General features: G+C 48.6%; 2 protein-coding genes across 2 annotated transcripts; both read right to left on the bottom strand.

Moving 5' to 3' along the window:
• Positions 1-24,273: 24,273 nt before the first annotated feature.
• Positions 24,274-84,981, bottom strand: Ccdc180 (coiled-coil domain containing 180). The gene is given in 40 exon segments (XM_028859520.2): positions 24,274-24,453; positions 25,594-25,729; positions 26,390-26,495; positions 29,108-29,219; positions 30,162-30,299; positions 30,789-30,949; positions 34,053-34,194; positions 35,742-35,808; positions 41,194-41,271; positions 42,237-42,285; positions 42,288-42,398; positions 42,401-42,483; positions 42,734-42,906; positions 44,078-44,197; positions 46,004-46,102; positions 48,555-48,671; positions 48,826-48,970; positions 53,748-53,894; positions 55,482-55,662; positions 58,201-58,376; positions 59,364-59,590; positions 60,940-61,319; positions 61,322-61,498; positions 61,617-61,656; positions 62,704-62,830; positions 63,866-63,981; positions 65,661-65,834; positions 67,927-68,049; positions 68,763-68,851; positions 70,187-70,266; positions 70,837-70,956; positions 72,335-72,498; positions 74,969-75,064; positions 75,167-75,258; positions 75,261-75,276; positions 75,355-75,483; positions 77,238-77,347; positions 79,071-79,159; positions 82,930-83,120; positions 84,865-84,981. Coding segments are annotated over 40 exon segments (5,106 nt in total). The 5' UTR covers positions 84,934-84,981; the 3' UTR covers positions 24,274-24,297.
• Positions 84,982-90,216: 5,235 nt separating this feature from the next.
• On the bottom strand, positions 90,217-129,628 carry LOC114684964 (stimulated by retinoic acid gene 6 protein-like). The gene is made up of 18 exons (XM_028859519.2): positions 129,530-129,628; positions 121,313-121,388; positions 118,695-118,795; positions 114,198-114,328; positions 112,854-112,974; positions 111,770-111,815; positions 109,231-109,359; positions 108,889-108,959; positions 107,490-107,601; positions 103,549-103,702; positions 100,071-100,146; positions 96,714-96,795; positions 96,466-96,514; positions 95,890-96,007; positions 94,570-94,689; positions 92,668-92,831; positions 91,470-91,616; positions 90,217-90,910 (listed from the first exon to the last, which is right to left on the bottom strand). Exons 1-18 carry the CDS (start codon positions 129,547-129,549, stop codon positions 90,762-90,764), a joined length of 1,866 nt encoding a protein of 621 aa, XP_028715352.1. The 5' UTR covers positions 129,550-129,628; the 3' UTR covers positions 90,217-90,761.
• Positions 129,629-143,106: the final 13,478 nt, after the last annotated feature.

Raw genomic sequence — 143,106 nt, 5'->3', positions numbered from 1 at the left:
TCCTTGTCCCAGGCCCCAGCATGGGAAGGTCCCCTCCAGCAGTCTTATTCCTTCTACCTCAACCCAAGCCACCCCTGAAGATGGACGGCTGACATCCACCACTCCCCACCACCTCCACGAGGTCGCCCTAGACCATGCCAGGAGCATCTTTGCCTCTTAGCTGGTCTCTGCTCCACTTTCTCTTCTAGAATCTATTCTTCAGACCACATGTATCAACCAGAGCAGTCCTTACATACTAAATCCCATCATGCCATTCTTCTGCTCAAAACCTACATCCATCCTGTCGCATTCAGACAAGAAACCACAATCTGTCTATGCCTACCCCACTTCTCTGACATCAGTCTTCTCTTTTCTCTCCTCACTCTACTGTCCTCATCTTACCTTTCCCCGACTGTGCGGGAACAGCCCCACCTCAGGACCTTTGTGCTTGCCTGTCCCACACCCGGAAACTCCTTGCCCCGGGGTCAATACTGCTCTCTTCAGGTCAATACCGCAAGTGTCCTGTTCTCAGCAATGCTCTCCCTGGCCACCTGACTCACAGTCAGAGCCATTGTGCCGGCTGCGATGGTGACCTCTATTCCACTACTCTGCATTCCTGTCACCTTAATGTGTCTCGTCACCCAATAGTCATCAGGCTGCTGTCTCCTTCACTGCAGGATTTGTGTCTGTTCCCTGCAGACTTTTTAGTGTCTAGTCCCACAAGAGCTCAATGAATATTATACTGAATGAATGAGAAATTCTCCATCTAACTATCCATTCCCCTCCTCCTTCTACTCACTAAAATACAACACATGTGTGAGCTAGTACATGAATAACCACGAAGCCATTTGTTATTAAAACTGTCCTCAAGTTACATTGAGTGTTATAAACTAAAGAAGACTATTACTTTGTCACCAGATGAAAACCAATAGTTAAATTATTTCTGGGCTTCGAGTTCACAATGAGCAGGCAGTGGTCAGGATTATTAACTGTATTGCTTTAGGTATTCATCAAAAACAGAGGCACAGCTTAAAATAGTATTTTACAATACATGGTGCTTTAGAATGCCACAATTTATGAAACCTTTATCATGACATTTTTGTTTATCTGTTTATAATTTTTACAAATGGCAATTATACACTCCATGTACATAGGAATACCTTCATCTAAAAAAAATCAAGTGCTTTTAAAATTTTTTTTAATGAATCTTGAAAATCATTCATTACAAGCACAACAGTAAGGGAATTTCAACTTTTAGAGTCCAAAGGCAAAGTTTTGCATATTCTGCTCCAACCTTCTCCCCTTATTTCTGGTCTCTAAAAATGTTGTGGTAGATGCAAATTTGGTTTTCACTGAATTGAAGTTAAATTTAAGGCTTTTACCTTGTGAGTCTTGAACATCCTCTAAGACCAGGTGACTGTAGTGAGGCTAGGCAGAGAGAACTACAGAGTGGGCCTTCCATTTCTGTGAGACTGCAGATCCTCAGGCCCACATTCTTGAGGGCTGCCCAGTCAGTGCACAGGTTCCCTGAGCTAAGTGAGACTCCCAAGCAGCAAACTAGAAATGGGCATGGGGAATTATTAGTCACAAAGCGAGCTTGCAAAGACCTGTCAATGAGGAAGAAATGCTGACAGACCACACTGTGTTTTCACTTCCTCTTGCTCTTCTTCTCCTTACTCATGCAGAACAGAAACATCAAACCAGGATTGTACACACTTTAGCACAATCTGTGCACTTGATAGCTACTCAAGAGATTTTTGCAGAAGAATGCTATGCTATGGGAAATGACCATGGATAAATACACTGGCTGGAAATAGAAAACAAGTTGAAAACTGGAGAAACTTCTAGTTTTGTGTTTAATTCATTACTGGAAGTTGTCTTGAGTCACTGACTTGCCTTCTAAACACTTGTATCAACTGACAAGTTTGCTGAGCAAGCCAGTGGGTCTCCATGATTTCTCTCGTAACAAGTAGGCAAATACACTTTGGCAAATGGTCTAAGACAGTATAGGACATGGACCCTACCTCAGAAAGAGGACCTGGGAATAGCAAAGAATGATACAGGCTGTTGTATAACAGTTTCTCTAGATTGAAGCACTCCACCTGTAGGGAAGCTCCTTAAACAGGAAGGTAAGCAACTCAGAATAGCTTCAGGAAATCCCTGAAACTGACCAATTTCACTAGGCCCCTCCCAGTCAGAAGAAACACTAAAAGTCAAGCGCCCCTCTCAGCCAAGTCAAGATGAAAAGTAGACTATCAGATAAGCCAGCTGCCTGGAGAGATTTAAAACAACTGAGTCACTTGGAAGTGACACTCTCAACCTGTTAAGCTGCCTATAGGCTGTGCAGTGTGCTCCAGGTTTCCAGCTTCTGTGAGATGTCACCCATGCTGGGGTGGGCTTTGGTGATGCAGCAGTCTTTTGAGTCATTTCTGCTGCTATAAGTAACTCCTCAGCCATATTCCTGTAAGTAACCCCAATAAAACTGGTTCACCAAGCTGGACTTTGGTGGCATCTATACTTTGGTTTGCCATGGGCTTCTTATCTGGCGTGAGCAGGTGTGTGCATAGCATCTCCACAAGAAAAGCTTTGCCACATAACCTAGGCACCTTAACACCACCTCCTTAAAACAGTAAGCTTAAAAATGAGGAAGCTAGAGCTTGGGAGATGGCTTAGTGCGTCAAGTGTTTGCTGCACATGAATACCTGAGTTCAGAACTCCAGCATCAAGTCAAAAGCAGACACAGTGGCTTGTCTCTGTAATCCCAATGAGGGAGGAAGGTGGAGACACAAAGATCCCTGGGGCTCAGTGAACAGTCTACCAACTCAGGTCCAACTCAACCCATGCTCCAGGCCTAGTGGGAAACTGTCTCAAAAAAAAAAAAAAAAAAAAAGAGGAAGACACTCAATGCTGACCTCTGGCCTCGACACCCATGCGCACACAAGTGCAGAAACACCAATGAACACTACATATTTACACACATAAAACATGAAGAAACTAGGGGTGGAGAGATGGCTTGACGTTAAAAGTACTTTCTGCTCTTGCACAGGACCTGGGTTCTGTCCTCAGCCACCACATGGCAGCTCACACCTGCCTGTAGCTCCAGTTTCGGGGGATCCAATGGTCTTCTGACTTCCACAGGCACCAGGAACACCAGGCACACATACACACATGCAGGTAAAACGCTCATACGCATAAAATAAATACATCTTTAAAAAACATAACTCTGAAAACTGAGGAAATGGAGGCCCATGGCTATGTCTTCTGGCTCTTACTATTTCACGACCACAATCAACCACCTCTTGTCCCCTGATTTCCAAATAAACCTTTCTTTCTGAGGACACCACCAACCTAGATGCGTGCTTAGTGACAACCCTTCAAAACTGGAAACAGGCCTGGCACAGGCTGATTTAACAGAGATGCATCCTAATCCAATAGAATGTCACATGTTACAGAAACTCTGTGAACCTGACTGCTCCTCACTTTCCATCATCCTTTCCCTCTCCTCCAAGCTACCCACGCCACTGCAAATGCCCCGGTACTAATGCTGTATAAAAAGTGCAGAACATCAAATTTAAATGTACATAGCGGGGTACTGGAGACAGAAATCCAGGGCCTTCTGCATGCTAGGCAAGGGCTCTACCTCTGAGCTACATTCTAATCCTGAATTTAAACAATTTACATGACTTCAAACAATGCTCACTCTATTTTAAAACTATGTTGTGTAAAACGGCCCTTTTTCTTTGATTAAACCTAAAATGATTCAAGGAGGTCTTATTTTGAAGAACTTGTGGACGTTTTTGTTGTTTGCCTGAGACAGGGTCTCACTCCCTATGATGCTCACGCTGGTCTCAAACTTCAGATCCTCCTGCCTTTGCCTGTAAGCGCTGGGATCCAGATGTGCACCACCACACACAACTGAGTTCTGACGCATTTCCAACAGAGGTTTTCTGATGCTGTCTACCACTGACTGGGTATTGCGCAGTCAAGTACCCATATGCTCCTGGTGTCCTACGGTTATGGGTGTCACCAACCAACCACAGCGGCACCAGTCTGGCTCTCATCTCTGTTTTTTCTGCTGCTAAGTTTCTCTCTTTTTTTTCCAACTATTTTTAACTGAATAGTTTGTCTTCTCTTTCTCACCACAATTTTCCCATCATAAATTCTAATCACCCAAACAAACCCAAAGAATTACTAGGGTAAACTCTTAACCTCTTAGCTACTTGATCTGTGCTGAAGAATCCGTACATCTCACTAGAGTAGTGGTTCTCAACCTGTGGTTCACAACTTCTGGTTGCATATTAGATATTAATATTACAATTCATAACAGTAGCAAATGAAATAATTTTATGAAGTAGCAATGAAATAATTTTATGGTTGGGGTCACCACAACCTAAGGAACTGTATTAAAGGGTTGCAGCACTAGGAAGGTTGAGAACCACTGCTCTAAAGAATATCCTTAAGGTCTTACATGATCTTACCAAGTAGGAACCTAAAAGCCCCAATAAGTGTGTGCTGAAGACTTTAGACATCAATTAGGCTAACTCAAGCCTTTCATCTTAGAAAGCAGTAAACAGCCTCAGAGAGGGGAGGAATGTGTCTACGATACTTACCCAGCAATTTCTCATATTGCAAGGTGTGTGGGTTGTTTTTTCTTTTTAATTTAAAAGACAGTCCCCCTATGTAGCTCTCCATCAGCCACTAGAGTGCTGGGATTAGAGGTATGCACCACCACACCCAGTGTGCACAAGCTTAAGGGCTATTATTTTCTTTCCAATGATAGTCTACTTGTTGAATCTAAGTAAGTCTACCTACAACTGGTTTTTAAAGGAAAGAGTAATTATCTTCCTTAAAGGTTTTTAGGAAGTAATTCTCCTTTTTATTCTTGTTATTTCAAATTATTTACTTTGGCCAGTATATAAATTTATCTAAGTAAGAGGTCTCTGTTAGGCTACACTAGAGAAAAAACCCTGCAACCATTGAGAAAGTGGTCAGGAGTCGTGGTCTCAACACTAGTTCTAACTACCGTACCTGTGCCTTTTCGAGCAGTTCATTTCAGTCTCTTTTTTCATGTGGAGGATGATTGTGGGCAAGAGCTATTGGTTCTCTGCTTTCCTCAGGTTCCTTTGAGGAGGAAGTGGGTGTTGAAGAATATTATTTTAAGATCTATTACATTCGTTTTATGCCGTGGAATATTTGTTTAATGATGCAAAGATGTGTTCCGTTCTTTTATGTTGCATTTAATTCTGTGAAGCTGTGTTACTTTGCCTGTCTAAAATACCTGATTGGTCTAATAAAGAGAAGAATGGCCAATAGCAGGCAGGAGAAAGGAAGGGGTTGGCAGACAGAGAGAATAAACAGAAGTCTTGAGAGAGAAAAGATCAAGGAGCAAGAAGAGAGAGGACACCGGGGGCCAGTCACCCAGCTACACAGCACGCCACAGAGTAAGAAGTAAAGAAAAGATATACAGAAACAGAGAAGGATAAAAGCCCAGAGGCAAAAGATAGATGGAATGAGTTAAGTTTTTAAAAAAGCTGGCTAATAACAAGCCAAGCTAAGGCCAGGCATTCATAAGAATAAGACTCTGTGTGTGATTTACTTGGGAGCTGGGTGGCAAGCCCCCCAAAAGAGCCAAAGAGCAAAGAGTAAATAAATAAATAAATAAATAAATAAATAAATACAAACAAAAACCACAAATGGGCTCCAAAGTTCCGATGGAAATTACAGGGTCGCTTGCTCATGACAACGTTGCACAGGCTGACTATCAAGTCTGCTTGGAATCTCCTGGGTTGTCTTGGTTCAGAAGCTCTGCCTGGTACACATTTCAGCTGAAAATTACAAAACTGACCACTTTTTGTTTGTCTGCAAAGACAGGCTCTGGGCCCTTGGGGAATGTATGAAAACAATGAAGGACAGTGATGGGAACCAAGGGAAGCAAAACCAAGTCTGGCACAAAGAAAGAAAAGCCAATTCATATAAAAATGAAAGTCGAATTCACTCCAAGCAACAACAAACTCCTGATCCATGGAAGCATCCAGACACCTTTTTCCTACATCAAAGCTCAGTTCTTGTTGTCTGTACTTCATCAAACACAAAACAAGCACGCAGAATTTAATTATAAAGTGTATTCTTTACATTTCTAGCAAACATCCAATTATATTAGAAAGAAAAGTTAAAAAAGAAAGCTCCTTCTAGAGTTCCAAACTCTTGATGTAAAAGCACACTAGTTCACTCAGCCATGTTCATGGGGCGCATTTAAAAGGGTATTAGCAGGGATTACGTTTCACTTCCAATCCACAGGGACTAAAATCTGAGGGCACTGCCAGGTGCTGCCTCACTGTCTTAGCAAAGAGGGAATCTACGAAAGAGACGGGAAGGGCTCCTCGAGGAGCTGTGGACTCCGAAACCAGCACAGTACTTTGCATGTAACCGAAGCTCAACTATGTCGTCTCGGTGCAACCTAAAAAATCTCCACCATGTGCCAATTTATCCTATAAAAAGATCCGTGTGTTCCTATCCTCAAAAACCTTGAAGTCCCAACCTGTAAAATATGAGCAGTTCGGTGAAAGGAAGAGAGTTCGCCACTTTGGACGATTATTATTATAAGCCGAAGGATTTACCTTATCTTGAAAACACTTCGGAAGGTTAACTATTACCATTTGGCACACGAAAAACCAGGCTCAGAGAAAGGGTGCAATTTATTCCCGACCTCACAATTAAGCTTTGAAGCCCAGATGCCAATACATATCAGCAAGGGCCGCACTGTAGAATGCCACACTTCATTCACGCCAGGGGGCTCGGGAAGAGACGGGGGCTTAGTTCTAAATTTCACTTCTACCACTAAGGCGTTTCCATTCCCAAGAACACTTCTCTGCATACGTCCACCTGCAGAGTCGAGGTGGTTGGTTACCAACCCGAATAGAGATTTCCTTGGTTGGTCTGTAGTGGCAGTGTCAGAAACCTTTGGGGCTGGGTCTTTACTAACATCTATACACAGCTCCCTTCCTTGCGCCCCAAAATGACAGGGGAGTGGCAGCCCTGGATATTAACAGAAATGTACCCCTCAAGCGGATGGGAGTAGAAAAGCTGTCAGCTCCGACTTCCAAGACAACTTCTCCGTGGATGCTTGTTTCCTCCCCAGCGCTCACGGTTAACAGGAACGGCTACGTGTAGGTCCTGCCTGATGTGCGCGGCCTGCACGGGCCGGTCTCGAGGGCGGAGGCCGCCGCAGTGTGGCCCGCGGGCAGGCACAACTGCGACGAGCTCGGTACCGCTGCCCCGCACGGGCGGCCGCGGCCGGTTGCTCCTGCCCAGGAGGGAGCGCACTCAGATCTGCGCGCCGCCCACGCCCCCCTCTGCATCTCCGGCTGCACCGCGGCCTCCCCGGTGGACGCCGGCCCACGTCCCGGGGCGTCACGCACGACGCTCTGGAACCCCGCCGCGTCGGGGACCAGGCCCGGGCCTGAGTCGCCGCGCCCAGCCGCTGTCCCGCCCGAGCCTGCCGTCCCGCAGCCTGCCCCGCGTCGCCCGCACCTGTCGCGCCCCGACCTGAGCTCACCTGGGTCCCGGGGCCGGCGGCCCACGCCCTCACCTCTGGACCCGGCTCCCTCCGCCGCCGCCGCCAGGGCCCCCGACGCGGCCGCCGCCCACTTTCGGTTTCCCCCGCACTGCTGGAGCCGCGGCTTGGGAATCACCTAAAGCCCCGCCCTCTAGGCCCCGCCCCGCCACACCACGCCCCGCCCCTCGGCCGCCGGGGCTCGGCTGGGCTCTACGCAGGCGCAGGCGCTCAGGTCACCGCCGCCCACTCCGGGTCCGCGGGTGGGAAGGGAAACCGACGCCGCCTAGCGGTTCCTGCGCGTGCGCACGCCGGGCTGGTGCTCGGGCAGTGGGCTTCACACTCCTTCCACAAAGTTCATTCTCTTCAGCATCTCAGTAGTTTCTTTTCATTGTCGTCAACAGTCCGACCCTCTTTGGAGGAGGGCGACCACACTAAAATGCCAGCCTCCTTGTTTCCTTCTTTTCTGCTTTGTCACATCTCCTTGCACCTACCTGGATAGCTGCACCGCTTTCATCCACTACCCTAAAACTAAAGCTGTCTGAGGACAGGGATCTTAGGATGCTGCCCAGTATGCAATAAGCATGAAATACATACTTGTCAAATTCGTTCATTCATTCTAAAAGTGTGGAATATCTGCTGTTTACGCACCCCTTCACAGTAATTCCACTAACAGTTAATGCCTGGTTTGCCTTGAACCCACCACAAACACTTCTCACCATTCTGTGTGCTTTTGCTGAGCGCTTGCTGCTTACTCAACCAGCGTTTTTGACAGTTTGAAGTATACTTGCCATACGATAAGCTGCACGATTCAAATGTACATTTGGTATATTTCGAATACATACTACAAAGACACCATCACAGAAATTAACATAACGAGCATAACCACACCTTCAAAAGTTCTCCCTTTCTATACTATTTACCTCATGTCCCATTTCTTAGTCCTGTAACGGCTCTATTACTTTTACTATAGATCTGCTTGCTTCTTTTGGGGTTGTATATAAATGTAATTATTCCATATATGTTGGGGAATATTATTTTAAGATGTGTTACATTTATTTATGCTGTGGAACGTTTGCTTTAATGATGCAAAGATGTGTTGCATTCCTTTATGTTGCATTTGTTTAACTCTGTGAAAACACCTGATGGTCTAATAAAGAACTGAATGTCCAATAGCAAGGCAGGAGAAAGGATAGGTGGGGTTGGCAGGCAGAAAGAATAAATAGGAGAACATTAGAGGAAGAAGAAAGATCAAGGAGCAAGAAAAGAAGGGGCCAGCCACACAGCCACACAGCCACACAGCCAGCCACGGAGTAAGAGTGAAGGTAAGATTTACAGATGTAAGAAAAGGAAAAAGCCCAGAGGCAAAAGTTAGATGGATAATTTAAGTTAAGAAAAGCTGGCAAGAAACAAGTCAAGCTAAGGCCGGGCATTTATAAGAATTAATAAGCCTCCATGTGTGTATTTATCTGGGAGCTGGGTGGCGGGCCCCCAAAGAACAAAGAGCCAAAAGAGTAAGAAAACACCAACTATATATATGTATTGTCTTTGGGGGGAAGGGTCTGGCTTTCTTCACTCAGCAGAATTCTATTGAGATTCATCTGTGTTGTTGCATATACTAGAAGTTTATATCCTTTTCTCACTGAGTTTCCATTGTGTGGATGGCATGTCCACCCCCAGGTATTGACCCGAGACAAAGGAAAGAGTTTATCTGTCACAGACCTGTACAAAAATGTTTAAATCAGCTTTGCTTGCAATAACTAAAATTAAAGATAGCATAAATATTCTTCAGTGGGTGAGTGGATAATTAACTGTTATGGACTCAATACCTGCTGTCAAATAGCAAAAGTGTGTGGAGGGCCTATAAGCCTTGTACTTAAGGAGCTTTCCATTCACTGAGAAGCTGCAGTAGGCCGTGAATAGCCTGGAAGGAGATGGTGAAAAGCCGGATATCCTGTGCTCAGGAGGTTCTGTCCTAAGGCTTTGACCAGAGATATTCTTTGAACACGATTCCCTTTCATAGTCTCACATTTGGTCCCTGCCTAACTCTGCCTGCCAAAGTGTCTCTCCCTGAAACTGAATTCTCTACATCACCTTTGTTCTATTTCAGTCTGTTTCATGTAGCTTTCTCCCTGCCCTCTTCCCTGCTCCCAAGGCTGTCACTCTAGGGATTCAGAGACCTCATGCTTTCTCCCTGATCTATCCCCTAATCTACTCCAAACATGGCAGTGGCTTTCACAGACCTAGAATATAGCCAGCTCCCTATTTGGACTCTGCAATACTTACGACATGCCCTGGCTCCACATTCAGATGGGGGTGGGGCATAAAAGCAGCATCTATGGACTGAGAGGGTGCCGGTGGTGACAGGAAGTTAGAGAACACCGAGTTTAATACATAAAATGATGTGCATGGACCCTAAGTCTGAGATCCTTTATGCTTGTAAAGGTGCTCACTGTTTGCAGAATCCTATGTACAAAGAAGTCATGTGATGCCGGGCGGTGGTGGCGCATGCCTTTAATCCCAGCACTCGGGAGGCAGAGGCAGGCATATCTCTGTGAGTTTGAGGCCAGCCTGGTCTATAAAGCGAGTTCCAGGAAAGGCACAAAGCTACACAGAGAAACCCTGTCTCAAAAAACAAAAACAAAAAAAAAAAAAAAAAAGTCATGTGCTGTAACTAGTTTTCTGTAACCAGCTTTATTTATAATAGTTGCCACAAGCAAATATTTTCAAGTGTGCAGTTTGATGAGTCTTAACAAATGTATCCAACTATGCAGGCAGCATCACCATCAAGATGCAGAACTGGTTTTATCATTCCCAAAAGGTCCCCTGTGCCCTCTACTAACCTTTGTTCCCTCCCTCTACTCCCTGCTCCTGGCGGCTGGAGATGGCATTTGTCACCACAGATTTGCTTTCTCTAGAGTACCATACTCATGGGATCATATGATATGTAGCCTTTTGTGTCTGGTTTTTCACTTAGTGTAACTCTTTTGTGAATTATCCCTGTTGTACTTATCAATAGTCAACATGGTGGCTGTGTATTATGTCATTATATGGATATGTCACAACTAGTTTACTTAGTCACATTTAATGTAAATTTTTGTTGTTTCTAGTCTGGGGCTGTTCTGAATCAAGCTTCTATAAATAACCACTGGGTAGTCAAATTTTTTTCACATACATACCTGGGAGTAGAATTAATGTCAGGATGTAGGATAAATGTATACTTAATAACATATATTTACATATATTAATATATATTTATATGCATACTTAATTATATAATGTATAATTATATCATATATATATAATTATATATAAATGTCAAAGTGCATTCTTAAGTGGCCACATCCACTCATTTCCAATATTCAGCATCATCAGTTGTTTTTTTTTTTTTAAAGATTTATTTTGTACAGCGTTCTGCCTGCATGTATGCCTGCATGCCAGAAGAGGGCACCAGATCTCATTGTAGATGTTGTAAGCCACCATGTGGGTGCTGGGAATTGAACTCAGGGCCTCTGGAAAAGCAGCCAATCCTCTTAACCTCTGAGCCATCTCTCCAACCTATCCATCATCAGTCTTTTTTATTGGAGCATTACACTGGATGGATAGAACACTGAGACTATATACTGAGGGATGTAGCACTGAGGCTTTAATGACATAGAACATCTTTTCATGTAGACACTGGCCTTTGTATATGTTCTCAAAGTGTCTAGTCTGTAGATTTAACTGAGATGCATCAGAAAGAGTTTAAGTAGCCAAATTTTAGCAAGGAAGTTGTGCGATTTTGTTTTGTTGCTTGTTTTATAGCTGGAATTCAGGATAATTGAAACTATTTTTTGAGACAGGGGCTTGTCATATGGCTGAGGCTGGCCTAAAGCTGTCTTCTTGCCTCAGACTCCCAAGTGCTGGAATCACAGACATGTGCTACCATGTCCAGCTTAGACTGGGTGCTCTTTAGACTCAGGGTTGTTATCTTTTTGTGGAACAGTATGTCAGAATGTGTGAAAGCAACATATAGACACAAGATTTTTCAGAGTCAAGTCCCACTGTGAATACACATTGAAAACTACCTTAGGGGAAATCTAGAGCCAAAGAGCAGTGTTTCAATATAGACAGAATGCCGTTCAAAGGTATTCTCCCCCAGGAAAAAGCCAACCTCATCTTAGGTCACTGTGAGCAGAGGAGGGGAGCAGGTGGGTGGATCTGCCCTTCAGGAGAAGAACACACACATTTCTCGTCTCCGAGGCTGCAGAGAGGTCCTTAGAACCCTGCTCAAGTGGCTTTTGCAAGAGGCAGCCTCCTGGTAGATCATGTGTGCCTTCAGAGGCTTCACCAGAGAGACTTTATAGTGAAAAGGAAGTGCAAAGCAAGACCTAAGTCCAAGAGAGGAAGATGCCCCCACTGCCACCTTATCCTGAGCTGAGAAAAACGGAGATATAAAACCTCCACCAGGCTGGGCATGGTGGCACACACCTTTAAACCCAGTACTGAGGAGGCAGAGGCAGCCAGAGCTCTGTGAGTTCGTTGGCCAGCATAATCTATATAGTGAGTTCCAGGACAGCCAGGGGCTACATAGAGATGCCCTGCCTTAAAATAAAATAAAATAAAACAAAACAAAATAAAATAAAATAAAAACACATCTCTCCACCAAAAGTCCTTCATGCATTTTGTTCATCAGGGCAGCCTGCTTTTGTGGATAGAGCCATAGTGGAGGCACAGGACACCTGTCTGAGGCAGGAGGATCCAGGGCACTCCACGCCCCTCCCTTTATAATAGCTCAGCAAGCCCAGTGAGGGCCTTGTTTCCAGCACATATCTATAGCTTTTACCCGCTCACCTGTACAACCCAAGAACCACATTCTCTTCATCCTCCCTGTCACAGCCACTGGGGAGCATTGCGAATCCTCCCTTCCAAATCTCAAGTGGTGTTTCGAGAGACCTCAAGTGCTGACATCTCATCTTCTACCCAGATATATCTGTTCCTTCTTTATATTGTCTCCCAAAAAGAAACTGCAAAGGCAAAGTACTGTAGAACTCTGCTTTCTATCACTTTCTGATCCGTCAGTGAACGGCAGGGACTTGCTTGTGACATAACTGGGTGTCACGGGTGGTAGCCCTCAGAAAACCTCCCTCACAGCCCCCACCGAAAAACAACTGTTCTCTTAGCTGAGCTTCAAGCTGGTGCTTTGTTCCACAGGTGCGGTCTCACGGAAAAGCGGCAGAGGACCCAGGACTTCATCTCCCTGCTGCGTGTGCAGCTTCACCCCTTCTCCTAAATGTACAGCCGCAAGTGACTTCAGCAACATTCCTGCCTGCCACATGCTGAGTTGCTTCTGCATCCAGGTGGAACCCAGCTTCTTGGCTGTTGGTTCCTTACACAAGGTCAGGAAAACCAGATCCACCACAAAAGGGCTCCCTGGATAGTTCTGCTTTTTGATTAATCATTAATGGCATCATCACTTCCTCTTCAGTTACATGAACAAACAGAAATTTCTAGACATTGTTTTAACTGAGTAAGGGAAAAAAAAGGGCAAAAACAAAACACAACACAAAAGGGAGGGATTGCCAGAGCCCCGATGAAATTCAGGCCCTGGTGGAGCTCAGAGCATGCTGATCAAGCAAAACCCCCTAAGCTCCCCACAAAGGCTTCCAAGGTGAGTCAGCTGAAAGGCCCTAATCCCCAGCGGGGTGATCAGGGAAGCATCTGAGGCCCCAGAGCCACCAACAGTGCGACAGAGGGGATAATGAAAGCTTTAACACCATATTGTGTGGGGAACCGATAGGGCTGAGCCTGTGCTAAGGGACCATCTTCACCCGCTTCCCTGTGAGCAGCAGGTCATTCATACAGCTCAGCCTTAGACATGGCCCGCAATACAGATGGTGACTGGGTGGAGATACCAAGCACTACCAGGTAGCTGAGAGGCCCAGCTGTTTGGTAGGGCATGAAGATGTGGTAACTAGCACTTTAAACAAGGCAATCAGGCACCAAACTGAAATACCGGATAAAGCTATTGGTACAAAAAGTAGGCTGTAACAGTTGCTGGGCGAGAAGAAAGGGAAAGCAGTCATGAGAAACTGCCTGGGAGCTCGGGAGGCACTCAGCACCCGCTGGCAGACTCTGAAACGGAAGAGCAGTTAGGATTCACGAAATGTGTCCCCCAGGCAGCATCACAGTCCCTCACCCTATCCACCGGCAAAGTCCAAGGTTACGCTGAGCTGAATTCCAAAACCCTTTGGCTCCAGTTCCAGTTGGATCCCTTTCCATGACAGAGCTAATCCAGTAAGTAGCAGAAGAGCTTCTCTTGGGGCCATCCGGTCAATTCCTATTAATCAGTGGTCCACCCGGGGAGGAGCTCCCGCCCCCAGGGCGTTCTAGACTCTCAGGAGGGTACTTTTAGTTGTCACAATGACTAGGCAGGTAGTCTGGGCCAGTACCTGGATGCCCCTTGTCTCACTAATCAGAGAACTTTCCCTTGTTCCAAAAGTGTAACTGTTTGGCCAGCTATTGGTGTAGACGACAAACCTCTTTTCTGTATAAACACGAATTACTTTCCCCATAATTTTACAATAAATTTTCTAGTGATTTTTTTTGGGGGGTCAGGGGAGCTGTGAATTACAACATTTGTCATAAAATGGAGGTTGGGAATTGTTTCCTGGTCCCTGTAGATTTAAATCCTGCTAGAAATTCTCTAACAATCGGCCCCACCCAGAGACAAGGAGGGAACAGACGTTCCCTTTTTCAGCAATGGGCACGGGATGCACGAGCGTGTGGTTATTGGAATTCTCCGTCACCCCACGACAGCACAGGATGCTTAATCGCCCTAGCGCTTAACCACTTGAGGACTTTCAAAGAAGTCATTCCTTTTGAAGGACTCCCTAGATTTGTTTTAGCCCGATATTTTATCTCTCAATTCTCCCTTCACTTCCTCTTTCATTTGAAGTTTAAGCCCTTGCTCTCCGCAGCAGTTTCCTTAAAACAGGACGCTTTGTAATTTGCACTTACAACATTCTAACACCTGGAGCTGGGACAGGGCGTGGCCCAGAGAAATACTCAAGAGGATACTCCTGCCGGAAGCTGGCGGTTACTCAGCACTGACTTGACCGCTCCTCCTCCTACAGCGCATGCTCCAGAACTTGGACTCTAAACCTGCTTGTAAACATTACCGCTTGCTCCTTATAGAGCCGTTTGTGTATTCGAGGTGGGTCCAGGATCTCGATGACTACATGCCCTGGCGCACACGGGCTGACAGCAAATATTTGCAATGAATGAATGAGCGAAGGGCTCAAGTCCAATACTCTCTGTGGAACTATGCCACCTGTCTGTACTCCCAAGGAGTGAAATAAAAGATTCCCCAAAGGGCAGTACATTAAAAACATAAAAACAGGAAACCTTTGTCTGTTATCCAAACCTCCATGAAGAGCTATACACCTTCTACCAAATCTGAGTACCAGTTGCAGACTGGCGATACCTCAGTCATTTAGGCTGCTGTAACAAAGCACCACAGACTGAGTGGCTTACAAACAACAAACATTTATTTCTCACGGTTCTGGAGGCTGAAAGCCCGAGATCCCGGGGCCAGCTTGGTCCGGTTCTGCTGAGGACCCTCCTCTGGGTTGCAGACTGCTGGCTCCTCATTGTATCTTCTGTGGGGTCCCCCTCTCCTCCTCACATACTGACAAGTGTGCAGAGAGCTCACGGAGGTCTCTTTTATAAAGCCACTGGTCCCATCTGGGAAGACTCCACCCTCATGACCTGCATCATCTCCCAAAGGCCCCGCCTCCTACCACCACCACCCTGAGGGTTGGGATTCCAACGTGTTGATTCTAGAGAAGGGACACACAGAGTCCATGAAAACGACAGTTGTTCAGACAGAGCCTTGATCTTGATTCTGTCGCTAGATATCCATACCGTTTCTCCCTTTATGTTTCTAAAAGTCTCCAGTGTGTCCTTCCGGCTTCTTCCCCACTTGCTTCCTTCCTGGGAAGCCACCAGGTACTCTGTCCCATCCACACTTAGAGATGGTTAGGTAGAGAACAGACAGTGTGACTTATCAGTGAGGAATGTGACTACTCCAGATGCTTTTTGTTGTCAACAAGTTCAACCAGAGAGCTGATCTGGCCTGTAGCCAACACCCTGGCCAGTGCACAGGACGCCTCTATAAGCAGCAGCCCCCCATCCAGACACCCCTCCGCCGCCGCCGCCGCCGCCGCCATGTGCCCATGCTTATGGGAAAGGCATCTCCAAATGTCATAGTTCCATTATCCAAAAGCCCCCTCTCTAGAGTGTGTTCTTTTCATCCTAACTCAGAGGCTGGAGAGGAGGGCTATGACTCTCCCTTCGGGGAGGGAGCTCACCTGGTGTTTGGAGCATGCTGCCAAGCCTTCCCAATGTTTTCTTTGGGCTCAAGGTCATGCTTTCTTCCTCCCAGCAAACTCAGATTAATCAGTTTGCTCGAGCATGGCACCCAGAGCACATCATTTCCTTGTTAGATAACTATCTTTCCTTAGGGCCAAAGTAAAGCACAGGCCTCGGTGGTACTCAATCATCCTCTCTCAATCCTGACCCCTTGTTGAGTCTGAAAAGGCCAAACTGAATTTCTTTGAGACTTTGAGACTTGTGGGTAATGGCTTTGGCATGCCACATGGGCACTGTCACTACCAAGTGACTGATTTTATGATCTGTGTGCCATGTCCACACATCACTTGGCACCAGTCAGGGCTGCAGTCCTCACAATACGAAAGCCAGGCCTCTGGTAGTCAAAGTAATATCCTTGGACTTGGTCTTAGGAGTCCAAGAATTCTCAGCAGGATGGTAAATGTTTGTATTTTCACTTAGATGAGCGTCTAAGTAAGTAAAAAACATTTTGCATTTTCTCTAAAACCACATAATAAGAAAGTATCAATATACTGCATTTGCTTTTGATGGCAAGACTACAACTATTGCCCTGAAATAATAGCACTGGAGTTTTAGTAGGCTGGGCAGCATGTCTGGCTGGTTCTGTTGTATCCTAATGTTAGCATTACAACAGTCTCTCAGCATCAGTGTTTGTGATTATGAATAAAGAGAATATTTCCCCTTCACATTGATAATTACAGCTAAAGGCATATCCACAGAAAAATTCTAAAAAGAATTAACCTATTAAATACCATAGACACCGCAAATGAGCAAATGATACTCTATAAGGGGATGATGCGGTAATTCATTGTAACAAAGATAGAATTTACACACACATACAAGTCACACACACAGAGACACATACACTCATACACACAGACATACATGTATAGGCATATATATTGCAGTTTTTGAGACAAGGTCTCTCTGCAAAGCCCTGTCTGTCCTGGAATTCCCTATGTAAACCAGGCTGTCTTAGAACTCACAGAGATCCTCCTACCTCTGCCTCTCATGTGCTGGGATTAAAGGTTTGAGAAACCACCACACTGGCAGGATTGCTGTGGATATTGCTCTGTATACTGTGAATGTTTTGCTCTGATTGGTGAATAAATAAAGTGCTGATCAGCCAGTAGCCAGGCAGGAAGTATAGGCGGGACAAAGAGAGGAGAATTCTGGGAACAGGAAGGCTGAGTCAGGAGTCAGCCAGACACAGAGGAAGCAAGATGTGGAGGCAGAACTGGGAAAAGGTACCAAGCCATGGGGCTAAACATAAGTAAGAATTATGGGTTAATATAAGATGTAAGATCTAGCTAGCAAGAAGCCTGAGCCATTAGGCCATTCAGTTTTAATTAATATAAGCCTCTGTGTGTTTATTTGGGTTTGAGTGGCTGTGGGCCCAGGCAGGACTGGAGAAAACTCCAGCTACACAGGATTAATATATTTTTTTTTTAATTTAAAAAATTTGATGAAGGGGCTGGAGAGATGGTTCAGCAGTTAAGAGCACTGGCTACTCTTCCAAAAGACCTGGGTTCAATTCCTAGCACCCACTTGGCAGCTCACAACTATCTGTAACCAACCTAAGACAGAGCACCTGTGTGGCCTGGGCAGGCGTCTCCATGACGGGTAAGGTGACCTGCTGATGGCCCACGCAACCTAAGTCAGAAGCTCATTTTTTAGTAAAAGGGGGACCTGTAGGTCCCTTGCCCCCCGTTTTGGGTAACTGTTGCCTTGCTTGCTGACCTTGACCTTGATATCCTCCCTATGCTAATTCCCTGCCAGGTTCCACCCCCCTGAATGCTTAAGGGAAGTTCCTTGTCTGTGTATCCTGCATAATGGGCATTAACAGCTTAGATGCAAGATTCTGCCCTCTGGGGTTCTCCCATTGTGCTGTAAACCTGTATTTAAGATCTCTTCCCTCCTTCAATAAATGACATTCAGCATTAAATAAATAAATTAAAAAAAAAAAAAAAACCTGTTCCAAGTCAAGCCAACAAGATCAACCTACATTCTATTTGGTAGCACTGACTGGACTCAAGAAGAAGATGATGATAATGTTGGTGATGATGATGATGAAGAGGAGGAGGAGGAAAGTGGAGGAGGACATGTTGGAGGAGGTAGGTAGAGAGAGCTTCGGTGATCAAGATACACCGTTGTGGTGGTTTGAGTGAGAACGGCCCCCATAGGCTCATGTATTTGAATGCCTGGTTTGCTGTGGTGATACATTGTGTGCCCTAATAAAATTTACCTGGAGATCAGAGAACAGAACAAACGACTGGATTAAACACAGAGGTCAGGCAGTGGTGGCACACACACCTTTAATCCCAGCACTTGAGATCTCACGCCTTTGCTAGGGAAGCACACACGCCCTTAATCCCAGGAAGTAATATGGCAGGGCAGAGAAAGGTATATAAGGCGTGAGGAAACAGGAACTCACTTGCTTTAGGCTGAGGATTTCTTAGAGGTAAGAACTAGTGGCTGGCTGTTCTGCTTCTCTGATCTTCAGGTAAATTTTGTTTATTAGGGTACACAATATATCACTACGGGGGGGGGGGGTGCTGGTAGAACTGTTGTTGAAGAAGATATGTTACAGGGGTAACAGGGCTTTGAGCTTTCCAAAGCTCACACCATTCCCAGTTGGCATGCTTGCTCTCCTCTCTTCCTCCCCCTGCCACTGCTTTGTGGTTATTTGGTACCCCATGTGTGGCATGTAAATCCACATAGGGCCTGAGAAGGCTGGAAAAAAAAAAAAAAAAAGTTCCAAGTAGGCTCAGTGCTTGCCGCTTACAGAGGTGAAGATCTTTGAAGAGGTCCTGCTACAGAGCACTTCAATCCTCACTGACCAGAAGGAGACAAAGTCAGTCGCCAGGCCATGTGCTAAGTGGAGCCATGAGACAGAGGGCCCAGTGCTGCTTAGTAGTTTAAGGTTTGGCTCTTGCGGTCAGAGAAGGCTGCAGATGTGCAAAAAGTCAGGTCCAGACCTCGCCCCCCCACACACACACTAAAAAGAACTCTGAAAAGATATAGTATGCTTAAAAATGTGCTTAGATGCTGAGGAAAGAAAAGAAAATGGGCATAGAGAGGCACAGAAAAAGTAGTTTAAAAATAATAAAGTTAAGTCTTTAAAGAGAGAGTAAAATAATATAAAAGAAGTCACAGAAGGATGGGAAATACCATAACACAGGGCATGTGAATCATATATAGTGCTTTGTTAACTTTAAATTTTTTAAATGCTAGTGAACAAAAAACAATAGCTGCTGAGAGACATTAGATTATGGAAACTGCTGAATTAAACCAACCTGTATATTTTAAGGATGTCTTAACTTCAGAATAGAAGTCAAGAAATGTGTTGCATTTGGAGAAGAGGTTATGCCTTTGTTTCTATGGGAAACAAAAAGCTATAGATCTCTTCAAAACTCATAAAGACCAGATGTGATCAAGGGGAGACCTCCTGAAAATCTTGATGAAAGACATAAAGAAAAAGAAGAAGAAAGACTACGAGACAGGTAACATGTATGCTGATCCCTCAACATGGGAACAGCTCTGAGACTGGATGAGACATGATAAATCTTGTTGGCTACAGAGTCCTCATGACTATTGCTACATGCCATCCTTACATGTTACATGGATGGAGATCTATATTACAGTTTGGTTATACAGTCCAAACAAACTTATAAAGTTAACAGATGCCCTTTACCTGCTAAAACAAAATAACAACAACAACAAAAAATCATCTTTAACTGACTTGAGCACACTGCACATTCCATACTTGTGTTAATGCAGATATGTATGTTACCTTTAAAAGTTTGTGTGTTTCCAGAAAAAAAAAAAGGACAGACACTAATAAACACAAGTAGCCCAGACGACCCAGCCTCACAGAATGCCTCTGTTGCAGTTTCCTCAAAAGTCTGCATCCAGAACAACGTCAAAGCAGCTAGCTGAGATGATCCAGCCTCATGCACTTCTCCAGCCAGGATTTCAGATAAGGCCTGCATTTTCCCATCACACAGAAACTAAGCAAAAAATAATACAGCTAGGTCTCCCAGAACTTGATCATTAATCTCAATTTTCTCAGGGTCCCCTAGAGATGCCATCACCCCCAGACAACAGGAAGTGGTCTAGACAACAGGATGCCCATATTCCCAAGAGGTAGGGTGGGTGTTTTTTGGTTATTCAATGGATTATGGATGTTTATTCATCATTTAGGGGGGTTGGTTGCAAGTTGTTTTGGGTCATAGTCAGGGAGGAAACTAAGCAAAGGAGATTAAATTCAGAGATCTAATTCTGAAAAGAAAAAGGGGAATATAGGAATGATAGTATAAAAGGGTAGATTACTGAATCTACTTTAAACTAAAAAGTAACTATTAATCTCAAATATTTACAGTGGTGTATATTTTTGTATATTGATACAAGTTTAAGGTTATTTTGTTATATATGTTTCTACTCTTGTTTAAGATATTAAACCTATGCAGCTCATTTAAAAATACAATGTAAAGTTTTAGTCCTTGAAAGCTATTTAGGATAATAAAGAAAGACAGGTTAGTAGTAGGTCATCTACAACAATCAAACTTATAGAGTCATGTTAGATATGTTTTCAAGGTGAAACAGAACTATATTTTAAATAGATAGATGGTCTCCAAACACTTCAGAGACCTACAGAATAAGGCATTGAAAATGTTTTAAGAACATAAGGCTTTTTATAACAGTGAGACATGTCTGCTCCTGGCAGCACCAATCTACTTCAAAAGAGGATGTTAGGCATTGAAGAACCTCCATATGGAGTTTACTTTCTTTGTGGCAAAGCTAGCTATTTGGGCAAGAAAGTGCCTTTGCCTTGACTGCCGACAGTATGGCTGTCCAAACTGGATAAGCAGGACACAAAAGAAGGCAACTACTGAACTTTGCCAAGACAAGGTAGGACAGTCCTTCAAAAATTCTTGCTTCATAAAAACGTCTGTCAGATATTCTAGGGCCATAGGCCAAAGAAAGATACCCCAATGTTGCAGAGGAACCTTGGGGTGACTGTCTAGGCAGCAAGATGTCTCTGTAATTTCTATAGCTTACGAATTTGTTTGCTCTGCAACTGTTTACCCAGGTAATATTATGTCCTTCTCAGGTCTCTGATGGAGTTGAAGAAGAGATAGTTATAGCTACAGTTTTCCTTAGTTATGATAGAAATTACAGTTTTCCTTAGTTATGATAGAAAGTAAATTAGGTACAAAACTTTGGACTCATCAAAAGAAGAATAGATAATGGGGTATTTTCTCTGAATCTGCCAAATATACTGACATTGTAAATTTAATTCTTACTTGATAATTATTCTTATTGGATATAGTTTTCATGTATTAGAGTTAAAACCTTTCCTTTTTATTTAGACAAAAAGGGGAAAATGTTGCGGGGATATTTGTACACTATGTGAAGATGTATTGCTGTGATTAGTTAGTGTAATAAAAAGCTGAACAGCCAATAGATAGGCAGGAGGTATAGGCAGGAATTCTGGGCAGAGAACTCTGGGGAAAAAAGGGGCAGAGTTGCCAGCCAGACATGGAGGAAACAGAATGGGCAGAACAGAGATGAGGTAACAAAGTATGTGCCAGAATGTAGATTATAAATTATAAGTTAATTTAAATGATAAGAGCTAGTTAGGAACAAGCCTAAGCTAAGGCCAAGCATTCAAAATTAATCATAAGTCTCCCTGTCATAATGAGTGAGCTGGAGGTCCCCGTGGGAAAGTACTGCTACAGTCGTTGTCTCAGCCTGGAAGCCCTGACACTGCTGTAGCGCCAACCCTGCCTTCTTCCATGCTCCCCGCCATGGTGGTCATGGATTCTAACCCTCTGGAACCACGAGCCCTCAATCACACGCTTTCTTCTGTAAATTGCTTTGGTTGTGGTGTTCTGTCACAGCAGCAGAAAGGTAACTGTGGCAATTGTATACATGTACGGAATAATCAGAGTAAGTAAAAGCTACTCTGAGGAAAAAAGAAAATCAGTATTATCCAGTCTGATGAGCTAAGAGGAAAAGCAATGAAGAGAAGTGAACAGAGATTAAAGAGACTCTGAAATATCAAGTGTACCAACATACACATTATGAGAATCCCAGAAGGAGGAGAGAAAGAGGAAGAAAGAATATTGGAAGAAATAATAACAGAAATCTTCCCAAATTAATGAAATTAATTTACAGACCCAAGAAACTCAACAGACTCCCACTAAGACAAACTCGTTCTAACCCAACTTTCAGAACAAAGAGAAAATCTTGAGAGCTTGAAGGAAGAAGTGGGTTGCCAAATTAAAAACTGATTTGTCACAGGTAGGAGTAGACGGTGAGTTAACATTCATAGGGAGCTGACAGAAAAAGAAAAAAATCTCAAGCAAGAAACCCCTAATTAACCTTCAAAACCGAAGCTGAGAGTAAGACGGGCCCTGACACCACGGCCGAGGCCCTTCAGTGCTGGAGACCTGCTCTGACAGGAAGTGCTCTGAGCAACCCTCCAGGCTGAAACAGCAGGGTACCAGGCAACCCAGGCCATGTGAAGAAACAGGGATCTGCAGCGAAGGTGCGTGTGTGTAGGTACATTTTTTAAAAAAGCAGGATTGTGTTTTTGGTTTGCGACTCTCCTTGTTTACTGATTCCATGATTCAAAGGATGCTTCTATGGGAAAATTCTAAATCTGCTGATAGGTCGATACCATGCAAGATGCCATTTGTGACAGCAGAGGTGTTAGGGGGCATGAGCTACACACACAGGGGCAGAGCATTGTGTGCGACTGAAGTGTGCAGTTGTGTGCCACTGAAGCTACAGTGGTGTCAACGCAGACTGATGGTTATGAATTTAGGATGCTGCAATAGACGAGTGCTCTCTCCAAATTCCTGGGTTGACAGTCTACCTCCGTGGCGACAGTTATCAGAACATGAGTCATCACTTTTTTTCACAAATATTCACTCAAAATGGCTCATAGACCTCAGGGGAAAAAGTAAAACTCTGAAACTCCTGGAAGACAATGGCTGGGATGTGAACATGTAACCCAAACATCACACACTGGAAACAGGACACTCAAATTTGTGTTGATAATACTTGGAAGAAGGTTTTGGAGTGTGAATCAGTTGAGGTCCACAAAGTAGAGCCCTGTGGTGCGTTGAGTGGCTCTACAAGAAGACAGACCCGGGACTGGAGGGATGGCCCAGCGGTTGAGAGTGCTCCTGCTCTTGCGGAGGACCTGTGTTCAGTTCCCAGCACCTACATCAGGTGGTGCATAACCAGCTGTGATTCCAGCTCCAGAGGATCCAGGGCCTTCTTCTGGCTTCCACATGTGCTCTTTGGGCACCTGCGCATGCGTTACACATGAACTCACACAGGCACGTACACATAACAAATTTAAAATAGTAATAAAAATGAAAGGAGCTGCCATTCCCTTGCCCCTCTTGCTGTATGATGTGTGGGAGCCCACAGAGGTTTCCTAGTGAGATCTGAGTTTGCTTTACCTAGCAGGGCTGCATAAGGGGATGGCTTGACCATGTGCGTGGTTATCAGGTGTTTGGAAGGTTCTGCACTTGGCTGTGCAGTGTGCTTTGATCTAGCAAGGGTGAGATCTTTTGCCCTGTCCCTTGGTATTGTTATAAAAAGCCCTTTTGAAGAGATAGAAGGGGATGGTGGATTTTGATCCAGGTCCTCCCTAAGCTATTCCTGTGTTTCTGTCTGTCTCCTCTCCACTATTTTTCTATCTATAAATTCCTCATTCCTCTCTCCTCCTCATAGGAACCCCTTAAAAAGCTGAGAGCTGTGTGTCAGCAACAAAACCCTGCTGGGACAGATGCTCAGTCAGAGGTGAGCCAGGCAGGGGAGGTTAGAAACGCAGCCAGGGTGGGGCTGGGAGTGTCTGAGGGGGCTGTAGGACCAGCTCCCGTGAGGCCAGGCTATCTGCTTTTCTCACAATTCAACCATGGTTAATGCATTAACAGTTCATCTCTCATGGCTTCTGAGGACCAGGAATCTACATATGGCTTCCCTGGGAGTCTCTGTCTCAGGTCCCTCAGGATGCTGGTGATACACTCTCAGGTGAGGCTAGAGCTGGACAGCCTGTTACAAACTCACTAGCGTGGCTATCAGAGAACCCTAGCTCCCGTTAGCTGGCCTGAGCTCTCCCTGGCTCTTCCAATACGGGCCTCCCACAGAGAGAAGCCCATCTGAATATGGACTCCTGGCTCGCCAGCTGAAGGAGTCTGACAGAAGTGAAGGAGAGGCAAAGAAGACTGCTAACCATGGGAACCCCTTCCACATCTCTCTTCTTTACTGAAAGCATCCTCATCTCTGACGAAACTACAGTGCTTGGGATGTAGAGCTGTAGGCAGATGGGCGGCGGCGGGGAAGAAAGACAGGCTTTATTTGAGGACCGGAGAAGGATGGGTCACGTACAGGGACTGGATGGTATCGAGGGAACGTTTCCAGCTGTCCTTCCAGCGCTGAGCTTCCAACTCCAGTGTCCTGAAGTTGTTCTGAATAGTCTTCAGTTCTTTGTCAAACAGCACCAAGTATTTCTGAAGGGAAGCAAGGGGAAGGCCTGCGGGGACTCCTGCCCTCAAAGACTTGGGAGCCCTGAGCTCTGGGACCCACAGCACGCAGCTCCTGGCCCTCAGGAACCAACCCTAGTCCTACAAGTCATTTCTCAGGAATTCACCTCACAAGTTCTCAGGTAGGTGAGGTTATTCTCCTACCTTACAGATGAGAAGGCTGAGACTTGGAACCCTGAAGCCACCTAGCTCCAGAGAAGCTGACCAGGGACAAAGACCCATGGATCTCTGGTTCTGGGACCTGAGCATTCCTGACCACTGTCCTGCATGGAGCTTCCATGGAGGTTCCTGGCTTCTTCAGAAGGCTGAGCCCTGGGTCTCCTCACCCCTCACTGAATTCAGCAGGTAGAGTCTTTCCCTCTGCCTAGGACTTGGAGTAGCATCTGGGGACCACACCAACACTGGGCATTTCAGGCTTTCTCCAGGACCAGTGGATATGTGAATAGGACGAGGTTTCCCCATGGGCACCAGGACCAAGGATCTGTATATCTTCAGATATACGTCAGGTGGCATTTGGGTGAAGCCTCATCGGGTCAGCCCCACAGCCTACCAGTGGGGATCAAACCCTGGCTCTGCTGTTTGGGGGTGGTATGGAGAGGCAAGTGTCTTCAGGCATCATTGTCCTTGTCAGTGAAGTGGGGGCGATTCTACATCCCTCAGCATCTGCAGAGGATTTGGCAAGGTGCCTGGTGTAGAGAATAGGAGGTACTAGCAAGCACCCAGAGGCTTCAGGTGTTCCTGCTATTGCACCCCAGTGTGCCCCCACAGCTACGGGCCCTGCCATGTCTGTCTGCCTCGTGCCTGACTCCACTGCTCTCCACACAGCCTGTCTCCACGACCACTAGGTGAGGTATCTCTGAGCTGGGTTAGAGCACAGGTTTCACCTCAGCCACCGTGCTAGTCCAGGGGGTGGACATGGCCCTTGGCATGTGTCCCTGTGCCTATGGAGAGGTTGAGACCTGCAGCTCTGGGCCACACTGCCACATGCTGTTTTCCCCATAGGCCAGGTGTTGAGGTACCCAGTGGAGTGACGCTCCCTCCTTCCCAGGGCAGCCAGTCTGAGCTGCCTTGTCCCCCACTGGCATACACTGCCTGACCCTGACTCACCAGGTACACAGCGTCTCGGGCTTCTACGGCAGCCAAGTGGCCCAGGGTGGTCTTGTGGGTGGTTATTGATTGTGTCTTCCGAGTCAGGATCTTGGTTTGAATGGTGATTTCGTTGGGCTTGATTCCTGGCCACTTCCTACAGACAACCCAGGGCACAGCTTGGAGACTCAGCCGTTAGCATGGATTTAGATGGCTTTGTTAAAGGCCCCCTAAGCTTTTCCTGTTGGATTCTTTAGGTCGTTTCCTTTTTCCCTGATGACCTAACAGTGTGTGCAGTCGTGGGGTCTGCTGCATGAGAAAGGGAAATGTCACACCTACATTTCTTCCTTGTTCTGGGCCTTGCTTTCCTCATCAGCCTGCCGCCCAGGCAGCAGTCTTGAGCTCCTGGCCCCTGTTTTCCTATAGCAATGCTGGGAGAATTGCTGCCCACAGATGGGGGGCAGGGGTGGGGGAGCGGGGGGCAGGCACTCTGACAGCTGGAGTGGTTCACAGAGCTAGCAGCAGCTTGAGGCTGTGCCTCCCCTTGGGACAGGCCGCCTTGTCTTTGCAGGTCGCTATGGCGGTTCTCACGTGAACCAGTAGCCATGGGGTTCTCAGTATGGGCTGGGTGACCTCACCTACTTTCTCTTCAAACAGCCTCGGTCATTTCAGAGAAGGAAACTAAAGGCCGGAAATCAGAGTGACTTTCCAGGGCCATCAGGTCTGCCTGGGTTCAGAGCCTGAGTCCCTCCCCACAGGCCTGCCCTGCCTGCAGTCGGCACAACCCTTCACACGGCCCTTGTTTCTAGACCCTCACCTGCTCCCGCGTTCAATCAGGGGCCTCTCGCTCTCTTCCTCCAGAGACAGTCTGGCCAGCTTCCTCCGGATGAGGATTGATATTTTCTGCTTTTGGGCCTCCATCCCTGACAGGAAAGAAGTGTGTTACTGACTGTGACCTCAGGGACAGCTTGGGAACCAAGGATGTGACACTCTGGTCATATTTAGAGATAGGAGATAGGAAGGGACGGCCAAGGCTGCTCGCCAGATGTCCAGCCTGGGGCTCCAACTCTGACAGGCTTTCCTGGTGAGGAGGGCAGGGCTCTGAGTGCAGAGACAGAGAGCAACAGAGCACGCGCAGCTATCAAGGCGCACGCCTCCTGCCATCCGCCCACATGCAGCCTCTGCCCCCGGACTTCTTCACCAAACTGAAGCCAAGAAGCCAGCGGGCTGTGTGTTGTGGAATATTAGTTAAGAATGTGTTACATTCTTTTATGCGGTGGAATATTTGTTTAATGGTGCAGAGATGTGCTGCATTCTTTGATGTTGCATTTGTTTAACTCTGTGAAGCTGTGTTACTGTGTCTGCCTAAAACACTTCATTGGTCTAATAAAGAGCTGATTGGCCAATAGCTAGGCAGAGGAGGGGATAGGCAGGGCTGGCAGGCAGAGAGGATAAATAGGAGAAAGAGAAAAGAGGGAGGAGTGAGGAAAGGAGAAGGAGAGGCGGACACCAGGGACCAGCCACTCAGCCATACAGCCAGCCACAGAGTAAGAAGGAAAGGAAGGTATACAGAACAGAGAAAGGGAAAAGCCCAGAGGCAAAACACAGTTAGACAGGATAATGTTAGTTAGGAAAAGCTGGCTAGAAACAAGCCAAGTTAAGGCCGGGCATTCAGAAATAATAATAAGTCTCCATGTATTATTTGAGAGCTGGGCGGTGGGCCCCAAAATAATAAAAAGAAAAAAAAAAAACCCTACAGGTACATGTCTATGATCCCAGGTACCAGGAGGCTGAGGCAGGAGGATCTCGTGTACTAATGAGTACTTCAAGAGTGTCTTGAGACACAGAGAGCTTCCGGCAGGCTCTTAATGTGCAGCTCTATCTCAGGCACACTTACGTCCACGTCCTTCGTTGTGGATGAGGGCTGAGTGTCCTTTGCTGTCATTGCCACAGGAACTGCTTCTCTTGGGGAACACCTGTGTTTGGTTTTCAACTGCTTTCAAGACTGACCTGGGAGAGTTCTTTGCACCCCAGGGATAGCTGGCCTTTCTCTGACTCACAGGTTGTGAGGAGGAATACTCTTCCGATTTGTGGTTTATTTCCATATTGCACTTCTTTTTCTCCCTGTTTTAATCTTGGCCTGGAGAAGTGCTACCACTTACTTCCTTTATGACTTCTGATTCTTATTCTATGGTCAGAAAAAAAGTGCCCTCACCCCAAGAGTATGAAGATATTCCCTGCTGGGGCTCTATTTTTATATTGACTCTTTGATTTGGTTGGCATTTACTTTTTCAGTCAAAACATTGCTTTTTGATGAAAATATGTAAAAGTCAGTCCACTTGTGATGTACATTAAATTAGTGAATTACCGTGTGTCCTTTTCTCATTGAGAAGCTGGCTCTAGAAGCAACCATTCATGCCCACTTCAGACCCAAGCATGTTTGTCTCTCAGTGCCCTCCAAGGACACTTATCTGGGACTAGGCTGCCCTCAGCCCCACAAACTCTGTGACACAGAGAGAAGAGAACAGCAAAACAGCCCAAGAATAATGTCTGAGAACAGATGGAATGCCTTCCAACAGAGGTGACTACTGTTTGCCCCATGGTATAAAAGCAACTGCAGTGAGAAAGAGAAGCCAGAAGGAATCCCATCCGTGGGAAAAGCCTCAGTGGGGAATCCCAGGCCTGGGCCTCAAATTCCCTTCTGTTGTGAGCATCTAATTGGGACTACCAGCCTGTTGAAACAGTGGACTCCAAGAAATGGGAGTTTCCCCAGGAATCTCATGCTGGGGAAGGAAATGGCCTCAGCAAGAGGGGTATTTGTCTCCTGGAAAGAGATTTGACACAGCTCTAAGAACTTGTTAGACCACCTCATAGGACGAGACTGAAGCTGACAAGACAGGTCAGTGGTGGGTGGGAACGTATTTTGACCTGGCTTGCTTAGATGTGCATATACTTGGCCTGCTATTTAAACTCTGGCCTCACTTCAGGACCCAGAAGGTAGATTTGAGGGAGGGAGAGGGGTTGCTGGATCTCTTAGTCCCTCTCCTGAATATGACCACATTGAATAAATTTCCTTTTTCTGATTTCCACTTAGTTTGGCTTATTTAATAAGCTTATTAGGATAGAAGGCCAGATTTGATTTGGGGCACAGGTTGTGATCCCCCAAATTTGATAACAGAAGCCTCAGCTAAGAGGACATCCTGCTCTGTCCAGGATTATCCATCAGTAGCTTCAGATGGGTGCCTCAAAGGGACTTCCCCAACTGGATGTTTTGAGCACTGTGTGATGTTTTGCTATCTGTCTATTGATCTATCTGCAACTTGATGATCATTTCTGTTACTTTGGCTTGCTATATACTCAAACTCACTCATTCAAAGTCACAAGTGTGGCTATTGTAGATCATTCTGGGGCCAGAACACCACTCAATGAAGAAAATGTTTCACCCTGACTGAGGGACAGCAGAAAATCCCAACACCAACCACCCTGCACCTTATGATCCCTTAGGGCCACAGCATGAGGCTGGTGTACCACTTACGTGGAACCTGGATGTCATCAATGGTGACCACTTCATCCAACTGCATCAGGAACTTCTCTGTGAAGGAGGCCAGACTTGCTATGAAGAAGCGGCTGTACCTCTTGGCAAATTCCTGGAAGAAACAGAGATGAAAATGGACTTCATAAACAAAATCTCCGCTCCCAGGCCGGCAGAGGGAGGGTAGAGTTGGCTCTGTCAGAGAGTCTCCTGGCGAGGCACCCCTGACACCACGTTAACAACCGCATTAGGGTTAACTAGCACCTGGTCCTCGGAGCCCAGAGACCTCCCCAACATCTGCTCTGGTTTGAGACTAAGAAAGGATTCAGAGGGGCTGGAGAAATATCTCAGCGGGTAAAGTACTTGCCACAAAAGAATGAGGACCCAAGTTCAATCCCCACACTCACAAAAAAAGCTGGGTGTGAGGGTGTGTGCCACAGTCCTGGCACTGGGGAAAGGGAAAGGGATTCCTGAGGCAGCCAGCCTAGCTGACGTGGTGAGTTCCAGGTTCAGTGAGAGACCTTGTCTCATGAAACAGGTGGACTGTTCCACTGCCCCTAAGGAACAACACCCTACACTGACCTCTGCTTTTCACATGCATACGTGTTCACACATACCTCCCCCCAACACACACACACAATCCAGAAATGGCCAAGGCACATACACAGACAATTCACCAAACAGAAAAATAAAAGTAGGTATGGATCCTGAAGAAAATGGTCATCACTAGTTTTTGTAAATAATTTAGGAGTCAAAGTATGGCCAGGCATGGTGGCCCATCCCTTTAATCCCAGCACTTAGGAGACACTTTCTGAGTTTAAGGCCAGCCTGGTCTACATGGCAAATTCTAGGACAGCCAGGACTATATAGAGAGACCCTGTCTCAAACAAACAGATAAAATCAAAGTAATGCAAACATCCCATAATGACCAGTTAATCTACCAAAAAGACCTGTCATTTTGTGTTCACTGGCTCAGGTAACCAACTGTCAGGTCCAACTTTCTGAAGGGGAGTATGGCCCTCAGCACCTGGGATGGAGACTGAATGGCAGCGCTCACCTCCATCTTCTCCTGGTTTGTGTGGATCACCCGGTCCAGCTCTTCCTGTCTTAGCTCCTCCACAATGTGTAGGGACTCCATTTGATGGGCATATATGGGGTGGCCAAGATTTGGATGGAGCTTCTGGGCATTCTCATCCTTCAATCAAACAAGTCAGAAATGAGCAGAGATTTTGAGCCAGACTTTGAAATCAGGACCAATGTCTTGAGTGGCCACTTATCCAGACAGATATGTCCTGTGATCTGAGTGTAGAAAGAGGACTGGGTGGCAGTGAGGACAAGGTGGGAGGGTGGCTGGTACCAACTCTGAGGATTGGAGAGAAGGTTGAGCTGAGCATCTGCTCCAGCACAATCTGGACCTTTAGTTCAATAAAACCAGCACCAATCACATCCCACAGCACCAAGGCACATTGTGGAACTGTCACTGATCTCAACGACCAAGGCCCTACCGAAGATTGCCAACACAGCCTAGAGTTTGGTGAATGCCTTCTGCCAATAAGCATTGACTCAGTTACTAATTCACCAGTGTCCCCTGTCCCCAGCAACCCCCAAACCTAGTTCTTCTTCTTCTTGCTCACACCCTGCCTCCGTTCTCAACCCCCTGCACATCTGGCCCTGCAACCTTCACCTTCTTCTTCTCTAGTTGATTCTGCTGCCGCTCAAACTGCTCCTGAATCTCCTTCATGGATATGCAGAACTTGTTCCAATGCTGTTCCTTGAAGTTCTCGGTCACCAGCCAACACACCTGGGGCAGCAGCTCCTCAAACCTCCTCACCTGGGCACGTAATTCTGCAGGATTGGAGGCAGGATATCAGGGAGTTGGCAAAGGAGATGTAAGTTGCTGAGGCCATGTCTCCGAAAATAAAGAAATAAAAAATAAAACGGGAAAAGATTGGTCTCCAATGTGGTAAGAGCTACTCCATCAAAAGGAGACCTGCAGTCGGACCAAGATGGAAAGTGATGGGTAAGCAAATTCAGAGGGATGCTTCTCAGTGTGCTTAAAATGTGTTGTCTTTCATCAGCTTGGACAAGTTCCCATCTCTGACCACTTTGGGCATTGCCTCTACTTTTCTCTCTCTTTCCTGTACCTCCAAACAGTCAGAGGCTAAGACCTACTCTGTCATTCCTATATCTCTACCTCTCATGTTTTCATCTCCCTGTCCTGCAGGATATTTCCTCTCCAGCTGCCTTCCAGTTCGCCAATTCCACGTTCAGCTATGTCAAACCGGGCCGCACACCCATCCATCATTTTACAAGGTCAGCTCTTGATGTTTCCTTTTTAGAAGTTCTGTTTCACTCTCTTTGGCATCTAATTGGTCATTTCTGTAGTATCTTACTCCTGGGTTCCCAGGTTCCCCTTTTATTTAACTATAAACACGCCATCTCTATTCTGTGCCTTGTACTCCCCTCCCTCCCTCTCTCCTCCTCTTCCCACCTCTTCCCATTCTTCCCTTTCCACCTCTTTTTATTCTCCCCTCATTCTTCCCCTACTCTTACCATGTAGCCCAGGCTACCCTTGACTTTGAAACCCTGCCTCAGCCTCCCTAGTGCTGGAATCGAAGGTATGAGCCACCACACGCAGCTAGCTGTGTCTGGGGTTCCTTCAGTGTCTGCAATCTTTGCTGCTCTCATTCTGGGCCTCTGACTCCAGGTGCTTTGCACTCATGGTGAATGCTTTGGGAACTTTATCTGTGGGAGTTGGAGGGCTGAGGCAAAGGCAGGTTTGAGGTTTGAGGATGCCTCAGCCTTAAGCAAATTCTGGACACTGTCAGAGAATGGTGGCTTGAAGCTGGAGTATCTGTCTCAGATCCTTTGGAATGATTTCCATAAAATAGAATTTGTGTTTCAGTAAGTATGAACTGGGCTGAGAAGGCACATCAGGTCTACACTTCTGCTCGGGATCTCCACTGGAGCCTTTTATATCTTGTTTGCGTCATCCATTACCAAGCTTTCTGCTGAGATGTTTGATTCTAGCAGATGGGGGCGGGGCTTTGCGTCTCACTGGCCTGAGCTGAGGAGTTTGAGTCTCGATAGCTCTGCTCTGCAGGCAAAGCCTTGTGGTCCTAGTTTACATGGAGCATCCCACCTTGGGGCGGGCAGGGGGGTCTTGGCTTGTGTCTCCTATTCTTAATGCCCTGATTGAAAGAGGAGGCTCCAGGTCTCATGGATTTAGGGCAGAAGCCAGGATCTCTGGTCCATTTATTAGTTTCTATTCTCACTTAATTTTTGGCTTTTGTGTGTCTCATACTTTGAGTGCTTTAAAAGATTTTATGCCCCAAATACTGTTTCCAGCACTTTCTATGTCCTCAGTAGGAGACAGGGAGGATGCTGGGCTGCTATTCCAAAGGGAATAGAAGTCTCCACCAATGGATTATGTGGTAGAAGATTTTAACGTGTGTTACTTTTGTTTATGTTGCATTTGTTTAACTCTGTGAAGCTGTGTTGATGTGCCTGTCTGAAACACCTGATGGTCTGATAAAGAACTGACCAATAGCAAGGCGGGAGAAAGGATATCCAGGGCTGACAGGCAGAGAGAATATACAGAGGGAGAAATCAGGAAAGAGAGGTCGAAGATCTAGGAGCAGAGAAGGAGGAGGACTCCAGAGGCCAGCCACCCAGCTACACAGCAAGGTACGCAGCAATACAGAGAAAGGGGAAAGCCCAGAGGCAAAAGATAGACAGGATAACTTAAGATAAGGAAAGCCAGCTAGAAACTAAGCCAAGCTAAGGCCGGGCATTTATAAGTAAGAATAAGCCTCCGTGTGTGATTTATTTGGGAGCTGGATGTCGGGCCCCCCAAAAAGAGCCAAAAGACCAACCAACAACAGGATTAGACATCTACAAGAGAGGAACACTGTCTACAGTACTTCCCAAGACCACCTGACCACAGGGCCTTTGCTTTGAGGACAAACATAGGGATCCCTCTGAGTTCACTGGGAAACGCTGTCTATGGCTTGGCTTTTTCTCATTCTGCAATCATGGGTTCTGGCCAGTCATTCCCTGTGAGGCATTAATCCAAAAAAGAAGCCTTCGTGGTAACTTTGTTACTTCCTCCACCTTACAGATAAGAAAATGGAGGCTCAGAGGTAGAATTACTTTGCCAAAGTCATACAACTGGGAGGTCACAGGGCTTGGTTTTGACTCCTGGTCTGGCTACCTCCTAATTTCCCCCCCCACACACACCTCCCCTGCTAACTCTGAAATCATACAGCAGAGCCCAATAAAGTGTGATAGATCTGCACAGAGGAATATTATTCCATGTTTTTTTTTTTAAGTAGTATACACTCCACAACATGCATAACCTCAAAAACATTCCATAAAACGAAAGAAGACAGTCTCAAGGGGCCACGTGACTCCATCTCACGAAAGGACAGAGAGAAAAATTACAGATGGGCATGGATGCTGTTTGCTTGGGTCTGGGAGGGGGTAGGTGGATGAGGCTAACATCGGCAGTGGTGGCAGTTATACAACTTGGGAAATGAACCAAAAGCCACTGAATGACTGGTCACAGCCCATGACTGTAGAATGAGTGGAATCCAAGCATTAGACAGGTTTCCCAGTGAGCTCAGAGGGATCCCATTCTCTATGGTTGTCCTCAAAGCAAAGGCCCTGCGGTCAGGTTGGCTTGGGAAGGTCAGCTGGGCTGTGAATGGAATGACAAGCTCTGAGATACAGAGTGGAAAACCAATTACATTTCTGAAAAAAAAAAAAAATGAACCTTTAAGTTTTTTTGCCCAATTAAGTTTAATAGTGCTTTCTCTTAACCCCAAGAGGTTGGCTTTTCACAGGGCTATTCCTCTGTCTCCTCAGTGAATCTAAGGGAGGGAGGGCTGAGGTCCGCCCCTGGCCATACCTGCTCCTGTGTTCCTTCCGCGGACTGAATGGCACTTACCCAGGAGGCAGGAGTTGTGATACTCATCCGCCTGATTCTGATATTCCAGGATCTTCTTGACAATGTGCTCGGCACACTGGTCAAAGTTTTCGTACATGCATTCAGGCCTGGTGACTGGGCGTTTCTCTTTGCGGTAAAAATCCTGCCGGAGAGAGGTGATCACGTGTGGCCCCGCCAGCCCATCTTGACTTTCACACTTCTGCCCTGTCACCCTCCCCCCACCCCAAGCCCACCAAGCATGGCTACAAACAGACCATGTCTGCTATTTGAATGCCTGCATGGCAAACTCCTAGTTAGCCCTAGAGACCCAGGTCCATGGCATCTCAACCTGGAACAGGGCTGGGTGTTTACTAGAGAGCATCAGGATGTGGACCACAAAGGTAGACGAGCTGGGGTCCTGCCTGGCAGAACCCAGCCTGCTGAAGGCAGGCAGGGGACCTGGGTATGTTCTGGGACATGCCAGAGCAGCACAGCATGCAGGCTGTGCCCAAGCCCCACAAGGCTACCTGTGTCCCGCTACTGGGAGCCATGTGGCCTAGTTTGGGATCAGTATATGAGTGCTCGTCCAATGGGTCTCCATGAGGCAAAGCCGCGGAGACAGTCTCACTCGGCAAGGACCAGTGGACTTAGGGGTAGGGTGGAACACTGCTGGAACGGCACAGCCTGGGAGCTCTTTTCTCTCTGAGTATTGATGATGCTCCTGGTGGTTTTCAGGGTCACTTCGTCAGTCACTCATGGGACAGAGGTGATCATTCATAGAAACACCCTTTTTTTTTTTTCTTTTTCTCAAATGTTTTCCCCTAAAATTCTTTGGGAACTGATACTTCTTGGGTTTCCTATCTGGAAATACCAGCTGTCACTCCAGACCCTGGGAACTGTTCTGATTCAGTGATGACCGGATTGGAGGCAACAAAAATTAATGGGCAGCTGAAGAAGTACAAGCTAACTGTATACAGGCAGCTTATGGCAGATCACCCCTATTTCTGTAAATACGCTTTGTTAAGTTTTGAACGATGTTATTGTTCTTGAGAGTGTGTGCCTATGTCAATCACCTTTTGACATTGTAAAGACAAGATGTGCCTGGCTCAATATTTGACCGAGCTAACAAAATGATAAGCGTCGTTTTTGGTTTAAAAGATGTTTTGATGTAAAACATATTTGTTTTTGCCAGAGGTTGATGCTGGAGGGCGAGAAAAACATGTTTGTTAGTATGGAAAAACATGCTTGTTTTTGAAGTGTAAATAAAGACGGCTGGAGCTATTCAGGGCCGGCCACTTGTGTGAAACTCATCTGGCTGTCGGACACTACTTCATTTCTTCCCACCCATGCCTCTCCCCTGTCTCAGGACTTGAACCTTGGCTGTCGTGGATCATGGCATCCCACCATGTCCGGGTTGCTGGGGCCCTGAGGGACAGAGGTTGGGTTTGTTCCTCTTGGCGCACTCATCATCAACTGACACTCAAACTGTGTCCAAGCAGTGTTTGCGGACTGGTTAGATAGATGAATAAAGACATGCTGGATGGTTTAGTTTCTAGGAGGAAACGTTAAAAAGAAACAACTGGACAACAGACTCAGGGTCCTGAGATGGTGGGACCCTCGGGTGCCCCGCTAAGCAGACTGCATGAGGCAGGGGGTGGGGGGCTGGAGGGGTTTCCAGGGCAGGCAGAGAGGCCTGCAGGTGGCTCTCACCTCCACCACGAACAGCAGGTGCTCGTTGCTCTCCCAGAGGAGAGTCTGGATGATGTTTTTGAAGTCCCTGCAACCCAAACAAAGCAGGTCTGTGAGGTGCACCTTCAGGACCACCAACCCAGGCAGGAGCGAGCAACTGAGCATTCTGAGTGTTGTTCTCCAACCCTGTCACTCCTAGGGATTGATTACTCATTACTGCCAGGACCTTGGCCTTTGAACATTCCAATTATAAATAAATAAACAAATAAATAAAGAAACAAACAAACAAATAAATAAATAAAAAGCTGAGAAACTTCTTGGTCTCATTTGTCACTTGTTCCTTTTCTTCTGATCCTCACTCTGTGCCTAGTTCTCAATTGCCTGATTCTGATTACTCTCTGCTCCTCTGAAGTGCCCTAATCCATGGGTAGGGGATTGACTGGTTTGACTGGCTAATTAATCTCTGTTTCTCCCAGCAGACTGTAAATCTACCAAGGATTTAAAATACTGATTGGGAGATTATTAGATGGATGAATCTCTGGTACCTGAATTTCCTGCATGAGCTCAGAATGAACAGATGGCCTTAGTCCACAAAAATGAAACTTAAGTTTAATCAGAACTAGCTCATGGGCCTCTAACTAGGGACTTTGCACAGTAACTAGTCAAATCTTTTCTTCGTGCTTCTGTGAACATGAACACATTTTCCCCTTGGTGCCTCCTCCACAGAGCTCTCGACCACACAGTCCACAGTCCCCATTTATGAATGAATGCCTATATGCACAAATCCCCTGGATGGTTGCATTTGAGTTCTAACTCTGAATGAAGACCATGGAGGGGAAAAGTTTCTCAGGGGGCACTGGTGGTCTCTGCATTGGTTGGCCTCCTGCACTCTTTGAAAAAGGAAGGAGCTGGAATTATAGGTGATAGCCCACACCTATAATTCCAGCAGGAGGTCAAGGCAGGGTGATGAAGAGTTCAAGGTTGTCCTTGGCTACCTTTGAGCTCCAGGTCAGCCTGAACTACTGAAATCTTTGTCTAAAACACTAACAATAAAAACGATTAGTAATGAATAACAAGCCAAAGCTTTGAGATGGCTCAAATTTGATTGCCAAGCAAGCCTGAGACCTGAATTTGATCCCAAGATCCATGTTTAAAAGAAGCCAGATGAAGTGTGTCTGTAATCCCAGCACTCCTGTGATGAGAAGGGAGGCAGAGACTGGAGAATCGCCTTGAAATTAGCACGTGACACAGCAAAAACAAGAAGAGAGACCTGGACTAACAGGGCAGGAGAGAATCAACTCCCGAAAATTGTTCTCTGATTATATATACACACACACACACACACACACACATTCACTCTCTTTCTCTCATAATCATAATAAAAAGTAAATTAAAAATTTAAAAGTAGTAAGCCAATGAGTAAGCCCTCCTATGAGGCACTGTACTGCAGTTTTATATCAGTCTGACACAAGCTAAAGTCATCTGAGAGGAGAGAGCCTCACCTGAGAAAACACCTCTATATGATCCAGCTGCAGGCATGCCTGTAAAGTATTTTCCTAATTCGTGATTGATGGGGGAGGGCCCAGCCCATTGTGGGTGGGGCCAGCCCTGGGCTGGTGGTCCTGGGTTCTAGAAGAAAGCAGGCTGGGCAAGCCATAAGGAGCAAGGCAGTAAGCAGCACTCCTCCATGGCCTCTGCATCAGCTCCTGCCTCCAGGTCCCTGCCCTGTCTGAGTTCCTTCCCTCACTGATTTTGATGATGAGCTGTTGTTATATGGAACTGTGTGTGAAATAAACCTTTCCTTCCTGAGTTAGTTTTGGTCATGGTGTTTCATCTCAGCAATCATAACCCTGACTAAGACAGGCACTTCCTCCACTCACTTTAAAGAGCCATTAGGGCATGGCTCAGACACCAGAGACTTAAAAGCAAATTTCTGTTGACTGGTGGATTTGCATGCCCCATAAGCTCAACTGTTTTAAAAGCAAAAGTGAGATGAAGAACCAATGTCTTCAGAGTGTGTGGACACTGATACTTCACAATGACTCTGAAGTATCCCAGAGACTGCTGCCCATATGTAGTACTACTACTCGCCAGATTGATCAATGGTCTATCATTTCAAAACTTACTCATTGTACTTTTAAAAGATGCAATTACATCGAGGTAAGGAGAAATTAACACCAACATTTTAGTGCATTCCCTCCAGCTAATTTTACTTAAAATCAGATACAATTAGCTTCACATGGATTCCACATATTCTCTGTCCATTTATCAAATTCTTAGTGCCCCTGTATTGGGATATGGTCTTCAATGGTTGTGGAGCATCATTAAATATAGATGTACCACAGTTTGCAATCCTTTCATTTTTGGAATTTCAGAGTTTTTTCGCCACTTTCAATTGGCATGAAAAGCACTGCATGGATGAGCAGGAGATCCAACTGAAGAGTAGAGAGCTTGCTTCGCATATGTGAAACCCTAGTTCATCAAATTTCTGAAAAATCGCCAACAAGGCATTGCATGGGTTTTTGGTTTTTTGTTTGTTTGTTTTTGTTTTTTTTTTTTTGTTTTTTTGTTTGTTTGTTTTTTGGCAACGTGTTTTGCCAGTCCAAATGGAATCTTAGCTTTAGGTGACTTCCTTCCTTGAGAGTGACAGGAAGGTCCACCAATCAAGTTCACATATTTCTCAAAGGCTGAGAAACATTCTAGTTCCCAGGGGCATTCCATCAGATTATAGGTGGAGAGAACTCTAACAGAACCCCAAACAACTGAACAATTGGCGAGCATAACCTTGAGTAACTTCCAGAGAGATGACCCCACTCATCCCAGTCACCAGACACACTGGTCCCAGGTTCTTCGATGAACCCTAAAAATAGTGGCAACTAGGCCCCACTCTGCCAGAAGCTGGCTCTGGATCCCCCTCTAGCATCATATGACCTTGGATCTGATGGTATGTGTCATAACTCCCCACTCTCTAGATCTCGTCCATCCACCACTGCTTTGTCCTAAGTGGTCCCACGACAGTGATCGGATCTGGCCTGAGGCTGTGAGTCATCTCTCCAGCTGAATGAGGGTGTGGCTGTTCACCTCAGTGCTGTGAAGGTATTTATCCTTATGGCTAAATACACTCTCTTCCAGGCCTTCCTCCACTTAGAACACCAGTGGGTGTTTTCTTGCTAAGAGTGTGCATTTCTGTCTCCTGTAGGGCTCCTCCCTGCTTCAGAACAGAACAGCTCCAAGCAACTGGCTACACAACGCAAACTGCATGGAATAACTTTGAGGAGGTTTTTCCTTCCCGGGGAGGTTGAGCTCTTAGGGAGAAAGGTATGAAGACTTGTAGATGGTTGCTTTGATGGCCTCTGCTGATGGCTTCTGGGACTTCTAGAAGGATGATTGTTGACGACCCCTGCCCTCAGCACCTGCTTTCGCTCTCTAAGCTGGCCGCCCCCCTTGCAGTCCTGGGTTAGTTGGTGAGTGAGTCACAGGCGAAGTACGGGATGGGCTTGTCCCCTGCTCATTTCCTGTTGTCCCAGTGAGGCTGAGCATTTCCCTTGGGTGTTTATTTCCAACAGTTTCTTCTTTTTGGTGTGATTTTTTTTTTTTTAACTCAAGGACAATTTTATTAGAATTTAAGAGAAAAACATAGTACAGGTTTAGGAAAAAACCTCGGCAACCACCAGGAGATGAAGAAAAAAATCATGCCTTTAAGTCAGCCATGGAATAGAAATAGCTGGCTGGAGCGGAAGAGCTGGACTAGTGGTTAAGAGCACTTGCTCTTCCAGAGGACCTGGGTTTGATTCCCATCACCCACAGGGCAGCTCACAACCACCTGTAACTCCAGTTGTAATGTATCTGATGCCCTCTTCTGGCCTTGACAGGCACCTGCATAACCCAGGCAAACACACACATAAAATAAAAATAAAGTTCATGTGTTGTGTGGTAGTTTGAATGTATTTGGCCCCCAAAAGCTCATAGAGAGTGGCACTATTAGGAGGCATGGCCTTGTTGGAGGAGGCTGGACAACACAAGCCTTTAATCCAGGCCATGAAGATGGAGGGCACACCATCTTCTGTCAGAGGTATGTTACTGTGGGGGCAGGCTTTGAAGTCTTTTTCTCAAGCTTCACTTAGTGTGACGGTTCAGTTGATTTCCTGCAAGATCAGGATTGTCAGCTCCAACACCACATCTGCCTACACACTGCTACGCTCTCCTTCATGATGATAATGGACTGAACCTCTGAAACTGTAAGTGAGCCAACCTCAAATGTTTTCTTTATAAAAGTTGCCATGGTCTTGGTGTCTCTTCACAACAATAGTAAACCCTAAGACATGCTGGAAAATCAGGGTGTGGGTTAGTTATCATAGGCATGAGGTCCTGATGAAAAGATCCATTTGGAGACAGGGGCTTGCTATATAGCCCAGGCTGGCTAAACTTGTGATCCTCATGCATTAGCCCCTGGGTTCTAGGATTACAGGCCAGAACCACCATGCCTGGCTCCATGCTGGCAGTTCCTCCCTGACTTCCCAACCTTCCCAACTGTAAGAAATAAATCTCTGACGTTTATACATTCTGCAGCCTTAGACATTCTGTATAGTAGCGGAGTGAGATTAAGACAGGACTCCGGGGCATTGTGCCGTCACTGAGAAAGTCAAATGCTGCAGGTCCATTTGTTGATATCTCCAGCTGGCAAAATTACAAGGAAAAACCAAGGACATTCCTGATTGCTCGGTGTTGGGGTGGTGGAAGGAATCGTAAGAGAGGGTGTTTGGAGGGGTGGGACAGTTCTGTATCTTGACTGTTGCGGGAGTTCACCTCTTTCTGGAATTAAAATGGCACAGAACTGGAGGGAACAGAGTCAGGGCGGCTGTGGCACAGGACGTCACATGCATAGGATGAGGACACCTCAGGCCACCAACGTGAGGTCTCTCCTGAGTCACCTGGTGGGTTGGACAGCCTTCCTCACATAGTTCCCCAGCTCCAGAGGTAAGATCCCCATGGGGGGGGGGCAGTCAAAGTCTGCCAAGAAGAGTAGGGGTTCCTCAGTGAGAAAGTGGGGCTCCACTTTGGGGCTAGGCGTTCTCCAAGGGCTTCTGATGCCTTCAACTTGAGATTCCCATGATTTGCTCAAAAGGAAGCTAGATTAAGTAAACTGACTTTGGCTTTAATCACTGAAGTGCTGATAAAGGAAAAGAGGAATGCCACAGCAGAGGTGGGAAACCGTAAGAACAAGAACAAAAACAAAGAACACAAGCGAAGCCCTCGAACCTCCCGAGCGCCCGGGCACCATGAAATGCTGAGCCTGGAAAATGGGTGCTTTTTGGTGGAGATGTCTCTCAACAAACACACGTCTAAAGTTAAGACACGCTGACCTTGATGTGTAAGTTTTACCCCGCCAACACCTCCGCTGCCCTTACAGAGAAAAAGAGTTCTCACAGAGGGACATGATTCCGCAAGGGGGAAACAGTGTGCCACTACTTACTCAGCCTGAGGAGGAGGCCTTTCCCCAAGCACCTGGTACTTTCTGTCGATTCTGATGATCTTGGTATGTCGTGTCATGCTGTGAGACAGAAGATGGTCAGTACTTTGTAGTGGGGCGGGGTGCGAGGGGGGGGCGGCAGTTCTGTACCCACTGGACCCTGCCTGGGATGCCTGAGAGCCTGCGATGCCTACGGGGCAGGATGACTGGATTTTAGAACAGTTCTACAGGATGCTTCCCCACTTTTCAACTTCTTTTTTCTCTAAAAAAAAAAAAAAAAAAAAAAAAAAAAAAACCCATAACTTTGGGTTTATTGCTGAGTCCCAGCCAAGGCCAAGTAGATGGCAAGTGGCAGGGGTGGTCAGGTCCAGAAGTTTGCATCCTCTCTTTCCCATGAAGACTCAAGGAAAGCCGTCAGGGTCATTAGATAATCATACAACGCTTCTAGTTAGGTGTGAATTCATTTACACAAGGAATAATTCACACATGCGCACGCACGCACGTGTGCGCGCACACACACACACACACACACACACACTATCCAGGGCTCAGCAAAGAGCCAAAGTTGGCTCAGCCATTGACTTCTGCCATTTGCTTTCCCTAAAATATGTGGGCTAGAGCTAGTGGCCAGAGGCCCATGTGTGATGGATGACCTCTCCAGAGCTTAGTAGGTGACCATGGACTTAGACACCATGTCCCGGTCCTCCTCTAACCCACCTGCTCCTGTGCTCAGTCTGTCCCCCTTTCTAATGCTGTCCAGCTTGTGGGGAGATTGCAGGACTGTCATCCCACTGATAGCTACCCAGACACTTCTCTAGGTACAAAGGTGTCGGAGCGGTGATCCGCCCCTAAGGAGGAGCTCAGCCCTGAATAAAGCCGCTGTTAGAGCGCCCCTCCACCTCCTTCCCACACAGCTCCTGAGCTTGAGTACAAGTAAGACCTGAGATCAGAGTTGAACAAAAGACAGGCTATCTGGCCTTTGTCTGGGGACAAGCGGGCCCATGGTGTCTGGGAAGGGGAAGCTTGGGATGGCCTTGCATCCTTACCTCCCCGCTGAAGTGGCACTGGAGCTGGCCAAGGCCTTCTTCACGGACTTTCTCCCCGGTACCGATGTTTCTTCAAGGCTTTGGGTGACAAGTGTCCAGGACAAGAGCAGGGAAGAAGAGGTGACCATAGGCTGCAGCTGCCGCCAACCTCCCTGCCGCTCCCTTCCCCGAGACCCACAGGCCTGTGCTTCTACCTGTGTGGGAGCGGTCCTTGTCACACGGGCATGCCGATTTTGTCTGAGGAATTCTGAAACCGAAGGGAAGGAAGCGGACTTTTCCAGGGTGACCATGACCACAGCCCAGGCCAGGCCCTGGGTAACAAACTCTTGGTCCTCCATACTGCTTGCATACGCCTCACCATGAGCTCAGGAATTTGAGTGAGTAACTGAGGTGTGAGAGAGGGGAAGCCCCTGGCCTGAGGTCACAGGCTCCTGGAGCAGCACTCCTGTGGTTACTACGGTGAGTAGGGCCCCAGAGCCACAGTGGTAGACACTCACTGAAGGATCTTCTTGACCACCTCCACGGCAGGGTCTTCAATCATGGGCCTCCCCATGCGGGTTGGTTGGGCAAAGGACTCAGGGGTAACGAGGCCCACCTTGGCTTCCTCCTCAAGGGCCTCTGAAGACACGTGGATGTCACTCTCCACTTCCATATCCGTCAGGATGGTGTCCTGCAGTCCAGAGAGAAATTCTAAGTCGCGGGACCACGGTTTCAGGAAGCAGCAGATACTGTCCACTGCCCTCTGGTCCCAGTGAAGCTGCCTGGCTGCTCTGTAACGGGGTTGTGCTCCTGTTCCAGGTATGTCCAACTGATGTCTTGACCACATGAATGGAGACAAGACTAAGAGTGGCCACCTGCCTGTGAGAAAAGGCAATAACGATGTCCACAAAGAGTAAGTCTGGCTGTTCCGTCGTTTATTCTGAGTCTCCTCTCCTGTCAGGCCTTTGCCAAGGCCACAGGCTGGAACCCTGGAGCCTCTGTATGGCCATGAGCAGTGTAGGAAATGCCTGTGGGGGGAGGGGGTGACCTGGCCGCACAGTAGGGAAAGCCCCCCTTGGAAGAGTATAGCCAAAACCTGGCAGTGAGAGCCGAGGCAGCGGCAGCCTACTCATGCAGCATTGGCTCTTGGGTTCCCTGGGAGTGGCTGAGAACGTCACTGCAAAGCCTGAGGTGGGGATGGGGGAAGGGGGCAGGTCATGCAGGCTCTGCCCATGCCAGTGCTCAGTCTCTGGCAGATAGCTCCTCAACCAGAGACCTTACCTCGTGGTGGGTGGACTCATGGGGAAGTGGGAGGTACTCCAGGGCCAGTAGTCCCACCTAGACCAGAAGGCAAGAGATGCCTTTGCCTGGGAGAAAGGGATGAAGGGCACTGGTGACAGACCGTGGAGGCGCCTGTGTGACTGACTGGCTGAAGGGCTTGGATTCGACGCTGAAGGCAGGAGAATGGTGGAGTTATTTGGGCCTTTGCTGCTGGACAGGGACTGGGTATCAAGTCGGGGGGTTGGGGGGAGGGGGACATCGTAGCTAGAGGAAGAGACACTGGGAAGAGCCAGCCTCTTGTTGGAGGTTGAGGATGTGACTGTGTGTGGCACACGGGAAGGCAGAGGCTGGGGTGGATGGATTTGATTGAGACCACGTGCACGGGCTAACTTGAGAGCCTTTGGTGCCAAAGTCAGCTGAGCTCTGACTCCACAGTGTGCCATCCTTCCAGAACATCCCAGCAGGCCTGATGAATCCTGGGCATCCCCTCTCCTCTCATGCTGCTCTAGATCTCGTGGGGTCTCCTGGGAGCCCAGACTATAGCTTGCCTGCCCTTTGCCTGATCTCTTCGCATTCCTTACCGTAAAGACCTCCTGAGTGATGCACACCACATCCAGGCTGCAGTTGAGGTACTTAATCCTCTGGCTCAGTTTTTCCTTCCAGGATCGGACAAAGACAAGGAGGTCATCTGTGGTCACCATCTAATGGGAATACAGAGGGAGAGAGCCCCAGAAAACAGACGGGGTCACCAGAAGTCCAGGGACAGGGGCTTATCCAGGGAAGGTCAACATTTGGTTCTTCCAAGTCCCCTCTCTTATGGGAAATGGTCTTGGAGGAGTGTGTGTGTGGAGGTGGGGGAGGGTGACTGGCTGGCTCTCCTGGGCAGCTGTCCTCAGGTGGCAGATCCTTCACCGATGGGGAAGTTCTGTTCCTGGTCTTGTAGGTTCAGCTACAGGCAAGTGATTCAAAACTGCTTGACTTAGTTTCCTCATCTGTAAGATGGGGATATGGAACACCCCCCAGTGTCTCCTCTAGCTCTAAAATTATATGTTTAAAGGACACATTTGGTCCAGCTGGCAAGGGTGTGGAGCGTTGGGCAGGAGGGCTGACTGTCTGTCTCTAGGCATTCCCCTTAGCAGCACCCTACAGTTTCAGGCATGCACCCTCAACCATCTTTATCCTAACCATGCAAGACTTTACCATTGTTTCCTAATCATTGCTCTGCAGACTATAAACCAGGCTCCTCCATCCACACAGGAACGGGTCACCCAGCTCACACTCTCCCCCTCCCCCCCCCCGCCCCCCACCTAACAGGAGGCTGGGGAAGTCTCCTGACATCCACCCAACACTCTCCTCCCCACCTAGGAGGAGGCTGGGGAAGTCTCCTGACATCCACCCAACACTCTCCTCCCCACCTAGTGGGAGGCTGGAGAAGTCTCCTGACATCCACCCAGTAGGAAAGAACCGGTGGAACTTGGGAGGGGAAGAAATGAATCTAAAACGTTGCTATTCTGGACAGTCAGGACTTGCCTAAAGGACCTATTGAAGGTCCTAGCAGGAAACTAGTTTGTCCCTTGATACCAGGAAAGGGAGACCAAGGAAGTGATGGATAAGATGTAGGAACCACCTTCCATCCACACAGCATCTCTTCAGAGTGATGAACTCAATGGATGTGTAGGAAACCATATGAAGGCAAACAGTGGGACCAAGAGTGTCTCTGTCTCCAGAGGGACATTCATTCTGCACGTGATGCCCTGTGGGAACTTTTCTCAAGAATCATGTGCCATACCATACAAAAATTTGCAATGAAGATAGAAAAATAAATGTCCTCTTGGGGCTCATATCAATGGAGACACAGCCTGCAGCAGATAGGAGAGAAACTGAGCAGGAATTCTTCTCTCTTCTTCTCTGCTCTTGCAGGCCAGGTACCCAACTCTGGGGGCATCTGAGTGAGCTGCCCAGAGATACCTTGTGAGACCAGGGCACATGTGGATTGGGGCAGAGATAGGCACTCATGGCCAAAAAAACAAGTATGCACACACCGAGAGACCTGCTCTGCTGACTGGGGGATCCAGAGACACTCATAAACACGGTCCTGCTGAACTCCACTACAATTCCAACTTTTCACAGATTAGACAATGACCACATCAGTTTATGTGCTGTGATGAAAAGGAGTACAGAGCGCCTGCTTCTCTCGTTCACTGGGGCTGAGCTCTCGGTGCAGAGGGGGAGGCCTGATGGCGTTGCAGAGGGAAGTGGAGTCCCCAGATCCAGTCTCGGGCCCCCACCCTCACTAACCTCTGCACGCTCGTCTGAGGCTGGTAGTGGGGTGGGGGTGGGTTTGCTTGTTTTTTTCTTTCTGCCTTCCACTGAGTAACACAAAAGTTAGCCAGCGAGGCTCAGAGACACCCCACCCCTCTGCGCTGGAGACATCTGGTACCCAGCTGCAAGTCTACACCACTTTGCCCTTCTTGACTGGACACAATCAGAACCTGTGATGCACTCACGCCCTTATCTCCCCGCTGCTCTCGACACGTTTGTATCTTGCACTGAAGCTGCTCCAGAGAAGAATTTAATCCTTCCGCTTGCAAATTGGACTTGGCCACCTAGAAAACCAGTTTTGAGATTCTGTTTTTAGACTATCTATCAAGAACAGGAAAATGGTCTTCAAGATACACAAGAACTTGACTAAACACTGAAAAAACAACAGTGAGCGTATACAGCCATTGATATGATATCAGAAAGATCAATACAAGTTTCAAAGGTTTGTTTCCCTATCAAATAGGTATGGTTTAAATGAAACTGGTGCCACGGAGTGTGGTCAAGTATGCAAGACCCGCCAGAAGGCATACAGAGCTTTGGAACACCCACACTCGGTCACAACATTCCAGCTTACAGGACACCTGAGGACATAGGCAGTGTCCTGGGTAAGGATGCTTCTTACAGTCCTGGGCAGGCATCATGCTGAAAGAGGATTAAAACAAAACAAAACAAAACACACACACACAACGAAAAACAAACAAATAAACAAACAAACACCTGAGAGCCCAGCCACGACAGGGAGGCTACTCAAAGGGTATTTATGAAGAATCTTTAAAGAGTATGTAGGGGCAGCCAGGCAGTGGTGGCGCACGCCTTTAATCCCAGCACTCGGGAGGCAGAGGCAGGTGGATCTCTGTGAGTTCGAGGCCAGCCTGGGCTACCAAGTGAGTTCCAGGAAAGGCACAAAGCTACACAGAGAAACCCTGTCTTGGAAAAAAAAAAAAGAGTATGCAGGGGCCTGGAGAAATGGCCCAGTGGTAAGAGAGCCTGCTCTGCTGTCTAAAGGAAGCGAGTTCAAATCCTCTGGACGCACACAGAAAGCTGGGCACAGCCATTGGTGCTGGCAACCTCAGAACAGGGAGCCGGCAAAGCAGTGAGCTGGCTCAGTGTTGGACACTCTCTCAAGGCTATGGTAAGTAGGAGAATGACAGGAAGGTGCCAACACCCACTCTGGCCTCTGTGCATGTGTGCACACACACTCACATATGTGCGTCACATGTACACTACCACACACAAAATAAAGAATACACTGCTTATAAAGTCACATAAATCACGCTCCAGCTTGAATAGATGCCCATCTTCTCACATGTAGAATCAATCATAAGTCAGCATCTTAAACAGAAATTGTGACTGTGGAGCCTGGGAAGACGGCAAGGGTAATAAAGTACCAGCTAAGGAGTATGACTATGCCACAGAATCACAGCTGGCTGCTGTCACCTTGTGTTTCTCTGCCTTTCCAGGGCTGTCCCTACTTCTGAGTTGCTTGTATGGTTCCCATTTCACAGATGGGTAAAGCAGTTCCCTCGAGTGACGGAGCAGGTGACCATGGCTGGGTCTAATCTCCACAGGAGCAGGTGACTGAGTCACAGAGCTTGGGAATCTCAGCAAACACTTAACTTTTGCCAGAATGTCGCCCAGTCTCAGGAGACAGACAGGTCCTCCTCAGTTTGGCTGGCCCCACCCTAGAAGGTCCTCAGACACTGTTCCTTGAATGCGTGCTGGCCTAGAGACGCAGGAGCTAGCTCTCTGGGTAGTAAGGGAGAGGAACCCATGACAGAAGCTGTAAGTCGCTCACAGAGGTTGCAGTGAGAACAGAAGCTGGCGTTATAAGGAAGAGGAAGCGCTTCAGTGGTCGAGTCTACAGCACTGAGGAGGATGAATTCGAAGGCTTGTGGTTGTGTATAAGACAACCAAGAGGGGTGAACAAGAAGAGGAGTGGGTTCTGGGCTACTGAATGCCGCCTGGCTGGCCCTGTGATGGGAACAGATAAGTCGCTGCTGTGTCCTTCAAACATCCCTGCCTCACATAGCTGGTTACATCAGACTAAAGCACAAGTAAGCTGGCTTCTCAGAAGCAGCCTCCAGTAGAGATCCCTCACACGCCCTAGAGACAGGGAGCCCCATGTGAGATAACCAAGAAAGACACAGCTACATCTTGGTGGCCTGGTAGAGTTAGCTCTGCCATGATAGAGCTACACACTGGTCACGTAAGTGTGAGAACAGAGAGAGATCAGCACAATAAACAACAGGACACCTTCTTAAGGTCAGGTAGCAACACCAGTTAATGACCAGCAGCTAGCTGACCGTAGAGGTCAATAACTAACACAGCCAGCATCAGAGATGGACAGAGGAGGGCTTCCGTCGCCCCTAACTCAGTGTGCAGCCCAAGAACAGCACGTGATTGTCTCTCTTTGGGCTCAGGAGACATGGGTTCTGGGATTGACCTCAGGACCTGCTGTGAGTCAAGCGCTTTAAGGACTGAGCTTTCTCTCCAGCCCTTGTCTCGGTTTCTTTTATCTCTAAAATGGAGATAAAAGCAGTCCATCTAGTTCTTACATGGACAAACAATGCTACATAAAGTAAGTTAGGGACTGTGGAGTACAGTCACTCAGTGGCTGAAGTACCCCGGGACAGACGCCACACTGCTGGACAGACACCACACTGCTGGACAGTGAGTACTGGTGTGCAGGTGTGTGTGTGACGGGTGTCCACTAGACGGAAGATGGACCTGTCCTACCTGACACTTGATGTTCACTTGCAGATTCGTCATCAGCCGTTGGATTTTCTCTACGAAAATCAGGTCTGAAGATAGGTTATGGAATTTACTCTCAAATTTGTTGATGACGTCATTGGCCTGTTAAGGAAGGGTGAGGAGTAAATTGGAGTGAACTTGATCTGGAGCATTAGACCCTGGAAGAAGGGGGAGCTTGAGTTCCCTTTCTTCAGAAGTGACAGCCCCTGGCAGGCAGCCCTGGAGGCTCTTTGGAGGGAGGAGAAGGAGCTCCCACCTGGTCCAGGTAATCCGTCTCCATTTTTTCCATGTGGATCATGATTAAACTCTCAACAAACTCGATCCGGGTGGCCTCCTTCTCCAGCCGATGGCACAGTGACTCAATCTCTTCAGGGGAAAAGTTGCCCCCCTCTGAAAACAATCTGAGAGCAAGAGGGAGAAGCAAAGGCCACCAGTCAAACTGAGCGGGCCTGCACACCCCAAGGCCATGGCTTTGGATCTGAGCACAGGTGATGGAAAGATAAACGCAGGTTATGCAAATGCAGGGGCAGCAAAAAGAAATGCTGTGCAAACTCCAGACAAGGAAGCTAAGCATGGAGCTCAGCGGCAGCATGCCTGACTAACATGCAGGAGGCTCTGGGTTCGATTCCTAATACCAGTGAGTGAGTGAGTGAGTGAGTGAGTGAGTGAGTGAGTGAACGAATGAAAAACCCACATAAGGAGAAGTCTGCAGTCTCCAGATGAAGTGAAACTAGAGGGTCCCTTGGGATGTGGGTGGTGCCAAAGCTGATTGACCTGGAGACGTTGATGCTGAGCCTCCATGACCGCATGGGGGAAGAGCCAGCTGGGTCCAGGGGGTGGCACTTTCGGTGTGGGATTGAGTGACACATGAACCCTACCAGGTTCCAGGATCCTGAGATCCCAGGGCAAGGGGGAAGGAAAGCTCTTTCTAATCTGAGATTCTGTTTACCAAATGAACATGTGTTCTCCAGAAGGACAAAATGAAACAAAACCTCAAACAGATTATTGTAATTGGTCCTGAGGAGGTATTGCCCCAAGTGGTCCAGTAAAAACAAATATGGCTTGTGGTATTGTATTCCCCCAAATACTGTGCACGCTAATAAACTTATCTGGGGTCAGAGACAGAGCAGCCACAATATTAAACATAGAGGATAGGCAGTGGTAGCACACGCCTTTAATCCTAGTATTCCAGAGGCAGAAATCCATGTGTTCAAGGATACAGACAGGCATGGTGACTCATCATGCCTTTAATCCCAGAAAGCAAGCCTTTAATCCCAGGGAGTGATGGTAGAAAGCAGAAAGGTATATAAGGCATGAGGACCAGAAACTAGAAGCATTTGGCTGGTTAAGCATTCAGGCTTTTGAGCAACAGTTCAGCTGAGAGTCATTGGGATGAGGACACAGAAGCTTCCAGTCTGAGGAAACAGGACCAGCTGAGGAATTGGAGAGGTGAGATAGCTGTGGCTTGTTCTGTCTCTCTGACCTTCCAGTATTCACCCCAATTACTGGCCTCGGGTTTGATTTTATTAATAAGAACTTTTAAGATTCATGCTACAATGGCTCTCTGAAGGAATGCCATGTGAGTAGAGGCCTCGAAGAGGATGCTGCAGATAAAAATCCAAGAGAAACAAGTGACATCTAGGCACAAGGAAGTAAGACACCATAAATAAGAAGCAAAGGACAACAGGGAGCAGAACACAAGAGATGTTACAGAAATTACAAAATAACCAAATGTAAGACGTTTAAAGAAATAAAAGAGGACCCCCACCCCCACTTCCTGAAGACAGGCAGTGACCAGCCCCCTCACGCTCCATGCCGTGCCTTCCTGCTGTGGTGGACTATCACCCTGTAAGTCCGAGCCAACGTTTACCATTCCTTGAGTTGCTGCTGCCAGGTGTTTTACCATAGCAACAAGTAACTGACATAGAAGATTAGCAGGAAGGGAAGCTTGGAAACACAAGCAGGAAGCAGTCAATTTGGAAAAAACGATATAACCGGGAAAGGATATTGTAACAGTTAAGTTTTGAACCTCAAGGAATAGCCTTTACATTTTTATTTATGAAATTGGGGGGGGGGCACACACTCACATGCCATGATGCATGTGTGGTTAGAGGAACTTTTTTTAAAAGATTTATTATGTATACAGTGTGCTGCCTGCATGTACACCTGCCGGCCAGAAGAGGGCACCAGACCAGATCTCACATAGACGGTTTTGGTTGCTCGGAATTGTGGTTGCTGGGAATTGAACTCTGGAAGAGCAGCCAGTACTCTTACCCTCTGAGCCATCTCTCCAGTCCTGGAGGACTATCTCAGGAGGCAGTTCTCTCCTGCCACCTTGTGGGATCCTGAGACCAAACTCAGGTCAGCAGGCTTGTATACAAGTGCCCCTACCTGCTGAGCCAGCTCACCGCCCCAAGGACCAGATCTCTCAGGTGAGCAGACACCGTTACAGAGGGAGGCTAATGTGAACACATCTGCTAGAACGGAGCTAAGATACAGGAGAGGGATGCAGGCGCGTGCAGGACAGAGGTGCCTGAACAACACGTCAAACAAATGCAAGCCTTGCAGACACTGCCACGGACAGTGCATGCTGTGACTCGTGGGCACGGGCGGAGACTGTCACACAGTCCGGTGGTTAGCCTTCACTGTGAGTCTCCCAGGATCTGGAATCGTCAAGGGACACAGCGTTGGGCATGTCTGTGAGGCTTTCCCAGAAGTTTCCCTGAGGAGGGAAGACCCGTCCTAACTGTAGGCGGTACCATCTGGGTCCTAGACCGAAGAAAAAGAAAAGGGAAAAAAAGGAGTGGGGTGGGTGGGGAGGAAGCCAGCTGAGCACCAGCAGCCATTTCTTTCTGTGTTCTGACTGTGGAGGCAATGTGTAACCAGCTGCCTCATGTTCCTGTCACCACGCACAGACCATGTCACCCTCAAACCATGAGCCAAAGCAAACTCTTCTTCCTTAGGTCACTTTTTCAGGTATTTGTCACCATAATGGGTAAAATAATTAACAGGCACTAGTAGGATTCTTCTTCAGAACAAACCCAGCAATGTTTGCTCACAGAACGTGTAGAAAACACATTTTTTGGAGGATGTCTATTTTTAACTTTTATGTTTATTTATGCTAAATGAATAAAAGATTTTTCAAATGATCTTCAAAAATTTAAAATTTCAAAATGATATAAGCTTAAAAAAAAAAAAAAGAATCCAGGCGCTAGAGATGGAAAGATGGTTCAGCAGTTAAGAGCACTGGCTGCTCTCGCAGAGGACCTGGTTTAGTTCCCAGCACCCATGTGGTGGCTCACAACAATATGTAACTCCAGTTCTAGGAGATCTGATGCTCTCTTCTGGCCTCCAAAGGCATCAGGTATTGTGGGATATTTGCACACTGTGTGAAAATATATTACTGTGATTGGTTTAATAAAGAGCTGAATGGTCAATAGCTAGGCGGGACGTATAGGTGGGACTTTCGGGCAGAGAGAAAGGAAATAGTAGATGAATCTAAGTGTGTACGTGAGAGACACCAATGAGACTTGGAGGGAGTCAGACATACAGAATGAAAGAAAGGTAAAAAGCCACAAGGCAAAAATATAGATTAATATAAATGGGTTAACTTAAGTTATAAGAGCTAGTGGGACAAACCTAAGCTACGGCCGAGCTTTTATAGTTAATAAGAAGTCTCTGTGTCATTATTTGGGAGCTGGAGGCCAACAACAAAACTTGCTACAATAAGGCATGCCATATGTGGTGCACATACGTGCACATAGGCAAAACACTCAAACGCACTGAAAAATGGGTCCAGTATAGCTTGTTACAAATGTAAAAAGCTAAATCTGGTATTAGAGTCAGGCAGGAATAAGCAAAGACCGTGGGGAAAGGCAGAGGGGAAGAAGGGCCAGTGAGCATACAGAAAGACACCATCATAGTTACTAGGGGGCTGCAGACCAAAACCATACACTGCCTCACGTCCACTGCAATTTAAAAAGAAATTCACAATAAGTGTTGGTGAGGCTTCAGAGAAACAAGAACTCCTGTGCTGTGCTAGCGGGAATGTAAAATGGAAGTCACTATAGAAAACAGACATGAAAACGACCCCTCAAAAGAAAAGGGATGGGACCACCACGTGATACAGCTGTTCTCTTTCTGGGAATGGGTCCACCGGACTTGAAAGCAGGACCCAAGCAGATATCTACAGTGTCTCTTGTACCACTAGTCACAATCACCCCAAGGTGTAAACAGCCACATACTCATGAATAGGCGGGTGGAAAAATAAAGTGTGGCATGCTACACAACACAACGGAATATCGCTCAGCCTTCGAAAGGAAGAACGCGTTGACACAGGATATAACACAGATGAGCCAACCTCAAAGAGGATGCGTGCAAGCGAAACACACAGGGAGGGGAGGGCAAACACGGGTCTCCCTCTCCAGGAGGTAGCCGGAGGAGCTGACTTTTCATTTATTCCCTGACAGTTTCATGCCCGTAGCTAACGAATTTCAATCATAGTAACCCCCATGGCCCTCTCTCGTCCCTCCTCACCCTCCTGGCACCCACTTTCGAAGCTCTTGCACATGTGTGACCCACGGAGGTTAATTAGGGTTGCTTGTAGGAACATGGAAGGGGGGGTCTTGTTTACAAAAACACGGTAACAATTCAGTGGCGCCCTACTGAAGAAGGGGACACACAGAAACCATTGACTGTCAGCGGTCCCCCACGGAAGGGGCCTCTTGAGTCCATCCCCCTCCCAGGATGAAACGTCCAATGGGCTCAGTCTTGTGCAGGTCTTCCCCCACCCCTTGGGTAGCCACAGCTCAGTGAGTTCCCGGGGCAATAGACGTGCCCAGAACACATCTTTTAATAGCACACTTCCCCATCCTCCAAAGCTCCATCTTCTGTGGAGATCTGGAGGAGGTGATTATAGGGCTGGCAGGGAACAGTCGGCTTCATAGAGACGGGAAGTAAAATGGTGGCGGCAGAGACATGGGATGTTTATGGTACAGAGTTTTGGTTTGTGATGATAGGAAATTCTAGTGCCAGTGCTGGTGATAATAGCACTTCGCATAATACCACTGACCAGCACGTCTGAAAATGGTTAAAAAGAAGCTAGGAGAGAAACATGGCCACCTCCCAAGAGCAAACCCTGGTGGCTCCCAGAGACCTAAGATACCCACTGGTTCCCACCTGCAGTGCTTGACAAAGTCAATGTTGGTATAGCGGAGTTTGCCCAGACTCTCCTCCAGGTACTGCCGGAAGCTTCGCAGGGACACCTGGATGACATCCACGTAGCTAAGCAGCTCCCGGTGTAGTGTTTTGGTGAGACTCACCAGCCTGTGGGGACAGGGGAGATGTAGGCGGTGGTAAATGACCAGCCTGGGAGGCAGGAAAGGCCTGGTGGGAATCCTGAGCCTCTCAGATCCACCGCCCAACTCCTCTGGCCAGCAAAGAAACACTGGAAAGGAAATTAAAAGACAGGTGTGGTGGTGCAAGCCTGTAACCCCAGCGCCCATGAAAGGGGCTGAGCCAGAAGGATCATAAGTTCTAGGCCAGCCTGTATGACAGTGAGCTCAAGGCCTACCTGGACAATTTAGTGAGACCCCCTCCTCAAAATAAAAAGTAAGAAGGCATTGTCAGCAAATTAGTAAAGGAGTCTCAGACTCTACTGAGTCCTCGTCCCACCAGCAGACCACCTGACTCCCCAACAGACCACCTGACTCCCCAGCAGACAGACCACCTGACTCCCCAGCAGACAGACCACCTGACTCCCCAGCAGACAGACCACCTGACTCCCCAGCAGCCCACCTGACTCCCCAGCAGACAGACCACCTGACTCCCCAGCAGACAGACCACCTGACTCCCCAGCAGACCACCTGACTCCCCAGCAGACAGACCACCTGACTCCCCAGCAGACAGACCACCTGACTCCCCAGCAGACAGACCACCTGACTCCCCAGCAGACAGACCCCTGACTCCCCAGCAGACAGACCCCTGACTCCCCAGCAGACAGACCACCTAACTCCCCAGCAGACAGACCATCTGACTCCCCAGCAGACAGACCCCTGACTCCCCAGCAGACAGACCCCTGACTCCCCAGCAGACAGACCACCTGACTCCCCAGCAGACAGACCACCTGACTCCCCAGCAGACAGACCCCTGACTCCCCAGCAGACAGACAGACCCCTGACTCCCCAGCAGACAGACCCCTGACTCCCCAGCAGACAGACCACCTGACTCCCCAGCAGACAGACCACCTGACTCCCCAGCAGACAGACCCCCTGACTCCCCAGCAGACAGACCATCTGACTCCCCAGCAGACAGACCATCTGACTCCCCAGCAGACAGACCCCCTGACTCCCCCGCAGTGTGGCACCCTCACCCTGTACCCTCCTGAAACAGAAGTTACTTCTCTGCATAAGCCCCCCCCCCCCCGAATCGGCTGCCCCTGTGACTGACGGCTGCAGAGATACCTGCCATGGTCCTTCCTGTCACCGGAATGAGGCCCCTGGCTTACATCTCTGAGTGGCCTTGCTGGAGCCTCTTGCACTACCTGCCCTGCAGATGCCCTTCCCTAAGTTTTGACAGGCACCTATGGGTTCATCAGCAGTGCCCTTCTAGACAGACAGGAAGCCCTTCCAGATGCCCCCAAAGGGAAGCAGTCTTTATCAACGTGGACATTTCCGAGCACAGCATCCGCACCTTGCACACGGCCCGTGTGTATGTACTTCTCCCATCCCAGGCTATGCACCCGCTGCCTCACCCACAGCCAATGCTGCCCATGGAATCTGTTGTTGTTGTTGTTTTCTTTGCTCTGGTGAAAAGGTAGCTCAAAAGCAGGCTCCCCAAAGCTTTCTCCTCCTTTGCCAGAAGGAGCTGAGCTTCTAGAGCCAGGCCTGGGAAGAAGACACCCCAGCCCCTTACTTTTGGCTCTTGCTGGCGTTCAAGAAGATGTGCTCCATGTCGTAGATCTTGCGGCGGAAGTTTTTGCTCCGCACAGCTTGCTCTTCTTGGAACTGACAGAACATCAGTCTCTCTTTCTTCAGGGTCTCGATCACACCTGCGCAGTGGTTGTCCAGTCTCTCCCGGTGCAGCAGGAGCTCCGCTGCAAGAGGGTAGGAAGAGCTGCGTCCCTCTGAGACCACTCCTTCCTTGGAATGGGGCCACCTGTTACATCTCCTAGGCCAGCCCAACAGGAACCACGCCTGTCAGGCAAGGACCCTTACCATGCCCCAGCTGCCCTCTCCAGGGTGGGACGGGATCCGGACTGGGACCCCGAGGAAGCCAATGAGCACCCACCTCAAGGTCCCATACTGGAGAGGGGCTGTGAGCCTGCCCTCCCTGCTGGAGGAGCCCTGCTGCTGATCGGGCAAAACTAGGGATAGAGAGAATCCCCGGGAGCGGAGGATGGCTGGAGGTGTTTGGGGGAGCACTGAGATCTCGGTAGGGGTACCTCAACAAGCACAAAGCTGGAAAGTCTTGATCTGTTCCATTACACCAATGAATACTATGCCCAATGCCCCAAATTCCAACTGGCTCCAAGGTGAGGTAGAATGTAAAAGGATCAGGTCTCCAGAGCCCCTTCAGAGGCCTTTATGGCAAGCAGAGAGCCCCCACATCTCCCACCTGAGTGTGCTGCTGCCTGGAGTGATTGACAGAAGGGCTGTTCTAACAAAAATACATACAGTTCTACAAAAACAAATGGCGTCGGCAGACCAGAGACACCCGGACACCCGTGCTTACTTCCTCACTGTTCACAGTAGCTAAGGTGGCCTAGGTGGCCATCAGCACACAAGTGGCCAGCTGCACTGTGGTGTGTAGGCGAAATGGAATTCTACTCAGCCACGGAGGAGAATGAAATCATGTGATGTTCAAGTAAATGGGCAGAACTGGCGATTATGTTAAGCAAAACAAGCCAGTCTCTGAAAGTTAAATAGCACATGTTTTCTCTCATACGTGAAATCTAGATATTACATGAATGAATATATATCTACATCTATCATCTATCTATCTATCTATCATCTATCTATCTATCTATGTATCATCTATCATCTATCAATCAATCAATCAATCAATCAATCATCTATGAATGACATAAAACAAGCAAGGGGACTATTTTGAGGAAGGAAGGGGACCAACAGGAGCATGAATAGGGACAAAAGATGGTAATGGGAGATGAATATGGATAAAACACAATGACATACACATACATGAATGAGAAAAATGCCATCATGAAACCCGTTATTCTGTATGACGGTTAACTTTTTTTTTTTTTTTTTTTAGAGGGGGCAGGTTTCGAGACAGGGTTTCTCTGTGTAGCCCTGGCTGTCCTGTAGACCAGGCTGGCCTTAAACTCAGAGATCTACCTCCCGAGTGCTGGGATTAAAGGTGTGTGCCCGGCTGATAATTAACTTTTTTTTTAATTTAAAAGCAGTGTGGAGCTGAGATTCATTGTTGTGGTCTGAGCGTCCAAGCTGAGCATCGGGCTGGGGAGCCAGAGCGGCAAACGGGGCCAGCCTCCGGTGCAGTCCTTTCATCCCTCCCTGCATTTAGTTCAGTTTTCCAGAACTCGAGACTGCACATCTCAGGGCCTGCCACCACCACTGCTCCGGGCCACGGGAGTTTGCATGGGATCACGTGGAGGCTCCAGGAGAGCCTTAAATGGCTATGGATTCAAGTGAAGTGTCCACAGGAGGTCACATAAGAGTCCGACTCTATCTGTGTGCACCTCCCCATTAGTGGAGCTTTCTACCGAAAAACGAAAAGGTTTGTCTTTCCAAGACCAACGATCGGGTGAAAATAATGGCTTCCACCCTGGGGCATCACATCTCAGACCACCCGTGGCTCCTCCCTACCCACGTCAGTACCTTCTCCTATAGAGGAGGGGAGGGAGGAGGGGTAAGGGCGTCAGATGATCTGTTCAGAGTTATACAGCCAGAGAAAGTGAACCCGAGAGCTCTGGATTCTAAGCTGGAGACTTGCTGCTAGAGCATCGCCCAGACCGGTGTGTATCTGACAGGTGTGGGAGGAGACCTGAAACCCAAGAGCAACAACAGGACAACACTCTTCCTTTTGCCCCTGACACTCTACAAAGGAAGGGAGGGAGGAAGAGAGGGAAGGAGAAACACCCATGAGTGTGCGACACGGAGACTCCCACAATTCTGAGGCTAGCTCGGGATACATGATGAATTCTGGCCAACCTAGGCTACCAAGTGGAGATCTTGTTTCAAGAAGGAAGAAAGGAGAGCGGGGAGAGAGAGAGAAGGAGAGGGGGAGGGAAGGAAGGGAGGGAGGAAGATTTTAAAATTTCATATGCTGGAGCCGGGCGTTGGTGGCGCACGCCTTTAATCCCAGCACTCGGGAGGCAGAGCCAGGCGGATCTCTGTGAGTTCGAGGCCAGCCTGGTCTTCAAAGCGAGTTCCAGGAAAGGCACAAAGCTACACAGAGAAACCCTGTCTCGAAAAACAAAAAAACAAAAACAAAAAAAAAAAATCTCATATGCTGATCCTGGGCATGCCTTCCAAGTGTGATGACAGCCTAGCATTACACAGGCAAACTGGGGCATTTAAAAAGGAAAAAAGATGAGTTCACGGGTCAGTAGGGGATGTCTGGGACAAGTGGACCTCCCCAGGATGGCTCTAACCTGCTCTCACGTTGTGAATATCCTTCTCCACGTGCTGGAGTCTTGGCTTGTGCAGGTGCAGACGCAGCTCCAGTTCCGAATCCAGTTCGTCAACCTTGGCAGCCACAATGATGCGAGCGTTGAGGGCACACTGGTCAAACCACTTCTCCAGATGCTCAAAGAAGCCAGCTCGAACCCTGGGCAGAGAGGAGCAGTCATCTCCGGCAGCAGTCAAGACCCGTCGATCGGCCATACTGAGACCCACAGTCCTTCGTGCCCTCGTGCCTCATTTGTTCCCCATGCACATGTCATCTCATCAAATGGATGGACACCATCCACCCACTAAGACTCTTGTTGGGTGGTTTCCAAACTTGGGCTCTCACAGAGAAGGCCGTGATAAACAACCCTGTACCTATGTCAAGTTCAGAGGAGCTCAAAGGTTAAAAGACATTGTGGTTCTACATTTCTTCACATCTCCTTAGACCATAGAACACTGGGCTACAGAGGCTTTTTTTTTTTTTTAAGACCACAGGTCATTCCTCCACTGTTCACAGTTTTCCATTTTCTTTGTTGATCACTACAAAATGCCACACGAGATGTAGCATGCCTTTGCTTTTATCTATAGAGCTTTTGCTTTTTGTTTTTTAAGAAATATAAGGGGCTGGAGAGATGGCTCAGTGGTTAGGAGTACTGTTGTAGTGCCCCTTGGTTTGGTTCTGAGAACCCAGAAGATAGTTAACGATGTGTGACTCCAGTTCTTGGAGTTCTGATACCCTCTTCTGACCTCCACAAGCACTGTACACACATGATACACACATACATACATACAGGCAAACACTCATACGAATAAAATAAATAAATCTTTCAAAAATAAAAGAAACTTTAAAGACATAGATATACTAGGAATTAGAAGCCAGAAGTAGATGGCTTGGGGAAAGTATTTCTCTGACAAAGCCCAGACCAACAGAGCACCCTGAGAAGGGCGCAGGGGTTACACTCACCAAGGATATCCATGACTGTGGAGCATTCTGGGACATTTGAGATTCTCTATGGTGTTTTCTCCCCGCTACCCTCTCTCTGTTACCTGAGCTTTTAAGTGTTCTAGCTAAAGTGAATCTTCAGCTCTATCACCTCATGCAGAAAGTTCAGAGTAAGGGAATGTGAATGCGGCCGTTCCCACTCACCGTTTCTTCACTTTCACGATGAGTTTGTGAGGAACGGTCACTTGTTCTACATACTTGGTGCTGAACGCATCGTGGAAGAGCACAACGTGGTAGGAATTCGGCCTTGTGTGTATCCTTTGTTCATCTTCCACCGACAGGAAGGCAAAGTAAGTGTTCCCACTCGCAGTTGTGAAAAACTCCATTTCATCATAGGCCATCTCCTCCAGGCTCTCTTCCTTGTCTTCAGCCTATCCGGAGCACAAGACTTGAAAATCAACCATCAGTTGACGCACGTGACACCACAGACTGAGCCCCTGAGGTCCAAACAGCCAACGCGAGCTTTCCCTAACCTCCTCTTCCCCACACACAGAGCTTTTACTTATTTTCACTTGTTTGCAGAGCTGACCTCAGGACCTATTGCATGCGAGCACTGGATCCCTGAGCTACATCCTCAGCGGTTTTAAAATGGAGAGGTTTCACGTAGAAACCTCAGTTTCCCCTTCTTTGAAACAGCACCGAACAACACTGTTGGCTGAGACTGAGTAGTGATGGCACACTTTTCACTGCTTGTCATTTTTACCTATGGCCTCCAATCTTCTTTTCTCAACACATGTGTGAACATTTGAGTTTGGAATTATAAAAAAGTCCTACGTACCAGTTCTTCCACAGCAATATAGGAAATATGTCTTCTGTCATTCTGCACCATAGAATTCTGCACACCACAGAATATGGTTTTGTGCATTTGGGTATGTTTTGAAGATAAGGTTTGTTAACAATGGGCTACTCGCCAACCCTCAAATGGGAGGTCCTAGGTGCATTTCCTATTGTTATGATAAAACATCCTGACCAAAAGCAACTCAGGGGAGAAAGAGTTTATTTTAGCTCCCAGTTCCGGGTCACGGACAGGAAGTCAAAGCAGCAGGAGGCTGACGCAGTTTGTCCCATCACATCCCCAGACAAGAACAGAGAGGAATGAATGTGCATCTTCTGCTCATCTGCTTACTTGTGCTCAGCTCGTTTCCCCATTCTTACACAGTTTAAAATACCCTGCCTGGGGGATGATGCCGCCCACCGTAGGCTGGGTCTTCCCACATCAATTAATGTAAGATAGGCATGCCCACAGGCCAACCTGATATAGACAGTTTCTCACTGAGACTCTTTCTAGACGGTTCTAGGTTGTATCAAGTTGGCAATGAAAACTACCCATCAAGGGGAGTTTTTCCTGAATGTTTTGTTTTATGTATCTTCCTGTTTATATATAAACAGGATTGAAGTAGGAGAGACTGAGGCAATCTGTGCAATAAACAGGAGGTAAGAAAGAGACCCCGGGGAGAGATGAAGCAAGCCATGTGAAAGATGACTCCAGAATAGGCTGTAGGGGAACGAGAAAAGGAAGGCAAATTTTAAAAACTATTGCTGTGAGGGAAGAACCAGATCTTTGTTGACAAAAATGGAAGGAAATAAATGCTCCTGTAGCTCTTTATCTGGACCTCTGTAGAGCCTGGGCCGTTGGGGTCCCCAGCTTCTCTGAATATATGCATAGGATAAACACAGCAGACTTCCTTCATACCCAACAATGAGCCAGGGGCTGCCTTACCTGACCCATAAGTAAGCTCTCTTGAAAGTACTCCATCACCTCTTCATTCACATCCTCATAGTCCTCCTCCTCGTCTTCCTCTTCCTCTTTTATTTCCTCCTCTTCTTCTTCTTCCTTCTCTTCCTCCTCTTCCTTCTCCTCTTTTATTTCCTCCTCTTCTCCCTTATTCTCCTCTTCTTCCTCTTTATGCTCCTCTTCCTTCTCCTCCTCTTCCTCCTCCTCTTCATCTGCCTCTATCCCCTCCTGCTCTTCTTGAGACTTCACATTTTCTGGTTCCAGGGACGACTCTGAGAAAGTCTCTTTCATGCTCCGAATTTCTTCAGTCTCTTGGATAGACTCTTCTGCCCTGTCACTCTGCGGGAACTTGTCCGGTGGCCCCGTGCCTCTCCAGCCGTGATGGGTTCTGTCTCTTCCCCCGCTTCCTCTTCCGTCTCCTCTGCTGGCTTCTCGGAACCTGTCTCCTGACCTGTGCTTTCTTCAGCTTTGCGGATTTCCACTCTCGCCCTGTGTTTTTTCTTCAGCTTACTTACTCTCTGCATGTAGATCTTTTCGTGGGTTTCTGTTGGTGACCAATAGTAAAGGATAAGCAGACAGCGGCCAGTGCTGCCTGGACTGGGCCCCCCACCCACAGATGTCCTGGAGTGAGGGCAGGGAGGCCCGGGCTCAGGTTGTGTTACCTGGTTGCCTGAACTTGAAAGTCACTTCCCCATTCAAATTCTACAGGGAAAAAACACAAGTCACTACAGGGCCAGCGAAGCCTTTCTCCGGAACACAGTTACTAAAGCTTCATGACTTGAGGTGAAAAGGCTCTGATGTGCCGTGACCAACTCCGTTCACTGGGGCGATCGATGTGTCCTCGGTCCAGGCAAACTCTTTCCCCAATTCCCAGCAACTAGCACCCCCTGATGGTAAGCACTAGGTAACAGAATCAGGGTTCATTCGGACACAGTCTCGGAAGTAAACCAGAGGAAATAGTGAGCAGCGGGGTGAACCGGCTGCACTGGTGTCCAGGGAGGGCGGACAGAACGAGCCTGATTAACATGGTCGTGGGTGAGCTGCTTTTGATGGGATAGAGCTGGTAAGGAACATCCGAGGGAAGAGGGAATGGGTCCTGGCTTAATTATAGTAGAATCACGTGCCAGTGAGAGACATCATGAATGGAACACAAAGCATTATAGAAATTAGACTTTTCACTTTAAGGCTGGAGCCTATCTATCATGTGTGTATGTGAGACAGAAAGAGAGAGAAAGTGAGGGGGTCACTGTGGGGGGCACACATGTGCATGTTACAGAACAGCCTTGGGCGTCAGTCCTCACCTTCCCCCTCGAGACAGGGCCTCCTGACTGTTCACTGCAGTGTCTATCAGACTAGCTGGCTTCTGAGCTTCTGGGGATCCTCCTGTCTCTGACTCTCATCTCCCCATTGAAGCACCAGAACAACAGATGTGGGCTCCTGTGCCTGGCTTTGTGTGGGCTCTGGGATTTGAACTCGGGTTTTCCCACTCGCCCAGCAAACACTACAGTGCTGCTGAGCCACTTCCTAGCCCCTGACCCTTCTAAACCGAGACGGTCTCTGTTCGGTCTCTTCACCCTCGACATTCTGACACAGTTCCCTACTTTGGAGGATTAAGGATGGCTTCCAAATGGTTTGAAATGCCCTGCCTGGGGAAGGATGCTGCCCACTGTGGGCAGATCAGACAGAAAGCCATCCTCTCCCCTGTCCTACTTACTGAGTGGCCCGGGGTGTACCGTCTGTCCTTGATACCTGTTCGAAGATTTCTCGAATGAAGAAGTGTCGGCTGAGGGTGAAGCTGTAGCAGTTGAGTTCTTTGAGTACGAACCCTGGGTACTCCATCACTTCTTTGGTCAGGAGGATGTGAAAACATTCATACCTGGAGGGGGAGGGAGGAAGGGGCACTCGTGGGAGACCCTCGCTGGAGCCGCGCCCCCGGGCCTCCGTCCGGCAACCAGCACCGTATGGAGCTGTCGGGTGGCTATTCTCATAGAAACAGTCTTTGGGTTGCTGTACTGTCTTCCTGATCATACAAGGAGCACATGCTCTTCCCAGAGAATCTGGGAAGTTTTTCATCTGTAATGTGGGCTTACTTTTCCTGTCCACGATCCTAACTCTGTCCTTGAACTTAATCTACAGTATTCCATCAAACCCTCAACCACCACCAGGCTCAGAAATGTTAGCCCTTTCTCGGGCAAAGTAAACAGGTTCAGGAGCTTACTTAGTTCCCCAAAGATAAACTCCCAGATCTATATGCAGCAATCAGATGGAAGGTGGGTCTATTTCTGTGAGTGGTCCTTACAGAATCAGCTGTGCAGAGGCACAAAAATATAATGCAGTTCGCAGAGAACTGTTAGTAATTCTGTATGGAGAACCCAGAGCCAATGAGGAAAAGCTAATCACGAGATGGCTAACATATGACCACGTATCTTCTAAGTAATTGTAGTAGTAAATTCTACACGGTCACTTAAAAATAGATCTATAATTACAGAATATTATATTATTGCATTATATAACTCATCCTTTATTTTTAAAACACTGTACTGGTGTGTATCTGTGTCCATAAATGTGCATGCTCATACAAAAGAACAGCAGGGTAAGAATGAGGAGGACATCTCTGTTTGCAGAAGTTGACTTTTCTGTCCCTTCAACAGAGAGTATGCATGTTTACATTTAACAGGGAACCCAGGTTCTTGGCCTTGATGTTTCTCACTACAAATTTGCCACAGTTCTCCCTAGGAAATTCTATGGGTTCCTGGGTGAGGAGCAAAGAATTGTTAATGTTCTCCAGTGTTAAGGACACGGCTTTTATCTGAGTTTGCTGATCACAGCTCTGGTCTCCTGCGCTACCAGGTATTCCCTTAGTTATGAACCCGGCCATCTCCTCCTGTCTTCTGAGGTCTGCTCAGCCTACCTGGACTTCATGTTCTTCAGAAAAATCTTGGCCTTTTCCAGGTGCACCTTCAGTGTCTCTTCTTGGCTCTGCTGCCTCAGTTGGTCTAAAAGCTTATCCAGGATGATCTCTTGGGTCTGGCAGCCATTCCCAAAACAAGAGAGGCACGGGTGAGTGTCCAGAGCTGGCAGAATGTTAGTGACATGCAGATCCCACTTTCTCCAGAGCTGAGGTGTAGGCCGAAAGCCTGAGAGGAGGACCAAGTCTGTGACCGCCCTTGCTCTCTCCAGCACACACTGGCAGGCTCTGTTTCTGGAATCTTCTTTTGTCCCCACCCACCTCCCCAAGGACCCATCTCAGGAGAGCCACTTCAGGGACATTTCTCTTGGGCCTTGGCCCTAGGGTCAAGCCCGCACTACACATTTCTGAGGCATCTGTAAGTGACAACTTGGAGCCGGTTCCCTGAAATGCTACCTATACCTCACTTTATCAGACCGCATAGACGAGTTAGCAACCTCCACAATTGGGACTTCAAAAGGCACACGATCTCAAGCGTTAGATACTTGGTGAGCTCAGGATGTGACAGGCATCACTGTCGGCTGCTCCCCTGGAGAGGCCTGGGAACTTGGAAGCCCCTGGCTGACGCTGCCTCCTCCTCAGAAGGACGCAACCTCACTTGTCATGTTGGGGGCGGGGCCTAGCCAGTTTCCCCCGAGGAACTTCTCACAAGAGATCCACCATAGTCTTTAATTAGGCAAAGGTCTGCTTTTCCCCTACTCGAACAACTGCATATTAGTAATTCTGGAGTTCACTGTGGGGGCAGGGCACCTGTCTATCACATGCAGTCCTTGGGAGATTTGTCACGCTGTGGTCTTCTTTTAACACTGTGGGGAAAACTTCTCTCTGGCCAGCAGTAAGCTATGGCTCATGATTATACTTTGATCATCTTGTTCATTTTCTTATCATTTATTTACTTAATAAATAAATAAATATAATTTATGGTTTTTCTGTGCGTGCGTGCGTGCGTGCGTGCGTGTATGTGTTTTCCAGGCATGTGAAGGTCAGAGGGCAATTCTTGGAAGAAGCCTCCTCCTGACACTTTATGGGAACCAGGGATTGAACTCATGTCATGAAGCCCTGCATACAATCCCGTCTACCTGCCAAACCACTCCACCAGCACCCGGTCATATTATTTTAACGACCCAGACTTTTTCCCATTCAGTCAGTCAGTCTGTCTTTCTGTCTCTATTGCTTGTGCACACACACTCTTAGAAATAGGCTTGATTCACAAGACCTATCACAAGCTCTGGCCTGGTTCAGGATCCTTCTTCTTGCTCCTTCTATTTCCCCCCAAGATCAAGGCAAGCCTTGGTGCCTCCATCCACACACATTTTGCAATTTAAGGGTTTTACATTTGAGTCTAGGATCTATTTTCACTTTTTTTGTTTATGGTGGGTTGTTTGTTTGTTTGTTGTTGTTAATCTGAAAGCCTGCAGCAGCAGTCTGGGTCCAGCCCACAGCTCCCCACACGCCCCCCACCCCAGTCCGGTCCAGCCCGCAGCTCCCCGAAGCTCCCCCCCCGCCCCGCCCCCCGCCCCCTGCAGTCCGGGTCCAGCCCACAGCTCCCCACACGCCCGCAGTCTGGGTCCAGCCCACAGCTCCCCACACGCCCCGCAGTCCGGGTCCAGCCCACAGCTCCCCACACAGCCCACCCTCCCCGCAGTCCGGGTCCAGCCCACAGCTCCCCACACAGCCCACCCTCCCCGCAGTCCGGGTCCAGCCCACAGCTCCCCACACGGCCCCCGTTTTGGGGCACCTGGTTCTCCTGGTTGTGTTTCTGTCGATGTTGCTCTATCCTCTTCTCCAGCTCCAGCTCTTGGGACAACAGAACACTCTGGTGCCCCTCCCACAGCCTCACAGCCTCCTGGAAGTACCGGAAGAGGTCCGCGCTCTGCAGTTCTGTCTGCTTGGCCAAGGCTTCAAAGGAGCTCTGCCAGGGTAGAACACAGAGACGGTTACCCGGAGGGCAGACCAGCCCAGGCCCCAAGGACGACCTGTCCACAGGGCCATGCTTCCCAAGACAGAAGTTACTACCTGAACACCGTCCCTCAAAGTCAGCTTTAGGCTCTGTGTTGGTTAGTTCTGTGTCAGCTTGACACACGCTATAGTCATCTGAGGAACGAGACTCTCAGTTGACATGACACCTCCGTAAGATGGGCCCATAGGGTGCTCACCAACCTAAGACAGAGCGCCTGTGTGGCCTGGGCAGGCGTCTCCATGACGGGTAAGGTGACCTGCTGATGGCCCATGCAGCCTACGTCAGAAGCTCATTTTTTAGTAAACGGGGGACCTGTAGGTCCCTGGCCCCCGTTTTGGGTAACTGTTGCCTTGCTTGCTGACCTTGACCTTGATATCCTCCCTATGCTAATTCCCTGCCGGGTTCCACCCTCCTGAATGCTTAAAGGAAAGATCCTTGTCTGTGTATCGTGCATAATCGGCGTTAACAGCTTAGATGCAAGATTGTAAAACATCAGTATCGAACTTCTGCCATCCGAGGTTCTCCCATTGTTCTGTAAGCCTGTATTTGAGACCTCTTCCCTCCTTCAATAAACGGCATTCGGCATTAAAAAAAAAAAAAATGGGCCCAAAGGAAAGTCTGTTGAGCATTTTCTTGATTCATTGATGTGGGCAGGCTCAGGCCACTATTAATGATGCTACCACCCCATGGACAGGTGGTCCTGCACTGTAAGACAGCAAGCTAAGCAGACTGTGGGGAGTCAGCCAGTAAGTCCCTCACAGCCTCTGCTTCAGCCCCTGTTTCCAGAAACTCCTGTCTGAATTTCTGCCCATTTCTCTCAATGATGGACTGCAATGTGGAAGTGTAAATAAAACAGACCCTTTGCTCCCTGAGGTGATTTGATCATGGTGTGTTAGCAATAGAAACCCTAACTAAGACAGGCTCCTGGCCTTGCCTGTGTGGGGGTAGCTGGACCGAACCACCTCAGTCTGCAATTCTTTCTCTAAGAACACCCTGTCCCTTAACATCTGGGCACAATTCTGTGCCTGCTGTTAAAAATCTCACATACAACTTCACCTCTTAAAAACTGTGTCAGGGGCTGGAGAGATGGTTCAATCTGTACCTGGTGCTCTTTCAGAAGACCTGGGTTAGGTTCCCCAGCAGCCACGTGGTGGCTCACAACCAATCCATAGCTCCAGTTCTCTGATGCCTTCATCTGGCCTCCTCAGGCACCAGGCACATACATGGTGCACATACATGCACGTAGGCAAAACATTCATATATTAAATAAAATAAATCGAAAGAGTTTGGAAAAGCCCTGCATGTTAGGACCGGAAATAGTTCACTGGCAGACAGCGTTCTTAGCAAAGGTGAGGACCTGAGTTTGATGGCCTGCACACATACAAGACTCAAGAATACACAGGGTGTGTGCCCTCATCTGGGACAGAGCCTGGTAGGCTAGACTGCAGGGTAAATTTGGCCCTCTATCTGCTTTGGTTTGGACTTGTGAGCTAAGCAGATTCTCCAATTTTTAAACAATTTTTAAAACAAATCAAAAGGAGTGGGGAAAAAAATAACGTGAAAATTAAATGAACTTCAAATCCTGGCCTCCAATAAAGGCATCGGAACACATCCACATCCTTTGTTTCTACATTGCTTAGGTTGACAGATGTGACAAATTGTGACAGACACCTGTGGCCCACCAAGCCTCACACAATTACTACCTGGCCCTTCACAGAAAAGGTGTGCTGGCTCTAGATCAAGACCATAAATCTCTCAGGGCTGGGAGCTCCTTGTCTTCCCCAGCCTTCAACACAGGGGCCAGCAGTGGCTCCGGTACACTTATGACCCAAGAGGCTTTCCCAAGCCTGAGCAGCCCTGACGTAGGGGCGGTTTCCAGGACCCAGAGGATGATCTGGTGTCGTTAGCACAGGAGGCCTGGGCAAGAGGGGACTGGTGAGGGCCAGGAGTGGACACACTGGGAACACCCTAGACTTCTAGGATTTGCACGCAGTACTCCAGAGAGGTGCCCCACCTTGGGGGTCCCCAGCACCCCTGTACATACATCCAGGAGCTCCAGCTTCTTCTCCACCTTGCTCTGGAACTCCCCCACCATCAGAAAGAAGGTTGGATTCACCAGGCTCTCTGCTTCTGCTTCCGAGAAAGCTTTCCAGTCCAGCAGCTGCTTCTGCAGCGTGGGAGAGCAAGGCAGAGCTGTGAAACCCTCGGCTAGCAACGAGCTGCTTCAGGTCCCCCACAGGGCTGCAAGGGGCACCCTGACTCCCCTTCATTCTGCTCCTGGATGGGTAGGGTGCAGAGCAGGGCTAGCCAGGCTCTTGGGGCTCAGAACTTTTCAAAATGCCTAGGCTTTTGTAGGTTTTTCATCTAGACACTTTTACCAAGGAGGGGATATTTGACACACTATTTCCCAAATTCCAGAAAATCTGCCACTGTCCTGGACAGGTTGAGAATAAACTCACTGCTTGACCCTGCACAGAGGCAGGCGGGCCAGAGAGAGCGGTGGAGCTGGAGCCAGGGTCAGCACTATCTATGAAGGGGCATTGCGGTGTGCCCTTAGACTATGGCCCCCCGTCTCTGTCAAGGCCCAGCGCTGTGAAGAATACAGCCAAGGATGAAGACAGAGATGGCTTATGAATACACAGATCCATTTCACAGGAGCTTCCAGAGAAAACAATGCCGAGCTAAGCTCTGGAGGCTGCAGGGTCAGCCAGGCAGAAGGAAACAGAATACCCTATGGCCAGTGAGCATCCGGTGCCTCACAGGAAGAAAAGCCTCCATCGAGGCTGAAGGGTAAGGGGCAGGCAGAAAGGGCTGGGGGAGAGGGGCCATCAGGTCCAGTACACCGCTCCTCTTCCCAGGCCGACAGAAAGGGAAGGCTACCTTGCAATCCTGTACATAGGCCAGGCAATCCTGCCAAATCTTCTCGTACAGGAATCGTACCAGGGTCATGCAGTCCATGTGGTAGTTGTCTCCAGGGGCAGAAAACAAAATGGGTCGAAGGTCAGATGCTCTCCCAAGAGGAAGGGGAAAGTCGGAAGGAGAGGTGTTCCCTTTGCAGAGGGCATCAGCTCTCCCTCAGCAAAGAGCTTCCACAGCGAAGGTTGCTCGGCTCAGATTCGTCAGGGCAGGGGCTGGTGTCTCCCTCCTCAGAGAGTTCCTAGCACCCCAAGAGGATGACCTCACTTGAGGAGTTCATCTCTATCAGAAGCTTCGGGCTCAGAGGGTCTTCTGGGACACAAAGACCAAGGTGCACATGGAAGTTTTGAATCTGAAATGTATTGCCAGCTGGTGGTATTATTTTGAAATAATACCCTTTAGGAGGTGAAGCCTAGCTGACCTAAGTAGGTCACTGGGGGGGGGGACCTTTAACAGTTACAGCCTTGCCCCTGGTTCAAGTGCCCTCTCTGTCCCCTGGTCCACTGTGATGTGTGGGGTCTCTACCACAGGCTCCCACCATCTTGCTTTCAGCCACGCCTTTGAAATCCTCTAGAACCCTGAGCCGAAACAGACCTTTGCTCTCTTCATTTATTCGTCAAGCATGGTGTCACAGTAACATGAGGGACTAGTGTGTGGCCACTGGCCTCCCTGGCTTGTGGTGAACCTCAAGGATAGAAAAATGATTACATTTTCTAAAGTAAGGCTTGGCCCCCTTTTTCCACCAAACGACTGAGTCAGTATTTCCAGCTTTGTGTCACGGAGAGCAGACAAACGAGTGTGACCCGGCCTGAACTTACTTCCAAACCAGGCAGCTGGGCTATGGGCTGTGACCTGACACTCTCAATGTGGAGGCTTCTGAACAGTTACCATTTACGGTTCAGCCGTCCTGCTGTGAGCTAGGGACTAAACTGTGAATAGACATGAATTCACAAGGTAGGGGCTGTGATTAGTTCTGTTCATATCTCTGCTTTACAGAGGAGGACACTGAGGCCATGAGATGTCTTGGCTTCCCCATGGTCATGCATCAGGATGCAGCAGAATTGGGCTTTATTCCCATACCTCCAACTGTAAGACTCTCGGGACATGGCCATTGCGCCATCCTGAGAGTTAAGCAGAGACTTTATGTCTCTATCCCCATTCTTGGGTCAGGGGTCAGATGTCAGGGGTCAGAATTTGTGGCTAGCATGGCTAGAGCTGTGGACTGGGCAGTGAGTAGAGGAGGGGTCTTCAGGGCTCACTCATCCTAAAGTCCCTGGATGGAGAGGCTACCACGCCTTCTCAGCTACATGAATGGAGGGCTGACTATAAGAAGCTACTACTTGGACAGAGTTCTGGAAGGTTTTGGAAATCTCACAGACATTGCTCACCAAGCTGCTTGTTCAGGGACGTGAGAGTATCATACCACTCAGTCAGTTGGTTTTTGCTATAGTTGGGGGGCAGGAGGTCACTGGGGAAAGAAGAGATGACGGGTAAGCCTTGCATGCACAGAACTTGCCAAAGGGGCCAGCACAGTTAACATCCTGTCAGTACAATACTGAAGGGGCTGAAGGATCTGCTGGGATCTCCTGGTGCCCCAAACAAGCCTCAGAGAAAGGCCCATTATTATTCCCAAGGTTGCTATCACAAAGACCCTGAGCTTCCCAGGACAGCAGCCTCCCAGTGTTGTGGCCTTCTACCCACTCTCCAGAGTGCCTCAGGATGAGGCCCAAAGCAGCCTCCTTCCTCTCCCTCCTCCCTCCTCTCTCTCCTCCCTCTTCTCTCTTCTCCCTCCTCCCTCCTCCCTCCTCCCTGGCCACTGCTTCCTAGTGAGCTCTTTGGCAGGACCAGTATAAGCCTCTTTCCACAGCAAATGAACTATGACCTTCCTTGCCAAGCGGGGCTGGGGTGGCCAGCCCAGCCCTCCAGCACCAGGAGGTGGCCTGGTGTGGGAGAGTTCCAGGGGAAGATCTAGGCCACATGGCCTCCCTACCGGACCCCCAAAGGTGCTGATCCCAGAGGCCCTTCCTACACACCATACCAGATGGTGCAGAGGTGGTCCAGCCTCACTCTCTGAAGGATCTCCTGGTTCTTCAGCATTTCCTCCAGCTCCTTCTGCACAGCCGGGGGCTCCTGGATATTACTGCTAGCCATGAACTCACTGGACAGCCAGACCCGAGTCACCGAGGGGAGAAGTGGAAGGAGACTCAGGTAAGAACACTCTGAGCCCCGTGACCCCGGCCCACACCCCCCCAGGCTGTAATGGCCCCACCTCAGACCCCGTGACCCAGAACAAGTTCCTCTTCCACTCCGAGCCTTGGACTATAACTCAGAGCTAATGGCAGGTGGCACCCATCCTCATTGGGAACTTGCGAGGACCCAGAAAGATGTCAGACAAGGCCCTGAGCCTCGTGTCCCCTGCATCATGGGAAGTGTCCAGGGAAAGTCAGCTGTGGCCACCGTACTGCTCTCTGTTGACTTTTGTAACAGTCCCGAACCTGGGCCCAGACAGGGGTGTCTCATTGAGTCATCATTGAGACCCCGCTGCGGGGCTATTAGGGTGCCTACAGTGTGGAGGAGGCAGGCTCGGCATCCCTGGGGACTTCATCAAGGTCACACGGAAGGGCAAGGTGGAGCCTGAGCACCCAGTGCAGAGGTGGGTCCTCCCTCCTCCTCCCACAGAGGACACTATGCAGTGGGTGGTAAGTTTCTCTGGTCCCACCTGGCCCCGTGGTCCCACTCGGCCCTATGGTCCTGCAGCCGTTCATAAAATAATCACTCAGAGGCTTAGTATTAGTTACAAACTATATGGGCTATGGCAGGCTTCTTGCTAGCTAGCTCTTTCATCTGAAATTAACCCATTTCTATTAATCTATGTTTTGCCACATGGCCGTGGTGTTACCGGTCTGCTGGCATCTTGCTGCTCCTTGGGTGGCGGCTAGGCATCTCTCCCTCCTCTCCTTTCTTCTCTCCGTATCTCTGCCTGGATTACCAGCCTGCCTCTAAGCTGCCTTGCCATAGGCCAAAACAGCTTTATTTATTAGCCAGTGGGAGCAACTCATATTCATGGCAAACAGAAAGACATCCCACAGCACACACGTGCTCCTGAAAGGTGGGAGGTATCCGCCTGAGAGATATCTGTCCTTCCAGGCCCAGGACCCTCGGTTGTAACTAATACAGAAGACTGGAAATATGCAGACAATTGCGTGAACACTTTCCAATAATTCATACTCAGCTCAGAGAATAGTTGGGAAACGGTGTTCATGAAACAAGGTCTGAAACAGCATGGACTCTGTGCGTCTAAAAGTGCTCGGGTCTTAGCTGTACCTCTCCTTCTAGAGGTCAGCGGTGACTTTTATTTCTTTTTGATTCTTTTATCTACTTCTGACTTTAAATACAGGGGCACAGAAAACACTAGCATTTCTAAATAACGATGAAGAGAGCAGAAAAAAGCAGCCCGGTGGCTGGGCGGGAGTTGTAGGTGGGAGTGCAGGAAGGCCAAGGGACGGACAGACGGGAAGGGCGCCACCACCACCGACCTGAAGCTTTGCTGCAGGGCCTCCTTCTTGAGAGCCTTCCAGGCATCCACCAGGCCCTGCCAGCGGTGGCGATTGTCAAGCTCCTGCTGCAGGGTGGCTTCAGTCAGGTTGACCAACAGCTGGGCGATGGCCCTCCGGTTGCCCAGCAGAGCCTGGTTCATGGCCTGTGGTCAGAGGTGAGTACGGCTTTAGACAGGGCAGTTCCCCGACCAGAGTAAGGCTCAGTAAGGGGGAGGGGGAGCAGGGCTAAGTGAAGCAAGGCTGTGGTGGGATGTGAGGAGTGCCGGAGACCATGGACAAGGAAGCAGCTGTGAACCACTGTTCGTTCTCCAAGGGTCGTCTTTGAAGGCTGAATCATGTTCCTGAGAGCAGGAACCCCAACCCAGAAATGTAGGTACACTGGGTCACTGCTTAAAAATGGCGGAGCTAGCCCTCCAGTTAGTTGGCTGTTTGCTGCCTGTGTATAAATTTGTTCCAAAATCAGAGCTCAGCCACACGTGATGTCTTTGAGAGCCAGACCTGAAGAGGTACTGAATCCAGACCCAACGTTGATCCTGCCAGGAGTGCTCATCTGCATGTCCCTGGCACAGCACAGGGACAGTCCATTATCGCACAGGGTGAGTCCGCCCTTTGCCTTGTATCAGTCCCACCGCTAAAAGGAGAGCAGCTTCCCCTCACTGCTCCCAACCCAGCGGGGCCTGAGGCTTCACGCCAGCAAGCAGTTGCTGGGGCCCAAGCAAGTATGTCTTCCCCCTGCAGGTCCACAGTCGTGCTGGGAGGGCAGGGCCACAGCCGCGGAGCTTTGCAGTTGCATGAGACAAATGCACACTGCGTGAGGAGCGCGAGGCAGGTGGCAACAGTGAGGCGATCAGGCGCCAGGAAGGAGGCGCTGCAGGCACCGAGTCAGAATCCAGACTGGAGGCTCTCCAGAGACACACAAAGCCTAGACTTCGGGATGGAAATTACTGTACGAGGTGAGATGACCCAGACTCAGAAAGACGAGTATTACATATTCTCTCATATGTGGCCCTAACTTCTAGTATTTCTCTGTGTTTAGTGTACATATGTGGGTGTGAGTGGTAGGGACAAATGATGAAACCGGAAAGAGAACCGTGAGAGGAGAAAGAGGTGTTAAGAAAGGGGGAGGAGTCACAGAACCGGTGATAGGAAAGCAGAACGGAGGTCAATGGGGTGGTGGGAGGGCGAGACCCAGGTAGGAGAGGATCAACAAAACAAATCATGTTTTAAACACTGTAGCAAAGCATATTTTATATGCTAATTTAAAATTAAATTTAGGGGGCTGGAGAGATGGTTCTGTGGTTAAGAGCACTGGCTGCTCTTCTAGAGGACCCAAGTTCTATTCCCAGCACCCATATGGCAGCTTACAACTGTCTGTAACTCCAATTCCAGGGGATTGAAGCCCTTATACAGACATACATATAAGCAAATAATAATAATAATAATTAAATTTAGAGGCCGGAGAGATGCCTCAGTGGTTAAGAGTGTTTACTGCTCCTCCAGAGGACTCGGTTTGGGTCCCAGCACTTATGTTGGGTGGTTCACAACCACCTGTAACTCCGGCTTCAGGGGACCCAGTGCCCCTTTTTTTTTTTTTTTTTTTTGGTCTCTACAAGTATTCACATACATGTAGCACATACACACAGGGACACACACACATACACACACAGAGACATGCACATACACACAAATTTAAAAATATGTATCTCTTTAAGAATAAAATTTTAAAATAAGGACGACTGGTACTGTCAAGACCCCTGCTGTCACCCACCAAACACGTCCCAGCAGGGAACAAACTGCCGTCCCAACTGAAGACCCAGGGCGAGCTCAGCGCTGCACAAACGCCATGGCAAATGCACCTCTGAGCAGCCCGAGCGAGCGAGCGAGAGCCCTGGAAAGGCTCAGAAGAGTCAGGCTTTACTCCCGGAGTCATCACGAATAAATAACCTTGAATTTCTTACTTCCCGTCTCAGACAGCAGTTGGGGAGACTGGGAGTCAAGAGACAGAGCCAAGAGGCAGGTGCGTCCACAGCCACCACAGCCGCTAGGAGAGGCAGGAAGAATGAGGAAACCAGAGCAGCTGCGACAGCCGAGGGTGGGGAGCCCTGGGACAGGGAAGCCCCAAGACATCAACCCCAGAGTGTAGCGCCCACAGTACCACACACACACACACACACACACAGTGGCTGGGACATGGGCCAGGAAGTGATGGCTGAGTGCTGGGCATGTAGCTGTAGACAACAGGAAACCATGAACACACTCCTCAATGGCTGCTATTGAAAATACAGTTGCAGGGCTGGAGAGATGGCTCAGAGGTTAAGAGCACCGACTGCTCTTCCAGAGGACCTGAGTTCAATTCCCGGCACCCACATGGTGGCTCACAACTGTCTGTAATGAGATCTGGTGCCCTCTTCTGCTGGGCAGGGATACATGCAGACAGAACATTGTATACATAATAAATAAATAAATAAAACCTAAAAAAGAAAACGCAGTTACAAAGATTTGATTCTCAACCAAAGAAGCCTACCTGAGTTACCTAGGGACACCAGGCATTCCTGAATACCAGGCTCAGGATACCCTAAGGCACGCTCTCCCCAACCACAGAACGCCACTCACCATGGCTTCTTTATCTATCAGCCGATATACATCAGGCTTCAGGAGGTAGGCGGTCTTCTCTATGATGTCAACATATTTCTTCAACACATCCTTTAGCTAGAGAGGAGAAGGCATCACTGTGAGTGACTCTCAGTTCCTAGAGCACTGACAGGAAAAAGAAGGATGCCCCACAAACCCTTCTAGAGAAAGCCAACTCGCCTTCTCGGCTCGAGAGACCTCCAGGGCCAACAGCTCTTGGTCTAGGTTTTTAATCTCCTGCTTCTGCTGCGTGAATCTCTCGGCCACCTTCTCCACAGCTCCATCAGGGTCTGCACAGGGGAAGTGTGTCAGGCCAGGAGTTCCTGGAGAGGTAGGAAGGGCAGCTACAGCCACCGGGGAACCCATACCTCAATAGTGTAGCTTTCAAGGTCCGGTTCATTTTCGACTTTTTTGAAGAGCTCGTCAACACCCTCATCGGTCTGGGACATCTTTTTCAAAAGAAGCTCCCCTTTCTCCAGGATGAGAGGTTCCATCTCCTGCGACAGGCCAGGAGGCTGAGGGTTAGGGCATTGACACCCCAGATAGGAGGTGGCCCTCCTTGTAATGGGCGAGGTGCCAGGCCCCATCATGTCTCAAGCAGGGTCATGATCTGGACCTGGGGAGTTGAGGGTTGGTGATGAAGCCACCCAGACGACCAGGGCATCTTGCAGCGTACCAGATGCAGTGCCTGTGTGGTGCATGCTGCCCCTTGATGCTGTCCTCAGCAGCTGAAGGAGGGGCTGCCTTCTGATCTAGCCTGTCAGCTCCCAAAGAAACTCAGGACAAACGGTTAACTGTGGTGCCTCTTAACATCCCAAGGTGTCTACTTGGCCTCCAGGCTCATTCAGTACCTGGGGCTCCTCTCAACACTTCTCACGGCACCTCCTGCCCTAAACTTCTCCAGCCCCAGGGCTCTGCTTCCCTTCCCTCAGCTTCTCCTTCTGTATGACCCTGCCATTTGGGCCGGTCCCCTCTTGGTGCGTCTTTCTCGGTTCTCATGGCTGCCTCTCTTGGTCCTCTCTCCTCTTCACTCTCTCTCTCCTCTTTCTCTCTTCCTCTCCTACCAACCTCTTCCTCTCATAGCCCTGTTCAGTCTGGACCCTTCCAGACGCCTCTGGCTGTACTCTATATTTACAATAAAATCCTTCTCCTCAACTGGACCTAGGAATGGGTCACGTCCTCATTTCATTCATAGCCCCTAACTGGTCGTCAATGAACAGTAATTAAAGGATGAGAGAAAGCCACATTTACTTTGGATCTGAACATTGAGGCCGACGGACGTGAAGGGGCGGTGAGGCCAGGGCTGGCATCTGGTTGGGACATAATGAAGACAAGACTGGAGTCTGCTCTTAGGGCCTCGGACACACAGCTGGCACTTGGGGGGATTCAAGACAGGGAGTCAGAGAAGAGGGGGGTGGGAGAGGCAGGCTTGTATCTCGGAGAGGAGTGTGGAAGGAATAAATGGTCTCATTTAGAACCTTCCAGATGAAGTTGAGAGAGGAACAGGAGCCAAGAGTGGGGAACTATGGAAGAGTCTGCAGTGGTCTGACTGGCCCCCAGTCTCAGGCACTTGAACACTTGGTCCCCAGTGGGTGGCGCTGTTTGTGAAGCCTGAAGAGGTGTGGCCTTGTTGGAGGAATCATGTCAGTGAGTGTGGGCTTTGAGATGCCACCCTCCTTCCTGCCTGCTCTCACTGCTTTGTGCTTGCATGTGGAGGGATGAGCTCTCAGCTGCCTGCCACCATGCCTGTCACTTTCCGCCCTGCCTCCTCGCTGGGGTGTCCCTCCGCAACGCTAAGACGTTTCGGTCATGTGTTTTAGCACAGCCACAGAAAAGGAACTAAGACAGGTCCCACAGTGCTGAACGGTCTGGGGTGTGTCCTTAGACCCCTCTGCCTCTCCATCACCAGGACGGCTGCGAGTCAAAGGCTGGGCTTCGGAGCTAGATGAACATAGCTCTGATCCGTCCCCTTTCATACCTGTCCTGGTAAGAGTCTGGACCTCTCTGCAAGATGAGGTGATAGCCTCTGACTTACAGGGATTTTCTGAGAGTTAGGGGAGCCTACACCTAGGACATTCCTGTAACAAGCCCCTTGAACATGCCCTTTCTGATTCCGTCTACGTCTATGTTTTGGTGAGACACTGAGGACCACCCAGGCAGGGAGCAGGAGAAGGGAGGCTGGGGACAATGAGAACACACCTCCCCACCCAGGGCATGCCACAAGAACAGAGGGGAGAGGGCAGGGTCTCACCACCCCTATCCGCTCAATCTCCTGCTGGAAGCTCGCCACGGCACGCAGGTGCTTCTTCTTCTTGTATTCTTCTTGCGCTTGGAGGGTGATGGAGCTCCTCTTCTCAGAAACTGCAGGGCAACAACAGAGCTGACGAGCCTGCCGGGAGAGAGCGGTGCTCCCAGGGAGGCCACATGGCAGAGAGCATCCGCACGCGGGCCTGAGTTCGCAGGGCAGACCCCACAGCCAGGCCAGCATGGCAGAGACTTGAGGACACAGAGAAAAGATGAAGTGACCCATGAGTGCCGTGAGGAACAAGGTTCAGACTCACAGGCAAGGACTGCTCAGTGGGGGTGGGGATATAGCTCAGCAGTTGAGCCTACATGCTCAAGGCCCCGGGTTCCACCCCCTGTACCATAAATAAGTAAACAGACAACTACTGGGACAAAATTCTCCAATGGTGTGTATAGAATGATAGTGTTTGTGGTTTTCTTTAAACAATTTTAGCCAAGTGTGGATGGCGCATGCCCGCAATCCCAGCGTGAAAAAGGCAAGAAGATCTTAAGCTTCAGGCCAGTCTAGCCTACTTAGTGGGACTCTGTCAACAACAACAACAAAAGCTTTATAGATACAAACACACATGTGTCTGATTCAAGGGAGTTCCAATCTGGTCAAATCATTATGAAGAGAAAATACTGTAAGCTGAAAATATATTTAATTATACCTAATCTCCTGAGCATCGAAACTTAGTCCAGCTCACCTTAAATGCACTCAGAATACTTACATTAGTCTACAATTGAGCAAAAATCATCTAACACAAAGCCTGCTTTGTGACAAAATGTCGACTGAGCTGAAATCTGTACTGAAAGTGAAAAAGAGAAATAGTTTATGGGCATACTTTTGTGCCACTGTGAAGTTGAAATAGGGTAAAATAAAGCCAGGAGTAGTGACATGCACCTTTAATCTCAGCACTTGGGAGGCAGAGGCAAGTGATCTCTGTGAGTTCGAGGCCAGCCTGGTCTACGTAGGGAGTTCCAGGACAGCCAGAGAGCTACATAACAAAGAGACCCTGTCTCAAAACTTAATTAATTAATTAATTAAAACAAGCAAGAAGGATACAGTAAGATGACCCACTGTGAACCAGAGAAGGACCATGTGCAGCAATATTAGCCAACACTAGAGTATGCTTACCACATGGCAGCATCATTCTGACTCCATTGCACCCAAGGACCGACCCAGGAGACTGGGGATGTTACTAGCCTTCTGTAATGTGCACACCCTGGCTTGGTGGTTAAAGAACTAAGTCACAGGTGGCTGAGCAGGATGGGAACCTGAACCCTCAGCCTTGAGCCGGCACACACACACACACACACCTGCCATCACCTGCTCTGCTTTGCAGTGTTGGTCTAGGAAGCCAGAAGCTGGAAGCTGGCTGCCCCCTGGGGTGGTGGGGCTGGGGCTCCCAGCAGAAGGGCCACAGGTAGTTATGCCTTCTGTTTTTCTACAGTGAGCATGGGGTACTTTTTGATAATAAAGACACGGGGCACCCACGTGTGGGTGATGTCAAACTAGGACATTCAGCGAGAAGGAGGAAAACAGGGCTTGGAAAGTGGCGCTTCCAAATCACACACAGTAGTGGGCTCTGTCCTTCCTAGGAACTGCCACTGTGCATCAGCCCCGGGCTAGGGGTGGCAGTGGGGGGGTGCCCGAAAGACATCCTCTGGGAAGCTGAGCAGAGGACCCCAATGAGGGCAGCAGGAGCCTCTCACGTGGAACCACAGCACACACTGCCATCTGGAGACTTTCCTGCCTGGGACAGGCCTGCCCTTGAGGACTGAAGGGCAGGAGACTCACCAATGTTGTCCATGAGGCCCCGCACCTCTCGGGCAGCAATCATGTCCTCCGTCTCACGCATCTTTTCCCTCCTGGCTTGTTCCTTTTCCCTGAGGGAACAAGTGGAGAAGAGTAAGGCCTGTCCCCACCCCCACGCAGGACAGCCCAGGCATTGGCAACTGCCCAGGCCTCCTCCTGTTCCAGAGAGCCTTGGAGGCAATGTCCAGGCTCCCAACCAATGCTGCAGACTGTGCCTCCAAGCATAGTCCCTGAGGGTCCCTGGATGGAATTAGGTTCCTGCTTTAGACACAAGCTGTAAATCCCTACCTGGCCAGTATGTGTGTGTGTGTGTGTGTGTGTGTGTGGTGGGGGGGGGGGGGGGGGGGTGTTGCAGCATTTCCAAATTGGGAAACTAAGGAGCACAAAGGTGAACAGCCCAATAAAGCATAAAGTTGTCAGCATGCACTCTTTTTGGTCCTTCAGCAGGCCTGTGGTGGTTTGAATGACAATGGCCCCCATAGGCTCACATATTTGAATGTTTGGGCCACAGTTGGTGGAATTGTTTGGAAGGATTAGGAGGTGTGGCCTTGTTGAAGGAAGTGTGTCACTGGGGTAAGTGTGTTGAGGTTTCAAAAGCCCATGCCATTCCCAGTTAGCTAGCTCGCGCTCTCTCTCTCTCTCTCTCTCTCTCTCTCTCTCTCTCTCTCTCTCTCTCTCTCTCTTCTCTCTCTCTCTCTCTCATGCTTCTGGCTCAGATGTGATCTCTCAGCTACTGCTCCAGCGCCAGGCCTGCCTGCCTGCTGCCATGTTCTCCACCACGATGGTCACGGACTCCAACCCTCTGAAACTGTAACCAAGACAGCATCCTGTGAGGCAGCTGGAGGAAGGCCATTTTCTGGAAGGGTATGTAGAGCCATTGTCTGAAGCAGAGCTGGACTCCCAGAGCCATTCCATGACACCAAGGCCCATAGGGCTTGGATCTAGGTGGCGTGAGCTGAGATCCCTCAGTAAACTAACTCATCAGGGAGGACCCGGAGGAAGAGTGTGACATCAAATCTGGGATAAAGTCTATGAATGCACCATCGATGAGGCAAGCACCAGAGAGACCCAAAGTGTCCTGCTGTTCCCCAAGGCCCCAGGAGAGCACTTTTGTCCAGCTGTCCTCTATTGAGTCCTCATGCAGTCCCACAGTTAGGAGAAGACTTAGGGTCTGGACTGCAGCTGAGGAGGGCCAAGCAGCCAGGCAGCATGGGGAGGGCATTTCAGACCTTGTTATTTCAAATGCCCCTGGCCCAAAGCAGCTCCAGAGGAGCCCACAGGACGATGAGGTCTGCTGTCAGCTCTGGTTTCTCAGCCACTTGTCCCCCAGAATTGGAGGAGTTGGTTTATGTAGTGGAGCTCTAACTCTCCCTGCCCGACCCATACACAAACCGTAGGCTGGTGTCCCCCAACCTGAGGGAGATTTACTGCCCTGTCACTCTTCTTCATGGAATTCTCAAGCACTTGCTCAAGGGCCTTGACGAAGATGGCACTGTGGCTCTGTCATCCTCCTGTCCGAGGTGACCTCTGCCAACCCTGGAGGAACTTCCCCACAGCCTGAGCAGGCATGAGAGCTCTGACTGAGAGAGAGAGAGAGAGAGAGAGAGAGAGAGAGAGAGAGAGAGAGAGAGAGAGAGAGAGGCAGAGAAAGGGCAGGGACAGTCAGGGACACAGCTAGAGTGACAGAGTGCCCAGGAGACCTCAGCAAAACCAGCTGGGGTGGGTGGACAAGGGATGGGGGCTGCGGATGAGGTAGAGGCTCTTCCAGGCAGACACAGGCTGAAGGCAGGACAGGGCAGTGATGAGGCAGGTGCCTCTTTCAATAGGGCAAGTTGAGAGCTGATAGTTGAGGACTCCCAGGGGAGGGAGAGGGAGGAGGCTGGAAGGGCTGGTACAAGAGGCCCAGGCTGTACCTTATTTGTTCCCCAGCCCCTAGAAATCCCAGGAGAGCAGATAGGCCCACCTGTGGCCTCCCTTATGTGGGAAATAGAGGACTGGGGGTGTGCTGAGGGACAGGAGGTTATCCTGGGAAGTCAAAGCCACGGCAGGGCAGAGACCCATACCAACACAGGGTCCTCTCCCTGGTCCATTTGGGTGAAAGGCAGATAGAGAGGCCTGATTTCCAGTTCCCAAGTCCCAGGCTGGTGTATTTGAGGTGCTGAGGGGAAGCCTGGCTTCTGTTGCCCTATCCTCTCCCCTCTCCAACCCTCCTTCTGGTAGAGGATCGAGTTTAAGCTTAGCAAACAGAGATGACATGCTTAGGAATCTCCAGCTTCACTTCTGAACATGGGAGAGCACCGGGAAGGGCTGATCTCCCTGTCCCAGCTGAGCTGGTCCCCATCTTGAGGAATAATACCTTTACTGCAGTGGTTCTCAGCCTTCCTATGTGTGACCCTTTAATGCAGCTCCTCATGTTGTGGTGACCCCCAACCACAAAATTATTATTGTTGCTACTCCATAACTGTAATTTTGCTAGTTATAAACCATAGTGTAAATATCTGACATGCAGAATATTCTATATGTGACCCCCCAAAAAAGAGTCACAACCCACATCTTGAGAAACATTGCTCTACCATCTACCCAGTGAAGAGACCTGAGACGCAAAGAGCTTTCACTAGTTATCCAATCTGTCACTAGACTCAATGGGTTCTTCCAACTAAAGACCCTCTTCCCTGCTCCCATACCAGGCACCACCTAGATCACAAGGATGAGAAGTAGGGCACCTTCTTTGGCTCTCTTACCACTTTTCAAAAAAAAAAATCTTTTTGATGTGTTGTTGGATTTGGCTTGCAAGGATTTTATTGAAAATGTTTGCATGGGTGTTCATAAGGGATCTTGTGATTTTCTTTTTTTGTTGGCTCTTTGTGTAGTTTGGGTGTCAAGGTAATAGTGACTTAGGAAAAGGAGTGAGGAAATGTTCCTTCAGTTCTATTTTGCAGAATAATTTGAGGAGTACTGACATTAGTTCTTCTGGAAGGAATCAATGAAATGAAGACTTGGTCTTTGAGAAAGTCAACAAGACTGACAAACCCTTTTCCAAATTAACCAAAAGACACAGAGAAGATTTAAATGAATAAAATTAGAGATGAAAGGGCACATTACGAAAGACACCAAGGAAATTCAGAGAATCACAAGGACATACTTTTACAATCTGAATACTACCAAACTGGAAAGCCTAAAAGAAATGGGTGAATTTTTTGGATGCAGACAATCTACCAAAGTTAAATATAGGTGAAATAAGCAATTAAAATTTTAGTGAAATAGAAACAATAATTTAAAATCTTCCAACCTACAAAGGGCCAGATGCATTCAGTGCAGAATTCAACTCCAACCACTTCCTGTAGGTCTCTCCTCCTTTCTGCACAGACTGCCAAGGGACCTCAGAAATGCAAATCAACTGAAATTCAAAGCTCTGACCAGCTTGCAGAGTCTTTCCCAGCCTCTGCTCCTGCCCTCTCTCTAGACCAAGACCTCAGCCTTCTGCAATGAGTCAAGCCCCTCCTCCTTCTCAGAGCTTTATCCCCACCCTCCTCCCTCAGCCTCCAATCTCTGCGTCTCAGCGGCAGCTCCTCCTCCCTAGGGAGTTTCCTGGACCCTGTCCTCTAAGTGGTATTCCCACTTTTGAAGGAATGTGGCTGTTCCCTATTGTTGAGGAATGAAGTTCCACGAGAGCGGGATCTCTCTACCCAGACACTGGCACCCCATCAAAATTACTGAGGGAAGAGAGAGACATCTTTTCAAGCAGATGTGACTACCTCCCTGTTTTGAAGGAGGTACCTGCCACAAATCTTCAGTCTTTGAAGACTGAGGACCTACAATATGGCTTGATAGCAAGACTTACCTATAGAGAACTGGGTTTTCTGTGACCCAGTCATTAGGGAGGCTGTGCACCCACTTCCTCTGCCGAGGGGTCATTGTTTCCCCTTCAGGGAACGCCACCTTTTTCATCATGGGTACCTTGACATTTTTTGGAGTCCCAGAATGCTCTGCAGCCCGCTTCCTGGTGGCTGCCAGAGATTGAACCAGCTGCACCTGAGGGCGTGAAAGATAGGAGATAGGGTATTGTGAGAGTCTCAGCTGCCCAAGCCCTTCATGATAACTGCGTCGTCTTGTCTTAGAAGGACGTGTAGGCACCTGCCACACAGAAGGCACTTTACACAAAGGTCCCCAACTCCATACCCTCCTTCCCTTTTACAGGCACGGGCTATTTCAAGGAAGGTGTGTGTAAAGAACTTTTAATGAAGATCCAGATTTAGTCTACACAACCATCTTCGTAATCATAAGAAACTGAAAAAATGAAAGGAAAAAAAACCCCTAACATTCCAGTAATAGGAGATTGGCTGAGTAAAATTCCTTAGGGGCTTATTAAAGACAGAAATTACAACAAATTTCTTATGACAAGAAAATCGTTACAAGATAATGTATAATTGAACATATCAATTAAAGCATAAATTACAGGGCTGGAGAGATGGCTCTGCAACAGGTCTTGCTGTTCTTACAGAGGACCAGAGTTCCCGTTTCAGCACCCTCTTGGTGGCTTACAACCTTCTGTGACTCCAGCACCCCCTGCTGGCCTCCAGCAGCACCAGCAAGCACACACGTAGAGTCAAAACACTCACACAGATAAACCTTTACTTAAATCATAAATTAAAAATTACAGGCAGGTGGCACTTTGGAGACTGCCAGATCTGCTGTCCTTTTCGATACATTCAAGAAACCTACCTTCTTGTGTGTGTGTGTGTGTGTGTGTGTGTGTGTGTGTGTGTGTGTTTATTATAACCAAATTACTGTGGTTTCAAATTTTAAAACACATGGAAAAACAGTGTGCTGAAGGTTAAGAATAATAACTCACTTATAAGGAGCTAAAAAGCATGAGAGTAATTAAGTTTTTGGCTTTCTTGATGCTTTCTCAATTTCTAAAGGTTATACAGACAGCATGATTTATGGCTCAGATTAGAAATAAAAATCCTACTTAAATAATCAGCACACTAGGTTTTCGGCTGTGGATTTCTTTTAAGGTCTCTTTGGTCTGCAAGGTACATTCCAGAAGAGACAGCGATCTTTACAATAGACAAGCCAATAAACCTTTAATGCTGTAAGGCAAGTCCTCGACGGAGGAGGCCACTGGGCACCCACTGAGGTGTGTGAATACCCCAGGTATTATTATTATTATTATTATTATTATTATTATTATTATTATTATCTACTATTGTTTTTTTGAGACAAGGTCTATCTATTATGTAGCCCTGGCTGTCTGGGAACTTGGCATGTAGACCAGGCTAGCCTCAAATTCACAGAGATATACCTGCCTCTGTCTCCCAAGTGCTGGGACTAAAGGCATGTGTTACCATGCCCAGCAAGACCCACTTTTTAAACAGAAAATTATGAATTGCTTTTATGCTTGACAAAAAGACTCAGGCACAAAATGGTTAACTCAGACTAATTCTGAATAATTTCAATTAAATTTTTATCGAAATTAAGTTTTTAATTTTAAGAATAAACGTCCTGATGTCCTATTTGTACACTGTAGTACCTAATAGCAATTATTTTTAAAAATCAAAGTAATGTCAAAGCTCTCCTTTTTAAAATTTGGGTCTTACAGGTAAGATATGGGAGTAGATGAGGGAGGAAAAATCGCGATCAAAATATATTGTATGAGAAAAAATCTACTCTCAGTAAAAAATAAGCAAAATTTGGATCTTAGGAAATCACACAGAACAAAAAGAATTAGAGGGAACAGGAAACTTAGGCGGGAGCAGAGGGAAGAGGAGCCTACCTGGGCCTGGAAGATCTGCTGGTAGACTTTGCCGCTTTCTACCTGGGACACTTTCCCCACGGGCGACATCTTGGCTGCTGGCCCGATTCCCCTTCGTCCTGGAAACACGCCTGGGACTTGATCTCAGTGTCCACTCAGAGGTTGGGAACTGACGACCTCCCCAAGCGCAGGTGCTTGCCGGGACCTCCGCCCAGAGACAGCACTAGATTCCACAGGACACCTAGGGAAACTTAAATGACGAAGAAAATAAGAAAGGAGGTGGGAGGAGGGGAGAGAAAGAAACAGAGACAGAGGAAACAAGTTCTTCAGATAAGTCCTGTTCACTGAAGACGTGGGTTCTCCCAGTGTGCAGGGCGTAAATCCCACAGGCACTTTCCAGAAAGGCAGAATTATTGACTGCGCTCTACTCTAGCTCTTCTGGGGACAGTCAATCAGATGGTCCGGGAGAAACGGGGAGTGGCGGGAAGGAAGGATTTGATTCTGCTAATTAGACGCCTACAGTGTGAGACCCACTCTCCTTCCTATCTGCGAGATCAACCCGCTGCCCTCCAGGCCCAGTGATCTGGAGAGAGGCCCTGACCTAAGGTTGGCTGCTCCTGCACCTGAAGTTCAGATTCACCGGGACGGCCTGCAGCAACTGCGCCAGACGCTGGTGGTCTCCTAGGCAACGCGTGGGGCGGGGCTGAACCTGCCCACACTCCCTTCTTCTGGAGCCGGGTCACTCCGTAAACAGCCGTGGCCCGGAGTGGAGTACTGAAACTCAACCCAGTACTTCTTTCAATGTTGGATTCTGGGAGCCCCCTTAAATGTTCCCAAAGCTAGTAGGAGATCAGAGATCCCGCGCAGATCTCTTGCTGCTGTGTCAAGGAATCCAGTCTCTGCTGTTTTGGGTAAAACAACCTGTGCCGGGAGGTAGCACAAGGTGGTTCTTGCTTTTAAGAATCTGAAAGAGAGCAGGGCGGTGGTGGCGCATGCCTTAAATCCCAGCACTTGGGAGGCAGAGGTAGACGGATCTCTGTGAGTTCGAGGCCAGCCTGGGCTACAGAGTGAGTTCCAGGAAAGGCGCAAAGCTACACAGAGAAATTCTAAGCAACATAGAGAAACTCTATCTCGAAAAACCAAAAAAAGAAAAAGAAAGAAAAAAAAAAAAAAAAAAAAAAAAAAAAAACCAGAATCTGAAAGAGACCAAATCTTTCCTGATTTAAAAGAGGCTGCCTGGCCAGAATGAGAAACTCACTAGACACAATCTAGAGTTTCTCGCGTACTGTGGGCCACTCCGCTCCTTTCCAGAGAAGCCCCACGGTGGCAGGGATCCAGGAACAGGCCTGCTGGCAAGTCCTTCCCTTGCCAGCGAGTGATCTTACGCAGCTGGCTGCAGCATCAGAAATATCAGAAATGCGAGGTGATGACTAGAAAACGCTATTCTCATTCTTCGGCGCGGCTGAAGGAGGAAGCAGTTAATACCAAACCCTTTTTTATTCGCTTTCTTTGATCCAGGGTGAAACAAAATAAAGATTGGACTCACTTTAGCTGAAAAGAAAGCGTGTAGGTGACCCAGGGAAAGGATGAAAAACACTTTTAATTTATTTATTTATTTTTGGTTTGGTTTTGGTTTTTTGAGACAGGGTTTCTCTGAGTAGCCCTGGCCGTCCTGGAACTCACCCTGTAGACCAGCTTGACCTTGAACTCACAGAGATCTGCCTGCCTCTGCCTAGAGTGCTGGGATTAAAGGTGTGCGCCACCATTGCCTGGCCAAAAAAAAAAAAAAAAAAAAAAATCATGTTTTTTAAAACAGACATCTTTTTCAGACTCTCATTGTTGGTTTGTTGCTTTTCAGTCTCTGTTCTTTTTCTCATCCAAGGAAGGCTTCTGGCTTGAGCTTCAGACATCAGGAGGTTGATTCATTCACTGAAATCAAGTTGGCTATATCTCAGAGACACAAAGACAGCTCAATCTATGTAAATTTATGTTATAACTTACATAAATGGACTTAAAGGTGGATACCACGTGTTCATCTCAGTCGTAGAAAACTCTTTTGGCAAAATCCAACATCCCTTCATAGTTTCTAAGTGTCTTCCTCAATTTCTTTCTTTAATGTTTTAATGTTTTTGTTACAGAGTTCTTTCAAGTTTTTGGGTCTTTCACATTCCAAGGTATTTTTTTTTCCTTTATGAATGGAATCCTGCCTGCCTTATTTCTTTCTTAGTGTGCTTGTCATTGCTATATAGCAGTGCTGCTGATTTCAATATTAATTTTGTATCCTGCCACTTTGCTGGAAGTATTTATCACTTCTAAGAGTTTTCTGGTAGAGTCTGCTAAGTTGCTCATGTTTCAGAGAACAGCCACACCCATGCCTATGGAGGTAGCACTAACTGGACTTATGAAGTTATATTTTCTAAAATATAAAAAGAACACATTGTGCCAATTAGTATTTATTGCCAACTTAACACAACTTAGTCTCTTGGAAAAAAGAATCCTCCATTAAGGGATTGCCCAAATCAGACTGACCTGTGGCTATGTCTAGGAGGCATTGATGATTGATGCTCCCAGCCCACTGTGGGCAGCGCCATCCCTTAAGCAGGTGGTTCTGGGTGGTATACAAAAGCAGGGTGAGCATGAGGCAGAGGGAGCAAGCCGGTGAGCTGTTCCTCTGTGCACTCTGCCTCAGTTTCTGCCTCTAGGTTCCTGTCCTGCTTGAGAGCCTACCCTGACTTCCCATAGTGATGTTCTTTGACCTGGAAATGAAATGGAAATAACCCCTTTTCTTCCTAAGTTACTTTGATCAGAATGTTTTATCACAGCAACAGAATGCAAACAGGAACATACACAAAGGCAGCAGGGAGAGATGTGTTGGGGGGCGTGTCTGAGAGAAAAGGGAAGAGGGGATGAGGTGTGGGGTGCAATCAAGACAAAGACATACATACATGAGACTGTCAAAGAATAAATGAAAAATGTTTTTAAAAGAACCTTTCTCACCATAAAAAGAATGTGCTTATAGTCCACCTCTGATAATAGTCTATAATATTAGAAATAGAGTCCATATGACAAATAAATGTCATATTTTCAATGCACCTTGGGTGTTTTCAGTTTCAATTTGGAGCTGGGTCATTGCCTGGCTCCAGGGACTCAACCTTGTTGGGGAATATTATTTTAAGGTGTGTTAATTTTTGTTTATGTTGCATTTGTTTAACTCTGTGTTACTGTGCCTGTCTAAAACACCTGATTCTCTAATATAGAACTGTCAATAGCAAGACAAGAGAAAGGATAGGCAAGGCTGGCAGGCAGAGAGAATAGAAATCTGGGAGAAAAAGAGGAAGTAGCCAGAGAAGGAGGAGGACTCCAGGGGTCAGCCACCCAGCTACACAACCAGCCATAGAGTAAGAAACAAAGAAAGGTATATAGGAATAGAGAAAGATAAAAAAGCCCCCAAGGCCAAAGACAAACAGGTTATTTATAGTTAAGAGATCTGGTTAGCGCCAGGTGGTGGCGCATGCCTTTAATCCCAGCACTCGGGAGGCAGAGGCAGGTGGATCCTCTGTGAGTTCGAGGCCAGCCTGGTCTCCAAAGCGAGTTCCAGGAGAGGCGCAAAGCTACACAGAGAAACCCTGTCTCGAAAAACAAAAAAAAAAAAAAAAAAAAAAAAAGAGAGAAGAGAGATCTGGTTAGCAACAGGCCAAGATAAGGCCAGGCATTTATAATTAAGAATAAACTTCCATGGGTGCTTTATTTGGAAGCTGGGTGGCAGGCCCCCCAAAAGAGTAAAAATAACCAACAACATAACCTGACTGGAGACATGAGGAAATTTTAAAAAATGATAGGCAGCCCAACACATGGACAGAGAGCTGTGTGGTTGTCCAGGCTCTCAGATGAGAACTACAGCACTCCAGAAGCTCGGCTTGTTGCAGAGAGTTGGCAGAGAGGCAGGATTATTGCGTGCAGGCAAACAAGAAAGCAGAGTTCATGGTATACATCTGGATCAAGGAGACAGGATAAGCTAATTCCTCTTAGGAGCGGCCTCTGTAGGAGGGCAGGCTTCGGGCTGTAAATATCTGGAGGGAGAACGCTATGGTGGATGTTTTCTGCACACACTGTCAATACTTAAACTCAGCCCCCCCACAAGGAAGGTTTTGCAATCCCTCTGAGCCTGAGGCTGTAGGGTGGGGTCCTATGTCAACAACACACACACATTCACTCAGGACTTCGCTCACTCAGGGCTTTCTCCATTCTCTAGAATTTGAGGATTTATCCAGATCGCTGCTCTAACCATTCTTCTGTATGGGGAGCATGCGCAGCCATTTCTACTTGGAGTGCAGTTAATATTAGAATTTCTGTGTCAGCGTGTGTGTGTGTCCATCTCAGGAGCTACCACCAAAGGTTCTGAAAGTGGTAACAGTTCACACACACCGCAGTGTGTGCCTAGTGGTCTGTATCCTCACCCACACTTGGTGGTGTCACTGGACTTTATCCTAGCCATTATGTGGTAGTGTAGCATCATGGTTTTAATTTGCATTTTCCTGCTGAGTAATAAAAGTAACAGTATGGAACACAGACACGCAGGCTTGCACACGCACACTTGGATCTGTGACATGAGATCTGAATTAGCACCCTGTTTCTGCAATAACAGGGATACTGAATTGAGATAGTGAATGTATGAAGAGAAAAGGTTTATTGGGGCTGATATCTTCGGAGGCTGCAGTCTGTGATGGAGTGGTCCGTTGATTTTGGCTTCTAAGGAGAGTATCATGGTAGGAATGTCTAGTGAGCAAAAATACCCATCCCATCAGCGAAGAAACAAAGAGACCTACAATAGCCTTCAAGGTCATGCCTCTAGTGACTTAAAGACCTCCTATTAGGCACCACTCCCCAAAGGTTCTACACCTCTGCATGGTGCCTTCGCAGGGGACCAAGGCCTTTGCAGGTACCTGGGCCTTTGGGAGACTTTAGCACGAATCCTAATTGGTCTTAATAATAAAAACCTGGAGCCAGACATCGGCGTAAATGCTGAAAGATCAGAGAGACAAAGGGACAAGCCACAGCCACCTCTCACCAACTCCTCAGCTGAAAGGAGAGAGCTCCTGTCTCCTCCGCCTCATATTCCTGCCCAGTCATGTCACTTCCTGTTTCAGTCTCCCGAGTGCTGGGATTAAAGGCGTGTGCCACCACTGACTGCCTGGCCTCTATGGCTAGCTAGTGGCTGGCTTTGCCCTCTGATCTTCAGGCAAGCTTTATTTGTTAGAGCATACACAAAATATCACCACAGGAGACACTGCCTGCTCTCAAAACATAGACAACCAACGCCGGATCTCTCTGCCTTTGAGTTTAAAGTGACAGGCACAAGTGTAAAGGTGTCTGTGTGCTTTGAACAACTTTATTCTCATAATCCCCGGAGTGGGGGTGTTGCCCCCCCCCGTTTTGAAGATACAGATAGCTGTGAATAGAGAAAGACAAAGTCATTTAGCCAGAGGTAGAAAGTGATGTGTGTGTGTGTTCTCCATTTGTCAGCTTCTAGAAGCAAATTGTCCAAGAGCCGTTGCAGAGATTCAGCTAAGAGACAACCCCGGCATGAGCGCCAGCGGACCGAGTACACACAGCGCCCAGGCGCAAGCGCTCTGAGACTTTGGGTCCTCACAGCACTTGTTCGGGGTCCGGAGGGACTATCAGCCATCAGACTGCATCTGTCCTGGGCCATTTTTGAGCGTGAAGATTTGGGTAAGTGCTGGGCTCTGCGTAGGGACAACGCCCACACCTCACAGCCTGACACTTGTGTCTTTTGAATGGGCTCCACCTTCTTTCAGCACCTGCACCCAATGTGCTACATGGACACCATCATCGAACGCCTCGGGCCTCCTGCTCACACAGCAGATGGCCTGGCCTCGGAGCAGAAGTTGGTGGCCCAATCAGCAATCCGAGCAGGTCGGCAGAATCTGTGCGAACTCTCGGGAACCGTGCCCCGATTTTGATTTTCTCAGCACAGCGAGCCTGGGGTTGTTGACCAGTGTCTGTAGCAGGAGCCACCTCATTCGGGCCCTGGCTGAGACTCGGGGACCTAGGGCAGAATCAGAGAGAGCAGGAGTGGGGGTGGGCTGCCGGCGCTGCTATTCTCAAGGACTTTTGTTACCTACAATGCAAAAGGTGTATAGGAGGCATTGGATCAGGACTCCCGCGGAATGAGAGGCAGAGGATATGAATTACTATCCCACAGGCCTGTAGGATGTATTAGTGAGGATACCTGAGCCCTTAAGGGGCAGGAGGAACTCAGAGCACTTTCTGTAAGCAAGAGGGCAAAGAAATTAAAAGTGAGCTCCATTTTTGAAATGGCATCTGCCAGTAGCCTGAGATCTACGCCGGCATCCCAAGAGAATGGGATTCAGATAACTGTGCTAGCAGAACTGGGACTCAGTTCTGGAACAGGCAGGTAAGCTGATCTGCAGGACAAGGCCATGCCATTTGACTGATGGGAGCTGTGCCTCCTGAGCAGCCAGGCCTAAAGGGATGCAGAGGAGGGGGAGCGATGAGGGGGTCGGGGCCGCCTGGGGACCCCAGGGAACCCATGGGTTTCCATTTCCCACTCTGAACTCAGTACAGGTTCAAACAGGAGACACTACCTGCTGATTGGTTGAGGTACCAGTATTGCATGGTCTTCTGCAGCTTCCGATCCCTGTGGCTTGTGATCAGGATGTGGCAAAAGCTGACCAGCACAGGGTTGGTGTGATAATGGTCCACAAAGAGCATGCCGACCCATGCCTTGAAGCCTGAAACCCAGGTGAAAAGAGGTCAGACTGGGTCTCGCCTCCCATCGCCGCCCTGGGGTACTTTTTATAATACAATCGCTATCCTTTGTTGTTATTATTATTATTAATTTTTGAAACATTCTCCCTATGTATGCCTGGCCTGGAAGTCACTGTGTAGGTCAGGTTGGCCTTGAACTCACAGAGCTAGATCTGCCTGCCTCTGCCTCTCCCGTCCTGGCTAACTGCTAGTCATTTTCCTTTGCCCTAGTGGTCTGAGTTCTTACAGAGAATCTACAGAGTCAGTGTGAAGATCTGGAAGGATTCCCGGAGAGGATATTCTACTCTGTGCATTCGATGGAGAACTAGAAGCTTGCAGGGGCTGAGAGCCGTCAAGAGAAAACAGAGGAGATGTCAGCGCAGATCTTAAACAGCCGAGGGAATGAATGACCGGGCCCGGGGCTAGAAGCACTAACTTCACTTCCTCGAAACGGCTTTGATTTTAGAGTATATTAAACCAGATACTTTCTTCACTAAATGTTCAAGTGACAACATTATTAATTCTGGGATGTGTTCTCGTCTCCAATCTATTTGGAAAGTTTGAGTCCCTGTCCCTCATCTCAGTGGCCTGTGGAATGGGCAGGGTTAAAGAACCTTGAATTCCCTTCTGACCACCAGAATACACATTGGTTATGAGTGATCACATGTATACAGGAAAGAAGAGGTCTTTCACCCGAACCTGGAGCTCACTGATTAGGCTAGGTTGTCTGTCCAGTCAGCCCTAAGGATCATCCTGCCTGCACATCCCCAGTACTGGGATTACAAGCAGATCACAGCTTGCATGGCTTTTTACATAGGTTCTGGGGATCAAACTCAGGTCCTCAGGCTTGCACATTAAGCCCTTTAATGACCGAGCTATCTCCCCAGCCCAGAACGCATGTTTCTATTACTTAGCTTTATGACCTCTACCAGAAGACAAGTTCGAAGCCTGCGAAGGTGTGAACTCATATCCATCCAGCTTCCACAAAGGTGTGAGGCCACCTATTCCAAGGAGGCCAGCAGGACTGCCACTCACCCATGTCTGCATCCTCGTAGCCGCTCTGCATGATGGTCCTGTCAATGCGTGCAATCAGCCATGTGCCCAGGAGGCAGCTGATGAGCAGCCTGGAGAGGCAGGCACCCAGGCCCAGCAGCACGTTGTAGAAAAACAGGAAGTAGTTGAAGTTGTGGAACGCTCTCCTGCAGACAGAAGCAGGCAAGAGACAGCCCCTCAGTCAGGCAAGGTGGCCACACAGCCTGCTCTGGCTTGATCCAGACCAGACATTAAGCTGCAACACTGTCTCCAAAGTTACCACCTGCTGGATCAAAGTGGAGCCCAGCAGCCAGCTCACAGTGCTGGAGGGATGTGGTGTCCCTGATGGGGGGTGGGAAGCACGAGCACAGGGCAGGCTGAGTGCTACTTGCCTTGTGTGACCTCAGGATTCTTGCATGAGGCTTTGTGGAGGACAAATGCCATGGGCTACTGTGGGCTTAAGGGTTGCGACAATATTGTGTAGCATGAATCTTAGAGAGTCTTATTAATAAAATCAAACCCGGGGCCAGTCATTGGGGTGAAATGCTAGATGGTCAGAGAGACAGAACAAGCCACAGCTAACCTCACCTGGCCAGCTTCTCAGCTGGTCTTGTTTCCTCAGACTGGAAGCTTCTGTGTCCTCATCCCAATGGCTCTCAGCTGAACTGCTGCTCGAAAGCCTGAAGCTTAACCAGCTAAAAGCTTAACCAGCCAAATGCTTAACCAGCCAAATGCTTCTAGTTTCTGGTCCTCACGTCTTATATACCTTTCTGTTATCTACCATCACTCCCTGGGATTAAAGGCATGATGAGTCACCATGCCTGGCTGTATCCTTGAACACATGGATTTCTGCCTCTGGAATGCTAGGATTAAAGGCGTGTGCTACCACTGCCTATCCTTTATGTTTAATATTGTGGCTGCTCTGTCTCTGACCCCAGGTAAGTTTATTAGCGTGCACAGTATTTGGGGGAATACAATACCACAACATTGTCATTCACCGTTGTCACTGCCATAGGACCTGTCCCAGCCAGAGCTGGACCTGGTCCTCCAGAGGAAAAGTCCCAAAGGACCACCTGACCACAGGGTCCTGTCGCCTCAGGACCAAACCGCATCTGAATGTCACAGCCCCCCCCCCCCACACACACACAGAGGACTTTTTGGTCTTGTCACTCTCTCCCCAATGTGTAAGGACACTGTATGGTGGACATTTGGGGATCGCACTGTTCTCCCAGCACATGAGTTAGTGTCTCCCCTCCTCCCTGCCTCTCCCCTCCTCCCTGCCTCTCCCCTCCCCGTCTCCCCTCCTCCCTGCCCCTGCCCTGCATCCCCTCCTCCCCTTCTTTAGATCATTCAGGACTCCATGGCCCTCACCCAGGTGCCAGCCCTCTCTGGTGAGCTATGAAGCTCTCAGAGGTGGTGAGTAGGGATACCTCTTTGTTGTCGGTGCTAAGGCTGCCTCAGTGAATGAACGAATGAATGAATGAATGAGGACTGCATGTACGGGGCTGTGCTGTCCATATTTTACATGTTTCATCCTTAAAACACCCCTTTAAGGGATGCAAAATAAGTTACAAATGGGAAAGCTGAAGTTGGCACATTCAGTGAGGACATACAAGGTCACATGGCTCTTCCACTACAGGAAAAGGCAACTCTGGATCCCAGGTCATGTGACCCCGGAGCTCCCCCTGTGCACAGCACTGTAGCCGCTGTACACAGAATTCAGAGCCCTCCAGAACCTGCGCACCACTAGGTAGAAGGTGGACACAACCGTGGCAGCCCTGCACACCCACCCCCTCCTCCTCCTCTGCCCTCACCTGCTGTGGACAGCCCTGCACACCCACCCCTCCTTCTCCTCACCTCCTGTGGACAGCCCTGCACACCCTCCCCCTCCTCCTCCGCCCTCACCTGTTGTGGAGAGCCAGGGGCTTCTGCTTGTCTGCTGTGCCCAGCTTGGGCTGCAGGAAGAATCTGCCAGCGATCCACACCTGCAGGATCATGAGGCCCACGACTACGGATAGGGTGAGGCTGAAACACAGGGCAGGTCCACCCTGAGGTGATCTATCCTACTGTTCCAGGCCCTTCTCTGATACACAGTGAGTGGGGAGAGGGAGAGAGACAGAGATACAGAGACACACAGAGAGAGACAGGGACAGAGAGACAGAGAGAGAGACAGAGAAACAGAGGGAGGGAGAGAGACAGAGAAAGAAGAGACAGAGAAAGAGATAGAAACAGAGAGGCAGAGAGACAGAGAAAGAGATAGAAGGAGACAGAGGGAGAGACAGAGACACAGAGGGTGAGAGAGAGAGAGAGTCACACACAGAGGGAGGGGGGAGAGAAAGAAAGAGAGAGAGAGAGAGAGAGACAGACAGACAGAGAACATCCAGAAGAGCAGCAGCAGAACAAGCCTGAGCTTTGACCCCACCCACGCCCATGACTATGGTGCACATGAGCGGAAAAATAAAAGACCCACAAAGGGGATGTGCCCCCCCAGGGCCATGTGCTGACTCTCCAGCTCCAGATCATAGCCCATGGTTCCCCATTATGCCCCTTTTTGCTAAGGGTGGCAGTGGCGTGGCAGTCTTCAGAACAACATAACCAAGTACGTGCCACCTTTTCATGCAGAGAACGCATGTGAGAAGCGGCCAGAGAGCGGCCAGGCCAAGCACTGCAGGGGCACGGGAGGCTCTGGGCAAACATGGAGTCCAGCTGTTCAGAGCAGCAGTCCTGGAGGGTGCCACGTGCTGAAGTGCCATGGGTGGCAGGCAGTATGGCGTGGTGACTGAAGTTAGCGTGGGCTTCAGCCTGCCCTTCTCCCTGAACATAGCTCCTACCCTTCCAGCACTCCTCTCTTGGTGGCATCAAGCTCCCAGAGCTGTTATGAAGAAGAGCATGTCAAATGCTCGGCCGCTGTCAGCCTGTCACTGTCTCCAGAGAGTGAGTGAGGCTCTGGGGAAGGGTAGGAACTTTACCCCGGGCAACACAACACACCAGACAGCTCACCCACGGTTCCTGCTCCTTCCATCCTGCTGTCCCGCCTCTTACTTCATCCCCCTACAACTTAGTTCCTTGTTTGAAGATGGGACTCTATGCATCGTACACATGATTGTGAAGGCCCCATGGGATGATGGGAGAGGAAGGCTTTTGAAAACACAAGATTCCCTCCCTGTGAGGGTCATCAGAACAAGACCTTGGCCCCAGGGCTGGCTCCCCAGCATCAGCACTTACACCCCAAGGCCCAGCCCACGCAGCATCTCCAGCCCTTGGTGGTGGAGGATGGGCAGCACCAGACTGTACATGAGCATCACACCACAGAGGCTCTGGACCACATGGATGATGAGGTAGCCTGGAGATGAAACAGAGGGCATAGCTAGGGGTCCCTCTTGGCCCATTCCCACACTCCCTGCCGCAGGCGGACCTGACCTATGTCCTCTTCCACCAGAGGGGCACGCGGCACATTTGCTGCCACTGCTTCTTCTGCCTACCCTGATTTCCCCATCTTCCCCTCTTGCCCGGCACTCTGCCAGATGCAGTTCAAAGGTCAGCTCCCCTAGAAGCCCCTAGAGTCCTGAGCAGGTGTAAGGGTCATTTCCTCCTCTGCTCATTGGTGTCCCCAGCAAAGGCAGCCAGTGAGATGAGGGCAGACGGGAGATGACTCATGGTGTTTCTCCACCATTCTCCAGACTCCTCAAAGTTAGAAGCTCTGGCTGCCTCTCCAGCCTTTCCATGTCTCTCCTCACAGCTGGGGCTCTGCAGGTGCCCAGGGAACATGTGCTGGCTCATGGGTCCGGGGGTGGCACTTACCCCAGAGGATGTAGGCTATTTGCCAACCAGAGTACCTTGCAATGGCCACCTGCGGGTTAGAAGAAAAACAGGGGTCTTCATAGGCTGAGAGCTCCCTTCCCTCCAAGCCTTGTACCCAGGACCCCATATCTGATCTGAGGGTCACCCACACACCAAAGCAGGTTCTTCACGTGGCTGCATCTGGGGACGGAGGCCTGGGCTGCTCTGGGGGTCCTGTCAGGTGTGGCTCAGCTCCCCGACAGACTCACCACACTCGCTGCTGAGGAGGGATTCTGGAACTTCTGAGGGAGGAAGTCCTTGTCTCCAGCCCACAGCCTCTTTATGTGCTTTCTGTGGAAGAGGAAAAGCAGGTGACACTCCTGATCATGGCGTTTTCTGTAGCGTCAGAGCTCAACGGAAAGACCCGGGGAGGCCTAAGGCAGGGGGCATCAACTGCAGCTCCTGGCAAAGTGCTGATTTCTCTTCAACGTCCTCAAGGTTACCACAGTTCATAAAAATAACACAGGACAGCAATTGAACCTGATAGATGAGATTATATGGTTATTTTTTCATTCTGCTTTCTATATGTACTCTGTTATGGTGAATGCATATTGCTTAATAATATTTTTTAAACAGTTAACACCAGGAAGTGAGTTTTGTTGACAGCTGAACCTTATAGCAACCTAAAGAAAAATCAAGGATGGGTTAGATGGCCCGGCAGGAAAGAGCACTTGTTGCAGAGCCCAACACCGGAGTTCAAACCCAGGCCCACGTGGTAAGAGAAGGCCAAGGCCCGCAAGCTGTCCTCCGACTCCACACACGCCATGGCACATGCGCCCACACACACATCAGACACACACTCACACATACAATAATAATACATTTTTTGTTGTGGGGGGTTTGTTTGTTTTGTGACAGGGTCTCTTCATAGCCCTAACTGTACTAGAACTCACTATGTAGACTAGAGTCGTCTAGAACTCACAGAGATCTGCCTAACTCTGCCTCCTGAGTGCTGGGATTAGAGGCATGTGCCACCATGCCCAGCCTAATAATACATTTTTAAACAGAAATAATTTAAAGGGGCAACAACCCCTTATAGAATCCCGCCCCCACAACTCCATGTCCCGCATCCCTGTCCAGTTCCTGGCCTATATGTGAAGGTTGGGTTGGCAGTGTTCTGTTCCTAGGCCACACTCTCATTTGTGGGATTCTTTTCTTCCTTCCTTTCTTTCTTTCTTTCTTTCTTTCTTTCTTCTTCCTTTTCTTTCTTTCTTTCTTTCTTTCTTTCTTTCTTTCTTCTCCTTCCTTCTTTCTTTCTCTTCCTTCTTTCTTTCTTTCTTTCTTCTCTTTTCTCTCTCTCTCTCTCTCTTGCTTTTTCTTTTCTTCCTTCCTTCCTTCCTTTCTTTTTTTTTCACTTTGTACTCAATCTCCAGTATTTTTCCTGGCTGAATTCTACTTTTCATGATCACTAAATTGGAAATTCCTGAAAGTGACAGGAAAAAATGTAGCTCTCAACCCCTACTCCCAGGGAACTGAGCAGATTCTCTCCCACAGACTTCTGACCCTTGCCCATCACTTAGTCTCAGCCACCTGAGCATCTGAGGCACTCTCTCACTGGAAACCCACTGCCACACCAGTCAGGGAATCAGCCTCATGGGAGACCTAGCTTTCCTCCCTCCTATGGACACTGTCAGCCCTCTGTCCTGTCCATCCCCATTCCTTCATGTCATCCCCAATACCAGAAACAAGTTTCTACTTGAAACCCTTAGTGGTCATACCTGGAAGGAACTCAGAAACACTCCCTACCGGGCAGCCCACAGCCACCACACTCTCCTAAAATCCAGAGAGGACGCAGAAACCAAGGAAGGGAAACCCACCCAACAAAGACCAGATATTAATACAGAATTAACCATCATCTCAAACCCAGATGCCTGGATGCCAGCATAAACACACAACAAATAACTGTTGGGGAATATTATTTTAAGGTGTGTTGCTTTTGTTTATTTTGCATTTGTTTAACTCTGTGAAGCTGTGTTATTTTGCCTGTCCAAAACACCTGATGATCTGATAAAGAGCTGAACGGTCAATAGCAAGGCAGGAGACAGGATAGGCGGGGATGGCAGGCAGAGAGAAGAAATAGAAGGAGAAATCTGGGAGAAGAAAGATCAAGGAACGAGAGAGGAAGGAGGAGGACTTCAGGGGCCAGCCAGTCAGCTACCCAGCCACCCAGCTACATAACCAGCAACAGAGTAAGAAGGAAGGAAGGTATACAGAAATAGAGAAAGATAAAAGCCCCAACGCAAAAGATAGATGGGATAATTTAAAGTTAAGAAAAGCTGGAAAGAAATAAACCAAGCTAAGGTCGGGCATTTATAAGTAAGAACTAGGTCTCCATGTGTGACTTACTTGGGAGCTGGGTGGTGGGCCCCCCAAAAGAGTAAAAGAAAATCCAACAACAAATAACAGTCAGGACAATATGTCTCCCTAGAGCCAGCAGCTCTCCTATAGTAGGTCCTGAGAGATCCAATATAGTTGAAGCACAAGACAAGGACTTCAAAGTGTCTATTATAAACATGATCAGGGACTTTAAGGAGAATATGAATAAATTCATTAATGAAATTCATGAAAACCCAAACAAACAGTGGAATGAAATGAAAGAAATGTTCAAGACATGAAAGTGAAAACAGAATCAATAAAGAAAACCCAAACTGATAGAAAACTGGAAATGAAAAATGTAGGAACTCAAACAGGAACCTCAGAGGCAAGCTTCTCCAACAGAATACAAGAGATGGAAGAAAGAATCTCAGGTATTGAAGACAAAATAGAAGAAATTGACACCTTGGGTCAAAGAAAAATGTTAAATCTAAAAAAATCCCAGGCACAAAACATCTAGGAAATCTGGATACTATGAAAACACCAAATCTACAAATAATAAAAACCGAGGAAGAAGAAACCCATGCCAAAGTCACAGAGAATATTTTCAACAAAAAATCATAGAAAAAAATTTCCCTAATCTAAAGAAAGAAGTGCCTATCAAGATACAAAAAGTATACAGAGACAGAGAAAGAGAGAGAGACACCCAGAGAGACACAGAGAGCGAGCATGAGCATGTGTCCTCTTCCTGCACTGCTGTTCTTGAGGTAGATGCTCCCAGGCCTCTTGACCCCACTCCACTGATGATTCCTTGAGCTGAATGTACCTGCTGGGAGCCTGGTGTTATCCGCCCTTAACAGCAGAACAGATCTGACACCCAACAACGAGAATGCACAAGAAAAATGCAGGTCTCTGGGTATCAGGAGGACTTGCTCCTCTGCTCAAGTGCTCGGACATGTCATTTACTCTTGTTGAGTCTCAGCTTCATCAACTGTAAACGTTGAGAGGAAAATACTCAGCTCCCAAGGCTAAGGTAAAGTTGGGTAAGGACTGTAATGGTAGATCATTATAGATGTCCAGTCTGTTAAGCTTATATTCTTCTCAACAAAAGGTGCATTTGACCATACGTGGCCCTTGTATTCACTTCCTAGTGCCACACTAAGCCATGCAGGTACTGGTCAGGAATTCTGGGTAAAGAATGTCATGCATACTTTTGGCTGAAGTCATACAAATGACTCCTAGAATTTTCTTACCTGTAACAGGCCAAAATGTGGAAGAGGTAGCTGATGCATGTGAGGGAGGCAGGGAAAATGGTCACCACCCAGGCTCCTGAAATATGAAGGGTCACATGAGAGGGCTTGGAAAACGCACCTGCAGTGGACTTGCAGAGGACAGAGCCTCATCAGAAAGGTGTAGGCAAACCTATTACACTCTCCTTCACCTCATTCTCTGCGGGCGAGCCTGTGCTCGGTTTAGCCACACACATCCCCGGTATAGTTGATTGCCTGCGTGGTCTTCTGAAACCTTTGATACTAATATGTTCCAGCTACATTCAGTTAAGGTTGGGAGAAGTATGTGTTGTTCTGCTATCAACAGTTGGCCCCATCCAGGAAAACGCAGGAATAGCTGACTTCTAATTGCGACTTTTGGAAAGGGGATAGGGTGGGAGTACATTGGTCCCCAGAACAGCTGGGATCAACAGGCTGTAGCATCCACCTTCCATCGGGTTTTGTTATTTAGGCTCTGGCTTGATTACTTTTCAGCTGCTGTCACAAAATACCCTGGCAAATGCTATTTAAGGAAGGAGGGTTTTTCCGGGTTCACAGTTCTAAGGTACAGTCAGAGCGGGGAAGTTACAGCAGCAGGAGCTTGAGGCAGCTGGTCACATAGCATTTGCAGCCAGGAAGCAGAGGGAGAAGAGTGAGCCCTGAGGGCACCAGGCACATAGGGCGCACATGTACCTAAAGTAATAATAAGTAAACCTTATTTTTTTTTTAAAAAAAATGGGTGCTGCTAAAATGTAAGTATAATGTGCTCTTTGAGTGTGGAGCTCAAGGACTCACCATACTGAACATAAATCTGCATTAAAGATTCATTCACAGGCCACAGCAAAACACAGCAATGTGAAAGGATCGGCTGTTGCCTGAGTGTTCACTTACAAGGTGCCTTTCTGTGACCACAGAGCTACAAGAAAGTAATTCACACCAAAGATGGCCCCTTCTGGCTCTGGTGTTCTCCCAGCTCAATCTTAATGGGAAGAAAATCACTTGGCACAGGTGTCTCATGACTTAAGGGACTGTGGTGTTTGAATGAGGCTGTCCCCCATAGGGTCAGATGTTGGAATACTTTGGTCCCCGGTGGGCAGCGCTGTTTGGGAAAGTTGAGGAGCTGAGGCCTTGGAGGTGTGTCGCTGCAGGCCGGCTCTCAGAGTTTAAAGGCTCTTGTTTGCAATTCAAGATGGGAACTCTCAACCTCTCAGTTCTGCTCCAGCTGCTGTTCCTGCTCGATACCTCCCTGCCACAATGGACTCTTACCCTTCTGGAACCACAGCCCGATGAAGCCCTCTGTAGGTTGCGTTGGCCAATAGGAAGGGAACTGATACAGGGATATTTGGTGGGTTAGGATCATAAAACATCAGCGCCATAAAATCCTTTGGAAACCATGATGCTGTCTGCCTAAGTCCCATTTTACAGATGAGACAAGCTGCATGTGTGCATGTACGAGCAAGTGAGCACACACGCCAGAGTACAACTTTCAGGAGTTGGTTGCATGGACATGTGCATGTGTAGGGGAGGGCAGAGGTCAACCTTGAGTATTGTTCCTCAGGAATTGCCTACATTGGTTTTATTATTGTTGTTTGAGGCAGGATCTTTCACTGGGACCTAGGGCTTGGGCTGGCTGACCAGCAAGCCCTAGGGAATCTCCCTGTCTCCATGTCCCGAGTCCTAGGATTCCATCATGCCCATTTGGTGTGTGGGAACTCAGATAGTCCTGCTTGCACAGTAAGCCCACTACTCACTGCGGTGGCTGGAATAAGAATGGCCCCCATAGGCTCATATGTTTGAATGCTTACTCATCAGGGAGTGGCACTGCTTGGGAGGGATTAGGAGTTGTGACCCTGGAGTAGACAAGGCCTTGTTGGAGGAGGTGTGTCACTGTGGAGGAGGGCTTTGAGGTTTCAAAAGCCCAAGCCAGGCCCAGTATCTCTCTCTTCCTGCTGCCTGTGGATCCAGATGTAGATTGCTCAGCTACTTCTCCAGCACCATATCTGCCTGTATGATGCCATGCTTTCTGCCATGATGTTAATGGACTAGACCTCCAAAACTGTAAGCCAGCCCAATTAATTGCTTTCCTTTATGAGTTGCCATGATCATGGTGTCTCTTCACAGCAATAAAGCTTTGATTAAGACAGTCATTAGTCATCGCCCAGGTGCAGGCATTTATCCAGACATCTTGTCCATGATTTTTTCTTATCTAGGAGATAGTGGACATCTCCTCTCTCTAAGGAGGGTAGACATATTATTAGGATATGCTGTTTTCTGGGAAAGCCTCTGTCATAAAGTACCTTTCCTGTGACAGGGTCTCAAATAGACAGTCCCCCAAAGGAAGACACACAAATGCCCAGTATGTATATAGAAAAAAAATGAGAAAATGATTATTATTCATCTTCAGGGGATGCAAATTAAGAACACAAAGAAAAATCACTTCACAGCTGTTGAGATCATGGTGGGAGGCATGGCAGCAGGCAGGCATGGTGGCTGTAGTGGCCACTGAGTGCTCACATCTCCAATAACAAGCAGGAAGGAGAGAGAACAACCAGAACTTTGCAGTGACTCTTTACACTCTCAGAGTCCTCCTCCATCAAGGCCACACCTCCTAGGCTTTCTGAAACCTCACCACCAGCTGGGAACCAAATGTTCAAATATGTGAGTCTATGAGGGGTTGTCATTCAAATCACCACAGCATGTCTGCGGAGGTTGTCTTGATCACACTCATTGGGGTAGGAAGACCTGCCCACTGTGGGCAGCACCATTCCCAGGTCCCGGACTGTTTAAATGGAGAAAGGGAGCCGAGCACAGAAAGCACTTGCCTCGCTCTGACTCCTGACAGGGGGTATGATGTGACCCACTGCCTTGCTGACTCCTGACAGGGGGTATGATGTGACCCACTGTTTCAAGTTCCTGCCCTTGGATTTCCGTGTGGGACAGACTGTGCCTTGAACTGTGAACCAGAATAAATCTCTCTCTCCTTAGGTGGCTTTTGTAAGTGTTGTTTATCACCACAACGGGAAAGGAAACTAAAACAACTACTTAAAATGAGAAATGTCTACGGCAGTGGTTCCCAACCTTCCTAACGCTGCGACCCTTTAATACGGTTTCTCATGTTGTGGTGACCCCCAACCATAAAAGTATTTTCATCACTACTTCATAACTGTAAGTTTGCTACTGTTAGGAATCATAATATAAATCTCTGTGTTTCCCGATGGTCTTAGGCGACCCCTATGAAAGGGTTGTTCAAACCCCAAGGGTCATGACCCACAGGTTGAGAACCTCTGTTTTATGGGCACATGCAGTTCAACCCCAAATGGTTTTTAACAAAATGAACTGTCCGGAGCCCTCTGTCCTTAGTCAACCCAGGAAGGCACAGGTCAACTCTAACACAAAAGAAATCCAGGCACCCTGGTCAGGCAATTTCAATGCTATATGGATGATGGGGAGTGGATGGCTTTACCTTTAGAGACGCTGATCAGTTCTTTCACCTGTAGGATGACGGGGGTCAAGGTCCCCGTCTCATTCATGTGGTTGAGGTAGCTCTGCAGCCTGTCTTCAAATATATCCAGCTCGTCTCTCACAAGTAGAAACACACAGAACTCCATGACGATGAACTGGGAATGCAGAGCACGTGCGTCAAAGTCTCCCAAGACCAGCTCAGTGTGGGAACAAACAGATTTCTTTGGGGCTTGAGGCCAGCCTCTTGCAGGCAGCCAGAACCCTTGAAAGTGACCATGCACAAAGCTTGTCTTTCACACATAATGACTAAAAGAGCACTTGAAAGATAATGGAATCCCACGATGGAGGGGTGACCCTAGGGGCAAGACCAGCCACATCTCCATGGCTCCCTTCACTAATGTAAACTGGAGAGGAAGTCCACGCGACAGCAGCGCTTGCCCACTGTCCTGTCTGCCCACCACCACACTGCTGCCTCTCTGGTTCCCGCCACCTTCTTTCTCCACCAACCAAACCATGCTTGTTTTTCAGAGTGGAGTGCAAGCCGGGCGGTGGTGGTGGTGGCGGCGCGGCGGCCGCGGCACCTTAAATCCCAGCACTTGGGAGGCAGAGGCAGGCGGATCACTGTGAGTTCAAGGCCAGCGTGGTCTATAGAGTGAATTCCAGAACAACTAGTACTATTACACAGAGAAACCCTGTCTCAAACAGAGAGAAAGAAAGAAAGAAAGAAAGAAAGAAAGAAGAGAAGAGAGAAGAAGAGAAAGGAAGAAAGGAGGGAGGGAGGGAGGGAGGGAGGGGAAGGGAGAAGGAAGGGAGGGAAGGGAAGGAGGAGGGAGGGAGGGAAGGAAGGAAGGAAGGAAGGAAGGAAGGAAGGAAGGAAGGAAGGAAGGAAGGAAGGAAGGAAGGAAGGAAGGAAGAAAAGAGTGGAGCGCAAATGCCGCCGTCATCAGGCAGTTTCTTAGTCCAGAATAACTTCCTGAGCTTCAGAACACTGTCACCAGGTCCTTTTCTCTCCTTCCATGTCTCTTCTTTCATGCCTTACTCCTTCTCTTGGACCACAGCTTCTTCTGGACTAGGACTACGCTGAGTCATCTCTCTGCCCTCTCCTAGCTCTCAACACAGTGCTTACTATACAGCAGATGCTCCATAATAAATTCTTAAGACACACCATAACACCAAGCCGAGTGAGTTATTCAACGCTGCAGGGAGCTCCAGTTGTCCTTTTAAATCCATCCTCTGGGACTGGGGAGATGGCTCAGAGAATGAGGGCTAGCAGAGCAAGCACGAAGGACCTGAGTTTGATCCCCAGCACCCCCATACAAAGTCCAGCATGGTGGATGTTCTTGTAACCCCAGAGCTGGGGAGGCAGAGAAAGACAGATCCCAGGAGTTCTGTGACACTCCCCAGCCCCAGCCGAGCCTTATCAGTGACCTCCGGGTCCCAATGGGAGACCCTGTCTCAAAAAAACAAGGTGTGTGTGTGGGGGTGCCTTGGGAGATGGCTCAGGGGATAAAGCACTTGTAATAAAATTGTGAGGATCAGAGTTCAGATCCCCAGCATCCATATAAAAGCCTGCTGGGCATGGCAGCCGCCTGTAATCGCATTGCTAGGGAGTAGAGCCGGATTCCCCACAACGAACTGGTTAGGTAGAGTACCACAGTTGCCGAACTCTGGGTTTAGGAAAAGCCCCCGCCCAATGAAAGAAATGGAGATAACTGAGGAAGACACCTCATGTCAACCTCTGGCCTCCACATGTACATTGCGCGCGCACGCACGCACGCTTGCGCACACACACACACACACACACACATACACGCATACACGCATACACACCCATGTATCCCACACACATATACTACAAATGCAAAAGAAAAAAAGATGACTCTGAGGAGCAACACCCAAGACTGATCTTTGGGCTCCATACATGTGGACACACACACACATTTATACACACAAGTACAGTAAATTAATTAATTTAAAAAATCTTTTAGCCTTCTGGACTGATTTCCCAGCCTCCCTCTGTCAGGTGTGGCACACGACCCCTTGTGGACAGTGGAAGAGAAGCAGAAGAGACAGATGGTTCTTCTGCACCTTGTTCAGGAAAACCTACAACCATCTTGCCATTTCCCCTCCATAGGCTGACTAGGTGGCCTTGAGGCCCTAGGTATGGGGCGGCACATGATAGAGGATTTGGGGTGCCTTAATGATTGCAAGGAAGAGAGCTGCCTCCCCTACCTGCACATGCCCTCAGCACTGGGGGTAGGGGTGGGGAGGGCAAACACGTATAGTGACAAGTCACTGGCATTTGAAAGGTGTGCTTTGAATGTGATTGAACCCATAGCTCATAGGGAGCGGCACTATTAGGAGGTGTGGCCTTGTTGGAGGAAGTGTGGCCTTGTTGGAGGAAGTGTGACCTTGTTGGAAGAAGTCTGTCTGAATTCACTGCCTGTTGCCTGCAGATTAAGATGTAGAACTCTCAGCTCCTTCTCTAGCACCATGTCTGCTGCATGCTGCCATGCTTCCTGCCATGATGACAATGAACTAAACCTCTTAAACTGTAAGCCAGCCCCAATTAAATGTTTTCTTTTATAAGAGTTACCATGGGCATGGTGTGTCTTTACAGCAACAGGAACCCTAACAAAGATAAAAGGCATCAGAACTTCAGTATAACCTAATTAACGCATTCCCTTAAAACTTTAATCACAGATTTACTCTAAAGAAACACCATTATCCCCTGTCTTAAAAACAAGCAAAGATAACTAGGCTTTACTGTCTGCATTCTGCATATTACAGCTGCCTTTGACTCAGCCATTTGACTTCCAAAGACTTAGACCGTGATCAGCGTTTTGATGTTATATCTGATAAAACACTGAAAGGAGAATTATATCAACACTGAAAATATTTTCTTGAGAAAAAAAGGAAATGAAAGATAGCTTAGTTTTGATCCATACGGTAAACCAATTCTACTTGTCCACTTTCATCTTTAATTTACTGAAATTATTTTTGTGAGAATTAATTACCTGCTGGGCAGTGGTGGTGCACAACTTCAATCTCAGCACTCAGGAGGCAGAGGCAGGCAGATCTGAGTTTGAGGCCAGCCTGGTCTACAGAGTGAGTTCCAGGACAGCCAGGGCCACATAGAGAAATCCTGTCTCAGAGAAATAAAAGACAATAAAACAAAAAACAAAAACAAAGAGAGAGGTAACCAATTACTTTATATTTAAATGACTAAACTTTACACAATATAACTTACTATCTATAATAGTACATTTTCTTTGGAGATCATTTCTATCAACTTTCCTGGGTCAATTTTGCATATTAAATAATATCAACCATATTTTTCCTTATCAACTGTTAGTCAATGCTAATTTTTAGCAACTCTTTTTATATTTCAATGATTTATTTTCTCTTTCTGTACATTGGTGTTTTGCCTGCATGTGCGTCTGTGTGAGGGTGTCACATCCTTCGAAACTGGCGCTACAGACAGTTGTGAGCTGCCATATGGGTGCTGGGTATTGAACCTGAGTCCTCTGGAAGAGCAGCTGGTGCTCTTAACCACTGAGCCATCTCTCCAGCCCCATCAATGCTAAATTTTACCACATGGATTTTTTTTTTTAGACATAGTCTCACTATGAAGCCCTGGTTAGCCTGGAATCATATAGAATAGTTAGCCTTGAACTGAGAGATCCACCCGTCTCTGTCTCCCGTGTGCTGGGATCAAAGGCGCAAGCCACCACCAGTTTTATTTGTCCCGGATAACTGTCCTGTGACTGTCACCGTCTGGGTGAAGGGTCCTTGCAGGTAAAATGGTAGGGCGAAGTACTGTACCTCCTCAACTCACCGATCCAAACTTCAGGCACAGGCTGCTTGTCCCAAAGACTGGGTGACCGCAGCCCGGATACTTCTCTTTACAGAACAGGAAAGGATTTCCATGGAGCTACTTACAAGGTACAGGCAGATGGATGCCAGCACGAGGGTCCCAATCATCCTGCTGGGGTACTGGAAGCAGGGGTCCCACTCATACACCCTGGCTTGAAACCAAGACTTTTCTCCTTCTCTGTGAATGAACGGACACCAGAAAAGGAACTCTGGGAGTTTCAACCACTTCTCAATTTCCCTCTTCCTTAAGGACAAAAATGGAGGGTTTTTTTGGGGGGGCACAGAAACCCCAACTTCTCTTGCAGCTGGAGTCTCTGAATAGGTTCTGGTCACCCTGAGTGTGACATGGGACCTAGGGGAGACTTCCCAGCCCCTTTTGCTCTGTCTTGTTTTGTTTTGCCCTGGGAATGCAGACTAGTGGCTGGTCCAGGCTGGCGCTTCAGCAGCCATGTTGGACCCTGAGGCGGCCCTGAGGAGGAGAGGTCCACACTAAGATGCTGGAACAGAAACACAGGTGGCTTGTGGGCCGACATCATGGGCAGTGTGGGGCCACTGTGGACTGCTCACCTCCAGAGTTCTTATATATGAGAAAATAATACATCTGGGTTCGTTGTTGATGCCAGCATTATCTCGAATATTTTGATACAGGTCTCCAAAGCTAATTCTCATTACAGTAGGAACTTTGACTCTGTGTGACCTGGGACAAGATACATCCCATCTCTGGGATCTCCCCAGCATGAACGGTGGCTGAGGCAGAGGTGGGCTGGAGGACTGTCTCAGAAGCTCTGGTGGGAAGCTGATTACCCCCACCCTGGATCTTACTTGTTAAGTAAGGCTGTCACTACTTCCTGTCCCAAGAAGTGAGACAAGAAGCATGTGACTCAGGCTCGCCAATCTCTGTAGGCCAATCATCTAGACACAGCAATCATTTTTCAGCTGGAATTTGATCCAGTGGAATATACTCAAATGACTTATTTTTAAAAATGGAAAGTGAAATGTCTCTTTCCTCTTGGAGACTGTAGTGCAGAGGAACCTACCCAGTGTGAGGCCCAGACAGTCAAGAGCACAGTTGGGGCTGGGCGGTGGTGGCGCAACACTTTAATCCCAGCACTCGGGAGGCAGAGCCAGGAGGATCTCTGTGAGTTTGAGGCCAGCCTGGTCTACAGAGAGAGATCCAGGAAAGGCTCCAAAGCTGCACAAAGAAACCCTGTCTTGAAAAGCCCCCAAAAAAAAAAAAAAAAAAAAAACACATTTGGGAGCTCTAGGAAGACGTAGTTCTGAGATTGTCTCTTAAGCCCCCTGGTCCAGTTGGGCCGACAGATTCCCTCTTGTCTTTTGAGAGTCCTGGGCCCCCGTTCCCCTCCCTGCTTTTGTCTGCTTTGGGTTGGCGCCTCTCCAGAGTCCCAGGGTCTGTCCGGTGGGCCTGGCTCGAACCGCAGGGGTGAAGGGGCAGAGGAGCGCTTACTGCGGGCGGGGCTTTCTCAGGAGCCGCTTCACATGCTCGGCCTGGTGGGCCTCCAACACTGACTTCTCTCCCTGCGAGGAAGGAGGGGATGCGCTGGCTCACAGACTTGCTAGGGTTTGGTCTCTTAAGGGCTCATCGCCATGGAGGCCAGGATTTAGAGTCAACCCTCGGGGCAGGTTTCAACTTTGTCAGGCTCCAGCTTTCCCTGATAGGTCAGAGGTCTGGCCCTTCTCAACTCTCCTAGCCCAGGCTGGGCCAGCCACTGCTCTGGAAGCTCCCTCACCAGAGAGGCTGTACAGGAGACGCTGTAGGACAGCCCCCCTCCCCCTCTTGGGAACTCACTGCCTGTGGCTCCAGGCCCAAGCGGGTTGGCAGAGCTTTAAGGAACATGTACAGGAAGCGACCAAGCAGGAACCCCAGGCACAGCAGTGAGGGCCAGTAGAAAATGAGGGTCTCGAACCTTCCTAGAAACTGCAACAGAAACAGGGGTGGGGGGGGGGTTAGCAGGCTGTAGTGAGGTAAGGCTGGGGCTGCATCTCTGAAGACACGGTCAGGACTGTCTGTCCAGAGGCTCCCGCCAGGATCCACCTTCCCTGTACAACTAAAGCAGTGACCAATCCTTGCTCTACATCGTCAGCCAATCACTGACTGTGCCCCCTCCACCACATAGCTGACCAATCCCTCCTCTCTGTCCCTACATGATCAGCCAATCCCTGCTCCCCGTTCCTACACGATCAGCCAATTCCTGCTCCCCGTTCCTACATGATCAGCCAATCCCTGCTCCCCCCTCCACCATCCCTGCTCCCCCTCCCTACACGATCAGCCAATCCCTGCTCCCCCTCCCTACATGATCAGCCAATCCCTGCTCCCCCTCCCTACATGGTCCGCCAATCCCTGCTCCCACTGCATGGTCAGAAGAAAAATGGATTTGGAGTCTAGAAACCCCGGATAGAAAACTTTGAGCCCTTTTAGTTTATGAAAACAGCTTGTTTTGTTTTAATCTAAGAAATTAAATGTCCCTTTTGGGAAATAGAGACTGGAATTCAGGGGTGAAGTGGTAGACAAAAGGAGGGGAAAATAGAAGAACAGAGAGAGATGAAAGAAGGGAGCAGGGATGGCAGTGGTTATCGGAAGGGAAGGGAGAGGTGGAGAGCAACAGGTTCCTCAAGGGAGTGTTTTCAACTTTTTTTTTTTTTTTGGTTTTTCGAGACAGGGTTTCTCTGTGTAGCTTTGTGCCTTTCCTGGAACTCGCTTGGTAGTCCAGGCTGGTCTTGAACTCACAGAGATCCGCCTGGCTCTGCCTCCCGAGTGCTGGGATTAAAGGCGTGTGCCGCCACCGCCCACCTTGTTTTCAACTTTTTAAAATGCCTTTGTTTTTTTTTTTTTAAACTGCTTTCAGACAAACACTAGTGAGACTCAGCTTTTACAAGGTACTGATTGGTTTCGTGTTTTGTCACATTCGGGGCGGGGGGCTAGTTCCCCCGGGGAACTGGGGTTTGCTGCTGTGATGTAAGGATATGGGATAGAGAGGCCCTGAGATGGAGGAGTCAGAGTTTCCTTCTTCTCCAGTCCACGCTGGCTCGCCGTGACCACAGCCAGCATTTTCCTGTTTCTCCTCCGTGTCTGTATGGCCCTCCATGGACTGGAATGGAACTTAGCACATGGCAGTTCGGAATGAAAGAGTCTGAATTAGAAGATCCTACCCTCTCCCTAAGCAGCCCTAAACATTTGGAACTTCAAACACACCTCTGGGAGACTGAGAGGTCAAGAAGGGGCCGATGGAAGGCTGCGACCCAGAATCCAGGCCCTGCAGTCAGTGGTAAAGAAGTATCCCTGGGCAGAGGTTTGCCAGGTGTGCCCAGGCCGAGTAGAGATGTGGAGGGAATGCCCAGCCGCTCAGTCTCCCTTTTCTAATAGGTTCTGCCTCATGTCTCTTTATCACAAGCATCTAATAGTCCACTGATAAATCCTGGGAAGGGTGTAAGGCCTGGGTTCTAGGCCCAGATAACCTCTCTGACTCCCCCAGACCTTCCCGGGAGCCCTTCTAAGTACAGCGTGACACCTGAAAGACCCTGAGAAGGAAGGGCAGACAAAGGCCCACTGTCTGCCTGCAAGCCAGGACAGTTATGGCAGAAAGGGCAGGATCGAGGAAGGCTATTAAAAAGCATCTGGCTTTGGCCCCAAGTTGACCATTGCTAGGAGTAACCAGTGAGTGGTCAGTTAAAGAGTGTCCACTGATGACAAGCACCTTTCCTGGCTGGCCATTACTGAGGTCCACAGGACAGGGAAGGTTAAAAATCTAGAGAAATGCATTCAATTACTGCTAGAAACCAAGTTATGGCAGCACCCAGAATTGACACAGGGTAACCAAACGGAGCTTTTGCAGAACAGGGGGTACCTGGCTAATAGCATCCTCTTCAGTTTGCTCCTTTTCTGGGTTGGGAGAACCAGCCTGCAACTTTCACTAACTCTGGGAAGGACAACAGGTGGTCCTGCTGGAAAACTTCCCCTGATTCTTTGATTTTACAGTGAGAGAAGCTGGGACTGAGTTGGGTGAAGAGGGCCTTGACATTGGCTGGGCCGGCCTCAGCTCCCAGCTCTGTTGACGCCTGTGACGTACTCGGCAACGTTGGCATAATCTCTTCACCTCTAAAGTAGGTTTGATGAGCTGCCTTGAGGACCAAATGAGACAACGCTTGCCGGTGACCAGAGGGGCAGTGGATGAAAGGCACTACACAAACAGAAGCTGGGGGAGCAATACCCACTCCCCTCCCCCACAGATGGGGAAACTGAAGCCCAGGGAAGGCTTGTCTGAGCTCACAGAGCTGGGTGGCCCTGAGGTGGTGACTGGACATTCTGAGTGAGGTCAGCAGGAACTTACCTGCCCATGGGGACACTGTGAGATCTGAAGAATGGTGAGCACAAACCTGCAGGACAGAAGCAGGTTAGGGTCCGCTTCCATCCCAGCATAACCCAGGGCAGCTGGGTGAACACAGCCCACATCCTGCCTGCTACCCCTGGGAGGACCATGCTTGTGCCTAGCTGAGCACTGCATTTCCTGGGCCTGCCCTAAATGGGGGACACATCTCGGAGTCCTTGTGAACCAAGGAGGAAGACAGAAGATGTTCCTCCTCTCCCCTCTAACATTCAAGGAAGTGGAAGTCCAAGGCCAGCAAGGGATTTACCCTAGCCACTTACAGAAGGTCTTAGGTCCCTGGCTGTGACTAAGGCTCTTGCTGAATGGAGGATTGGGGGGGGGGGGGAGGAAGGGGAGCAAGGGTTGAGTCTCAGAGACTTAGGAGTGGGACTGTTCCAAGGCAGGTCGCTCAGCTGACAGAAGTTCCCTGGTGCCAGCTCTGCGTGAGTATATAGTGCTGCAGTCATCTTCAGCATGAGCCAAGCATCGGCCCGGGAGGGAGGAAGGTGCCCTACCCAGGGAAAGGAACGCAGAGGCGCAGGGACCAGAGGACAGAGTCCACGAGGATCTTCCCTGCTCTCTCCCTGGCTTGCTGTGGAACATTAAGAATGGCTGCTGAGTGGCTAAGTGGAGAGGGAATGGGCTGTAGGAAACTGTGACTGAAGGCGAGTGCTGGACATCCTGAGGGCCTGCAGAAGGAGGAAGAAGAGGCCAAGCCAGGATGGCCCTGAATGTCACATGACAACTTTCTCTAGGAGAAGCCATGGACATGGGCTCCACCTCCTCTATGATGACCACCGTCAGTTTCCTTAATTCCCGGCATCTACGAGTATTCTAATCACGAATGGATGCACACAGGGTCCTGGACAGACCTTCGGAAGCCTCAGAAGTACCCAAGAAGAAGCAACAATGAGGTATTGGGCATGTCACCTCTGTCCACTCTGGGCTTTGTTGTTCTCTACAAAGAATCCCACACCATCTCTGTCCCCCTGCCTAGATTTCAGCCATGGCCAAAATGGCCAGAAGGCGGCCAGCAGAGCCATCTTACCAGGTCAGGGAGTAGCTGAAGCCCAGAATGGAGCTGACCAGCCGGAACTCTGAGGACAGGCAGGCAAAGAAGGGGAAGTAAGACAGGCCGACTTCCATGCCCCCCAGGAGAAGCACAAAGGCTGGAAGAGATGAGACCGAGATGCTGTGGACCCCTCTGCTTTCTACTCAGAGGTGGACAGGAGAGCTGGGATGTTCCATTCTGAGCTCAAGTTGGGGCCTCAGGATCTAAAGAGCCGACTGGAAGAGCTCTAGGCCATGGCAGAGGAATGCAGCAGTATCCTTCATTCAGCCACAGCCCCTTCCTTCTCCCCTCCCCATGGCTGGTGCAGCTGACCATGGAGATGAATACTGGAGTCTTTACATGTGAGTAGCTCACAGTATGGCAGGCAGAGGCAAGCCGGCCAGCAAACCAAAACATCTGTGAGGACGGCACCCAGGTGCATCATGGGGGCCCACACAGACATGTTGTGTGTACTGGGCAGTACTTGAGGGAAGGTGGTGGTCACACTGGTCCACCTACTGCGCACACTAGGGAACCCTCTCTACGGAAGTGATGGTTCCATTGGCCCCACCACTGGCTAGCTCTGAGATGGACTGTCGGCATCTAGGAAAGGTCTAGTCATCCAAGATGACCCTTACTATGTGTCAGCGTTGGGATGCTCCTGGGCCAGGCCCTGCAAGGCAGAAATGGCCAGGGTTCTTGCTTTTGAGATATTGACAGTAAAATGGGGAAGACTGTCAGGAGGGCAGTCTGAAATGAGCTGCAGCAGAGGCACATTCATCCTGCCACGGGGGCACAGACAAGGCAGCCAGTGACACCCCATCCCCAGGAGGCAGAGAATGAGGCAGCCTCCTGGAGGTGTTGCCTGGGCTCCAGCAGAGCACAGGAGGAGTCTGTGCAATGGAGAGAAGGTTCTGGAATTGCACGAGAGCTCACCAAACCTGTAGGTCAGAGTAGCTCCTTTAAATAAAGCATGGAACCTGGGGAGAGAGGCCTCGGGCCAGTGGCCACAGGAACATGCCCCATCCCTTGAGGAGGAGCCCCAGAAACTGCTGCTGTTAGAAGGTAGCAGCCTCGGGGGACTGGCTGAGGAAGGTGAGGAAGATTCTACTTCCTGTGCCTTTGCTGTTTGTCTAAAGCACCTCTCAGGGGAACTGGGGAGAAGCCCCCCAGGCAAGCTGGGAAGCATTTTGTGGGCTACTAAGCATTGACTTTGGGCAAGTAATAGGCTAAGAAGAATGTGGCTGCTCACAGAATTTATCCCTCCAGACCTCCCCCACGGCCTCTGAGGGCAAGTTCGTCCAGGTGACATTCGCAGCATGTGTGAGGCAGGCCTGGTACCTTGGGCCCACTGTGGAACCTTCAGGGGCTGGTAGCCTTCTGAGAACAGGAACATGACCTTATTGGCTGTGGCCCCAAAGGCCACTCCATAGGACCATCGGTTGCTGAAAGTCCCCACGAAGTCCAGAGGCCTGTGGACGACAGAAACGGTGTGTGAGTCTCTGGAGTACCTAGAAAGCAGCCATCCCACCAGTTGGAGGGATTGTGGGGGAGGGGGCCGCTCATTGCAACCAAGGTCTGGAGCTAAGCACAGATTCGGGGCTCGAAAGTGAGGAAGACACAGCTCTTCCCAGAGGACCTGCAAATCTAGTAGGGACGGAGCAAGGATGCTGAGAGCCATGACACCCAGCAAAACGGAACAAGTTTTTATTAGTTACAGACAGTGTGACGTGAATGCCAAAACAAGGAGCGTGTCTCATCAGGATCAGGGAGGCTGTCAGGCACCCAGACACAGCCTACGAAGACTCTTCCCTCTGATATCTCTGATGAAGGTCTGGGTATCGTTGGCTAAGCTAGTACCACGTAAAGGAAAGGGCTAAAACTATGCCACTTCAAAATATGCCACTTTGGCATAAGGGATATTTTGAATCAAAGACACTTGACAAAAAAATGAGAGTTAAAAGACAGTATGGGGCTGGAGAATGGCTCAGCACTTAAAAGCAATGACTGCTCTTCCAGAGGGTCCTGGTTTCATTCCCAACACCCACTGGATGGCTCACACCCATCTATAAATCTCAGTCCTAGATTATGCAAAGCCCTCTTCCAGCCTCCATGAGCATTACATGAACATGGTATGCAGACATACATGCCGGCAGAACACGCATACATATAAAATAAAAATTAAGGTAAAAAAAAATCTTTAGGGGAAAAACACACACAGAGAGAATGAGGGGCCAGAGAGCAGGCTCCACAGTTAGAGTGCATACCACTCTCGTGGAGGAGCTGAGTTTGACCCCTAGCACCCTGTCAGGCGGCTCACAGCTAAATGTCTGTTAACTCCAGGACAAGGGGGCTTTGCCATGTCTGGACTCTGAGGACACCTGTACTCACACAAATAAAAATAAATCTTTAAGAAGCAATATAAAAATATTTCTCTGACCAGGTTAAAAATAGCAGATGAATTCCCACATAAAAGATGCCCCCAAAGATTAGAGAAATGGCATGATTATTCTCATGGATGAGAAGTTGAGGCCAAGAGAATTCCACGCAGGTCTATAAAATAACACTCATTGGCTACTTACTCTCAGTTAGTTACTTTTCCCAAACTTACTTCACATACACACACCCCTTTTAAAAAGCAGTGTGTGTGTGTGTGTGTGTGTGTGTGTGTGTGTGTGTGTGTGTGTGTGTGTGTATGTATGTGTATGGTATGTGTATGTGTGTGTGTGTGTGTGTGTGCGCGCGCGCGCGCGTGCACGCGTGTGTGTTACGCCTATGGAAGTTAAAGGACAACAACCGTGGGAGTCACTTCTCTCCTTCCACCACGTGGGGATCTAGTGAGTGTCACTGGGCTTGGTGACAAGTGCCTTTACCCACTGAGCCACCTTGCTGTTCCTACGTGTCCAACTTTAACTGCATCTTAGAAATTCCGTGTCCTTATGGGCTCCTGTGCCTGTAAAAGCCACATTAAGTAAATGAATATGCTTTTCCCTGTCAATGTAACTCTCTTGACATTTTGGTTGTGAGTCTAGCCTTTAATGGCTGAGCCATCCCTGCAGACCTCAATTTAACTCTCAACCCAGCTGGAAAACCCTACAAGGGCAGAGGTGAAATTTGCCCTCCCTAAAGTGACTCTGCTTTCCTGGCCATGGCTGACTGGATGGTGGGTCACTGGTGGAGTCTGGATGCACCAGGCTAATGCACAAGGAGTCTGGCCTTGTCTCCCCCACCCCACCCCACCCCCCTGTGACCCTAAGGCTGTTAGCTGTTGCAGTCACTCCAAGTCAGGATCAGAGTGCCACCACAAAAGAGCCAAGGTAACAGGAAAAAGAGCACAGCACAATGGCTCAGAGGTGCCCCGGTGACATGGAGGGACAGAAAAAGACAGTCAGTTTCCCTGGGGGTCTCCTCTCAGTTCTCAGGAAATCAGTTACTGTGGAATCTTTGTAACTTTCTTTTTGAAAATTCCCTCTTCCTGTTTCCTGTGGTTAAATGTAAGGTTAGCTACTGTTTCTCCTAAGCAAAGGAGTTTCCCCTGGTTCAGAATAGCAGGTGCACTTGGGAAGGGTTCTCCAACCAGAACCAGAGCCTGGAGCTAGGAATCCTGGGGCAGTCCTGAACATCCTTGGCTAGTGAATTTGAGGCTAGTGTGATCCCTGTCATAAAGAGAACAATAGAGTGCACTCTGGTGACCCGAGAGCTGGTCACTACAAATCAGAGTCCTGATGACCACTTCCACCTTCTGGTAAGCTCAGCCTGAGGAGCTGTCTTCATCTCCTGCCCCAGCAGCCTGTCTCTGCTGCTTTCTGCAGCACCAAATTCATGTTCCTGTTTCAGTATCCCGCCCTCAATGTCACCGTCGAGGAAACTATAAAGTCTGAAGAGTGGAACCTGCAGGACCTCGGGAGGAACTCCAGCTCAGTGCAGGTTTGCAGAGATGCATCTTGTCAAACTCAATTCCATCAAGACCCAACCATGGTACTTAGGATGGACGTGAGACTCAGTTTCCCAAAGTTTACAAAAGAGATGGAAGCTCCCTGCTTTGCTTATCCTGGAGTCATTGTGGCCAGCAGATGAAGCTGGAGAATGCCATACACACACACACACACACACACACACACACACACACACACACACACACAGGGATTTATTAGCTACCTTTCTGTTTCCGTGATAAAATACCCCCAACAAAAAGCAAATGGGGGTCAGATGTTATTTTGATTTACAGTTCTAGAAGAGACACAATCCACTGTGGTGTGGAAGGCATAAGCATGAAGCTGGCCATATATTTCTGATCACATTTCACTCTCGTGGTGTACTTCTTCGAGCAAGGCTCTTCCCCTGGAAGGTCTCATCACCTTCCCAAGCATGGCCATCACCTGGGGATGAGATGTTCAAATACATGAGCCTACAAGGGACATTTCTCATTCAAACTATAGCAGGGAGTATTAGTGACAATGAGAGGCCAGAACGACTAAGAGAACCAGGTAAGCAAAGAAAATGGCCCAGGACCTGGGTCAATAGCAATGCAATAATAAATACTAACTCCGTGGTGATGGTGGTGATGATGCTGAAGAAGAAGATGATGGTGGTGGTGGTGGTGAAGTCATGAGACAGAATAATTAGAACTCAAGAAAAATGTGCTAAGAGGTACCAACATGCAGAATGGCAGAATTAGGAAGGCCCCAGAAGCTGGGCAGGATCTCACATGTGCTCCATGATTCCATCCCAACCAGAAGGGTGGCTTCCTTTGGTCATTAGGGACCTTTTGCTTCTTGTTTCCTGAGGCGGCCACAGTCCCCGGAGTGGGAGGGCATTATTGGTTTGGATGTGGACTATTTCTCACTGTCTTGTGTGTTTGAAGACTTGGTCCCCAGCCAAGGGTGTGGTTTCGGAAGGCTATGGATCTGCAGAGAAGGTTCTGGAGGGCAGAGTGGGGCAGTAGGAGTGGGCCTTTGAAGGTTAGAGCACAGTGTTGCTTCCTGCCTAGCCTCTGCTCCAACCTGTGTGAGGAGCTCTGCCACACACCCCTGTTTCGACAAACCAGGCTGCTCCAGCCTGCACACCCTCCTCACAAGGACGGACTGTGCTCTCTAAACTGTGAGACACAGTAAGCCTCAACTCCCTTAAGTTGTCTCTGTGTCATGGCTTGTCAGTGAAGGAATACCTTTCATGGAGCGGCCTGTCCATGGCTGTCTGGATCTCCCTGAGCAGTTTCTTCCTAGCTGGGCAGCCCTGGGTGCTGATGGTGGCAGTGGCTTGGAGGGTCCTGGCCTCTCAGAGCATTGTTTAGAGAAGGGATGTGTACTGGCTAGTTTTATGTCAACTTACACAAGCTAGAGTCATCAGAGAAGGGGGAGCCTCAACTGAGAGAATGCCTTCATAAGATCCAGCTCTAAGGCATTTCTTAATTTGTAATGGATGTGGGAGGGCCCAGCCCATTGTAGGTGGGGCCATCCCTGGGCTGCTGGTCCTGGGTTCTATAAACCCAGAAAGCAGGCTGAGCAAGCCATGGGGGAGCAAGCCAGTAAGCAGCCACCCTCCAAGGCCTCTGCATCAGCTCCTGCCTCCAGGTTACTGCTGGTTTGAGTTCCTGTCCTGGCTTCCTTTACTGATGAACTACAATGTGGAAGTGTAAGCCAACTAAACCCTTTCCTCCCTAGCTTGCTTTTGATCACAGTGTTCATCACAGCAATAGAAACTCTAACACAGGCTGGAAGAGCAAGATGCGTACAGTGGGAGAAGACTGGATCCTGGGAGCTACGTGGCCTTGTACTTTGTGTGGGTCCCAACCACGGAATAGCCCAAGCTTCAGAGGATGGCACTGAATCAACTCACATGATGATTCCAAAGTGGTCCCCCAGGAGGTAGAAGGTGTCATCTCTTTGTCTACGATGCTCTCGTCTTTGGAGGAAAGACAAGACCAAAATGATGAGAAGCTGTAAGGAGAGAACAGTGTGGTCAGGGGACCCAGTCACCCTCAGGGTGGCCTCGGGGCCTCACAGGAAAAGAACATGCGGGCAAGTGGAGAGCTTAAAGCGGCTGTGACACCTTGAACTCCACTGACTTCAGAGCTACCAGAAGGTTCTGTACTGACCTTTCCTCTGTGTGGCCCGCCACAGACAGAGGTTCAAGTCCAACCTCTCTCACACATTGCTGGGAGGGAGGTGCATCCTCCCTGTACCTTGGTTTCTGTCTGTAGAGAGGCAGCCATGCCTGTCAGGGTTCAGATCTTTCTTCCTTTCATTTCTGTAGATGTGGATGCATCCTCTTTATCCTACTCTTACCAGGAGCTTCTTGAGAATTGTCTGTATGTGCTCTCTCGGTTTTCTTATATCTAATGGCTCCTCAGACCCTGTCATTGCATTGAAGGCGCTATGACTGACGTCACCAGCTGCCGTTTTACTGCTCAAGGCAATGCCCGACTCCAGCATCCTCTGCCCGCAATGCCCGACTCCAGCATCCTCTGCCCGCAGTGCCCGACTCCAGCATCCTCTGCCCGCAATGCCCGACTCCAGCATCCTCTGCCCGCAGTGCCCGACTCCAGCATCCTCTCCCCGCAGTGCCCGACTCCAGCGTTCTCTGCCCGCAGTGCCCGACTCCAGCGTCATCTGCCCGCAGTGCCCGACTCCAGCATCCTCTGCCCGCAGTGCCCGACTCCAGCGTTCTCTGCCCGCAATGCCCGACTCCAGCATCCTCTGCCCGCAGTGCCCGACTCCAGCGTTCTCTGCCCTCAGTGCCCGACTCCAGCGTCCTCTGCCCGCAGTGCCCGACTCCAGCGTCATCTGCCCGTAGTGTCCGACTCCAGCGTCCTCTGCCCGCAGTGCCCGACTCCAGCATCCTCTGCCCGCAGTGCCCGACTCCAGCGTTCTCTGCCCGCAGTGCCCGACTCCAGTATCCTCTGCCCGCAATGTCCGACTCCAGCGTCCTCTGCCCACAGTGCCCCAGGCAGACATGCATTCTTGCTTTTCCCATTTTTTCCCCAAGCCCCCGGCCAGCTCATTCTTTCCCTGCCTTCTGGAGAGAGAGCTCCTTGTGGCTTCGTCCAAGCCTTCTCTTTCTTGTCCTTACTCTCCTCCCTAGTGGAAACTTGTAATGACGAAGACTCGCAGCCGGGTGTCTGCGGGCCCCGCCCTGCTGACCCAGGAGCTCCAGATCGGTCAGGCTGCTCAGCGGGCATTTCTGTTGAAAACTTCTCAAATTCAGCATGTTTCAGGCGAAACTCACCATGTTCCTATCATCGCCCTGTTCCTTCATCCACCCCAAACCTGGAACTCTCCCCTACCGCCTCCTCCCCACACCGACTCTAGGGTCCCGCACATTCTGGGCAAGCGCTTTACCACGGAGCTACCTGCCTAGTCCTCTTTCTACTTCTTTTTCTAAGGTGGGGTCTTACGTCTCATCAGATTGTCTAGAAGAGCCTTGAACTCGCTCGGTAGCCCAGACTGGCTTGAGCTTCCAACACTCCTGGCCCAACCCTGCTCCACAGGCCCCTGGACGCCCACCTCTCAGTTCTCCACTCGTTTTCAGTTTCCTACTCTGCAAACCCTCCACCCTCCACAGGGCCTTTGCACAGGCTTTCCCTGTCTCTGGAGTCGTCTTCACTACATCTTCCACGGTGACCTTAACGCCATCTTTACTTCCTCAGGAAAGTCCTTTCTGGGTGTTGGGGAGAAAGCTTAGGAAAGCACTTGCTGCCCAAGCATAAGGACCTGAGTTCGATCCCCGGCATCCACACTAAAACAAACAAGCAGACAGATGTGGTGGCCTACGTCTATAATCCCAGGACTGGGGAGGTAGAGGCTAACAGATTCCTGTGTGCTCCTTGTCTAGTCACTCTGGTTTAATCACCAAGCCTCAGGTCTCAGTGAGAGACTCCGTCTCAAAAAAAAAACAAGGTGAGGGCTAGAGAGAGGACGCAGTTAAGAACACAACCTGCTTCCAGAGGACCTAGGTTCAATCCCCAGCACCCACATGGTGCCTCACAACAACCATCTGTAACCCCAGGATCCAAGGATACTAGGTTTGCACATAGTGTGTAGACATACGTGCAGACAAAACATTCATAAGTAAATAAATTAATTTCAAAAATGAAAAACAAAAACCAAAGGTGAGCTGCACCCGAGGAATAATACCCTGGATCGCCTCTGGCCTCCACAGGCTTGCACACACATGTTCATGTACACCTGCACACACATGCACAAAAAAGGAAGAAAGGAAACCAAAAGTCCCATGTCCCTGACTCTTGGGCCCTCATTGCTTTCTTTTGTGTGTTTGGAGGCACACTGTAGGAAATGGAGTAGGGGTTCTGGAAGGAAAACCATTTGCTCTCTCCCCTGAGTGATGTGGGCCTGCCCAAGAGCTGTGTGGTGGGGTGTCCCAACCTCCCCTCCCTCGCTGCACCCTGGCTCTCCTGGCCTCTGGCTCCGTACCCCCCCCCATGCTGCCATACTTACTGACGGGATGAGGGAGTAATGGAGGAAGACCTCCCTGTCCACTGAGCTGTCACAGGTGACATTGAGCCGCCTGGTCCTGGAAAACAGCCACAAGTCATGTCGTCAGGGTCATGTGCAGTCACTGGGACAGCCCTGACTCCAGTCTGCAGAATTGCTCTCAGGAGTTTGGACCGTCTGAGCTTCCTTACTTGCTCTCCCAAGACCCAGCCTGATCGCTCCCTGTCTTCCCAAAAGGACTGCTGTCATCCATTGCTCTGATGATCTATCATCCAGCATCCCTGGAGCTGGCACTAAGACTCCCATTCATTTCTGGATGACACCATCATGGGAGATTTGGGTTTGGGGGGTGCTCTTTTTACAGAACACTACAGAAATATCTGAGTTTTTTCACATTTTAAGGAAAACTAATGACCATAAAATCTCTTAACCAGAGTCCTTCCCACCTTCCCAGAGCCTTTGGACGGGCCTTGTGTGGCCAAGAGGACTCAGACTAAAGCATCATTAACTTCCCAGGAAGTCAGTATGTGGACCTGGTCTTTCACAGACAAGGTCAGAAACACCAGTGAGCTGCTGGGGCAGGAGGAAGCCATTTGACTACACACCATGTGTGCCCTCAGTGTGCAGGACAAGGCTAGTGGGATCCCAAGGCAGAAACACAGGACAGCTTTTCCTGACAGGGATGCTCTCTTTTCTGGGCTCCATCACACCTTGCTCCTGCTGCCCATGGCCCATCACACCATCACCCCTCTGATCTCTGCTCTTGCCATTCCTGACTCCGGTACACCCAGCCAGCCATCTCCTTGGCTGCATCCTGCAGCCAGTGACTCCTGTCCCTCAGAGGTCTCAGGGGAGAGCAACCCTCAGGGGAGGCCAGGAACACACACATCCCCTGGAATTCTTTAAAATCCTAGCAGCCTATGCTTATTGCACTACAGATCCAAAATATCTAGACATCAGAGGGCAGGGCTCACGCAGTGAGAAGTAAGACAGAAGTGTTCCACTTTGGCTCTTAGTTAAGAAGGTAAGCTGAGCACATGCATCAGGCTCTCTGACCCACACAAAACCCTTCCATGGTGGGAAGGAAGGAATGAGGCCATACTTGAAAGAAAAAAAGGGACGATCAGAGCTGAGACAAGATCAAAGAGAAAAGAGCCAACAGCCAGCAGGGCCGTAGAGTATGAGACCACATGGAGCAAGCTCCATACCCACGCGAGAAGCGAGAGCAGGGCCCGTGAGATGACTCCACAGGCAAAGGGGCTTGCCACCAAGCCTGACAGCCCGAGTTCAATCCCCAGGACCCACATGGTGGAAAGAGAGAATGGACGCCTGCACCTTGTCCCCTGACCGCCACAGGCTCATGATGGCATGTGTGCATGCACACATGCGCGCGCGCGCGCGCGCGCGCACACACACACAGTAAATTGCAGTGAGCAGGAGCGGAGTGTATCTGGAAACAGGCACAGAGCGCTGACATGGAGCTTACAAAGGAGCAGGAAAGACAGGATGGCTTAGCCCAAGTAGTGTGCCCTTGGCCCTGGCCAGCCAGGGACAGTGTATTTACATCTCCAGTGCAGAATGCATGGGTCACAGAGAGAGGGGCAGTGGCCGCGTCAGGAGTAGCACTTGGAGGGAGGCTGGAGCTTCCCAGGCCAGCCGCTGAAATGTTGCAGCAGCAGGACACTCTTCCTCCCCTCCCCCACTGAAAGCCAGCCTGAAACCTCACCTGGCGTCAGTTACAGCCAGGCTCCCAACACAGGCAGCGCATACTCCATGGAACTCTCAAGCACACATGAGCTCCCACTCAAAACACAGGACATTGCAGGAAAAGACTGCCCTCCCCCCCAACCTCTCACCCCCACCCTTGCCCCAGGAAGCCAAGGACTCAGTGAACACTGTATTTATTCCCTTCCTCCTGAGGAAGTGGAGGGAACACATGCCCTCTCCGGAGTGAACGCTAGAGGGCGCGCCCTCCAAGGAAAATCAGAAGAATGCCAAGGGACCAGCAACACACAGTTCTCTCTCAGCCCCGGGGATTTGAATATGTAAACATTTATTTTAAATATATAAATACCAAATGTGTTCACATGTAACATTCCATTTAATAATGCAGTCAATGCATATTTATAAACACAAGAACTGAAAAATATTTTCCATTATAAATTGTTGGAAAAAAATTAGAGAAAATTCTAGGGCAATAAGAAAAAAATGACTCTATGAAGAAGGGTTTAAAAGCAACAAGAACAGAAGAATCGGCAAACACAGTCAGTAGCCAGGTAAGTATCTCGGGATAGGATGTCTGAGCCGGCATCAACTCAAGCACCGAACAACATCCACCTGGAGGCAGAGAGAAACAACAGACGGCTGGTTCCGCTCTCCCGTTTACATGGGAGTCCAGCCTCTGTCTCCTCCCTTTGTGACTTAGATAAAAACGAACTTCTAGATAAGCAGTAACAGTTCAGTGGCAGGCCACCAGAAGAGAAAGGCAGAAAGTACAGTACAGGACAAAGTTACAGGAAAGAAAAAGTTCAGTCACTCCAACAACGGCCAGGAAGAGAAAGAAAGCAAAGTCAACATAAGAAATACAGACTGGCAGCATCTAAAAACTAGTAAGTAAACTGCTAGTGGAGGGGGAAAAGGCATTGAAACATCCTTAAAAAGACTGGCAAGTGACCGGATTTTTCATTCTTTTTAAAAATGATGTATTTATTTTACTCTAGATAGAGGAGTACTTTGCCTGCACGTCTACAAGTACACTGTGTGCCTGCCTGGTGTCAGCAGAGGTCAGAAGACGGTGTCAGAGTCCCTGGAACTGGAGGATGTTTGCAAGTCACCATGTGGGTGCTGGGAATCGACCTGGGTCCTCTGGAAGAACAGTGAGTGCTTTTAACTGCTGAGCCATCTCTCCAACCTCCTGAGCTTTCATTTCTCAAAAGAAGATGTAAGTGGGCCACTGGTATGTGAACCAGTGTGGAACCATTCTGAGCACCCCAATAATGGGGCTGGGGAGGCCATAGAGAGAGGCTAATACTGAGTGTTGGTAGGAATAAAAATTAGTGTAGCTATGGTGGTGTTTTATTTGTACTGAAATGTGATTTTAAATGTATATTAATAAATAAAGTTGCCCGGGGGTCAGAGCTATTAGAGCCATAGAAAGAGCATGGCGGTGGTGGCGCACGCCTTTAATCCCAGCACTTGGTAGACAGAGCTAGGTAGATCTCTGTGTGTTTAGGGATACAGCCAGTATTGGAGACATACGCCTTTAAGACTGGAGGGCTGTACTTACAGGCAGTGACGAGGCAGTCACGTGTTTGGGTTTACAACCAATGAGAAGGCAGAACAGAAAGACTATCTAAAGACAAACACACAGGAAATAGGTCTCTTTTGGAGAGGTAGGACCACCACAGGAGGAAGGGTAAGGTTTTAGCTCTGAGCTCTGACCTCTTGGCTTTCTCTTTTACATTGGTTTTGTGTTACTTATTTAATAAGACGGTTGGCTACATCTACATGTAGCCATTGGGTAAAACAAAGTATAGGGAGTCCTCAAAAATCTAAGCATAGAAATGGGCATGGTGGCATACTCCTTTAAGGCCGGCACTCAGGAGGCACAGGCAGGTGGGTCTCTGTGAGTTAGAGACTAGCTTGATCTACGACCAACTAGGGCTACATAGTGAGACCCTGTCTAAAAATAAACAAGCTGACTAAGTGTGGATCTGCCACACTCAGTGACACCATTCCTGAGTGTGCACATCCAAAGGAAAAGAAAGAAAGTTTGTTCCCATGTTTTCTGTTAGCTACTGAACTATTTTCGGTAGCTAAGTCAGGGAATTAGCAGACAAATGGATTAACGAAAATGTGATGTGTGTGTGTGAGGGCACAGGTGTCACCAAGGCTGGCTAGGGTCTGACCAGCGGTCACCATGAGGAACACCGCATGGTAGTTATTAAACACCACTGTCAAAAACTAAACAGGAAAGATTGAAGAAGTGACACCAAAGGGGTAAGTAACAAAGACTGGAAATGCCTCCGTCCTGGGGAGTACACCCCCATCTGCACTGTGGACACTGCCCTCCTGACCCCTGAGGCTTGCGATCAGCCGTGGCGGGAATCCAGCGATTCCTGCCAATCAGGGCTGAGTTGACTGTTCTATGGAAAGACTACAAATGGTAGAGAAAATGTCTATAATGCAGATGTTTACATCTGTTATTTTTCTTTTTAAGATCTCTGTATTTTCAATTTATGTGTATGGATGTTTTGTCTGCATGTATGTCTAGGCCTGAAGAGGCCATCAGGTCCCTGGAACTGGAATAACAGAAGGTTATGAGCCACCATGTCAAAACTGAACCTGCGTCCTCTGCAGGAGAAGTCAGTGCCCAGGATGGCTGGGCCGTCTCTCCAGCCCCAAGCCTGTTTATAGCTCCACTTTGTAAGCCACCCAAAATGATTTGTTTTCTTTTGAGGTACTGTTCTTCCAAGATTCAAAAACTCTTATCTATGGCTTAACAGAAGGCAGTTTCTATCACGAAGGAGCAGGGCCTTCTCACTGGGATCTTCTTGCTTCTTGTCCATTGTCTGACTCATTCGTGTAAACAAAGCATCCACCACCACTCATGTCGACATCGGGTTCACTGACCAGCTGCGGTCCAAGGCTTGCCCAGAGACAAGGGATCAGCAAAGATCAACGCTGGCATTGAGACATCCAACTGGCTCTGTGGAACTGGATAAGGAGCGGGGAGTATTTACAACCCTGTGTATGCTATGTGCCTATCTGTTTTATCAGGATAATCTATAACGAACCCACATATAGCTGTGCCTCTTTTTGTGTAAAGAGCCCGTCATGACACATCTCCCAGCATGCCCCTTGCAGCTGTACCCTGCCTTTGGGCATGGCCTAGAAAAAGGAGGGTGTCCACATTTGGAAGATAGAGATAAAGATTAATTGTGAGTGAGCAGGAGAGGAGTTGAGAGTGAGAAAATTAAAAATTCAGTGCCAGCAAACCAGAGGAGTGTGAGCAGACCATGAGCAGACCCTTGAGCAGACACTTTGAGCAGACAGGTTATGGGATAGAAAGATCTGGGCACCCCAACATATGGCCAGCACAGGGGGAAAATAAGTCAGATAAAAAGAGAGAAGTGTGTGAATAGCAAGGTCTGAAAACCAGCAAGTGAGCCAGTAACAAAGGGAGAATGATACTTAAAAAAAAAAAAAAATTCAGAATGGGCAAATGATCTGAACTTTCATTTCTTAAAATAAGAAAAAAAGACAGTTACCAATGTGGGGCGCCCTGAGCAGCCAGTGCTGGTGAGGGTGCAGAGGGTAAGACCCTTGGTGGGAATTAGTGTGGCCACTGAGGAAAGAGGAAGGGAGGTAATGGATGAGAGGAGACAGGAGGGGAATGGATGGGAGGGAGAAAGAAGTGGGAAAGGAAGGGAGAAAGAGCCCCCCAACTGTGAAACCTCCTCCTCCACCTCCTCCACTCCCAGAATCCCAACACTGTGGTCTCTGGAATCCAAGCCCATGTGAGGCTTGTTTTAGTTTGGGGTGGTTTTCTGGGGAGTGGGAGTGTGAAGGGAGTGACATTAAGACAGGATTTCTCTCTGTAGCCCAGGCTAGCCTCTGACTTGAGGTCCACCTCCAAGACCTCGGCTCCCCTTTCTCCACTCCTCATCTGCTATGGGCAGCCTGAGTATAAACAGGTTTTCTCCAGCTGGGCATCTTCACCCTGTAATCAAAGCCCTCGGGGGAAACTGAGGGGCGGGGCTGGATTACGGGGAGTTAGAGGCCAACCTAGGCTATATATTGGTTGCTAGGCTAACCTGGGCTACAGAGTGAGACCCTGTCTTTAAAAATTGAAGGGAAACTCAGGAGGCGGGGGTGGAAGAGGAGGAGGAAAAGAAAAGTTAGTTAGTTAGTTAGTTAGTTAGTTAGTTAGTTAGTTAGTTAGTTTTGCTGTTTGGAGAGCTGAAGGGGACTCCATAGGTCTGACTTCCCCAGACCCCAGAGCACTTGGCCGACTCTCCTGAGAGTGCCCTTCCTCCCAGGATCAGCCTTCCGGCCCCTCCCCTCCTCTGCCCAGTGAGTCACTGTCACAGGGCTACAGTATCAGGGACTCCCTGGCCTGGGCCCCTTGCCATGAGGTAGATTGCAGTCCCTCACTTCGTTAAGAGCCAGGGTGTTGGTCCCACGACCGATCCAGCAATGGAGCCAGAGCAGGACACCTGTGCTCAGATGTCCCGGCTGCCCCCTGGAGCTGCCAGCCTCTTCTATTAAAGAAGCCACACAGGAAAATGGCCCTGTGTCACCCCAGCATGCTCAGGCCGAGCCTCCAGTGAGAAGGGCCCTGACTGGCTGGTCCATAGCCAGGGAGGAGACTGTGGTTGAATGAAGCTCTTGGGGACAGGACTGACATTGTAAGAAGGTCACGAGGGTGGAGCAACTGGCACAAGAGAGTCCCCTCAGCACAGCCTACAGGAAAGCTGCCTGCCTCCTGGGGAGCAGAGTGTCCCACGGAGCCACAGGTCAGCCCGCCCCAACTGCACAGCCCTCTAACCAGCTCATCCTCTGAAGTGCTCCCCATCCGGGCACATCACAGACCCAGAGTGACTCTGGCTGTCTTCTCCATCCCCATGAAATCCATTCATCTTTGTCTATGCTCATAACCCAGGCTGTCCTCATCTTCACTAAGACCATAGAGTAACCTATCCTCCCCGTGGACCAGAGGGACCTTTCTAGAAACTCACATCTGATGGCATCAGGCCCCTGTCAGCTCAGCCTCTCTCTTCTCTCCTGACCACAGAGCACACTCGGGACATGGGGAGAGAGGGACAGCTTCTCCTGGGCTCTCCAGCACACTGTTCCCTTCCCACATCCAGAGATACTCAGCCTGCTTGGTCTACCTGTGCTGCTTTTCTAGGTGACACTCATCATGTCCTCTTTGTCTCCATAGCTCCCCTCTCTCCTGTCTTCTTTGGGAGCCCTCAGCATTCTGAGCAGATCCTGTGCCCCCAGGGGGCCTGTTTTCTCTTCTTCATCCACCATGTTTCCAGGTCAGAGCGAAAAATCTTGGTTCCCCACCCGGGCAGGACTTCCCCGATTCTCTGTCCTTCCCGTTTCAGTTCTCTGATCCCCTCAGAACTGTGAGCTCACCCACCCCGTCAGAATGGCTCTTCTCAGCAAGATGGGGGGGGGGGGAATGCTGCTGAGGCCAGGAGGAAGGAGAACTCTTAGACACTTGGGCAATCAGCACAACCATCATGGGAAATGGCATGGACAGACTCTAAAATAACCAAAAATACAACTTCCTTAGGAGTCCACAATCCCACTGGCGAAGAAACAAAGGAAATGAACTAGCATGTCCAAGAGATACCCGAACCCTTGTTTATTCTAATAAATATTCACAATAGCCAAGATATGGACTCCACCGGGATCCAACAGTGGACGAGGAGAAAGAAAATGCGGTACGTCCATATGATGGAACACCATTTAGCTCCAAATAAAGAAGAAACTCCTGTCATCTGAGACCACAGATGGCTCTGGAGGACATTACAGGAAGTGAAATGAGCCAGGGACAGAAAGACAAACACTGCATGACCTCGTTCATATAGGTGTCTAGAAAAGCCTGACTCACACAAGCACAGGGCAGGACAGCAGTGGGGGCGGCGGAGGAGGCTGGCAAGTGGCGAGCCAGCACTACAAACAGTTACAGTTAAAGTTACAGTTATGAGGAAAAGGTGCCGCTGTGTCGTGGCCCAGAAGGGTGACTAGAGCTAACATATCAGCTATATATTTCAAAATGCAGAGCGAGGGAGTCTTATCACAAACAAATGATAAATGTTTGAGGTCAAGTCAGTGTGCCATATGCATATCAAGACTTCAAAGTGTACGCCATAAATGTGGACAAGTGTAAAGCATCGATTAAAAGAGGGAGGAAGGGCAGGGAGTTTTACACCAGAGTAATAGGTGAAGAAACCTTAGTGAGAAACCATGGAGACAGGATTCCAAGTTAGGAGCCTGTGAGTCCTTCCCTGGGCTCTGCCCACTTACCGTGGCTCTGAACCGACATGGAGGAAATCTACTACAGTTCTCCTTTTTCCGTGTCTGCCTGCCTGCCTGCAAATTAGCCAGTCCATGCCTTTCTCCAGTGTCTGTCAATCAGCAACATCAAAAGAGCAAAGAGGACCTGGCTGTCTGGAATGTCCCATCTCAGCCTCTGCCGCTCACCTTGTGCTGGCTGCAAGCATCTTGCTGAGGAGGGCTGCTGCTGCGGGTGGCCTGCCTCTGGATGCTGCTGCCTCTGGATGCTGCTGCCTCTGGATGCTGCTGCCTCTGGATGCTGCTGCCTCTGGATGCTGCTGCCTCTGGATGCTGCTGCCTCTGGATGCTGCTGTCTCTGGATGCTGCTGCTCGTGGATGCTTCTTTGTTTCTCGGGCTCTTGTTTGTAATGGCTTCCCATGAACTAGCATTCTGTCCAGTTCGATTCGTAGACCCAAAAGTCAGAGAAAAGGCAAACATCCCGTCAAACATTTACCCGGGAGTGAAATCAGGCGGCAGCTCTCTTCCTGGTTTCACAACACCGCTCGGCTTCTTGTCCCGCCTCTCTTCTGCCGCCTCCTCCTGGGGCCCCTCTGCTGTCCCCTTCACCCCATCTGTGGTCCCAGGACCACCCACCTCCCAGCTATATGTGGAGGCTTTGCTGGGCAGCTCTGTGCCTTTGGCCAGCTATAAAAAAATATTATAGGTAATAAACTAGGACTCTGCCTCCAGGCCATAAACCAGGATCGCTGGCTTAGAGGTTCTCCCTGGACACCAGCACCTGGCCTCTTGCTTGGAGAAGTGAACAGGGACAAGTTCAAAACGACCCCCAGCCACATGGCAGAGCCTGCTAGCTGCCCCATCCCTGGGCAGAATTCCCATTCCTTGGGCAGAAAGTAAGGCTGCTACTTGGTGGTTCTCTCTACCCCACCCCCCAGGGTCAGGCTCCAGCCACACTGGCATCTAGGAGCAAACACCCAACAAAGATTCTTGTGGGGTGGGTGCAGGAGGGCTGAGTGCCCCCCCCCCGTACCAGGCTTTCTTTTAATCCACCAACCAGCTCCCAAACCATGACACGGAGACTTAATATTATTAGTCTTCTTAGCCCTGGCCCTATCTTATGCTCATTTCTTGCTAGCTTTGTTTGTGTGTTTGTTTTGTTTTTTGTTTGTTTTTCGAGACAGGATTTTTCTGTGTAGTTTTGGTGCCTGTTCTGGATCTCACTCCGTAGATGCACAGAGATCGCCTGGCTCTGCCTCCTGAGTGCTGGGATGAAAGGCATGCACCACCACACTCTTAACGACTTAACCTGTTTCTTTTCATCTATGTTTTGCCTTGGGACTTTTTAACCTTTATTTCTTTCTGTGTATCTTATTTTCTGCTGTCTCCATGTCTGACTGGCGGCTGCCTGGCTTCTGACCCCAGACATGTCCCTCTCTTTCTCCATCCTTTCTCTTTTCCTTCTCCCAAATCTAGGTTTCTCCTCCTATTATTCTCTCTGCCTGCCAGCCCCGCCTATCCCTCTCCTGCCTAGCTATTGGCCGTTCAGCTCTTTACTAGACCAATCAGGTGCCTTAGGCAGGCAAGGTGAAACAAATGTAACACATCTTTACATTGTTAATAAAGGCAGCACAAACAAGTGTAACACACCTTCAATAGTTAAAGTAATATTCCCCAGCATACACAAATGTAACACATCTTTGCCTAGTTAAGACACTATTCCACAACAGCCCACCTCTAGAGTGTGCTGAAGGGCGTGTCCCTTTCCCATGGGAGGGGACTCACAGAGCTAGGGAACCTGAGTCCTTGAGTCACCACACTAAGAACATTGGTCCCCACATAGCCTAGCCCAGGCAAAATAAAGCTGGCCTATGACACATGGGGCTGACTTGTCACAGCAGCTCACCTGACCCTCTCTAATACTTCCTGGAGTGCAGAGGGCGTTGGCAACCCCTGACAGCCCAAGTCCCCTGTTTTAAGAATTTTTTAAGAATAAGGTTTCGGGTTAGCTTAATGACTTCTTTAAAGGACCTGTCTCCAAAGACGGTCACATTCGAAATACCAGGGGCTCATGCTTTGGCATCTGAGCTCAGAGCCTACCCCAGCAGTCTCATCAGCTATGGTGGGAGGGGAGGCGGTGAGCAGTGGTCACCACTGTCACTGATGCCCCCAGACAATGGTATCACGCACTTGATAACTCTACCACTGGCTGCAACATCCCTACCCAGGCCTGCCATGCCATCTTCTTGGCGTGGGCTACATTCGTCTCCCGTCATACAGGTGAGCCTTCCGAATGTGTGGAATGCTGGTGGGTGTGGTCCCTTGGAGTGTGGTCTTGGGAGTCAGCCCCACCATTAAGAAGCCTGTTACTAGGTAAGCCACAGCATCCGTCCCCTGAGCCCATCTGAAGATGAGCTGCACCTGGGTTATGGACACTTGAGGCTAAAATGAAATAAGACACTGAACATGTTCCAGAGAGTGCCTGCAACCCGGTGAACACTAACCAGCTGAGCACCCGGTCACTCCTCAGATACTGGTGACCAAGTCCCAGGCTCCTGCTGATGGGAATGGTTCAGCCGCATGACCAGATCTGAATCAGCACAATGCTTGGGATACAGAAGAAGCTCCACAAATGCTTGCTCTCAAGATGGACTTGAAAGAAGGATGGAAAAGAACACAGGCAGGCCCAGCATGACTCAGCTCTCTTCCAGGTTCCTGCTCACACAGCGGCATGGGCGGCGTTCCCTGGGAGCCCACTGCTGCTTCCCTGGAATGGCAGTTCTCCGGTATGTGTGCCCAGAGGCTCAAAGGCAAGGACCCCAGCTCTCTGCTAGGCACTTAGAGTCCATCTCTTCCGGAGGTGCCCACTGAGGGTCCTCCTGTCTCCTGGCCGGGCTGCAAGTGGATGCATTCCACTCCCGGATGACCTTTACCGCTCTTCTCACACCCTAGAGAAAAGGTCATTGTTGAATTGTCTCTGGGCCAGGGGGTGATGGGAAGGCAGCCACTAATGCAGAGAAGCCAAGACGTCTGTTCTCAGGCAAGTAACTTCAGGGGGATTTCGTCTGTAGTAACAAGGTACCATGTCTGAGGATCTGGCATGCACCCTGTGGTCCCTCTCTTTCCACACTCTCTCAGGCGTTCTTGCCTTTTTTGAAGATTCTGTGTTGAATCCAAACCTAGAAGTTGAGATGTGTCTAATATTCTTCCCCAGTTGATTTCTCTCCAGAATGCCAGCCTGTGTACACTGATTCCTTTTCCCAGCTTTGAGATAGCTGAAGGGTCTTTCTAAGCTTGCACAGGCTCTGTTTTTCTTTTTTCTTTCTTTTTCTTTTCTTTTTTTTTTTTTTTTTTTTTTTTTTTTTTTTTTTTTTGGTTTTGGTTTTGGTTTGGTTTGTTTTTGGAGACAGGGTTTCTCTATGTAGCTTTGGCTGTCCTGGATCTCACTCTGTAGACCAAGATGGCCTCTAACTCAGAGAGATCCACCTGCCTCTGCCTTCTGAGTTTTGGGATTAAAGGAATGTGCCACCTCTGCCCAGTAGTTTGTTCAGGTTCTAGATTTAAAAAAACAAAACAAACAACAAACAAAAATACTGTAGAGAGAAGAGCCCTGTGGCACTCACCTAGAGATCCCAGCGGAGGGGTGCTGCCCATGGGCAGAGTGAGGAGACAGCATTGATGGAGTTCACCAGGACCCAGGAGAGAAGTCACTGTCTTTGATCCCTGTGCTTATCAGGGTTCAGAGTGTGAGTGAGGCCACAGGAGGAAACTCAACAGTGTGTCACCATGGCTGCACTTGCTTCCCGGGAGTCAGGAACCTGTCATAGGAAATCTCTATTCCTTCCATAGAAATGCAGCTTAATTATTAAGTTCAGGAACAAACGAACTTGGGTATCTGGGAGACCTGGTGTGGTTTTATCACTGAGCGACACTAAGTGCCTTCTGGGGTTGGGAATGACCCTTGACTAAAGACTGCTTTCCTCTCTTTGAGAAAGAATTTACAGTTTGTGGGGGACCAGGACCAGGGTACTCTTGAGGAGTGAGGGATAAGAGATTTAGATAGAAATATAGAGGGAGAGACAGACAGAAACACAGGATAGTCTCGGGAGGGCCTGGATCCTTATCCACCTGGCCAGAACTTTATTCAAAAGGGCTTTTTATAACAATGCCAAGGGGCAAAGCAAAAGACCTCCCCCTTGCTAGATACAGCCAAGTGTAGATCCTTCCAAACACCTGGTGCCCTGGATTGTGGTCCAATCATCCTCTTATGCAGCCATGCTGGTAAAGCAAGCTCAGATCTCACTAGGAAACCTCTGTGGACTCCCACAATAGTTGGCTCGAGTTCCTTCAAAAACAGACCTGGGAACCAAATAAATAAATAAAGCCTGGCCTCCATCTGGGCATTCAAAATCTGGATGTTGATCCTTCCAGACTATCCTGAGAAAGCTCAGCTCTCAAAAAGCCATTGAGGTGGGAGGACCAGACTCTTGCCTCTCTCCTCATTCAGCCATTCATTTGTTTGATATTATAAAGCACACTGTACTGTGAATTATGCTGGTTCTTGAGGCTAAATGCTTGCTAGATCCAGCTTGTTCCTTCCCGGGAGGTCAGGAGCCTAGCTTACACAAGGCCCTCGCTTGAGAGAGGGCAGTTTTACAACTTCACCCAGACAGAACATGGAGAATGAGGGAGAATTGAGCACCACAAATGGGCTGTGACGGGCTCCATAGGGAGAAGCAGGGCCAGAGGTCATTTGAAGGCCACTTTTAGAGCATCAAGAGAGTCACTTAAGGGCTGGAGAGATGGCTCGGAGGTTAAGAGCACTGCTTGTTCTTCCAAAGGTCCTGAGTTCAATTCCCAGCAACCACATGGTGCCTCACAACCGTCTATAATGAGATCGGGTGCCCTCTTCTGGCCTGCAGGGATATGTGAAGACAGAATACTGTATGCTTAATAAATAAATAAATAAATAAATCTAAAAAAAAAAAAGTCATTTAAAAAAAGAGAGAGAGAGAGTCACTTAAACTAAAGGCATGCAGGAACAGAGCAAAGAGGGAGAACCAGAAACCCAGGCCCTCAACCTTGCTCGGCCCTAAGAGCTGTGTGGCTTCAACTGTTTGAATCTGGCTGAGCCTCTCCAAAACTTGGTGAATTTCGCCATTGTTGTGGGGGTGGGAGTGGAACGTGATGGGGAAGTTGGGGAGAGGTGGCCAATTAATACCTTTCTCAGGAGAGTTTTCACTGCACAGGACTGGGTTACTTCCTGCCCCTGGCTGGGGATGTAGCTCAGGTGGTAGCGCACTGGGCCCCAGGTTCCAGCCCCAGCACTGGGGAAACAGGACACGTTGGCTCGGGTCTGTAACCTCAGCACTTGGGAGGTGGAGGTGGGAGGATCTGGAGTTCAAGGTCATCCTTGGCTACACAGTGGGTTCTAGGACAGCCTGGGCTATGTGAGACTCCATCTCAACAACTGAAAACAAGAAAGTGAAGCAAGTCTCCTGGCCACGTGTCTCTGTCACACAGATTTCCTTGCCCTTCTGCCTTAGGTCATGAGTTGAAGTCGTAGTGGGCCCTCTCCAGAGCAGAGAGGATGCTGGAAACATGCTCCTGAACTTCCCAGGCTGCAGAACTGTGACCACAGCTACCTCTTTGTTTATAAATTATAATTAAATTCTCAGGAAAGCTAAGCAACCGTGCAAAAATCCCTCCCCACCCCAGGCTGCAGTGGAGTAAGGCAACAGCAGTTGCGTGTGAAGACTCTTCTAACTACCTCTGCTGGTTCTGAGGGTTTCCCTGACCCCCACACTCACCTCAGTACTGGGGGAAGACTCACAGCTCTGGACATCTCCCCTGACCAACCAACTCTTTGGCTCTTTAATTAGGAAACTAGCCTCCAGCCCATGAAGGAAAGTCATTCTGGCTTTGTCCACATGGGGGAGCTTTTCCAGGCGCTGCTAGCAGAAACTGTAGTTTCAGCCATTGCTTGCTCACCGGCTCACTCTTAGTTCGCCTTCTTATATAACGTAGGACCACTTGCCTAGGGGTGGTACTCCCCACAATGAACTTCACTCTCCTACATCAATTACCAATCAAGACAACCCCCCCAAACTTGCCCACAGGCCAGTCAGACCCAGTCAGTTCCTCAACTGAGGCTGTGTCAAGCTGACCATTCAAGCTAACCAGGACAGAGAGAAATCTGGCATTTTTTAAAACGGGCCTTCAGTTACCTGCATATTAAAATAATAGCATCTGCCGCCACCATCACAGAGACCTTTTCTCTAGCGCCAGGTGTACATGGGAAGCCGCTGACGTGTCTCCACTGGCAGCATACAGTGTGGCCAAGAAGACAGGCTGTCAGCGTAAGAAGTCACGCTGGTGGTTTGGAACACCTTGCCTCTTAAGGCGTAGGCATTCATTGGGGGAAATGTTCACAGAGCTGACTGTGGATCTGGGTGGGACGAAGCACCTCTCTGCCCCACGCTGCCGTGTAGAGGATAACATTTGGGGAAACTGCCTAATGCATAAGTTTGTAATGCTGTGAAATAGAGCTGAACTTAAATGCCGCTTTTCAGAGGTGATTAGCCGGGCCAGATTCATAACTTTTCCATATGTAAGACTAACTATTCCACCAACAGGCAGAGTGTAACCAAAACCTGCCTGGGTGGGTGACATATGATTTCTGCACACGACACTGCTTATTAAACATGTCACTGTATATAGCTCAGGCATCTTGCTCCCATACTGGGATGTAAAGACTTGTTTTAGGACTAGGGGAGGAGCCTTCCCCCACCCCACCCTACAATGTGGGCCTCTTAGCACCAAGGCTTTACTCTGAGGTAACACACACTGTGACCCGCCAGGCCTCTCCCATTTCCTCCTCCACCCTCTCCCCTATACCTGGCTGTGCCTTCCTCCCTGTGGTCCTCAGACCCTGGGACTCTGCTTGGATACCTGGGGTTCCTGCTTTTCTCCCCTCCCCCCACACACCCCAGGAAACAGCTTCTCACACTTTGTCACTTGAGGAGTTAACTTTCCATTCTCTTTCCCCCAATATTTTTCTGTTGTAATAATACTCATGGGGCCTGGAGAGATGGCTTAGCAGTTAAGGGCACTGGCTACTCTTGCAGAGGACCTGGGTTCAGTTCCCAGCACCTACATGATGACTCAGTCATCCGTAACTCCAGTTCCAAAAGGCACCAGGCACACACATGGTACACATGCATACATGTAGGCAAAATATTCATACACATAAAAATAAAACAAATTAAATTAAAATAAAACAACAACAAGACATAGTTCTTAAAAAATAATAATAATAATGCCCAGCATGGTGGCACACACCTTTAATCCTAGCACTCAGAGGCAGAGGCAGGTGGATCTCTGTAATTTTAAGGCCAGCCTGAACTACACAGAGCATTCCAGCCAGGGCAACGTAAAGAGACTCTGTCTCAAAACAAACAAAAAAGTAATACTGCTGTGGGATGGTCTGTATGTCAAATTTCTCTGATTGGTCAATAAATAAAACACTGATTGGCCAGTGGCCAGGCAGGAAGTATAGGCAGGACTAACAGAGAGAAGAACTGAGAGAACAGGAAGGTGGGAGGAGACACTGCCAGCTGCCACCATGACCAGCAGATGTGAAGACGCTGGTAAGCCACAAGCCACGTGGCAAGGTATAGATTTATGAAAATGGATTAATTTAAGCTATAAGAACAGTTAGCAAGAAGCCTGCCATGGCCATACAGTTTGTAAGCAATATAAGTCTCTGTGTTTACTTGGTTGGGTCTGAGCGGCTGTGGGACTGGTGGGTGACAGAGATTTGTCCTGACTGTGGGCAAGGCAGGAAAACTCAAGCTACATAATACTCTGCCAGGTATGGTGGCACATGCCTTTAATCCCAGCACTTAGGAGGCAGATGCAGGCAGATCTCTGTGAGTTTGAGGCCAGCCTGGTCTACTGAGTGAGATCCAGGACAGTCAAGGGATATACATAGAGAAACCCTGTCTGGAAAAGCCAAAAAGAAAAAATATTAATAATACTCATGACTCTGCCCATCCCTCCGGCCACCTTCTTGAGCACAGAGCATGTGGTGTGTGTGTCTCCAACCCTGTGCCCAGCACAGGCTTGGCATGCTGTGACAGACCCCAGAGAGTTTGCTGAATAAAGAAAGAGTAAACGAATGAATGGACAGATTATGCTGTGTGCTGTCATTTGGTGAACTGAGACCCACACTCAACAGTGCCTTGAGAATAAGGAAGACACCAACTCTTCTCTTGACCTGGGCCGGAAGGCTTTCACCTCCTCACACAGGAACGGTGATCTGACTTTGAAAAGAAAGGCCAAGACCTGCTCGAGGGAGGCACCACTTTCCTCACAGGAGGCAGGCTGCCTTTGGAGAAAACACATCCTGCCGGCAAGGTGGCGTCTCTTCAAGGATCTGTGAGGAAAGCAGCAACAGTTACTATGCAGGAGAGGGAGTTGCAGGGGCTTCTGCTTGGCTCTGTGTCTCTTGTGCTGCTGTGACGGCTGTATCTGTGTGTGTCAGGATCACGATGAGACCGGCTGGTGGTCAAGTGTGTCTGTCTGTTCTGGAACCCTGGAGGTCATTACAGAGTGGTGGCCCCGTGATCCGAGCCCAGGTGTGTGAGCACCATCAGCCTACTCTGCTGTGGCTCATGACAGTGGATGGTCAGAGAGAGCCTCTGAGGGCAGCCGGCATCATTTCAAACAAAAGTATGGTGTCTAGGTTAAGTCTAAAGACTGAGTGGGAGAGGCAAGCTCTTCACTGCTGATTCAAATCCACTTTGGGACACCAGATGTTTTTCTGTTTTGTGAAGCACAATGCCTTTTCCCAAGAGAAAGTTCTATACAACCCCACATAAACAGGTAAATAAAAAAGGTATGCAAATCGAACATTTACTGATAATGAATCGGAGATTTAGTTTAAAGCAACTCTTTGGTATCCATACACCTTTATCTTTTATCAGGAATTGAAGCAAATGTACAAATCAGCGATGCAATGTGCTTGTTCATTTTTACAGGCAGAATTTCCCTTGGCCAAATATCTGGGTCCCTGAGACTCTGTTTTCCTTCCGGTTCCGGCTGTGATAAATACCTGCAGAGGCAGCTTAGAGAAGGCTACTTCAGCTCACAGTTTGAGATGCTAGCCCATCCACTGTTGGGAAGTCATCGCAGCGGAGCACATTAAAAAAAAAAAAAAAAAAAAAAAAAAAAATGATCACATTGCATCCACGGTGGAGAAACAGAAAACAGTCATGCGGTGGTGGCTCACACCTTTAGTCCGAGCACTTGGGAGGCAGAGACAGGTGGATCCCTATGAGTTTGAGACCAGCCTGGGATACAAAGTGAGTTCCAGGAAGGCTGTAGGCTACAGAGAGAAACCATGTCTCAAAAATTAACTAACTAAATAAATAAAAATTTAAAAAGGGAAACAAGGAAGAGAAAAGGAAAGAAAGAAAAGAAACAAAGCAGTGGGTGTGTGTCTGCCACTGCTCAGCCCACTTTCTCCTCTTTATACAACCCCCCACCCAGGCTCCCCTACCCAGGGAATGGTCCCACCACAAATGCAATAGATTCTCCCATCAATTAATGGAATCAAGCTAATCTCTCACAGGTGTGCTCAGAGGCCCATCTCCCGGGTATTCTAGATTTAGTCAGGTTGGCAATTAACACTAGTCATCACAGACACCCACCTCAGCCTGCTGCCTATTGTGGAGTATTTGCTTCCGTAGTTAACGGCTCACTTGGCTTCTGCTATTCTGGGAACCTGGCCAACCTTACTGGCATTCAAGAAGCCACCTCCATGGCAGAATCTCTAATTGTCATATATGGATGACGAAGGAGAGGAAAAAAAAATTTTTTTCCAAAGATACTTGTACTCCCCTTAATAGTGTGTGTGTGTGTGTGTGTGTGTGTGTGTGTGTGTGTATGTGTGCGTGCACGCGCAAGCACATGATTATGCACCTGTGTGTGTGCATGTGTGGAGGTCAGAGGAAAATGTTGAGGGTCCTTCTCTATCACTTGTCTTATTCCTTTGAAGCAGGTATCTTCAAACCTAGAGCTTGCCTTTCTCAGGTAGGCTGTACAAACCCCAGCAAATCCTCCTGTCTCCCCTCCCTCCAGCACTGGGGTTGCAGACACACCCAAGACCAAGCCTGGCTAGTGTATGGGTGTTGAGATATGAGCTCAGGTCCTCATGATTAAGCAACAAGTGCCCTTAACCACTGAGCCATCTCTCAGGCTCTGTGACTGACTGAGTTTCTCTCTCTCTCTCTCTTTCATTTCTTCCTTCCTTCTATATTTTATTTCTTTATTTTTATTAATTCTTTGAGAATTTCACACAATGTATTTTGATCATATTTACCCCTTCCCACCCTCACCCCCAAATCTACATCTCCTTCCCTACTCTCCCAATGCTGTGTCCTCTACTGTGAAATATTCCTTTACATTGTGTAAATATATATTGCTGTGATTGGTTTAACAAACAAGCTGACTGGCCAATAGCTGAATAGGATAAGGTTGGGCGGGAGAGCCAAACTGGGAATGCTGGGAGGAAGAAGGGAGGAGTGGAAAAACACCAGAAAATGCAGATGAAGCAGGTAACAAGCCATGAGTCATATGACAAAGCATAGACTAGAAGTATGGGTTAATTTGAATGTAAGTGTTGGCTAGTAACAAGCCTGAGCTATCGACCGAGCATTTACAACTAATATTAAGTTTCAGAGTGACTATTTGGGAATGGCTGAAGGCACAGAAACTTCCATCTATAGTCTTCATTAAAAAAAACAAAACAGGGCTGGAGAGATGGCTCAGAGGTTAAGAGCACCGACTGGTCTTCCAGAGGTCCTGGGTTCCCAACCATCTGTAATGAGATCTGGCACCCTCTCCTGTATACATAATAAATAAATAAATCTTTTAAAAAAAAAAACAAAAACAAAAACAAAAAAACAAGGGTCTGGAGAGATGGCTCAGCAGTGAAGAGCACTAGCTCTTCTTCCAGATGTCCTGAGTTCAATTTCCAGCAACCACATGGTGGCTCACAGCCATCTGTAATGAGATCTGGCGTCCTCTTCTGGCCTGCAGGCATACATGCAGACAGATTACCATATACACAATTAAATAAATCTTGAAAAAACAAAAGCAAAAAGAAAAAACTCCATCAAGTTCAGTTAGTGCTGCCCACATACTCTTGGGTGTGTGGGCATCCATTGGCACAAGGTCAACCTACCCAAGGTCCCTCACTTAAATAAAACTGATTCTCCCTCCCTCAATGGCTATCAATTGTCAATTGCTCCTCAGCTAAGAGTGGGACTTCATGTCAACCTCCGCTCTCCATCCTGGGATTTGGGCTTGAGCTTACACAGGTGTTGTGCATGCTGTTTCAACTGCTGTGAGTTTAGTGTGCAGCTGCCCTACTATGCCAACTGTCACCACTGGCTCTTACCATCTTTCTGCCCCCTCTTCCCCAACCATGCTTGAGCCTTGGAATGAGAGCGTGAGCTATAGATGCCCGATTTAGGGCTAAGAAGCCCAAATCTCTTGTTCTCTGTAACTTGATCAGCTGTGGGTCTTTGTGTTAACGGACATCTACTGAAGGAAGAAGTGTCCCTGGTGAGGGTTCAGAGATGGCACTGATCTATAGATACAATGATAAGTCATTAGGAGCGGGTTGAGCAGAATTATTATTGTGGTAGGTTTTCCCCAGGGACTATGGCCTGCCTAGCCACGTGTTCTGGTAGCAGTACCGGATCTGGGTTTCATCTTGCAGAGTGGGCCTTAAATCCAATAAAATTGAAAGAAAAAAAAAAAAGTTGGTTACATTCATGACATTCATCCCCTACTGCAACAGGGGGCGTGTCTTCCAGGCTAGTCATTAATGTAGCTTGAATGACTCACAGCTGAGTAAGACGGACCACTGCTTTTCTCCTCTGGTAGCATGCATAGAATTCAAAAAAACTGAATGTTAAGAAAAAAGAAACAACCCAGTTTTAATGTGGGGCATGAAACTAAACAAAATGTTCTCCAAAGATGAATACAAATGGCTGACAAAAAACAATTTAATGTTCAACATCCTTAGGTACGAGTGAAACACAAAACTACTCTGAGAGTTTTGAGATTTCATCTTACCCCAGTTAGAATGACTAAAAATGGTCACAAATGCTGGTGTGGGTATGAGGAAGAGAAACACTTACTTGCTGTAGTGGGAGCTCAAACTGGTGCAGACACTATGGAAATCAGTGTGGTTCTTCAAGTATTTTTTTTTAAATTGGTGTGAATAGTCATTATTCACAGTGATGTTTCATAAAGACATTTTCATTCAAGTATATCATGTATATTTACCATATTCTCCTCCTATATTCCCCTTTCTCCTCATCCCCTCCCTTTTTCCAAAGTCTAGCTTATACTTTTACGTTGTACATAAAATCATGCGCGCGCGTGCGCACGCGCAGGTACACACACACACACACACACACACACACACACACACACACACACGAGCCACCGATGAGAGAAAGTGTGTGTTATTTGTTCCTTAATGTGGGGCTCTCCAGTTCCATCTGTTTTCCTATAAATGACATAATTTCATCCCTCTTTATGGTGAAATAAAGCCCCATTATGTTTATATACCACTTTTTCTTGAACCATTTATCTGTTGTTGGGCACCTAGGCTGATGACTCCGTATCATCCGCTGGACTATTGACTAGTGCTGTAAGAAGCACTGCAGGTGTCTGTAATATGCCGCCTTAGATTCACTTGGGTTGAGTCCTAGCAGTGGTGCATTCACAAGTGACTTTCTCAGTGTCACGGTGACAGGAATGTCCTCTGAGCCCACTGGGGGACTTAGTGCGTGGGCAGGCATGCAGGTTGTTTATGACAAATCTGTTCCAATATCCCCCTAAGCCTTTTTAATTGCTTCCTCTGCAGCACACTAGGGAAGTGCTGGCACCCACATACTGCTACACAGAGGCCATTGCATCACGAGGTCCCGGCTGATAAGTAAACTGCATGCCATCTCCTGCTACATGAGCCCAACCCCAAGTCCAGAATCTTTGGTCAGGGCACCTGGGTCAATAAATGTGACTCCATATTTCAGATTTTATACTTGCCCTGTTCACATGTCTGATGCCCGTTGAGACTCCGGAGGGTCACAGAGAGTAGGTCTCCGGGAGCAAAGCATCCTTGTCAGGCAATTGCCAAACCTTACTGCAAGGTCCTCAGTAAAAACATACCAGGCAAGCTTCCTCTAGCAAGGGAGGCTTCTGCTTCTTCAGAGTCCACACTGATATTGTTGTACCTGTTTCGAGAAACCCCCAGAGACCACCAAGGAGCCGGTTTCCAATGCAAGCACATTAGGGTCCTTTTATTGTCAGGTTTGAATCTGGGCTACCACCAGGCAGATGGAGGGAAATGGGCAGCTGTGGCTGGCCCAGGGGTAGAGAGTTTTTAATAGGGAAATAACGCAAGCCAGGAACTACATGACAACTTGGGATTGGGTAGAAGGGATAGGGGGCAAGGTGATTTTATTGGTCTAGATTTTCAGGGTTATTGGGTTGGACTTTTTTGGTGGGGAACCACAACTTGCTGAGCAAGATTATCTGGGCTGCTCAACAAGATTACCTAGATATCTTCAAGGGCCATAAACCACAGACAGAATGTCTGCAGGAGCATACTGCCCTGTATCTGTTTGAGTTGTCATGGCACATTCTTGAGGTCTTTTCTGGAACTGAGTACAGCAGGTGGTCT

Source organism: Peromyscus leucopus, chromosome 2 (genome assembly GCF_004664715.2).
Source record: "Peromyscus leucopus breed LL Stock chromosome 2, UCI_PerLeu_2.1, whole genome shotgun sequence".
In the NCBI taxonomy this organism is placed as follows: Eukaryota; Metazoa; Chordata; class Mammalia; order Rodentia; family Cricetidae; genus Peromyscus; species Peromyscus leucopus.
This window is presented reverse-complemented; position numbering and strand designations above follow the sequence as displayed.

Excerpts from the sequence above, each read along its gene's own strand:
- LOC114684964 (XM_028859519.2), bottom strand. The coding sequence starts at position 129,549 with ATGCTTGCAGCCAGCACAAG. Across the intron at positions 118,796-121,312 it reads ATTACTCCCTCATCCCGTCA|CTTCTCATCATTTTGGTCTT; the intron begins GTAAGTATGGCA and ends CTCTCCTTACAG. Across the intron at positions 94,690-95,889 it reads CGTGGGCTGGGCCTTGGGGT|CCTCACCCTATCCGTAGTCG; the intron begins GTAAGTGCTGAT and ends CCTGTGTTTCAG.